General features: G+C 37.3%; 1 protein-coding gene across 1 annotated transcript; it reads left to right on the top strand.

The window, feature by feature from the left end:
• The first annotated feature begins 14,295 nt into the window (after window positions 1-14,295).
• On the top strand, window positions 14,296-125,982 carry LOC108678779 (atrial natriuretic peptide-converting enzyme). Its single transcript, XM_047882783.1, has 19 exons — window positions 14,296-14,370; window positions 14,919-15,036; window positions 34,883-34,963; window positions 43,843-43,998; window positions 64,336-64,504; window positions 70,883-71,315; window positions 71,661-71,827; window positions 71,977-72,253; window positions 73,660-73,755; window positions 75,005-75,162; window positions 75,644-75,761; window positions 76,523-76,611; window positions 79,109-79,316; window positions 84,960-85,117; window positions 85,729-85,912; window positions 94,052-94,184; window positions 96,302-96,416; window positions 123,354-123,508; window positions 123,797-125,982. The coding sequence occupies exons 1-19, from the start codon at window positions 14,360-14,362 to the stop codon at window positions 123,980-123,982; spliced, it is 3,012 nt and encodes a 1,003-aa protein (XP_047738739.1). The 5' UTR covers window positions 14,296-14,359; the 3' UTR covers window positions 123,983-125,982.
• The last annotated feature ends 4,856 nt before the right edge of the window (window positions 125,983-130,838 follow it).

The following is a 130,838-nucleotide window of genomic DNA, read 5'->3' as shown; positions in this document are numbered from 1 at the left end:
CAAGTTTCAGGCTGTTTCCGCGGGTATCTCTGTTGTCATGAAGATGCAGATGAGGGCGGTCTGCCTCGCAGGCGCCGTGGACATACTTGAAAACATCAATCATGTCCTCCCTTAGTCTTTTATGCTCCAAGCTGGGTAGACCAAGCGAAGTGAGGCGTTTTGGGTATGGCTTCCCCTTGCAATGGAGGCTTGCGATAAACTTAGTTGCCCTCCTCTGAACATCCTCCAGGTCGGAGCACAGAGTCTTGTGCCTTGGCTACCAGACTGAGTGGCCATACTTGAGCATCGGTCAAACGAAGGATTTATAGAGCTGGATGAAGATCTCAGGCATGATGAAGTCAAAGGTTTGCCTTATTTTATAACACCCAGTACTCTGTTTGCCTTAGCTGTTGCTTGTGCTACTTGGCTTTTAAAGCTCAGCCTGCTCAGGTCCCTGTCGAGTATCGATCATTACTCCCACTCTCTCAGATCTTTTTCAGTGTCGCTTTCCTTCAGTGGGCAGTGGGGTCACGTACTCTTCGCCTTGAGCATTGCAGCCTGAGCCTCTCATGGTGTACTGGACGGTGTTGCTGACTTGCTGGCATATCCAACTTCAAAGGCAAAGCAGGCTGCTGGCTGCACTTTTCGGGGTGGAAGCACAGTTGCCAGTCCATAGACCACTTGTGGACTCGTGGAGTCTGTCCAAGTCCTCCTGCAGGGTTTTTCTTGCCTCTGGGAGTGGGATGTCACTGAGGGCAAAGACCTTGTATCATCTGCAAATAGCTCAATGTGGCTCTGGACATGGCACAGTAGATCGTTAATGTACATCATGAAGCATGAAAAAAAAATCAAAAGACAAAAATTGTATCAAAATCCAATACAAATTTTTTGGTCATCTGAAGTTCTGATACTGTGATACAAGGTAGCTACATTTTAACTTAGGTAGATAATAGGCCTATACAAATTCAGAAATTCTGGCCTTCAATAGAAACCGTTCTATGCAAACAAAAGTAAACCTCCATTTTTGACAGTTTCTAGCAAGGTTAAAACTGTACAGACTAGTTGTGTTAACTAACTGTATTACTAGTCACTCAGTGTAGCCTGTGTAGGTGGTAAGGTAGACCTAGCTATAAGCTACTTAGTGTACAGTGTAACAGTGACTACAGTCAGTAGACTCAGTATATAGTCAGATGGGGTAAGACAGGACCAAAATCACTAACAAGCCTGTAGCATCTGTACCATGAATAACTAAAAAACCCTAAACCAATCACAAGGTGTAGTTATGAAACACGCCTCTAAGCTACAACTCAGACATTTTGCATCTAACACAGTTTTCTGTACAGATTAAAAAAAGTGAGCTGGTCCCATCTTACCCCATTGGGGTAAAATGGGACCAGGCTGGGGTAAGAAAGGACCAACTGGTAATTCTTATGTTAAAAGGTTTTTAATAAAAGTACAAATCTGATATTCAATATTATCCATCTAGAAACTCATTATTTGCTTAAACAACCACTTGTTACTGTTATGTGTGGTGGGAAGTCAACTCTAATATCAGTCACATTGAAGTTTTTGTCACGAGAAAACTTTGTTAAGCATAGTAATAGTGGGTTGGCTTTGGTGCATTGTAGAGCACTGCTAAATGCTTCATGTATATTCCATTAGTGTAATTATCTGAAAAATTTATCAAATTGGTAATAAAACCAATGGATAATAACTTAAGTGTCATTGAATATAACTTAGGTGTCATTTTGTCAGACGTCATTGTTTTCTTGCTAACTGCATTTGTGGTGTACTTCTTCAAACATGGCTCATGCCCTCTCACAGAGTTGTGATCATAGTTATTTTTCATGTTTCACACAGTGATTTTTCCCCCAGCCAATCTGGTATTATTGCAGATTAACTACATCCAAAAAAAGGGTGTTTTTTTTTTAATTATATGTTTTTTGGGGTGTAGATTACGAATCTGAAATCCATTTTTGGCGGTTCTTTACATAGGTTTTCTTTGAAAATTAGCCAGAAATTCATTATTTGCAGAAGAGGGTTGAAACAAGCACTGAAATGACAGGCAATGATTGCTCTAACATATTCTTTTGTCAAATTAAATTCAGTGCAATTAGAATGCATGCCATGGGCCGGTCCTTTCTTACCCCATGAAGGCTGCGATCCTGTCTTACCCCATTTGACTATACAGTGAGTGTGAGTACACTGTAGTGACTGTACAGTCTGTACTGGGCCTACTGGCTACTGAGTACTGACTAGTACTGACTACTGAGACACTCACTGAGTCACTGACTGTACTGCCTGTACTGGCTGTCCTGTACATAGAGTAGACTGTAGGCAACTGTACTTCAGTACTAGCTAGTGTAAATGTAGTGTATACTTATACTAGTCATAGTCACTTAGTCAGTAGTCACTGTAGTGTAGCTTTGTAGGTGTACTAGTCTGTAGTGACTCTGTAGTCTGTACACTCAGTCACTGACTGTCACTCACTACACGGTGCACTCACAGTCTCACAGACTGACTCATTGTGTCACTACAGTCTACAGTAGTACAGTGGCTACACTGTGGGTTTAGTAACTTAATATCTTTAGTTATTATACCATACGTGTATGTGGTAATCTTCCAAGGTTCCAAACTTCCAACCTAAAAAATTGCAGTTCTTAGTGAGTTCTTACCACCGTACTATTACTGTATTATTTATTTGACTATTCTTAATTTTTAGTGACGAGTGCCAAGAGAAGTGCAGCATCTGACAAGTGGCAACTTAAATATCGATGACAGAAGAATGAGCACATATTCAGTATCGCATGCGGCATGTCTACTAGTGAATTAAAATCGGAACTGGACCATTCATTGAAAGGTAAAGAATTTGAGCGAATTCTACTCTACATTTCTTCTTTCTTATTTCTTTTTGAGCGAAGGAGGCAGACAAGATGAGCAATATTGCAGGAGGTACACATTAGCGGAGGGACCAAATGTTGATGATAGCGATACCCTATGAATATTAATACAAAATTACACTCCAGTATTTAGTCTAAGATTCCATGGTTGAACACTAGTTTATAGTTCAACCATGTAAGATTCCAGCATCCGAAAAAGCGTTTTGATTAATCCTATTTTATTTAATCTCTGTGACTTCAGAATTACATGTTTTATGCTTAATTTGAAATTTCAGTATGTGTTATTTGGTGATGGTGGGCTGGTGGCGGGTTGAAGGTGAGGAAGGTCACGTGTTGACCGCTTGTAACATGATCTGGACTCAGCATTAGTTATTTAGTTTTTAAGTCTTCATCATGTTTCTTTCAGTTTCATTCTTCTCTTTGAAGGCGTCAGCTCTTCCAGTTGTCAACAATTTCTTGTTTAGGGCAAATTATTTTTTGATCCAATGCACTTCACAAGATATGTACATGGTAGCTAATCGACCAGTTTGCGCGAGATATGTGGCAGTTTTGTATCATTTGTTTTATGCACGTTGTTTCAGATTCCCTGCACGGGTCAAGTCAAACCAGTTGCCTGTCCGAAAAACTCAACATCGGGGCCTCCTCGACACATGAAATGTGGATGTAGTTTTGTTTTATTGTGCGAGCTCGCATTTGAGTTCGGAGTAATGTCGATCAGTAGGCATATTATTGGGCGATGAAAACTATCCAGAACAAAAAACTCGGCTGCAATCATATCATAAAGAGTAGCCAATAGAAGTAAAGAGAAGGAAAATTTTTTCTACTTCTGGACTTTATGTAAGAGAATAACAAGATGAGTAAATCTTGTCGCACGCTCTATACTCTAGTGAGTCTAGTCTAATAAGGAGCTAGTGAGTGGCGGATATAAATGGAGTTAGGAGCTGGCTTTTCAGTCGGTTCTCGCCACTGATCAAACCGCCTGTGTCCAAGAATGCTGCTGCTTAAAAAATTAACTGGATTGAATGGGGTGTGTACTTCTGCGTAAGCGAGTTCAACGTGCGGTTGTGTGATTCGGTTATTCAAATGGGTCCTTATTGAGATCCTCAGCGCGAGTTAGGCCCAGCCACAGAAAAAAAGATTACCCCAAAATTATTCGTGTTTATAGAAGTGATTGTGAAATCAATGTTGGCAGTTTGATCTACAAGCAGTGACCATGAACATTTAGAAAACACAACAGCGAAAAGATAAAGATTACGTTATGCTTCCAACGGGTTGAGATTACCACTATTTCAGGCAGTGTAGCAAATCTTGCGCTCCCAAATGATCGCTCTGCAAGGTCCAGTTTGCAAACATTCGTTTGACAATAAGCAATATTTAACAATTAGTTTTTTAATACTCCCAACATTTATATCATCTGATCATGAGTTTGGGATCCTAAAAAAGTTCTTCAAACTTGTGATTTGTGTGAACTTTCTTGATTCGGTATTACGGTAATGGAACGTACTGTCTCGTTCATATCGGAAATTTAATCATACTCATAATTCCGTATTTAATTTGCTATTATCATGGGCATATGATCTCTTCTAGCAATATTATTTATTATCTCGATATTTGTATTGCTCCAGGGTGGCATCGGTGTGGCGATACCATTTTTGAAGCCGCAGCACGAATGTTGAGAGACCGACCCTCCATTGACTTGATTGACTGCATCAGCACGAATGTTGAGATACCGACCCTCCATTGACTTGATTGACTGCATCAGCACGAATGTTGAGATACCGACCCTCCATTGGCTTGATTGACTGCATCAGCACGAATGTTGAGATACCGACCCTCCATTGACTTGATTGACTGCATCAGCACGAAAGTTGAGATGCCGTCCAGGCTTGGTTTCTAAACGACGTATATCTAAAACTATAGAATAAATTTACACTCTATTGTTGGGATAAACCCCCTACAATCTTACAAGCTCTTTCTGTATTGGTGCAGCTGTTTTCAGCTGATGCATGACAGTACGTGCATTTAATTGCGATCCTGAACGTTGACATCTCATCTTTCCATTAGTTTTCAGAAGGCGATATCGATTTACGTTCACGTTTGAAGGAAGAAAAAACTTAAATTTTTCCAGGACAGTAGTTCCTAGCCAGTGATACGCGCACCGTTGATGTCCGAGGGTTTGTCCGAACTTTCAGTGTCATCAACGGCTTTCATTAATTTTATTTCAGTTCGTTAATTTTTGCAGTTTGTTAATTGTAACTGTTCGTTAATTGTAACTGTTCGCTAATTTGCACTGTTCGTTAATTGTAATTGCTCACTAATTTTAACTGTTCGTTAATTTTAGCTATTCGTTAATTTTAACTGTACGGTAATTTTAACTGTTCGTTAATTTTAACTGTTCGTTAATTTTAGCTGTTCGTTAATTTTAACTGTTCGTTAATTTTAACTGTTCGTTAATTTTAGCTGTTCGTTAATTTTAACTGTTCATTTAATTTTAACTGTTCGGTTATTTTAACTGTTCGATAATTTTGACTATTTATTTATTTTAACCTGTTCGTTAATTTTAACTGTTCGTTAATTTTAACTGTTCGTTAATTTTAACTGTTCGTTAATTTTAACTGTTCGTTAATATTAACTGTTCGTTAATTTTAACTGTTCGTTAATTTTAACTGTTCGTTAATTGTAAATGTTCGTTAATTTTAGCTATTCGTTAATTTTACCTGCTCGTTTATTTCAACTGTTCATTAATTTTAACTGTTCATTAAATTTAACTGTTCGTTAATTTTAACTTTTCGGTAATTTTAACTGTTCGCTAATTTTAAATGTTCAATAATTTTAACTGTTCGTTAATATTAACGGTTGGTTAATTCTCACGGCCAATTTCCAATTCAATGTTCAAGTAATATCTCTCAAACTAATGAACTTAACTCGATGAAATTTGGTACACGTATTCATTAGGACCTAACGGTAATGTTAAGCTCATGAATTTTTTTCAATCTTGCCTTCATTTATTTTTGCAATAGTTATATGCAAATTCACAGTAGGGCTGTAATTCACAGTACAGGGCAATCAAGAACTTTTTTCCAAACTATTGAGCAGATTCGAACGAAATTTTTAATTTACAGTCTTAACTACCAAACGTTAATGTTTAGCTCGTGAAAATTTATTCGATTGTGCTTTTGTTCGCGAGTTTTTTTCCTTTTCACCTTCATTCGTGATTTAAACAGCAATACGTGCTTAAATTCGCAGTAATCAAGAAATTCCTTTCAAAACTACTGAATGGATTTGAACGAAACTTAGTATTTAAATACTTGACCTCATCATCAGTGATGTTAGCTTGCTACAATTTTTTCGTTTTGCCTTCGTTTGCGAGTTATACGGCTATACGTATACGGAAATACGTAAACGGCTCCTGGTTAAACCGGCCGGTAGAAAAGCCGGTCGTTCCTCCTAAATCTGCATAACTCGCGAACGAAAGCAGAATAGAAAAATTATCGCGAGCTAAACATCACCGTTGAGAGGTTAGGTATTTATATACAAAGTTTCGTTGAAATCTGTTCTGCAGTTCAAAAGAAATTTCTTGATCGCCGCGAATTTAAGCGACAAAGTATCCGGCGATACGGGCCGAATATAAGGAAGTGTGAAATCAAGAATGACTGTGAAATGCAAAAAAAAACTCGCAAACGAAGGTAAAATCGAAAATTTTTATAAGCCAAAAAAATCAATGCTTGGTAGTTAGGAATGTATATTCAAAATTTCGTTCAAATCTGTTCAGTAGTTTGGAAGAAGTTCTTTGATCACTGCAAATTTCGGCTTTTATCGCAATATAACTCAGGAATGAAGGTGAAATTTAAAAATTGTTCCGAGCTAAAAATCAACGTTAGGTACTGATGAAAATATGTTCCAAGTTTCCTTGAGCTGCGTTCATTAGTTTGGGAGATATTACTTGATAATTGAAATTGGAGATTGGTCGTGCGACTGGCCACGAGTCCGGCCGTGAATTTGCCAGAGACGTCCGAGGTTTCTAGTGCTGAAACAGTTAAAACAGCTTAAAAACTTATTGGTTCACTAAATGGGGTTCTATTCGTGAAATACACATTTGTGTTTAACATATATCTATTAAAATTGCAGCGTACTAAATTTCAAGAAAGAGGCGTATGTTTTTATACGTGTCTGTGGGGGGCGCTAGAAGTTCACTAGGGAGCCAAAGGGGGCGCCAGCCTGAAAAAGTTTGGGAACCACTGTCATAGAGTTTCAAGATCACTCCAAAACAATATCCTTATGCCTTTTTGATTCAAAATTATATGGAGGTTGAGCAGCCAACCATTTTTTTTTGCTCCATACTACGATTTCTTTAAACAAGGTAAAAAATTAACTGATACTACATGGCAATATAAATAGTACGGCGTGGCACCTATAGTAGCATCCTACTACAGTAATGGCCCTGCAAATGCTACTCGATTACAAATAATTACTCAATTACAAATAATCAAAAAAGTCGCATCGATTTATCCGCATTGGCTGGTATAAATTTTTTTTACGAAAATTGTACCGGTTCCGGCGGTGCTCACTCTATTATATGATGTACTTAATATCGGAAACCGTTTCCGTACATATCCCTAGGGCAAGTAGCACGTTCTGGCCAATTCTTATGGAGTGTGACGTAACCCGAGATTAAAATTGTTTTTTTGAACGTTTTGTTGTGTAAGTTACTAAGTTATATTTGGAAATATAATTCCTGCTGAAAAACGGTGTGCTTTCTACGGAATTTTAATACATATGATAATTTATTACATGCAAATTGGTATCAATCCCTGAACTTCCATGCATCTGCTTGCATTGGTTGATTGTAACCTGGTAAACCGTCATCAGAAATTAATGTTCTTTCATCAATAATCGTGCTGTAGCCACGGCTCATGCGTCTCAAATTTTTGTACCGCGATTTTTCTTGTAATTTTTGCGATCATTCAACAGTTATATCTTATATTTGTTCTGTCAAATTTTTGCCCATTTTTAGCGCATTTTCTCATTTATGGAAAAAAGGCGCTATTGTGCTCGTCATGTCCGTCCGTCTGTCTGTCCGTCTGTCCGTCCGTCCGTCCGTGACTACGTTTTCGTCGACAAGAAAATGCGCTCTCTGTCACTCACTGCAATGAGTACTGAATTATATTTTTCCATTAATGTTTTTGTCTCTCGATTTTTACTAGCATTTTCACTTTAGAGAAAAAGTCTGTTCACCTTGATCATCCGAAGCGCGTCACTTTCATTCTGTTAGTCGTGAAGCACTTTGCGCTTTACTGTGGTGAATTTTTTGTGAATAGTAGTTACATTGTGACGTGTAAATTTGTGCGTGATATTTGTGAATTGTAATTATTTTGTTTGTAATCTTTTTGTTAAGTATTATAGCCGCATCTTGTTAAGGTAAATTTATAATTCCTTGTTTACAGAACCTAACTCGGTTATCACGATCAGTAAGCTTCAGTGTGTGCCATCAGCTGGGTTTACTCTGGGTTTATCTTGGGTTCACTTTGGGTTAATTTTGAGTTCATTTTCATTGTTCCCATTACCAGGTTTTACTGTGCCTTCGTTACAAGTAAAGTGTCAAAAATCCTAGTTCACTTTTCCTGCTCGGTTAAAGTTTCGTTTGTCTGGTCGGCGCTGAAGTAGGAGCAGCAGGCATAGCAGTCGCGCTTACAATGCCATGTGGTGGCTCTTCATGTCATCAGTGTTTGGTAAGAATTTGCTACTGCAGGTTATTGCGGTGGTTGGAATTAGCTTCCATGCCTTGTCTAATATTGTCCATCCCGCAACCATGCCTTGCCTAATTGTCCATCCCGCAACCATGCCTAGCCTAATTGTCCATCCCACAACCATGCCTTGCCTAATTGTCCATCCCGCAACCATGCCTTGCCTAATTGTCCATCCCGCAACCATGCCTTGCCTAATTGTCCATCCCGCAACCATGCCTTGCCTAAATGTCGATCCCGCAACCATGCCTTGCCTAAATGTCGATCCCGCAACCATGCCTTGCCTAAATGTCGATCCCGCAACCATGCCTTGCCTAAATGTCCATTCCGCAACCATGCCTTGCGTAATTGTCCATTCCGCAACCATATTTTACCTAATTGTTCATTTCGCAACCATAGCTTACGTAAATGTCCATCCCGCAACCGCACCTGCTCGATCGAAAACGTGTAACAATTTTTGCTCCGAAAGAAAAATCACTCAAAAAATGATGCGCGTTCACATTGGCATGCTATTGAATAATATTAAATTAGCCTTAATTTCAATCAAATTCTCCGTTTTCAATGCCTTTTCTAGAGAAAAATTACTATGCGTAACAGTTTATCTTCATGCTGGGTTTCTAACTTGCTTGATGGCAGGATGATGGTGGATCATGGACAGCAAGTCGGCCTCCGCAATACAAACCAATCTTGTAGCAGTTTTAATCTCTTCTTAGCGGGAATGTTTCTGGCCTGGTATTTCGCAATCATTTTCTCGAGTGCCTTTATGAGACTCCGAATTTGGATCCCAGCGTGGCCACTACAGATAAGCCTCTGTAAAAATATTAGCCATGATTCTCATTAAGCTACGCTGGGGCAACAAAGTGGGCGTTTTCAAGTTAATGGAATATAATTACAATAAGCTTGCAATTTCATTGTCAGTTGTTAATTACTTTTTCTCCTTAATTACTTTTATATCACAGATAATAGTTCCTACGTCGATAATTATAGCATTGATATTGTAAACAAGGAAATGATGTTTTACTTTGATGTTTTAAGTTGGACTCTACAGTTATGTAAACAGTCAAGACTGAGGCCGTCATTGTACGATCGTGATTTGAAATAACAACCACGAAAAGTAGCAAACAATAATGACATTAGGAGTTCAAATAATGACGCAACGAATAAATGTATTTAAATATCGCCACCTAGAATAAGTATATCATATATTTGGCCTATCGTGAAATCCCTTGAAAATATAATTTTTTAGAACATATAGTACTTCTAACTTCTATAACTTTAGACATATGTCACGGTTCAATTGAATAGTGCAAATAATTTCAAATATAGGAGCATTATAAATTGTCCCGTTCTTGGCGTCATAAGACGCTTTTTCAAGCACTACTGGGTTTAACTTAATTTCTGGACGTTTTGTGACGGTCTCGGGAAAAGTTTGCGTGTTTTTCTCGTCTTCGGCCGGAGACGAAACTGCAGAAGCGAAGACCCAGGGCGGAAATGCGAAGCAGCTGACCTGGTGTGATAGAGCCTCGGTGTCTGGGCAAGACAAAGTGCAGCTTCTGCAAGTCAACTGAAGCTGACATAGCAAGCGCTCCCTCTGAACTCCGAGTTCAGAAGGCGGCACGAGTCTGGGAACAGTCGGAGCGGTGACATATGCGACATAGTTGCCGAGCTGGCAGAACTTCGAGCCCAGATCAAGGAGACTTCGAGTCAAACACTTCTCAATGCAGTGACATGAAAATAATAAAACATGTCATGCAGAACCTGTAATTTCGAAAACAGTTCGATCAATGACGGACTATCAAGCTGTACTCATCCATCACTAACAAGAAATTAGCCGATACGTGTACTTAGGACACTAAAAATACTAGAGCGAATTTAGAAAGTACGAGTTTTAGTTTACTTTTCAACTCCCGTCTTTAGATCGAAGTTCAACTCTAGTCTAAAGACTGGACTTTACTTTACAACTCCAGTCCAGGCAGTCGCGAATCTAATAATTCGAGACTCATTAAAGCTTAAATATGACACAAATGACACTAATCTGGTAAAAAATCGCTATGTGGTTACAATCGCTATATAATCATTAGGTCTTGAAAGGATAGAGAGTGGAAAAACTCTCGACACGTTAATATTAAAATTATGTCAGCACACCATACGTCGACTTTGCAAGTGAGGAACACTGAAACTATAATGCAATTCCGTATTGTTTTTCTCAAGTAAATTTTTAACCAAAAATACATGTAAAAGGACTTCAATCGAGTGGCTGATAATTGCCTCTGTCGCGCGAAGTTCCTATAGAAACCGCACAAGAGGGCAAGAAGGCGGTATAGGTAGCTCGAGGAAGCCGAACATTCAATTAATGAATTGTTTCAATGACGGGTAAATCAACGAAAGTTTCGAGGGCGAAAAAATATAGAAGAAAGCTCGAAGAACTAAAAATCTTCTTTTCACGCACCGGATAAAATGGACATTTTTATAAAGCGATGATGATTCACTAAAATTGAGTAAAGTGATATAAATGAGAAAGAATTTAGCCAATAAGGCATGAAGAAACAAAATGCAAACTCTTTTCCAAGCAACAAGCCCTGACAGTCTTACGAGGGCAGCATGCAGGGACTGGACCTTGTAAAAATTCTCGCCAAAAAAGCGTGCTCGGAAAAGTCGGAATGAGTTAGGAAGAGAAAAGGCCAGGTTATGAACTGCAGGCGCTGTTAGTCGTGCGTTATAAATTCTACACCACATGCAACAAAATGAATTTCGGGGCACGGTCTAAAATGATATTTGAATAATACCACGAATTTTCAATTTGATGGTGGTTACTATACGAATGAATTGTTATTAACTAAATTACCCTACTCGTTGCATTGCTTAAATATGTTGTACGAATCAATCAAACTATATTGATCGCAATGCAGCGGCATTATAGGATTGTGCCCAAATTATTCACTTCTGCTCAAGATATCCACTTGGAGTCAAGAGAATGATTTTAATTACTACAAACTGAAAGCAAAAGTGCTGGAATACTGGCCGCTTTTCGAGCCCCCTGTGAAACAGAGCTGAGTTGCAGAAAACGTGAGTTTTGTCCATTCACTTTTGTTTTTGGAGCTTTCGTCCGACTGAGAATTTAGAACTCACATATCTACACAATTACGGATGGCAAACAATCGAGCGGCGTCACAGACCGACCCTTTCTAGCGGCGATTCTTGCTCTGGAAAGAACGCATCGCCGTTTCCTTTTTACCCGAAGTAGTTTCTTGTCTGACGAAGAAAGTGAATGCGGTGGAGATGAAAATCGGGAAATGTACGGATTCCAAGTCACAAAAAGAGGGGAAAAAGTCAAATCTCGGTCGATGCAACTTTTGTTTGTAAATTAGTAAATAGTTTCGCACATTCCGTAGCGTTCTTCTTAATACTTCACTGCAATATATTCCATAAATTTCCATATATTTTTAAAAAATTCGCCAATCCCAGTCTTCTCTTTATTGATATGAAATAACGTGATATGCGAGAAGTTAAACTCAACTTTCATGCATGCTCGCTGAATAACGACGTTGCTTGGTATGTTAACATGGAACTAAATAAAAAAAACATTCATATGTGACAAAAACCATATACATAATGTAAAAGAAACTTTGTTTCCATAGAGTCCTGATAAAATTGGGCTATAACAGGCAATCATTTAGCCGTGCCTATATAGCAGTGTCCATCGTTGACCCTACAGCTGCCTGACGTCTCTTCAATAACACTGCGCGCCAGACTGCAGCTGTCGATACTAGTCGTTGTCTTGCAGCAAGCCACGGGCCAAGAGAAGTAAACGTGAATTTACGGTTATTTTAAACTCCATAGATAGCTGGTGTTATAAATACAGTGGTATTTTTATACTCGTGGTCATCGCTATTTGGAAACTTCATGCTACTCTTACTTATTTCTTCACACAAAGCATAATTTCCATCTCAAATGCTCGCCGATGCAGGGAGAGTTAATAAATATTTTGAAATCGCAATCTTAAAATTTATGTTGCCTATTGAGTAATAAACTTTTAAAATTTACCCATGGCTAATATGATTCTCGAACTACTAGAGAAATGTGATTTTCATAGCTTTAAGATTTTTATTCATGAAAACGATATTTATTTTTCCCCTTCTATAAAAAACTGACTAGGTACGATTTTCCTCAGTGACACCAGAAAACTTCTTGCTATACGAAACGAGGGGTAACGAGTGCGAGTCGAGAGGGAACCCACGGCATTAGAGAGAAAAAGAGGGAAAGGGAAGGCTTAGTGAGAGAGAGTATAGAGGGAGTTGGGGGCGTAGCATGCAACGCTGGGGATTGGCGGGGGAAAAGCCCCCTGCCTCCGACCACCTTGAGCCTCACCAGTTCTGGTAGCGAGGTCGCTCGGAGAACACACCTGTGGAGCAGCATCGTCGTGTCGCTAGCGGTGCAACAACTGCGTCTCTTGTGCTCAAAAACGTACAATTATTTGTAATTTTTAATGTGAATATCAGTATCAGATTATTCATAGTCGTATATCAAATAACGATATGTAGGACCATTAAAAGCTTGTGGAAGCGTGAAAAGACAAAGCTTTAAATCAGGATCAATGCCGCGGTTCGCGTTTTATTAGTAGTCTAACTAGATTGCAGGTAATAGGGTGTATTGGACCGAATACTTCCATGATGGAATATCTAGTGTTTTTACAGACTGATGAACTGGTTTGAGCAATGTTTAAAAGTTTTTAAAACAAATAAGAGAACACCCTGACTCAAACTTGTCGCGAGGCAAACCGATGAAGAGGTTAGATTCCGACGATTAAAGCACAATGTTCAGTGTATTCCGATGGAAATTTGCGTGAAAGAACGTGTTAATTATCGTAAATCTGAAGAACATTTCATTATAAATATTTTTTTCGTTGTGATCACTCACTACTACCGTTGATGGAACTACGGTGTCGCCTGTTGCGTTTGCTTGTCTAGCGCCCTCGGCGCTTGTCTCTTCGGCCGCGCTGGTCTTCCAAGCCGTCGAAAATTTTCGAAGACATTGATTTTGACTAAGAAGTGCAACCAATATTACGTACTAAACATGCATAGAAATATGACGCGTTTGATCGAGCTGTCGAATTTACATGATGTGTGATGGTCAATTGAATGGCTTTGAGGTCGGTGATGTAAATAAATCGTAACCGGAATTGCATTCTATTCGAACTGTTGATGAAGATTATAAAAATATTTGAGACGTACACTCATCGCACAAAAGGCTGACTGAATACTTGTATGCCAGAAGTTTGATAATTTGTGTTTACAAACTTAAATAATCCTTCCCAAAAGCACGTTTGTGTTAAATCATATCACGGTCCATCAAGGCAGCGAAAATTTTTATAATTCCTGTTTTTCTATGGGGTTAGGATGAAACTAAATTGAACCTCAACATATTTGAACGATATGCTTCCAGATGAATCAAAATAGACTGTGAATCTAAATACTAAAATAGTGCTTGTTATTCAATAAAAGCGAAAACCTCGAGTAGCTTTATTTGTAGCTATGTAACCACTGTTTACTTAAATATATATAGCATTCGTGGGATGAAAGTTTCGAGTTGATGTTGAAATTTCCGATATTTAAAATCGTAAAAAGTTCACTTTTTATTTCATATTCCTCTACTTCCCCGTTTCCAGATGAAAAATACAAAATTTTAGTTTTAGTACTTCATACCTCATGTAGATTCTGAAACAGCCTTGGAAACATCATGAATAACCGGTGAGGGTATTTTTACTCACTTGGCGAATTTAACTTAATATACAGTACCTGGGTATTATAATTACTCGGTATAATACTAAAAATTCTTTCTATACAATACTTTATTGGCCGAGTTGTTCAGTATATTGTGTCATTTTTGGAGTTTATCGTCACAAGTTTCAAAATATCTATCTTTTTGTTCTAGGTCAGTGTTGATTAAATGCGTGTCATGTGATATTCAGTTAGATTTATATAAAAAGCAATTCTAAATTATAGTCGCGTATTTTTTACATTATTTATATTAGGTTAAATTAAATTCACTCTGGCTCATGGTTTGAATTGTTTGAAATTATTGTTAGATAATAAATTGAAATTTCATTTCTTGGCTGTTATCATAAAAATTAGGCATAATTGTGGCTTCCTGAATATTGAGATCGAATTTTTGAATGGAGACGAAGTGAGTTGAGTTGTTCAGTGTCGTTCAGTGAACAGCAGCAAAAATTTCGAAGCCGCTTGTGTAGAAAATTCTCGCACTGAATAAGAGGTTTGACAAGTGCACCATCGTACAGGAAGACGAACGGAAGCGCTGAGAGCCGCTGGCGCGATCACGTCGCCGCGTCGGCGCCGATCAGAGCAGAAATGCCGCGCAGAAATGAAGACTTCGGTGCACCTGACAAGAAAATTCAGGTGAGAATCTTTAGGTTGAATAGAATCATTTTCAAGAGCTGGACATAAGATGTCAAGAGAGTTGTCTGTTACTTTTAAGGTAGTGAAATTACGGGCGAATTTGTATTTGAACCGATTTCTTCCGAGGGATTAGTAAACTGTTGGGCCCAACATATTTGCTCCCCTTCGAATCGGAATATCGTTGTAAATAAGAGCTAAAGCAACTAATAGAGTTAAAGCAAAAGCGTCCCGAGGCCTAGTAGAGCCAACATTGAGATAATTACCTTCTGGCATCGCTGGAGGAAAGTTTTCTATGTGACAGAAAGTGAAATGGAACGTCCAGATAGAATCAGAAGTTATGCAGCTACGAACACATTCACGCGCATCGTAACTCTGAGTTCAGTTGAAATAGTGAGTAAATGCTGATAAATACGTGCATAGTCTTCTTCGAGCTTGCTAGAACTATCGTTTCCTTGGAATTCACTGAGAAGATTGTGGTATCTATCTTGGATTTGCACAAGTATACAATGGGTAAATTTATCTGATATTGCGTATTTTTTGTATCAATATTTTGTCGTCAAATTTTTTTTCCTTGCTTTTTTCTCACTTTCCTATTATCTATTTAAAGACGATTGCAACCATGTGAATACGACCAGATTCTTATAATTTTCATTATTCATTTAATCATTAGCTGTTTATATCACAAGGAGGCAAACCGAAATTAAATCAAAATTATTTGAAAAAAATATATCAGCCCTGCAAGTTGTACGAAACAATGATGGTGATTGCAATTCTTGATCACTGTCACCTTCACTGAAGATTCAAACTTGTAACAGTCGATGTGTCTTAGCGAGACGAGTTGATTAATCTTTACGGAAACCAAACCTTGCGACCTCTTCGAATGTCGTGTTATAGTGTTACGTCTTCGTATGCGTCACGCGTCACCATAGATCAACAATAGTGCTACCGTAAGGCTCAACCACCAGCCTCCATTGTCATCACGCTTTGTTGAACGCTATAGAGATTCTCTTGCATTCACATTGAAATCTCTATGGCAAAGCGAGAGTAAGTTGCAGAAGAATCGTTGCTTCTCGGCGACATGTTGAACAAAGTAAAGTTTTTTATAAAAGCTCTTACTAGCTGCATTATCACTGAACGAAAGTAAAACTGTCGCTAGAATAGTATTCATTTCACGCCATTCATCGATAGAAAAATTATAGTTCCAAACAGTTCCTCAATTCTTCATTTGTTCATCAAAAGACATGTGTAATTTTTTAATTAATTTTCGCTCAAAATTAGCAAGTTAGTTTCCTCCACCATCAAACATTTTTTGTCCTATTTGAAACGGGTTCATGCTATTCTTATTAAAATTTTAAACTCTTATCTCCTTCGTACTAGCCCCAGTATACCGACAGGATACTTTTTATATAAATAATAGAGAATAAATTGTACATTCAGGCAATTATTGCCGTATAGCAACGATCTGAACACCTCGGAATAAAGGCCATTACAACAACATTATTAATGCACCGGATAAGAGTGAGGTTGTTAGGCGCTCCTCAGGAGTTATTGACACGGCCTTTAGATGCCGTTACCTGCAACGACGCGCGTCCAGAAGAGCAGCGAGCAGCACCAGTGAAAACCATCACTTACTCTCAGGGAAATGATTGCTACTTTTTCCAAATAACTATGCACGATGTGCCCTCGTATTGGTCATCCTGACCCAGTTTGGCCAAAGCAAAAGGTTGAATCAGTATTATGAGCAAAAAGTGTGTCATTATTTAGACAATATAACGCATTTATTTCTCTGAATGCAGCGTCGGGCGGGTCTCGGCACCAAGCAGCTCTCACACGCACACGTCTACGTAGCAGAGTCCGTAATTACAGACACGCCTCTGGCACACTAAGAAAAATGGAAGAACTTTGTCCAAGTATCGATGCACCTGTTGCTCTTGTACGAGTCATCCCGATACAGTTTTGTCCCCCAAAAGTGTGCATCAGTGCCACGTGCAAAATGAGCGTCACTCTTGGCACAACAAACGTCACTCTTTGCACAACAAACGTCACTCTTTGCACAACAAACGTCACTCTTTGCACAACAAACGTCACTCTTTCACTTTCTGCGCAACAAACGTCACCCTTTGCACAACAAACGTCACTCTTTGCACAACAAACGTCACTCATTGCACAACAAACATCACTCTTTGCACAACAAACGTCACTTTTTGCACAACATACGTCACTCTTTGCACAAAAAACGTCGTACTTTCTGCGCAACATATATTTGCGTGCACCAGCCTGAGATTGTCACGATCGGTGTTCGCTTCTGTCATGGCTGCGTGCGCTTGACTTCATATCGTACACGCCGCATGAGGCTTCACAACGTACGCGGTTTTAAGGCTTTTTCGGTATTTCTGTGCCAATGCTGACAAATACCTTGCAATGTAATTGTATTTCTAATTTCTAGGAATATACTGGTTTAAGTACAAATACCTTGCTGTGCAAATTGTATTTGTATTTTCTAGGTATATACCGGTACAAGTATTTTCTATGTCGAAGTAGACATATATACATTTCCAGAATTTCTGTTGACGAACGATCTGGATTGCCTGAAATTGAAAGTGAAAATCTTGCTTCCAATACCAGGTACTAATGTAGTCTGCTAAATTATAGTCAGTGACCACACAACGCGATGTTGAAAATATCAACATATTAATGCAATCAATTTGAAGTTGACGCGGTTAAATCAATTTCTTTGACGCAGTTAAACGTGTAGGCATCAAGTGGGTGTGCAAAATTGCATTTGAATATAATTTAACAAGTACGTTTTCTATTCTCAGAATTTAATTTCAATTTTACTGGTGAATGTTGACCAGTCATAATATGTGGGAGTGGTCGTTGCGGGTGTGACATCGAAGCGCTATATAGCGGCATTTAAGATGATATTAATGGTAATATATAATCTAATAAAAAATATTGCATTTAATTTGTACGAAAGATTTATTCGAGCCGCATATTATTGAATATCATAATGAGCAGAATTGATATATAAATAGAAAATAGTCACACTAAAGAAATGAGAAGCTTCTGATTTGTCTGGCAATCGAATTTTTTATGAACTATTTTAGAACATATTTCTTACTGAAATAAAATCAAGCTAAAATTTTTCATTGAAGAGAGAGCTGTGTTTTTAGCGCATTTTCTCATTTATGAAAAAAGCGCTATTGTGCTCGTCATGTCCGTCTTTCTGTCTGTCCGTCCGTCTGTCCGTGACTTCACGTTTTAGTCGACGAGAAAATGTTCTCTCTGTCACTCACTGCAGTGAGTATTGAGCTATATTTTTTTCTATTATAGTTGGCCAATTAGGACTCATTTAGCTTATTTTTAATAGTTGGATGAACATTTTTATTCTATATTTTGATTATTATTGGCTCGTTAGATATTCACGATGAAGGGAAGAAAATTAATCGAAATGTTTACCCGAGCCCAACGAAAGCCTTGCGTGGATTACGAGCGAAGAAGTCAAAGCTTTCCCTGTGCGTTTGAGCGCATCGCTCGGCCTCGTGTATGGATGATGATGCTAGTGCTGGTGCTGGTGCTAGACTGGTGCTACTGGTGCTGCTGCAGGTGCTGCGTGTGATGCCACTGGTGCTGGTACTGGTGCTGCTGGTGCTGCTGCAGGTGCTGCGTGCGAAGCTAATGGTGCTAGTAATGGTGCTGCTGGGGCTGCTGGTGCTGCAGGTGCTGCGTGTGAAGCTAATGGTGCTAGTAATGTTGCTGCTGGGGCTGCTGGTGCTGCAGGTGCTGTGTGTGATGCTACTGATGCTGGTACTGGTGCTGCTGGTGCTGCTGCTGGAACTAGTGCTGCTACTTGTGATAGGAACGGAAATGATGCTGCTGCTAATGCTGCTACTTATGTATGCTGGAACTGATGACACTGCTGCTGGTGCTACTGCAGTTGCTGCATGTGCTGCTACTGGCACTAGTGCTAGACTGATGCTGCTGCAGGTGCTGCGTATGCTGCTGCTGGTGCAATGGTGCTGCTGCTAGTGTGCTAGTGTGCTAATGATGCTGCTGCTAGTGCTGCCCATAATGGTGCTGCTGCTAGTGCGGGGGCTGATGCTGGTGCTGATGCTGGTGCTATTGGTGCAGGAACTGGCACTGCTGGTGGTGCTGCTGCTTGTGCCATGACCGGAACTGATGCTGCTGCAAGTGCTGCTATTAATGCTACTGCTGATGCTGGAACTGATAGTACTGCTGCTAGTGCTAGTGTTCGAGCCAGGACTGTTGTTGCTAATTATGTTGTTTTAGGTGCTGCTGCTGGTGCTGCTGTTTGTGATGCTGCGGGTGCTTCTGTTAGTGCTGTTGGAGCTTATCTGCAAGCACCATTTGTTCCATGTTCCAGCAAATGCTACAGTGTATGTTTGACTCTGTGTAATGACACTGTAAATAACGTGCTGGTCTGTGGGCAGTGCTATCCATGCGAGATGTGTGCCTATCGACATTTCAAATATGCAGTTTTTAAATTTGTGAGTCGTTCATATTATTAATGAGCTACATAACTTTATAACATATTCAACATGTACATAAAATATCTTAAATCGTACGTCACCTTCCGCTGAATTTTATGCAATTACTAATGAACGGGCAATGTCCATTATTCACTAAATTAGTTGTACTTCGTTACATTGTACATTCGACCTTGTCTGGATGCGTTCATCGTGCGCATCATAGCCTAATATAATATCTATAATATATAATATAAATCTAGTGTGGAGTTTGAAATCTTAACTTCCTGGTATGCTATGATTTGAAGGGATTCAGGTGCAGGAACCTAACAATTCACCAACGTTTTGCCACTGTAATGTTGCATAAGAGAAAATTATTCATCACATTCGCGCGCTTTTTCTGCATCCTCGTCTTGCATAATTGTCGTGGCCGCGCGTGCGACTACGCGTCGTCCCGCGTCGTCCCTCGCGGTCCCTCGTCGTACCTCGTCGTCCCACGAATTGATTATCGACTTCCCGACTGACGCACGCGCAAATAAGGAGGCGATTTTTATAATAAATATCAATTGTTTTTACAATCGCAATATATTAATAGATTTCGAGTGTAATTAAAATCGATCTTATCATTAAAAGTGCGATTTTCTTATTATAGGAAGGAAAATTTATAACGTTTCCTTGTGGCGCTAATGTGATAATGTGCGGTTGATTTAGTAGCTTATAGAAATTTAAAATCTTGAGAAAGCGAATTTAGACGGGAATATTTTTTCATAGAATTTGCTCCAGTCTAGAATTTTTAATAACACTAACCGTAAACAATAGATGCTTCTAAAAATAATATTATACAATACGTAAATGCGACTCTTGCCTGTCTTGGATTTATTTACCGATCATATTTTATCTGTTGACGTGACATTTTCTCTGCGCCTGAGTTATATGAAAATTAGTCTTTCGTCGATCGATGAAACGAATTGTGTGCATCTATTCTATTCTTCATTTTTTCGATGATGCTTCGAAAAAATTCAATTTTTAGCGCATTTTCTCATTTATGGAAAAAAACGGCGCTATTGTGCTCGTCGTGTCCGTCCGTCCGTCTGTCTGTCTGTGACTTCAAGGACGGACGAGAAAATGCGCTCTCTGTCACTCACTGCAGAGAGTACTGATCTAACTTTTTCATGCAAACGATCTCGTGGAAGCAAGCTTCCTAAAAATTCTCCGGGCCCATAAAGTATGAAGCAGATGCGTATGAAGCTCAGCTCGGTTAGATGCTCTTCATATAATCTTGTGAAGCTGTGGCCCAGACGCTGAATTTAAAGCTGAATTGAGCCTCGCGCTCCAGAGACGCTGAGACAATATAGCAGTCAAGCTCACAACTGAAAACTTTAACTTATTTACGTTTATTATTGCTATATTTAATGCCCGTTTAACACGAAGTCAGAGGCAGAATCAATGTAGGCAAAGCATTGCATTGAGTAAACTTAGCAATTTTGCTTTTAACATTTTTCAATTCTTTCCGTGTCGTATTTACTGAGTAATTTTGAGAGAATTGGCATTTCAATCATCTTTTGAATTCAATATCTAAGTCTTAGCCTATGCAATATGCATTAATTAATCAGGCCGTTCGTTACTGTTCAATCTATGTATTAATAATTATATCTACGTATAATATATAATTTTATATGCATGGTAGATCATACAATAAAATAAATTATATGCAAAAATAGTAGATGCTAAGCCGAATCAAGACGATTGCAGGCTAGCGCTGTTAAATAATAATGTACGCAGCAGCAGTTCATCGTAATTTAATCAAATGGCATCCCAGAATTAAAGAGGCTCCTTAGTAACAAGTATATAATTTGGGTGCTTGCGAGCAGGTTCTTGTTAAATCATTTTCATCGGTGGGATGTAAACAATAATAGGTTATGCAGCCCCTTGGTCTAATATCTGTCTATTATCATTAGAAATAGTTTATGCTGTTGAATATTTTCAGAGCCTTCAATATGGATAATAAAACATAATGTAAAAAGGTGCGACCTATAGATATAGTTCCGTATATAATGTACGACACTTTGAATCTTTGAAGCGAGTTTATTGAACCAATCAAGCCAATCAGAATACTTATTTTTAAACATTATTTACAGACCGAACTCGACCGCACTCGCGCAACCTCATCCCTAAATTATAATATTAATATGAATTAATAAGAAATTTAATGCGTGAATCAGTCGAGTGCCACGTGTCTATTTTTGAGCGTCGGAAATCAATGGTGCGTCCACCGCTGGGCCACAGAGAAAGAATTCCCACCGACCGCTGCATCCAGAAAAATGGCTGGGTCAAACTGCCCAAATACTCACACATTTCCTAAACTAGGTTAGGGTGACCCACAAATAAGCAAAAAGTGCCTCGCTATTCGGACAAAGTCTCACTAATTTTTCAGAGTGAAGGAAGCTTCGTTTCCAGTCCGCGCTGTATGACGAAAGTTCTCAGACTGCACGAAATTACATTCACTCAAATTTGGTTCGGAGAAACTTCGTCGTGAATGTACGTTTCTCGGAATGCAGATGAACAATTTCAAAACATGTTTCTTTTGATTAACTGTGCAACATCAAACTAAATCTCTGGTAAGGTTTCTTGAAGCGTATGTGATGTATGCAAGTGATGTATGCACTCGGGTTTTTCCTATGGCATCACGTTCTTAATTGGACATCTCTTAGATAATTCAGAACATAATTACCAAAGTCTTTTATTTTAATTAATTTTTTTATTCGCGTTATTAGTTCATTGCATGCAATTAAATCCACTTTAGGAATGAGCAATGAAACACACTAACTGATTAAAGTGAAATATGACCAACCATAGTAAAATTCATCTAGATTTTAACATATCCCAGAATGCGTTATTCAAGTATATAGATATATATAGTCAGAATTTTTTCTCTATTGCAAGTTTCATTGAATTATTATTTGAGAACATTTCGGTGCCACATTGGAAGCTGATGCAACCGTCTATCCGAGGCGGAAGATGCGCGGACTAAATTCGGCCATCAGCGGCCGGGCGACGGTGGATCTCACGCATTTTCCTTTCGTTGATCCGCAATCTGTTCGCAGTCCGCGATTCCGACGTCGTCTGTCTCCCTCGGGGACGAGACGTGAGGAAATACAATACAGTTTTTTGTGATTTTTTGGCAGCAAAACAAAATTTTGGGTGGCTGTACTGGTCTTTTTTCACCTGAAAGGATTTATATGCGCTGGAGTCCTTTTATTAAAGCGCATCAGTGCAGGCAAATACAGAACGTGCGTGGATATCTTACATCAGTCAGGAGCGTCCAGAACCACAAAATATTTTATCCTTATAAGAATGCGCTTTGAAATTCAGTGCGAGAAAGTTGTCTGATTATCATGAAAATTTACTTGCTGGATTCGTATTTTATAGCTTATTTTGTACAATACGAAACTGCGAAAAATATTGAACATCAATATTATATGATTATATTAATAATTATTATTATAACGTATCGACCGGGAATATGAATCACGAAATTTCAGTGCGTAATTTTGAATCATGCAGAAAATTGAAAAATGTATTCAAAATTTACCTATTTTCAGTCTTCCCTACTGTATGACGAAGAATGTTTTGCTCGTAATTTATTATGAACTTTAAAAGATTGATCCTACTTTTGGCAACCTTTGTGATGTTGTTCCCCTACTGTCAATACGATAAAATACTTATTAATAGACAGTCAACGGAATATATGTCTAAGGATCGACGTTCAACTTTTTTCCGTTGAAAGTAAAAATTCAATTCAGCATTGACATTCAATGGTCATAACGTATAATGGTATTAATATTATTCGAAAGTTGAGCGCAACCCAGGTAAAGCCCAAACCCAAAAACCATTTTAACTCTAATCTAAAATTTAATTTCGTTAAATGCAATCCATAATTCCATTTGAAATATTTATTACGGGGAACATTGCTATAAAGCCTTCATGTCCCAGTATAATGTTTTTTCTAACGATATTTTTTGAACGATATTTTTCAAAATGATGCTTTTTAAAACGCATGTTTTTCTTATAACGATGTTGATTAGAACTCCATCGTTGTAAACGACCACCAACGCTGCGGCCGAAGCAAGCGACTCTCATATTCCCGTTGGGTATTGGCGACCTGTTGAGGAAAATGATGGACGCCTTCGGAGCTGTCAGTTCCCGGCCTGCAATCGATTGATTTCCCCAATTTTTTGCTTGCCTTCGAAGTTCACTTGACTCGCCTACCAGTCCGGTTAGCTGCTGAAAAGCGGTTCTAAATACGTGCGATTTTTTGGAAGATTTAGTTTGCTTCAAAAATACAGTTTGGCGTCTCAATTTTTTATTAAATTGTGTCTAAAATTGTGGTTTTTAAAGAGTAAGCTTAGCTGCTCAGCACAAAAGACTAATGCATGGTTGAAGGAAAAATTAATCGGAATTAGATTAGTGCTAATGATTGAATAATCAATGGATTTTCGTTTATTTCTGCACAGGCATCATCAACCTTGCGTTGATTAAGGTCAGTTCATTCATTAAATATTGATTTTTTCGCAGTCTAACCATGCTCTGTTCGAGGACAAAATTACGAATTTTCATTTATTTTTGTGTATTTCAATTCATGATAGAACAATTATAATAATTATAATACAATTATTTGAATCGTTTTGTAACTTGCTTGTATTTTATAAACGACCAATTGAGGAATCTTTCGTTGCGATCAAATTAAAAAAAAACCTGTTTGCGAATTGATTTCCTCTGAAAGTGTTTCAGATAAAAAAAGAACGTTTCCATTTTGTTCAATCACTCGAAGATAATTTCATTTGATTGATACATTATGTTTAATGAATATAGAGCTGCACACAATCTTTCACTTGTTTATAAGCATAAACTATTTTTTTCTCAAACTATACTCATATTATTATATTATTAAGCTCATATCCACCTTCAGAGCCGTACAATAGCCGGCAGGATTGTCTGTACGAACCTCAGGACCAGCAAACGTTTCCACTCATTAAAGTTTAAACCTGCGCTTCAGAAGAGTACAACATCACTATCCTAGAATAGTGCATTACTACTATATACACTGCTGCTACTATAAAATAGAGCATCAATAATCTAGAGCAGTGCATCGCTAATCTAGAATAGGACATCACTACTATAGAGTACGCAATGAAAATGAAGCAAATAGAGTAAATCCGAGAGCATCACCACTCTAGAATAGTGAATTACCACTCTTGCGTATAGGGTTGTAATATGTTGACGGTTATTACAATCTTGTGAATATCAGCGCAATTCTTAATGGTGAAAAATTATCGAAGCAAAAATACAGAAGAGAGTTGATAATATAGAGTAAATACGAAAATGTTGTAATTGTGGATGAAGATGACTGTGCAAAACAAACTAAAAATAATTTTAATTAAAACTTGGTTTTGACAGGCATAACCAATACTACTACCGAATTTTAATTGTATTGAAATGCTCTGTACAGTTTGCACTCTATAAAATATAATCACATCTTTCATATAACTATTCAATTTACTTTTCGAGTCTCAAACTAAACGAAAATTTAAAATTAGAGTAAATGCAAATATTCTTCAGCTCTATAATTTGATTGAAAGTTGTTGCTCTATAATTTCATTCTTCTCTATAAATTTGGTAAATAAATTATTCCAATTTTAAATTAATCAAAGAAATGGTTTTATGAAAATTTAATTATTTTTTTCGGCATTTTCCAAGCTTATTAATCAATAATATATATCACTAGGTTCATGGTAATTTATTGAGCTGTAATTCATTTCCGAACGTTTTAAACAATGGTGAAAATCAATTTTGTTAAATGACTTTCATTAAAATAGTTAGATATAAAATCTGATCGCTCCTTCACCTGTACGTTGAAGGAGCGATACATAAAGGCATGGTCGTCGTACATATGCACGTCTTTGTCGATAGTAGAATGACTCTTCGTTCAGTCATGCGTATCGTTATCAATAACCCATAACGCTTTAATGTCGGGACAAACGTAACACTGTATGCGCTTCGCGCATGCGCAGTTGTTTGTTTTTCGTCACGCTGAGAAACCAGAAGCAATAGTTTGTCTCATTATAGAATCTGTGAAGCGTTGTTTCCGTGAGAAAGAGGGAGACTCCTGTTCTTCCTTAGGAAAATCACACCAATCTTCACGATAGTCATCTTTTATCTTTAGCATCATTAAGTAGTAGCATCATCATCACTAAAGCTTTGATCACCATCAACATCATGAAGTAGTAACATCTTTCTCAGCGAGCCTTTTTTCACCAACACCATCAAGTAGTAACATCATTATCACTGAGCATTTGTTCACCATCAACACCATCAAGTAGTAACATCATTATCACTGCGCATTTGTTCACCATCAACACCATCAAGTAGTAACATCTTTATCACTGCGCATTTGTTCACCATCAACACCATCAACTAATAAAATCATTATCAAGTGAGACAGTCACTTTCTCTCGTGCTGTCACGTAGGGCCGTGAGAACTACTTTCCAGGAGTGCCAGGCATAAATCTGTATACGAATTTATTCTTAAAACCAACCGTTGATTTTTCTGTAGCATGATTGCGATATTTTTTGTGAACATATCAGTTTTTCGTGTCAGTAGTCGAGAGTTAATTATCATCTGCAAGTGTCTCTTGTTTTTTTTTTTTTGTATCGACTGCCATAGCTTCAATATTTCCTTTAGCAACATTTCCTAGAAATAGAGACCTAAATGTTTGTTTTCCATGTCTCTAGAATGTTTTTAGTAAAACGTGGTAGGTAATTTTTCTTATCCTTACCAGTCTCAAAACCTTAGTACTCGTTCATAAAGGCTTTCTTCGCGCGTAGCCTATTAGAGTAGGGAACTGTCAGAAGCAAGATGCTCTCGCCCCCAAGCAAAGCTAGTACAGTTGTGAAGCAATTTCGGGCCCAGACGAAGCTTCGTATCAATATTGAGAGGTCCCGAAGGCCCAACAAGAGGCTTCAGTTGGGCCAAACTCTGCAACCCGGGCTGGCCCCAGAATGGGAACCATAGCCCAGAATGGGGTCATGAGTGAGGCTCGGCTATCGGAAAACAATGAAAGAGAAATAGAGCAATCCGTGTAACGTTGCCTCCAACTTTTGCCACGGGCGCCTCAATGCCGTACTATCGATTTTAATCGCCGGTCATTGCAGAAGTTGCCGGCTTGGTGCCCATCTCAACCTGACGCAAAACTGTTTTATTATTGTGAACGAATGCAAAGTTTTGTGTGCTGTTTGTTAGAGGTCTTGAGATGTGAGTTAATAAAAATCCTATTTTCCATCGAATCGCTCAACGCACTAAAAGTTGTAAGTTGCGTACACAAAAAACTGCTTTGTGCAATTGCGCAGACGCGAACATTCTAAGTTAGATTGCCTCTTAAGGGGTCCGCAATTGCAAGTAATCCAAACAACGAACATGTGATAAACACATGCATGCTTACTGACTTTGATGCGGCATTGATAAAATGAATTAATTTCTGTGTTATTACTTCTCAATTGACGTCTTACTTCTGTATGAAAAACCCACTGATGAAGAAAATACCGATAAAGTATTTCATGCAATGTCCATTACTAATATTATTGTTATTATTATTATGGATAGCAACGATAATAATAGCCATTACGACCCATGGAAACAGTTTAGAACAGCCCTCAGCGTAGTTACTTCGCAGACTTCGGATACAGAAACGGCAGAGCAGACACGTAGTTATTTAAAATAACTGACCGATTTAATCCTTCCTACGAAATTTAGTTTAGTAGTTAAAGCATGCGAAGCAAATCTGCACATAGTTGAATTTTCGAACAAAATATAGTAACGCATCTTATGGTTCATTACGTGCTATTGAAAATGTGGGGAAATTTGAAAATAAGGAGAAATTAGGGCAAAGAGATGTACTAGGCGGGGAAAATAGCAAAAGATATTTTATGAGAATCAAAAGAGTAAGAATCGAAAAAAGATTTGAGAATATTCAGTGAGCACCGAAAAGGGACCAGCTCAATAGTAAATGAAACCATGCGCGCTTCAGTTGGGCTGAAATTGATCATAGCAATTTATTTGGTTAAGTAATTTTATCTAGTACACTGTCTTTAGTACCGTAGTCAAGGTACTGCAATGAAAACAAACTCATTTCTTTCATATTGCCTAGTGAATGGATATTGCGATTACGAATTTTGGTACCAAAAGACCAAGTTCCTAGGCTCATTGTCTGTTAAAAAAATGAATGGTAACATGTTTAAAAGCCATAACCCTTAAATTCACAATAAAATAATGACTGTGGTAATTGGTTTGCATCTTAAATATCTGAATGATTCGATCAAGCCTAATTTACAGTCACGGCAGCAAGAAGCTCTCCGTTAAATGAGTATTGGATCCAAGTTGAAAATTAAATTGTTGCCTTATGAGAAGTTGGAGGGTTTTGGTAGGCCTGTTAAGGCTCGCTAATTAAGGAAGATAAGCTCATTACCTCGAGAAGAAACTTTACTGCAGTCTCATGACTGTAATCGCTACAATTCTTTACGGAAACTTCCAAAACTGCTCATCGGGATGATTTAAATTTTGACCAATTCTTTGGCTACCTCATTTGGGTTGACGGTCGCCGATTCATGCGCAGTGCTAAAGATCTGCTAAGAAAAGCACGTGAAAATCTGCGAAGAATTTATTTCTATAATATAAATTATTATAAGTTATTAGTATTTCTATATTATATAATATATTTTTATAACAAAGTAATCAGCTGTTTTGCTCTAATTGGAATAGAGCACAATATTTTGATATATTTTGTTCCTTTCTTGTAAATACGTTATCAATAGTTATCGTTCCAAAAAATAACCTTCAAAAGCAGATTAATTTCATTTTATTAATGAACGGCAGGGTGCTTATTGAATATATTTATCTTTACTGAGGAAGACATGCATTACTGTGAAGCACGATACGCAAATTTAACGCCACTCCTCTGTGGCTTCGCATGAATGGCTATAATCCGATGCATGAGCAGCGTTGACTTACTACGCCACTTTAATTTTTTCCTCGGTTATCGTTTCCAATTTTGAAGCTTTTAAGGAAGGCGTCTCGGCAATGTTCTCATCTGAACACATCGCCTCCTTGCACCAAAGAAGCTAATTTGGTCGTTACTCAAACAAGCTCTTCATGTAGCGTAAAAAGTGGGCGCTTGCCTCACAGAATAAGAAACTTTTCCGTTTATTTTTTAGAGTTTAACTTAGCCACTGATGCACACCAAACTAATCAATAGGATTCGGTAGGGGAGGGAAGCTATGCACGGGATGGAGTTCCCCATCTTGCATCTTTAAAGGCCTCGATCGTCCTTACGAAATCCTTCGGCCTTTGTCTCGCTATACAATTTGGGACTTGAGATTCCCTCTTCAAACCCGCTCAGAATAATCATCTAGGAATTAAAGTGTCGAAGGTGTAAAATCTGTCATTGTAAATGAGAAATTCTGGAAACTTTGAGAAGTCGAATTTTTGACGGGTAACTCAACTTAATCGTTTAATTAATACAAGCTAATACCGATTCGGATTAAATGCTAGTATTTTCCAAGGTAATGGCAATCTGTTAGGCTGTGTAGCTAAATTTCATTTTGCAGTTTCTAGTTTCGGTATTTTTTACATTTTTGACTTGAAAGAGAATCACAAGCTACACACACCTGCAGCACTAAAAATTCCAATGTTAATTCCTAAATGCGATACTAAAGAATACTATAAAATAAGTTAAAGCGATCTGCTACCATGAAACTGTCTGCTTTTTCCCGACGTGTTCCTTCTACTTTCGTCAACACCGTCGTAATATTAGTGCGTTCAAACTACCCATTTTTCATAGAACTAAAACTGTAGTTTGTTTGCTTTCATCAACATTGCGTATCACTTTCCTTTTGCATAGACATACATTCTTCTAAATGTTTATGTTTGTACTGATAAAACGTCGCGAGTCAAAGCACAGAAAGTAATAAGGTGTTTTGTCCCTCTAAAATAACTAAGCATCGGGTTAATATATTTTTCGTTATGTTTGGTTAAAAATAATGCCAGTTTTATTGAGGACTTCTTTTAAGTTTAATCTCTCAAGCTTTCTGATAAGAGGTACAGTAATAGGTTCATTGTGTCTTAAAATTTGTCCAAATGAAAGGTTCGATAAATCCTGCGACGCGATTATGTAGAAATAACGAAACTTGAACTTAAATAATCACGGCGTAAGAGATTAGCGATCGATGGGCAATCAGTAAATTTATCTTTTGATCTTCTCAAACGTAACATTAAGACGGACGATCAAGAACGCAAAAATTGAGGGCGATGCTCATTTAAAAACGGAGCTCCCTCTGCAGCGCGGCTGATTTATTTAAGAACCTGAGGTCCTCTGAAGTGACGTCTCCAAAAAGTAGCAGCTGGCTGGATAATTATCGTTGGATACGATCGTTTTGAGGGGAAAAAATCCTCCAACGTCACTGCTAACGACCGTGAGCTGCAGGCTGTCGGTCCTACCGAGTTTCGAAATAAATCTGGTAGGAGTGGTCTGTTTGTTGGGCGTCGTGGTTAAGAGGGGAGCGCAGGATTTTCTATACAGAATTCGTTTGTGGTTCCTGGAAATTTATAATGTTTTGAACATCAGACTTTCGGGTTATGTCTTCAAAATCAAGTTCATCCAAAGTCTGTCCATTCAGAAATGTCCAGTATAAATGCCTAACTATATCAAAAGCCACATTTCTCTCGAATGATATAAAATTCTCTTCAATCGTGACGTCAACTGAAGAATTTGTGTTCTTGAAAGCACATCCTTAACACATCAACCAAAATCAGAAGATGCTATTCTAAATACAAAGTTATGATCCTCTCTTCGTGTCCAGCCAGTCTCCGGCCAGTCTCTGGCCGGTCTCTGGCCGGTCTCTTGCCGGTCTCCGGCCAGTCTCTGACTCTCTGGACAGTCTCTGGCCAGTATCCGACATAAACGCGATCCAGAAAACCTCAGAGATCCAACCCCTTGAAGTACGACCTCCCATGCCCAATCAACTGTGGGGCCTCGATATCGTGCTTGTCGCGGTCCAATCAATGGTAGTATTGCGATATCGTGCTCGTGACAAGCAACAGTAGTACTAGAATAACTTCCATGTTATGGGACCATTAATGAAGTGCAGTACCGAATTTTCAGACAGCCGAAGTGTGATCAAGCTAGAGTGACATCTAACCTGACTCGCCACAATGCTAACATGCTGACCAGTGACCATACAACATAACACGCTACATAAGTAAAATGTTACTGTACCATAATACTAGTTTGTAACCTGTTTCAATGCTCCCATTTAAGCTATCTTGTTTATAAACAATGTCATTTTACAGACCACGAATCTAGCAATCGATAGCTGCATGTGATCGTACCCGTTCATTAGCAAGCATATTTTAATACCATGATGTGCATGATGTGAAGCCATCATGTTTCTGTACATGTTGCCATACACTGTTGGGGAGTATTCTATAAATAAGCAAACAAACTCTCGGTTTCCCCAAACTTTTAATAAATAACTGTAATGATAAACAAATGTTGGTACGATAATACAGATAAATAAACCGTGTATTTCCTTAGCTATTTTACATGTTTATCACGTGAATAACTAGACATGATACCTACACGCATCTCTGTGGTGGGATTGCGATAAAATGAAGAAATACGAAGCGCATCTAAACGAGGTCGCATCAAAGGTGAATCAAAACGCTAAACGATAAATTACAGGAGTCATATTGCAATCCCTTACAACACGCTCTGAAGCCAACATGTTTCTTACCAAGTTATCGTACACGCTATGAAGTAAGCATGTTTAAGAACCATGTTGACGCACATGCTATGAAGGCAGCATGTTTAAAGACCATATTGTGGCTCACACCATGCAGCCAAAATGTTTCAGCACCATGTTGTCGTACACGCTATGAAACCAGCGTATTTGAGCGTCATGTTATTGAACACGCCATGCAGCTAATATGTTTCAGCACAATGTTGGCGTTCACGCTATGAAGACTGCATATTTCAGCACCATACATGTTGTTGTACACACTATGTTGCCTGCATGTTTCAGTACCATGTCATTATTTAATCCATTTATTCTGAGTCCTCTCCATTGATTCATTGTTTGTGAAATCATTGTTTGCGAAATCAATGAATCCATTGATTCATTGTTCTGCTTGCATATTTCGGCACCATGTTGTCGTACACACTATGAAGCCTGCATGTCTTAGCACCATGTTGTCGTACACACTATGAAGCCGGCACGTCTCAGCACCATGTTGTCGTACACGCTATGAAGCCTGCATGTCTTAGCACCATGTTGTCGTACACGCTATGAAGCCGGCTACACGCTATGAAGCCTGCATGTCTCAGCACCATGTTATCGTACACACTATGAAGCCTGCACGTCTCAGCACCATGTTGTCGTACCCAGCAAAGGCCGTGCAGTTGACCGTCATCAATAAAGTCGCCCCGGAGGAGCGTGCACGTCTGATCATCCGTCACAGGGCGCCGGTCAGCCAGCAAGCCAAACGCTCCCTCGCGTCCAATACACGTCAACACTGTGTAAGGATCCTGTATCCTGCATACGTGTTCAGTGTAATGAGGAATCTGGTTTTCATTGCGGTACATACGACAAGAAAGCAGTGAATTTATGCAAAATATTGGATGAATCTAGTAAATTAATTCGGGAGAAACATGAATTGATCGAGAGAATAATTGAATATACTGAATGTCGGGAGGCTTACATGCAAGTTTTCCATGTAGCTTAACGAATTTCCAGTACTAATGTGACTAACCGGCGACATCTGCTTGTACTCTGTACTATTGCATGAGAAGCTCACCACAGTTGAATTTAACGTGTATTTTAATACTTTACTCATTTCTCTCAAATATTTTTTCTTTATTGTGAAGTAAAAGGGCAGATATTTCTTAACAGAGAACTTATGAAATTCTTGCTCAAGGCTCAGAAAATGTATGATGTGCACAAGAGAATCTCAACTTCAATTTAAGCCGACCAAATTCCTGCTAGATTTAAAAAAAACGTTCCTCAAAAGCATTCAGAAATCTGTCTGCAATGAAAAACATCATTATAATATCCAGCTTTCATACATTCATCATATTTTTTATATATTAAGGTCACATTTAAATCGCAATTTTAATGAAAATTCGACAGGGAGAGGAATATCGAGAAAATGCGCCGTATTTTTTAAATAAATTTTCGGTCGCCGGTCATCCCATTCAGTTGTTCCATTTACCTACCCTAAAACTAAAGTCAAGTTATTCACAGTGTAATTGAAGTCAACAAAAATTTATAATTTTCCGATTCTAAAGTAGCCTCATCTACACTGACCACTTCCAGACTGCTATTTTCTGAAAATCAACTGTAACTGGTTTGAACACTAATTTTTTCATAGCTTCCGTCTATTTCATTTGTTTTTTGATTTATTAAGCCAATGCTGGAGCTGGTCTGTGAAAGTTTTATGCTGTTTTACTTCATGTTCGTGGACTTTTCTTCGCGTTCGAATCTATAGTTTCTTTAACAGTTCATGCACATATTGACACTATTATTTATTTCTTTGTTAAAGTCTTAGCTATCCCTAGTTTAATGTATTAGGATTATTATTATCAAAATTTTATTCTATTATTTCGCCATACCATAAACAACTGGTATTAAAATTTGTATTGTATTATTGTCTCGTAATTTTTGATGTATAAACTCAATGACGTGTGAGACAAGAAAATTGACTTGAATATACACGCTACACACATTAGTAAATTTGAGTAAATTGAACATTCCAAAAATCTGAGCATTGCACTTAAATTTTCCACACACAATTTTCTGTGCGAAGGCCATAAGTAGATCCCAGAATGGATTATGAGCTCGTTTTTGCTGAAATTCAGACCCATAGGCATCGAAATTTTTGATTCTCCAGGTTCGTACAAGAACTTTCTCCATTCAGAGAGTTTACCAGCAGCGTCAGCAAGACTTAAAGTCGAGAATAGTTCGACAAAATAAATTTCCTGCTACGTTTGTGTCAGCTCTACGGATTCACTTCTTCTACGCAATTCGAAAAGAAAACTCATAAAAAATTGATTAGCTTTCATAAAATCGATAAGCTTTTTAGGATAAGTTAAGGAATTACGTTAAATATTTTAATGGGCTTAATTAACTGCATAAACGCTACTGAATGTTAGAAAAATTAATTTTTTCGTAGTTTATAAGTACGTATTCAAAATGTATAAGATCTGTTAATTTGCTATATATTTCTGTTTTGTAATTATTATCGCGAATTAAATTCAAGTTTCGACTGCTCGCAGGAATATCACACCATGGGTACAATTTAAAAGAAATTACACAATACTTCAAATTTTGTTGACTTGCAACACAAACTTTTCATTTTATCTCACTAAATAACAGTTTTCAAATAGTAATCATTACGCATTAAGTCAACATTGCTTGCGTAACTTTTTTAATGAGGAAATCATGCATCAGTTCTTACAATAAAATCTTGTGACGATTTCACTATGTAAATTGCTAAAAATGTTTCGATTTAAAAATCTGTGAATATTGCATCTATTTCTCTTGCTCTCTCAGTTGTATGTATTTATAGTCACTAAAGACCGACATGCAATTCCAAAAAACTACTTAGATTAAGGGGATTCATTTGTATCGGTTCACTTTTTAAAGCACTGTTTGACGAAGCTTGTCTCATTTACTGAATTGTCTATTGTTTTTTTGGTGCTTCTTCTTCTCTGGCTTGTCTCTTTTCTCTCATGTTGCCTCTACTTTATGTTGTCTCTACTTTACGTTACATCTACTTTATGTTGCCTCTACTCTATGTTTTCGCTACTTTATGTTGCCTCTACTCTATGTTGTCTCTACATTACGTTACATCTACTTTATGTTGCCTCGACTTTATGTGGCATCTACTTTATGTTGCCTCATTCCTCCACTCTCACTCCCTCACTCTCACTCCCTCACTCTCACTCCCTCTCTCTCACTCCCTCTCTCTCACTCCCTCACTCTCACTCCCTCACTCTCACTCCCTCTCTCACTCCCTCTCTCTCACTCCCTCTCTCTCACTCCCTCTCTCTCTCTCCCTCTCTCTCACTCCCTCTCTCTCACTCCCTCTCTCTCACTCCCTCTCTCTCACTCCCTTTATCTCACTTCCTCTCTCTCACTCCCTCTTTCTCACTCCCTCTCTCTCACTCCCTCTCTCTCACTCCCTCTCTCCCTCTCTCACGCTCTCTCTCCCTCTCTCACGCTCTCTCACTGGCTGGGGCTGCGCTGTACAGTCGCCGCCTCTGCCTCCTGCCCCAGCACCAGCCTCAGCACCAGCAGCCTCACTCCTGCAGCGCCTCAAGCAGCAAGCGACGGTGAGAGCTTCTCCCAGAACGTGTCTTGCATCTCAAATAACGTCTTGCCTGTCTTAAAATAACATCTATTGTTTTAAATGTTATGAAAGCTTTCATTATTAAGAGCGATACATTTTATTTCCTTTATATCTTTTCTTATTACTTTATTGTAATTTAATTTGGGTCTGAATTAGAAATATTCGGAGAAGCATCGTGATATCTATTTATTTTAGCTAAAATTTTGCCTATGACAATGAGCTGCATGAATGTTGATGTAACCCAAATGTATTTATTAAATTAATTAATAGGAGAAACTACAAGAAGCTCAGATACCACAACCTATATCATATATTAAACGAATCCCACATCGCATCTACTATATTTTTGATAATTAACTTGTAAAAATGAAGACGCGATGATATCAAGGAGTTTCCTATTATTGATGTAAATTAGCAATGTTTTTTCAGTAACCTATCAAAAATTGACACAGAATGCGTCGTTCACATAATGTGCCGCATAAGCTCTATCTGGTTATTGAATTTAATCTATAAACAGTTATTCGTTGTGTCATTTGTTAATATTCTTCCAAAATGTAATATTTTGTTTTGCGATTGTGCAAAAGTTCGAAAATTTCCTTTATTCCTTATGTACTTAATTTCTACAATATGTATTTAAACAACGCATGATATGAAGGGATATTTTTTAGAATAGGCTTTTCTTTCAGTGGAGTGCATGCAATAAATTTATTTGGATAAAGGTCCCTGCCTTTCTATATATTCGAAAGTCTGCATTCTTCTAACACTTAGTTATTTATTATCTACAGCTCATTTTCTGCTATGGTTTACTTAACCCACGTTAAAGAATCATTACTTAATGTATGGGTAAGCATTTATTTTGTTTGACCTGCAGCTGCAGTCACTTGCCTTCTCTTATAAGATTTATTTTCTACCATGCATTAAAGAGCTCTTTGTACTGTGCTCTACGTACGTATGAACGCCCTCTTTGTGCTGTGCACTGCGTATATACATCAGCACTTGCGGTGTCATGCATACATACTTTTTGTGCATTGCTAAATTGTTTTCCGTTTTTGTGCTAGGCGAGCAAGCGAAATGCATCTAAATTTCATGTTCATTTAATTGTAGTTTCAACGATTTAAGACAAGCTTTCTCCTCCAAGACGCAAGTCAATTTATTCTCTTATTGACGACACGTGCGCTGTTATATTTTCTAAAAAAATATGTATGTACAATTTTTTTACGCGAGTTTCTCCCAACCAAATCATTAAGTTGTTTCTTTATCACTATAAATGTATTTTATAAGTCATACGCCTTACTAGCTTTTATAGCAGACTCCATTTCACTACATTTCCGGCATAATTTAAAAACTTTGCTTGTAGCCGTTCAGCAAAGTTATAAATTACATCGTTCGTGAATTCATTGATACGCGAAATCGATTTGTTGACTGCAGGGATCGTTTTACGAGGTTTATTCTCGAACTGTATTTAACGCCGAAATTCAGTGCCACATTTTACCAGAGTTTAATTACACGTCAGCTTATTTAAGAGATTGCGTGTAATAATTTAATTAGTTTAGCAATAAATCCGTTATTGGATTTACGAGAAAGCTTATATGAAGAAAGTTTCTTCGATATTAGGTTAGTATAAACACTCAGAAACCTCAATTTTTCGCAGAAGGAAATTTTTGCATCTGGAACAATTTTAATTGAAGATAGTTTCCTTCGAATGTGTATCGATTGTTTACGATTCACACAATTCTTAATTCAAACAATATGGATAGGTCAAAGTCTGGAGGTTAAGCGACTCGTGGTCCCTCTAAAATTTTTATTCCCCAGGTTCATTCAAAACTTTCCACTCATTCATAAGTCTAATCTGCAACGTCAGCAAAAGCAGGAGGCGAAAATCTTTCCATAAGATTAAATTACGTCATCGTGCATCAGCTCAATTGATTAAATCCTTGTGTACCGCTTTAGGAAGTTGATAAAGAATTAGTAATCTTACGTCACTATGATTTAATGTTAATTTATTAATTTGGACGATTATTATAACAAACGGACAGCAGTCATATAATAAATTTCGATGCAAAATTTCGATATTTGCATTTAATCAAGCTAAGTTGGATTCTTGAGTTTATTAAACTAAATATAAAAAGTGGTATTGGTCAATGTGTAACCTTAGCACCGTTTTTAGTAATGATATTACATGATCCACATCAAATAACTTACGTGGAATAAAATCGTCTAAACACGCCAGTTTGCATGCATGTTAATTTACCTGTCGACGCTTATAGAGGCGGGAGGCCGAAGTAGTTCGTCTGGGCAGCGGATGCGACAATGAGCGACGGAAATTGAATTCGCCGTCCGTTCAAGAGCACATACGACGTGCAACACTAAATGAAATCATCAGCGAAACTAGGAAGGCCAAGCATTAGCCAATAAGTGGCAGTCTCTACTACGATTATTATTTTTAAACTATCGAGCAGTTATGCACGAGCTAGTATAAGCCCCGTGAATTTGCGTCACACTAGAATTCCTTTATTTTAATAGATTGATTTTTAGATGCATTCAAATTAGTGCTCCGATTATTGTTTCTTTAGGGCTTTGTTGAATTTCAAGGCTTGGATATGATATTTTCCAGCTCTTAAAACTTGTCACTTCACATTTATTAATCTTCGCCCAATATACGATGTGGATGCATTTGAAAAACTTGAGCGTATGCAATAAAGATGTTTTCTAAAGTAAAGAACTTCAAAGAAAGTTTTATGTTTCTTCTCTCTTTTTTATCTCTTCATCTCTCTTTTTAGCGCATTTTCTCATTTATGGAAAAAATGCACTATTGTTCTCGCCATGTCCGTCTGTCTGTCTGTCCGTCCGTCCGTGACCTCACGTTTTCGCCGACGAGAAAATGCGCTCTCTGTCACTCACTGAAGTGAGAACATTAGAATTTTTTATCTCATTCCCTATTAGAAATGTATGCAAATTCGTTTCTATAATCCGCCTATTTAATAAATGTTTTACACGTAACCACATTCACATTTATTACTCAAATCACAAGACCAGACATTGTCCACATCCTAAACAAAGATATTCTCTTGACGACCTCTTCTTCTCACAGCATGACACGCCATGAAGGCTTGTAAAGGCTATATAAGAGTCACATATACGGTATACACGCAGCGCCTGCAGCAGACTGTTGCTGGAGCTTGCACTTGGACCTGTTCCAAGGAGTACACTGGCGAGTTTTATTTTATTAGGGAGCAACAGGCTAAGGAAAACACTATTCTTCCGTGCTATACGACGCCAACTTCTGTCGTAAAATTTGACCCGAGTCGCCGAAATGGGCCAAAAAGTGGCACGGAGTTCCTACGCTTGAACGGCAAGCCTCTCGCCGGTGCTGGAAATCAGTAGGCTAACGATTTACGTTGACTTATTGACAGGTTCAATTAAAAAGGTAGATATTCAAGTTGTGATGCTGGTTTTCTTTTCAGTTTGAATTTAAAAAATAAGTAGTGTTTAAAACTTGGTTTAAAAGAATGATGATTGATACGAAAGTAGAAATATTTTGCCAAACTAATTAAATTCGCCTAGTCGTCATATACGTAGCTGAAAAGAACAAGCCACTCGTTGGATTTAACGTGAAAAGAATCTGCTCAATAAATGTAATTTTATTTAATAATTGTGTCTCAATTGTGCTCGAGACGAAACGTGCCGCGAAATCCAGTTTACACTTGGAACAAAAATACCATTATGTACGCTGTCTTTGAGGTGATGATTTAGATGTCACTTTGAGCCTCAAAATGTGTTGGTGAGGTTACTATTGAATTACTGAGCAATAGCTGCGTCAGCGAGCATGATTCGATACGTGCATACGAGAGCAGGCAACAAATTAAGCCTTTCATTACAGCCTCAATTGGATCAATTAGAGACGCTCCACGCGGCACAAGGCGAGAAGGAGGATAGGCTTGCCAAACTCTGAACGTCTAGGCTTTACGAGGCGAGCTTAAGGCAGCAAGTTCAAAAAAGTGATCCGATTCAAGGAAAAACTATATAGAAATGTTTTGTCACGCTAGAAAAGAATTTGGAACTTTTCACCTGAAACTGAACCTTTAGAGGTAGAAGATGTCACTATTACATTAGCAGCATGAAATACAAGTCAACATATGATCGAGGAGCAGAGCTATGAGTAATTCAGTTCAATTATTCAGTTCAGTTATTCAGTTTAGTTATTCAGTTCAGTGATTCAGTTCAGTGATTCAGTTCAGTGATTCAGTTCAGTTATTCAGTTCAGTTATTCAGTTCAGTTATTCAGTTCAGTTATTCAGTTCAGTTATTCAGTTCAGTTATTGAGTTCAGTTATTTAGATCAGTTATTCAGTTCAGTTATTCAGTTCAGTTATTCAGTTTAGTTTTTCAGTTCAGTTTTTCAGTTCAGTTATTCAGTTCAGTTAGTAAAGCTGTCTTCGACTACAGCTTTCAAAACCCGGAAGCCAACGGAAGAAATGTTTTGATGATATTTGAAGTAGGAGTTATATGTATACATGTCTCTTCACTTCCTGATTGCTGGATAAGACTCGGGCTTGAACGAATTAGTTATGATTTTTGCATTTTCGGGTGCCGAGCTTTCATGCGGAGTTTCAAATAATATTATTCAAACAAATCACATGAGTAGAAGATATTTTTTCATCAACTTTCAAGAAAATACACGAGAGTGATCGTGCAGTGTTTCCAAATCATCCTGCATTCAATACCGTTTTGATGATGTCATTTACAGTATAGATTAACATTTACAGCATTTATTTACAGCATGGATTTAATACTGAGGATGAAAATCCATTCAAAAGCGAGCAACGAAGATCGATCAGATAGCGAGCGCAAAAAGGCACATTTAATTTTATAAATGGATGGTTGATTTCTAAAAATCTATACATAAGCAAGGATTAAATAATGATTGACAAAGAACTTGTGTCTTATAGAAGGTGCTAGTTAGTAAAGCAGTTATCATTAGTTAGTAAAAATACCAAAAGTATTTATAATTACAATCATAAATTAATTGTCTTATGTCTATATCTAACAAGTATCCTAATGCAATTAAGGAAGGGAAAAACTTTCGGTATACAGGCGAATTTTTTGCAATAAAATCCTTTTATCATGACGATGAGGTCGACTCCTTAATGTTTGAATCAAGTAAAGTTTTTTTTAATAAAAAGCAGATGTTTGAATACGTATTTTCTAAATACTTTTTTCATTGCACACAACAATCTGACGCTAACGTACAAACCTTACACAATGGGGAGGATTTCTCAAGGCTTAGTTAATTATGTAGAATTACTTTTGAATTTTTCTCGTCTGGAGAATGTTCACAAAAAAAACTTCTGAGTTCATAAAATTTATATTGCAAAAATTATCTTATTTATGTATGACTAAATTCGCGGCACGGTCAAATTAGAATATGAATCACCATTCAAATTAATGATCTATTTATATATATGTAATGTGACGACAACATTATCATAATTAGTATAATTTCTCGAAGTTATTTAATTAATAGGTAAGATTACCAAGATTATCGTTATGCTGAACTAGCGCTTTATGTGCTTGGCAACAAACATCGTCTTTCGCTTAGTCCATGAACGTACTCTCGAAAATCAGAACCACGCAAAAAAAATTATCAAGCGCTCATTTTCTCCTATTTTGTGCGTATATTTCTAGTTGCAGTGATAAAATTTCAATTAATGGTTGAAGTTTTGAATGTTGTGGCATGAACTGCCGGAACTTGCCGCATGAAGAGCGCTGTGCACGAGTCGCTGTTAAATCTCTGGGATCCACACTGTCTCTGTGGTGCCTCGAGCCGTCCTATTCCCGTGCTCCTTTTAATGCATTTCTGGGCGAAGGTTCCTGCTGTTTGAAAATAGCAATGGACTCTTTGTGTTCACTTTCTGTTCATTGGAATGAAGTTGTGAACCAGAATGGAGTGGCGGTTTTTTGAAGCAAGCATCCTTCTTATTTTTTGTAAATGAACATAATATAATATAATGCTATAGCATGATATCATTCATCAATCAACAGATGAGCACACAACAATTCAACATATCCAATTCTCAGATTAATAAAAAAAGTAACCAAATTCCGTTATCACGAGAAGCAATATTTTCTGCGTGATAGGCATTTCTTGCAGCATTTTTTGGGGATTCTCACGTCAATGCCTCGCGGTTTTCTTCGCCAACTTGCAATGAAAAGAAAGTCTTCGATATTTTTACGAGCTCCTCGAAAAGATAGGTGAAAGCGTCAGTAAATATTTATTCAGGTGCTGTTTGATTGCTTTTCTCTTACTATACCCCATAAATTCGAAATAATTATAATTTTTTCTATAGTTGCTTCTCCAAATTGGTCCCATTCTATTGCCTGCTAACAAATGTTCATCATTTTGCCCTCTAACAAATGTTCTTCATTTTCGTTTGAGGAGGAATGTGTTTTTAACATGCTTGTGTTTGTACTACAATTTTATTGGTTTTAATGTTGAGGTTGAATTTCATTTTATTTATTTTGAGAACCGTGATAAATTTATTATGCCTGCATTTACGTTTATTACCTTGTTTTACAACTATATTTTATCAGTCGTTGTTTTAGGCAATTATTGCATAGATGTTAAATCATATTTTTATACCTGACAAGTTCTGGCCTATGTGTGCGACTTGTTTACTTAGTAAATTAAATATTTTATTTTATTAATACTTGTTCCTTGATTACCATCAGTAAAATTTTATGACACTATTTAGAAATTAATTTCAAAATTGTGTCTTGCAGCTTTGCCGTTTAGTGCGCTGCCTAATATTTTTAATTAAACATAACATTTTTTCCTCTGGTTGCCGTTACAAAAAATTTGAATATGTTCATAGTTTTCTCAGAATTAGCAGCGCACCATAACTGAGTGAAAAAATGCTGAATTTTTTAATGCTTTTGTGACAATATCTTCTGTACTGTGGCAAAATTAGATTCATTTGTTCAGCTAGATGATTTTTATATAAGTTTTTTCTCTATTTTAGTCCTAATATGAGTCTTATTTATCCCATCCCATCCTTTCCCTCACTCCCCAACCCACGTCGCCTAAACATATTCTCACACCACCAAAATTCCAACAACTACATCACCAACACATTCATAATCCGCATCTTTATTAGCGGGAAAACTCTCCTCTTGTCCTTTTATGTTCCAATTTGACACTGTTTCTCTTATAATTACATGTAATATAAATCTTTTCGCTTAAATTTTCGAATTACCGTCCGAAAGTTGTTATTTTCCTCTTAGCCATCTTCATCTCTTTTCAAAATATGTCATTCCATTTCAAATTCCCAATGACAAATCTGCATTTTCATTGCGATAATGAACAAAATTACTGACAAAAAATAATTCCTTTTCTTCAACTGCTATAATCTGCACTACCTTGAAATTTCATTTAAACAAAATAAAAATCAAGATATTTGCTTAAACTGGCTTTGATTCATTTATCGCGACATAATATATATGAGAAATATAAAACACATAATCTCGTATTATATACTTTAAAACACATGCAAACGTTCATCCAAACCTGGTAAAAACCAAATTCCTACTCCTTGAAACTCGCGACTTTATCCTAACAATCCTGCTCCCCTGGCTGCTCTTTGATCTTTGTTTTGGACGTTTCTCTTGCCCGTCGTCCGCCTCTAACAATTTCTCATCATATCAAACACGGCACAAAATTTCCCGTTTTTTTGCTCTGGAAAGCTGAAATTTTTTAAATATATGCCACCGCTGATGGAGCGCCTGCCACATCTCTTAAAACTTCACCTAAACTATGCGTGTCTGCCACCAAATCTTCTATTTTATTTTTCGTCTCTGTCTGAATTTATTTTTGTTCTCTGTCTGCCTTTATTTTTATTCTCTGTCTGCCTTTATTTTTGTTCTCTGTCTGCCTTTATTTTTGTTCTCTGTCTGCATTTATTTCTCTGTCTGCCTTTATTTTTGTTCGCTGTCTGCCTTTATTTTTCGTCTCTGTCTGCATTTATTTTTCTTCTCTGCCTGCCTTTATTTTTGTTCTCTGTCTGCCTTTATTTTTGTTCTCTAACTGCCTTTATTTTTATTCTCTGTCTGCTTTTATTTTTGTTCTCTGTCTGCCTTTATTTTTCGTCTCTGTCTGCATTTATTTTTCTTCTCTGTCTGCATTTAATTTTTCTTCTCTGTCTGCCTTTATTTTTGTTCTCTGTCTGCATTTATTTTTTTCTCTTTCTGCCTTTATTTTTGTTCTCTTTCTGCCGTTATTCTTCTTCTCTATCTGCCTTTATTTTTCGTCTCTATCTGCTTATATTTTCCGTCTTTGTTAGCGTTTATTTTTCGCATAAATCTTTATTCCTTATCGTCTTTCTATTTATTTTGTTTAATTCTTTCTTGTTCCATTTTCCGTTCCTGCATCTTCGTATTTTCTAATATGGAATCGCTTACATCTTTTGTGAACTAGCAACTTGCTGAAAAAATTCCCCGCCTTGATTGTCCGTAAAAGTGTTGTCTCTTTCTTTTTTATGTGCCTCAACAATTATTTCTCGCGTCTTCTTTGCTTTCTCTCGGTTTAATACATTACATGAAACAAAAAACATTTCATAATCTCACCATTAACACTTTGTTTTCGAATCGTTCTATTTTCTGATATTCATAATCTTATTTCTACTCATCATCCAACTATTTTTAATCGTGACCTTACCGTCTCTCTTAGCCCTTTTTACATAAATTATCTTCTGTTCTTCGTTTTCTTGGATCCTTATTTATATCTCTATTCCCCTAAACTCTTTCTTCCTTGTGCATTCCTCCCATCAATGTCTTCCCTATACTCAATATTTTATTTTGTTATCCTCAGCAATTTACGAGCCCCCTCCCCCTCCTCTCCCGTGGTCCTGCCCCCCAGCCCCCCAAACCCCCCACCGACGAGGGTCTAAGGAAAGGACTCATCGTCCTGGGCCCCGAGTCTACATTCGGCAGCAAATCTTACACCAAATACAGCGATATTGACGAGGTGAGAGATGACGTGCAAAGACGAGGTGAGAGATTCCTCTAAGGGTGATGGTGACAGCGAAAAGCACCGCGAGTCCGGCCTCTAATTTGGAATTTTCTCATTTACAATAAATTACAGAGCGATTTCTGTAAGCTTTTTCCCGAACAGATTTCTGTTCGAAATTAATTGTACGCCAAAGAAATTTGAATGATTTATGCACCGTGATAGAATGAAAATGCGACTGAAACGAAACCTTAATACTATCTCTCAAAATGAAGGCAAATATTGTTCACAACAGCAAAGCGTAGATTTCCGTAAATATTTAACGAAAACATCTGCAGCGCATAGAAGACTATTTTATTGTTCGTCCAGTTTTCATTTTTCAAATAATACTTCTGCTGTAAGTCTTGATTATATATACCGTGAGCTTTTTACTCTTCCGAAAAAAATCCGATTAAACACTGGCTCTCTATAATGTTTAATTTAAATCTATCCCATTGCTGCTGCTTGCACTTGGTTGAACCCGTTGAAATAAAGAGAGTAATTTTGTTGGCACAAGTCGAAGTCCCATCGACCTTTAGGATGGCCTTCGCGGACCGAAAAGTATTGAATTTAAGCGGATTTTAAACGAGAAACCGACAAGTTTAGTGGCGACAGAATTGCGCTTAAATGAATGTGACGAGCACGAGTTTATCCAACTTTTGGTGCGTATGACAACTTTAAGTGGGTATAACAAGACAGACATGCTGCGGATGACCTCTTGAGCCAGCCAATTGTTCGCTAATTTGTTCTCGTCGGACTGACTTGATTCGAGAATTTATTGAACCTTGCCAGGCTCAGTGAAGCGGATTAGAACGACTTCATTAGCAGCCAAGAAGTGTAAGCGCAGAGAAGCTTTTCAAATTTTAATAATTCTGAGTCGAAGTGAGATCCTTTACAATATTTTGCCATCCATTTGTACAATTTTTTTATCAAAAATCTCCATTTTGAAATCTATCTGTATTTTTATAAATGATGATTCATTTGCAAACGTCTTTAGCATATTGTTTATTGTTTTTTTATAAATAAATGCTAAAGTGAACCGTGCATTTGCTTACTCATACTCCAATTAGCTCAGCCTGAACAAATATTTATTTAATCTATGTACTGATAGTATCAGAAGCATAATTCCGCTTTTGGTGCTTGTGTTCATTCGTGAATTGTTTTCGCAAATTTAATTCTTTTTTATTTCATTCAGCCTAAAAAATATATCTATAATAACCATCTCAGATAAATTTTATCCCAGTAAACACAACTAAGAGGGCAATTTCTTCGGTAAAATTGACGCAATCGGCCTACTTAGTGAGCACAAACTTCTTGAGGCATCATTTAAGGAAGAATTCTTTTCCTTCCTACTTCCGCTTCTGACACCATCAATTCTGAACTGCAATTTTTTTCCTTCCTAAGTCTAGACTCATCAATAAGTACTCGGCTTCAATACCACCGTAAATTTATAAAAAATTTGCTCAATATTTTCCAAGATTCTCTAAAGATTGATGGCAACGACTCGTGCGATCTGAACCTGCTGATGTAGAAGCCTGCCATAACATTGGCGTCGGGGCGGCCAAATATTACTGAGCCCAAACGTCTAGGGTTCATAACATTACCGCATTGCGGCGTTCCCAGGCTTATGCTGGAATGCAATAAAAAATCCGCGTCGACGCTCCCGACCTGAACTTGCAAGCCCCGATGATCGTCAAAAGCGATATGTTCGTCAGGTGGAAGATAAAATCATTCATTGAAAGGGTTTAATAAATCCATTCTTAGAGACGATTGTTTGAGCTTGGGAAATTAACTGCTTTTTTGCTATTGACTTTCATACTATATACTTTTATGTTTATGTCACTATTCTGCTTCATTCTCAAGGTAACAGTAATAGAAGAGCTAAAAAATTTTCAACAAAATTTAGTCGAAAAATTTTCCTCGGAAATGTGTCAAAAACCAGCAATATCATTAGATCAAAAATTTTATGGAAGGAGTAATTATCAACCGAGCGATAGAATTTACAAGGATAAGATTAGAGCCTTATTTACAGAATACAAGCGAGATGATTTGGCGAGATGACGTGAAAAACAATCAATTAACAATGTAATCTGGAGCTTATAAGAACATTAGGAGTTGTTTAGACGAAATTTTTGTTGAAAAATATTTAACGATTTCAAGATCATTAAATCTAAAGCAACTAAATACGCACTGCGCTCAACTGTACTAAACTGCAACTAAATGCACACTGCGCTCAACTGCACTCATAAACCAGAAGGACCACAAACAAATATACCTGAAAAAGAAACAAATTTCAAATAATGTAACAATTATAGGTGCAAATTAACATTTCAAAGAAAGAATCTTTTACTTAAATGGACATTGTTTACGACTCCGAGTTGGAGTAGGACCGAGTGCAATAAACAGTGTTCCTACAATCAATCTGTGAAACTACTTCAGAATATCGCTTTGATATGAACTTCTTAATTTAAGTAGACACATATTGCGAACAAAACCCATTGAAATAAAATATTATCCAAATAAATTCAAATTCAGAATGTATAGCATGGAAGATGAAGAAAATTCCATATTTAAATCCAATCAATTTAAAACGATAAGTGAAAAAAAAAACTTCAGAAGCTCGTGCCCGATTCAGTGAAAATCAAATAGCGTGGGAAGAGTTATTATTCTAGAGTTCTGCTTGCCCATCTCTTCCATCCAGAAATTTGATATTATTATGAAGGCAATAAAAATGTAATAATCGTCGACCAGTGGCGCTAACTTGTGTTTGAGAGCGATTTGATGCTTTATACTCCACCGCTGCTGCTTCCGATTTGAGGACATTGGCATCGCTGCATATTTTTGAACGAAACTATCATTTGATCAACGATTATTTATTGTTCTTATTCACTTAATATTGGTAATTAGAAGGTATCTTTTCACTTGGACTTGGTTATTTAGGCATTGGTATCATCCGTGTAAATTTGGTCGTTTTGCTGATTACGCTTGAACTATTATAGAATTTTTAACTACTTGTTCAATGAAATACTCATCTTTTTGAAGGAAAATGCAAAATAAAAATTAAAGTAAATAAATACTATTAATGCTTCCACTAGGCAATATATTTCGTATGGCTCCTAGCAAGAATGTAAGGATTAATGTCTATACATCGGGTCATACAAGGCTATGAAGATAAATTTCGCGATTATAGGTCTATAGAGATACATTTTCTTCAAGTCACTGATTTATTATCGTCACTCCATATTTTCCCGAATCTCAAAGACCTTGTTAAATCAGTTTTTTAACTCCTTACGCTCATCCTTTTCCGGGTCTGGATCTCGCAGTCAGCCTGGATTTTATTATGGCTGTGAGGATTCCAATCACTGGTTAGAGCAGTCATTTCCTCCTCCCTGCCCCGCGCCCAGGCAATCTCCTGGAACCGGCGATTTGACAAGAGGGAACAGTTTGGGCCGCTAATCTATTTACTCTGGCCAAGTGATGACTGCAAAAGTGCAAGCAACAAGAGCTTTACGGCGAGTGCCTGCCTGAGCAAACACACCTAACAGTGTTATCACTTTGGCCGAGCTTGAGCCTCCTTGCTGATGGCCGTTACTTAGGCGCGCTGGCCCGCAGCTATAACCCTTAGAGGCTTATTGGAAATGCGCTGCTTATGACCATGCATTACCATGTTGCAGTATCGTCTAGCGTCATAAAAACATTCCTTTCATAGGCTTTCTCTTAATTAATTACTGGATGACTGACTAATAATAGGTGTGGATGATTTACAACTCTTGCTGCATATCTGAGGGAGGCAATGCAATTAGAGTCGTGCTTAAAATAATGAACGTTTAAATAGAAAAATATCCATTATGCCTACTAGCTCTACAAGCAAAACAAGATGACTCAACAAGAAACAGAGACATATTGTAATATTTTTCAGCATTAACCAATTTAATGCCAAAAGAACTATGAAGCTTTTCAACAAAGCAACTGTTATTTTTGATTTGACGAGAAAATCCCGCATCAGTTAATAATTATTCAAGTTATTTGTGTGATGCAGTTAACACAGCAAAGTCTTTCCAAAATTATCTATGGAATTAAAGCAAGTTGACTAGACTAAGTCGGATATGTTAAGAAATTAAATCAGTCGACGAATTTATATCAAATCCCAATCAAAACGGATACTGAACAGCTTGTTTTTCAGATGCAGATCCACTTTGAATATCAACTCGCAAGTTATTATGGTCATTAGGATTGAGCTTCACTTGTTTCTTCCGAAACACGAAACTGTGGGCTAGATAATATAGGGCTAATAAATAATGCAACAGTAGACTAATTATTAGCGACGGATTGAACATCTTGAAAAGCAGTTAGGAAGATCGAATATTTTGCATTGTTCGACGCGTTTTTTTTTATTTATTTATTTTTTGTCTGTTTCTTCGGATCAATGGAACTAAAAAAGAAGCTCAGCAAGTGTTCTCAAAACACTCGAATTTTTTGAACACGTAGTTCTATTGTCATAATACTGGTTTGAATGAACACGTTTTCAGTGATCAATAAAGTTGCGACATATCAAGCCATTGTGTACGCAAAGGCCAGGAATGCATTGCATGGATTGAAAATACTTAACGCAGCGCCTCAAGTGATGCTTCGCCGCGTCAAAAAAAACTCACCTGGAAGAGAAAATACTGTATGACGGACACATGTACGCGAACTTGTCAAATATAATTGAGAGTTAATAATATAGGATGAAAGTATGTTTCTCGTGGAATAAACAAAATTCATTATAAAGAATTTTTTTCCCGAAATTGTTGCGGTCGTGTGAACAAATGTTTACCAATTCTGAAATTCAGTTTCTAACTTTTTGGGTAAATAAAATTATTTCCATTAATAAATAAATGCGTAATGGTCCTTGTGAATGTAAAAATATAATATTACAAACAACTAAAATTTAATTTTTTATACATCGGGCTTAGATAATAATGAAAGAAAAAATATATATCATATATATTTGAGCTTCGCTTTGAAACTGCGACCTTAATTTTCCACAACAGCCTTATCAATAAATAAGAGACGGATAAGAAAACTTATTTAGACTCCCATGACAAGAAATATATTTTCGTTGACCTAGTTCTATTCTGGCATCCATTATTCATCCCCGCAATCTCTTTGATTTCAAGTCGACAATATTTTCAACTCAAAATAGGTTGTTTATCGCTCACCGAGTGCATTACGAACAATAGCTGGACGTCGTAAAGCTTGCACTGCAGACTGCACTCCTCGCCCCAGCGCCTTCATGCGACACGATCACTCGTCTATTCCCTGCACTGTCGTTGTGGACGTGTTTTATGACTCCCGCATCAACGCTTTTAATTGTTCAAGCGAATATCGTCGTTGTTTTTGTTATTGTTTTTATCGACGTTGTTGTTGTTGTTGTTGTTATGCTCGGTGCGATGGTTACGCTAGGGCTACGTAACACGCGCCTGACACGCGGAGGTGTTGAGGCGACGTAGCGATTGATGTGACCTGATTGCTGGTTCGCTTGGGAGAAGCAGCGGTTACCTGCTGATCGTGAGTGATTAATGGTTGAAAATCTTCATATGAGATGGCAATGGGGATAAATAATTATGTTTTTGAACCTGCCTGAGTGTCGCAATTGTAGAAAATTTTACAGATCATTTTCTTTTTTTAATGGAAATCGTATTGCCACATGAACCTACTTTTTCAAGTAAGGATTCCTTTCTTGTGATCCAATTTTGCTGTCAGAAAATCTGAAAAAATGTATTCAATTTCATATTTTTAGTATAAAATTGGGAAAAAAACTGCTTTATTTTTTTTGGTAAAGGACACGTTTTGGAAACCGATTCCCATAGACACATCAAGTGGCGGAGCTCTGCAAGTTATTTTACCCCATCGTCCTTTAATTAATTCCAGTTTCGCGTAAGTGAAATATATGGCATTCTCACAATAATAAGAATAATAACAAAAGATTAATGCAAAACTTTTGCCCTTCGACAAATAATTTTATCGCAATGAACTGCAAAAATCCAAGTTTATTTCAACATAGAATGCAGTGCAGGAGGCCAACGTTATTTCAACATGGAATGCATTACAGAAGCCCTAGGTTGTTCAACATACGAGTAAGATGCATTGCAGGAGGCCGAGGTCATTTCAACATAAAATGCATTGCAGGAGGCCTAGTTCATTTCAAAATAACCACCAATCATTCTTTCCGTGACGGCCATCGGAAATCCCAGGTGACCTTTGCTATTTTTAAGTAGAAACACGCGTGTATTTGGCTCAGCGATTGCCGTGCTGGTCCGTGATGCTGGTTTCGGCGTTACCAGCTGCTTTAGCGAGCGTATATGAGAAGCAGTCGAGCGAAATCACAACAATACCAATAACACTTTGCTTTTCGGCGTCATCGGCGCTTGCTGCCTTCAGCTAAAGCGGAACGAGCGCTCTGCTGCACTCGATAAGTTCGTCCTGAACCACAATTGATCGAACTCATTTCGCCGCTCAGCCTATTATTTTAGCTTTTAAATGGCAGTTGCAACTTGAAATGTTCGCGCACTTTTTGGTTTCCAAATCATTGACTTTGCTGTAATATTTCCGTTTAAATATGAATTAGTTGTTATATTCCATATATGAGCGTGATTAATGGAGCCAATGATATTAAATTGTCTGACTGGGAGATTTTAAATTTATTTGTTCAAATTCACTCTGGGTGGTAGTGGAAATTTCGTACAATCACTCATAAATAACTAAATTAAATTATCACTTTCTGAGGAAGTTGAAAAATTAAAATGTATGATGCGCGGGCAAAACCATAGATTCTTAGTTATATTTTTTTTTTTAACTTTGCAGTTAACAAAAACTTTTGCATAAAAGATCTTTTTAGTTTTAATTTTGCTTAAATCAACTTCGATCGCCATTCGTGTTGCTTTCTTCGGGCAGAGGAATTCTTGACGTATTGAAACTCGATCATAAACAAAATGTTCAAAAATTTTGTATCGAAATAACACTCACCTAGCTCGGATAAATCTATCACCTCGCTGTCAATATTCCATTCGTACCCCGACCAGCTTTTCGGAAGTGATCGCATTCGCTTAAATAGATTTCATCTTGTCAGCCAATAGCTTTGCTCTTCGACTTGCTCGTCTTATAGCTATCGACTTCTTTCTCTAGCCGGATGCTAACGGCTTCCATTAGCAGACTGTCGAGTAGCCGAAAAGAAATGGTTGCTGAATCCAGCTTTATTGGTGCATTATCTTCGTCAATAGGCCCGCCACATCGGCTGGAAGGACTTCAAAATTGCTAGTAATGACTTGAGTGGAATAACAGGACGGCGTCGTCGACGTGGCCATTTCTATACAACTGGCCGGATGCCAGCGATCAACTCTTGAAAACTAATGTCGGGAGTCTGCCTAATTTGAGCTACAAACTAATCACTTCGTCAATTTTGGCAGAAATAGCATCGTGGATGAGGGAAGGAATTTGGTCGAATAGAACGTTTTTGATTCTTCGTTTTGCATGCAGGTGCAGGTAAAACGAGTATTGATATTTACAGCATAAAGATGTATATGGAGTTGCGATAAATGCGTCTTGGGGATGGAAAAGAACTTAAAGTCTTTAATAAAGTAATAAAACAAGTTCAAGCCTTGTGTTAGTCGAATAGTTTTAATAATTATGAGATAACTTGCAATAAATCATATGCGCTTGTATGAGTGCACCGAGCGCACTTGTTCTTTATTAGTTTGCAGAATTATTATTTTCGCTATTTTTCATTTATTCATTGCGCATCTGTGTGCTCTGTCGTATGCTAATACGGAAGAAGTTAAAAATACTACACAGAGTTAAAAATCTCCCTTAATTTTTCTTACTCTTCATGACCACGAAATAGGAAAATTGCAAAATTTCGTCCATCTATGGAACTTAAGCATACAAATTGTGAACGGAGCCGATGGCTTCAGTCTAATGAGGGACAAAATTCCTTGCCAAGGCCGCCACCACAGGGAGGTTGTGGCCAACACTTTAATTGCTTCAAGAGTCCCTGATTACCAAAACTATCCTGGGCCTTGCAAGACGCCCGTGCAGATGCCTGATAAAGAGCCTCCAGTCACACAATTCTTGGTAGTTTCATAACAGAATTACATCAACTTTGTTACTGTACTGCATTGCTTGGAATATATGCTTCTTTTGCTGCGTATTTTAATCGAACGGTTGCAGTCGTTAGTTAATCGTGGTTATCCCGGCTGCCATTTGTGAAAAAACTTCTACGAGTTATAATCGCAAAGTTTTGTTACATTAATTTCACCCCAATCACGATTATAAATTTATGTTTAAACCATTATTTCTTGTAAACAATTATCGGTTGGTAATTCTAAAAAAATTCAAATTGTGCTTCCATTTAAAAAATTTACTAATTTTGCAGTTAATCAAATAAAGAATGCCAACATTCAGAAATAAAAATACCTATTAATTGAACGTCCTACAACGAGTAAAAATGACAAATGAGCCTGGTCTATATTCATTAAAGTACACGCAATAACAATTTTTCTAATGCTATCGGCTTGAATTTTAAAAGTTTTCAGTGAACCAAAAGCAAGTCGAGCTGGAGTATTTTACGCACTTTTCAAGTTTCTTGAGAACAAAGTGAAGAGTCGGAGCGGAAAGGCAGCCTCTTCCCAGGCAGTGATAGATCTGCGTTGCGAAATTTACGAGGCTCTTACTTGCCAATAATTTCTCGGTCGATTCATCATGGAGGTCCCGTTTATCTATGAACCCAAGACCATCTCTCCTCTTGCTGCACCGCCTCGCCATTGAGCTGCGATACTAAATATTTATAAATAAAAAACAGATAAAGTTAAATTAAATTTATACTGCAAAATTTCTACTGAGCTTCTATAAATGTAATAAATCGAGATACCATCATCGCCTACTATTTAGGTTGATTTTGAAGAAGCGTTTTTTATACCTTTTCAATTAAATGATTGTAATTTCCTCATTATATTTGCCTCCTTAACGCCGTCGAAACTGTTTGCGAATTTGCCACGTGCGAAAACTCCTTTACCTCCAGCGGTTGCAGAATTCTAGACACAAAGCACCTGCGCAATGGCAAAAAATCCAAATGCGGCCAAAATATTCTTGTACAGAGTCGGGTTGTGGGCCACACTTTAGTGCCAGCAACAGAAGCCCGCTTGTGTCCGTCACTGAGCATTAGTCTTTTTACAAGTGATTAATGACGTCACTAGCTCCGGACTAGCAATTTCCTGGCACACTGGACGCATTTGTCGGGCCTTGCAATGCAGCTCAGGTCGAACTGCTAAAGATCGGAGATTTATTTGCAAGGATACAAGCGACTGCAGCGAGGCGAGTTAACCCATTTCTGTTCTAACCGAGAAATTTGTCCTCACTTTCAAGCACCGTCCCTTCCGAGTGACGAAAACGAGATAAATAAACTAAATAAACTTACCTTACGCTGAAACGGAGACATTCTGCTTCTTGCTCATAATGTCGTTTGCGTTCAAGTTGAAAAATTTATGAAGTTTTTAAAAGGTATCTTGGTTACAATTGCATGATTTCACTACTTGAAGAGTCGGAGAACTAGAGACATAACCAAGCATTGTTTAGAGTCATGCTACATATTGAAGTTTCGCTATTCAACTATTATTATAACATATATGGAGTAAAGCCACATATTTAATGTGACCTTTGTATGATGTTGGGAAGCATGGAACAAAAAATAATTGCCGTACAAAACAGAAGCTCAAGCATCTAAATTTAATAGAATGAAGAATTATTTTTCTGTGCTAATCTCTCCTCATCGACTTAACGACTTAGAAACTTATGAATGATTTAAATCTAAGTGTCTTTTGTGAGCGTACCTCGGGAATTATTTTATATGTTATATGTTATGATTACGGAGCGCTGAAGCGAACATTAATTTTATAACATTGCGAGGAACTTTTTACAATTTGATCATTTATGTAAACTGCATGCAAAAAGTCATGAACTTGTTCATTACTCTATGCACGTTGAAGATAGAAGGAAGAGGAAATGTTTTAACCTCGTTATATCATGGTACCCTTTTTGACCTCTGACCTACTTCCAGTCCCAGAACAAATCAATAAAAGACCGTTTGAAAACTTTTATTCAATTCACTCTTTGCCTCATTGAATTTTTTTCAATTGAGAATTTCAGAATTTATATGTCGTGCCTGTTTATAAATGCGTATTTATTTGCAATTTAATTATTCTCACCTGTATAAAATATTTTAATAATTTCCTAGTCATCTGCAGTGGAATAATCCCGCATAACTCGAACAGCTCTACGTTCGTTCCTTTATAGAATATTTAGCATCAAAACACACATTTCACTGGCTTATCTTCCCCAGCAGTCGTTGTACCAATTAACAAATAAATCTAGCAAATTCCTGAGGAATTGTCTTCCTTAGAAGCCTCAGCAATCGCCAGTTATTCGGCACTTCAGTGAGCTCTTCGTATCGCTTTCCTTTAATCAAGCGAGGATCCGGCGGACGCTGCTGTGCGATTCTCTCGTTCGACTGCGACGTATTTGCATTGGGACAGCGCGCGCTTCCTTCTACTAACTCACAGATCGCTTCATCGAACTCAGCTTCGAGTTGCTCCCGTTCAAATTAACTCCTTGTCAGATTTACGATCGTTGTTTCTGCCCGATATTTGGAAATATTAACACATAATATTAGAAAATACATATTTTTGTTTATTTCTATTACATCTACATGCATGTATATTGCGTATACGCTTATTATATTTTCTTATTTAATTTCAAAGAGACAGAAAAGCTCTAAAACTTTCCATCAAGCGATGAAATTACTTGGATTTGAGTATTACTAATTTTCGGCATTTTTCGTCAATATCAAACTATCATTTGACATCAAGATTCTTTCCAAATTTATACAGATCCCTCATCCTCCGATGGTTAATTTATTTTACTTAGGAAACAGTTTCAACCTTTAACCATCGAAGTGAATCTTAGAGAAACCATTTATTGAGGGTGACTCCAGTAAATTACCAAACTTGGTGAGGGTGATGGTGGTGAGGGTAACTCAAGTAAATCACCGGATTTGAGTCTAGGAGCCTTATGGTTGTAAAGATGATTCGAGTAAATCGCTCAATAGAATCTAGTAGCCCCATGGTAGAGATGATTACTGACTCAAGTAAATCACCTAACCTGAGACTAGGAGTATAATGGTAGTGAGGGTGACTCGAATACATCACCGGGCAAGGAGCCGTATTGCAAAGAGGGTGACTCAAGTAAATCAAGACTCGAGTCTAGAAGCCATTTTGTATAGAGGGTGACTAAAGTAAACCACTAGACTTGAGTCTGGAAGCCATTTTGTACTCGGGGTAACTCAAGTAGCTAAATCACCAGACTTTAATCTGGTTATTTAGGTACTTGTAAAGTCTGGTGCTACTACTACTACGGCTATTTAGCTGCTTGTTTAGTCTGGTGATTTAGCCGTATTGTAAAGATGATGACTCGAACAGATGCCTGGAATTGAGTCTAGGAGCCATATTGAAAAAAGGATGACTAAAGTAAATCAATAGACTTGAGTCTGGAAGCCGTATTGTAAGCGAGGGCGACTCAAGTAAATCAGCAGTCTTGACTCTAGGAGCCTAATGGAAGGAACGGAGACTGGTGCATTATGCATGGCTTCTTAATAGCTCCAGTCCGCAGCCTTGAGTAATTCTATCGTAGTTTTAATTTATTTTCCAGGAGCGATGAGCGAAAAATTCCTTGAACCTTGAGCGTATGGTAATGAATTGTTTTAGTGAGGTTTTGCAGATGTTAAACATTAGTGAGACCTGTTTCTGTGCAGCGGTTGAATATTATTCTGTGTTCAGGGATTCAATATAACCCTATGGCCGTAAAGGTTCAAGTTACAAAGCAACAACCAGATACTAGACTCGTGTCGGTCGGTTTGAGCTACATAAGTTCTTGCCTTATTGGAAAATCTACGCCATTTTTTCCAGTTCAGTCTGGGTCTTGACACTAAGTAACACTAAGGGCACATGACTTCAGTGAAAGCCATGCTTGTTAGTCCAATATTGGGTAGCTGCTTCGCTTAAACCAATATATTGCTTTTGAGGAGAATATTAAAATGTGCTTCTTGCGAGACCAGAAATTAGAGCAGATGGCAGTCTATTTATCTCAGTATCCCTTGATAGGTTTCCGGTCGATCGAGCTTAAAAACGAAGTGGTGTCGCACGAAACTAAATGGACTAATAAGTTTGAGACGGACCTTTTCCTAGCTCAAAACTTCAAAAATCATTGACACTTGGCCAGATTAAAACATAATTTTGTTTTAATATCTGCAGCAATTATCTAAACAGAATTAGTGATAAAGTGTAAACGTTTCAACCATGTGAAACGTTGTGTACGTAAAAATTGTGCTCTATACAAATCTCCGAACTTGCAGCTAAGGCATTCATAGAATCTCCCCTATTGAAGAAAGGAAACTTCCATAACCATCGAATTGTTTTTACCTGCAGGGTTTGAGAACCCATAGAGATCAGATTGCAAATGAACCAATATTCGAACAAAAAAGAATCGTTTTAATTTATCCTATTACAATGATCTTATTGGGAGCGTGGTTAGCGTTTGTCCGTGTTATTGGCAGGTTTGAAGAAGAAAGAGCAGTTCATTGAACTTTTCATTTCAATTATGGACAATCATCGGCAGAGGTTCGAGCAATCTATGAAACCTCGAAATGAAAACATTTTTACCTGTTTCATTAACTCGGGCCATCTCCATACTATAAGACCACGAGTACATAATTACAAGTAGAGTAAAATTTATGTAAATAATTTCAGTTTTACAATAACAAACTAAACTTTTACGAACCCCGGAAAACAAATATTACCCGCTGCGTTGATATAAGTTCGTAATTCTTGGCAGCTTCGTTTAGTCGCTGTGGACTTGTTTTAATTTAGTCCTAGGCAAGGCAGGATCACAGTCAAGAGTATCCATAATACGCCGCCCGGAAAGCCTCTTTGTGGTCTTTTTAAAGCTTATAAAAGTTAGTATTGAGCCACGCTTGACAATGCGCTTTGAAGAGCAGCAATGAAGCCAGCTGTACCAGGAACTGGTGAAATTTCGGAAATTCAAGGCATGGATTTCTAGTTAATTATAATTATTTCATCCTCAAGGTTCGCTACGACTCCATGAATTTACATCAAATTGTTCATTTGCAGGTTACAAAATCTCATTAAATGGAGCATTATTTCCATATATCTACGTTTTAATCTATATTTCCCTCTTTTTTAAGACTGAATGGATGCATCAGGTTTACATGCATAAACAATTCACTTGACGAGACCTTAACTTCCTGAAACAGACGGTCAAGGCTTCGTCTTGTGCAGCCTTGAGACTCAGCAGTCTTGTGACGATCTGGTCCTAATTTATTGCTCCTTAAATCTTCATTAATGGACCTTGTTAGTCTTTTGAGTCTTAGCCTACCCAACATCCGCTCGCGCTTCTGACTTGGTCGGCTGAGTCTTCCGGGGCATGATGAACATATTTGATTGAGGACTCGCCCTAATGGTGCCGGGAAGGGTCGTTGTCTGAGTTAAATGACATGAAGGATGACCTCAAAGTTTGGTGTTTAGAAATTCAGGATCACCTAATTTAAAGTTATCCGTTTCTAATAAAATGTATGGCTTATATTATAGGAGCAATTGCCAAACTTTTCGTTATGATTAATATTTTTCGGTTGATTATAATTGATTAGTTTTTGACATAGAAAGTATAGTCGCATGTATAATTAAGGTACTGAAAATAAAAGAATTATAACGATGATTATAACTTATTTGGATTAAGAATCCAAATACCGATGCCTATTGTGCATTTTTATGGGCCGTCTTGGCCCGATTCGGCCTGCCAAAACGGCGTATCAGTGCTACGTGCTGAAAAGTGTGTCACTATTTGGCAGTGTGACCTTTTAATTTATCTGAGTGTTGGCCTGTATTGAGGTGGTATAGTTTTTATCAATTACATACGAATGCATTTTATTAGCAGCTAAATAACACATATAATTTTCAAGTTGTTTGCTCGTCCGGCAATCAGTTTAAAATTCCTGCCTTTATAGTCATAGAAATCTGCGGCATAAAACCCCTTGTAAATTAAAAACCCCTGCGGTAATAAAAAAACCCTGTGAGCGTTTACCTCTAAAGCTGGACCTTTAAAATCCCTTGTAATTCTACGTCCAACCTCTAAAGTTTTACCTCTCAAATCCCTTGTAATTCTACATTCAACCACTTATGTTACACCTCTCAAATCCCTTGTAATTCTACATTCAACCACTTATGTTACACCTCTCAAATCCTTTGTAATTCTACATTCAACCACTTATGTTGCACCTCTCAAATCCCTTGTAATTCTACATTCAACCTCTAAAGTTGTCGGATCAGGTCAGCTCCGATGAAAATTGGACGCCGAACCTCGCAAGCAAATTTTTATATTGGCACGGGGCCGCAATTTTGGAGCCAGATATCGCGGCTCGTCCAGTTGTTGAACAGCGGCATCAGGGGAACAGAAACCGACAAGCACAAGTTCTGAGTCTCCCCTGATTACCTTTTGTATGGCAGACCAGCTGCACCCCAACTGACACGAAGCGAGGATGCTACCCTTTTCCTGATACCAGGGATAACATCTGTTGACGGGAGATAAATCCATTTATGGAAAACATTTTGTGAATATTTTTTAGTTTAAATGATTTTAAATCGTCATAAAAGATGCATTTCATTCCAGAGCTCTGATGAAACGCTCCTTGACAACATTAAATTATTTAAATTATTATTATTTTTTAGGTCAGTATTAAAAATGATAATTTTCAAATTATTGGACTGTGACTAATATGAATAGTTTCCTGGTGGTTTTAGGTCAAGATAATTCTTTTCAATAAACATTATGATGAGCAATTGTTTTTGAACTTCGAATTTTTATCCCGTAAACGAAATCTTCTAACCGAACATTTTTTACCGAAAGCACAATGGATTATATCGTCCAAATAGAGCCATTATATACATTCTCACCCACCGTACGAGAAGAGAGCAGAAGTAGCAATGAGTAGCCATTTAGCGGAACTGGGTCAAACGAATCACACAATTGCTAAAACGCATCGTAAATTTCGGAAAAGTTTTATTCTTTTCTCCCGATAGATAATAAGTATCAGCGACTTGCAGAAAACGACTACCGGTGCAATGAATGGCAAATTGTATGGCAATTACTTCATTAGCTAGCGAAAGCTTTACTTTCAGTAATGGAGGCTCATTCTGATGAGCTATTTTTCAAGTAAAACTTGAATATTCAATATGAATCTCATTAATGTCCTGAGAGTGAAGAATGACAACAGCCAGGGCGACAATTCGTCACTAACAAATTGGGATGATGAAAAATGTGGGGATGCTGCGCTTTTTCATCAATTTTAGTTTGAATGGTTTTCACTTTTTCAATCGTCCCTAATTTACGAAGCAAGAAGACGATGATTAATCACCAAGGGAATGCATTTAAAAATTCATCTTGTGGAATAAAGCTTTAATGAGAAAAAAATTGAGTAATTTTCAATATTTAATGGCATGAAAACTTCCGTCTTGTGTTGTGCTTTACGCTGATCTTCATATAATTAATTCCTACCGTGACTGTTGCGTGCTGCCTTGAACATTTTTGTTGGCTACCATAAATAAAAAAAAGATGGCGCCCATGGAAACGCATCATCAGGTTCAGCGACAGTAGAGGCCTGAGTGAAGCCTCCATAATTGAGGACGTTTTTACTGATGACGTCCCGTAATGATGCCGTCAGTCAAGGTGAAGCCCATGGCCAGACAGGTCTCGCCGCCTGCTCCTGTCTGATGCCTTGGTCTCGCCGCCTGCTCCTGTCTGATGCCTTGGTCTCACCGCCTGCTCCTGTCTGATGCCTTGGTCTCACCGCCTGCTTCTGTCTGATGCCTTGGTCTCGCCGCCTGTTGCAGCATGCAGGTGCAGGTCTCACCGCCTACACATACTTAGGCTGCATGCAATTTTAACGATTTTTGTCCGAAGGGCGTAAAATTCTTGACTCGTTCGAGGAATAGCATAATTATAGTATCAATTTCCTACTATCATTAATTTCTTTGTTAAATTGTATTTCCATACTACTTGTTTGTCTATCTTATTCGAAAATAAATTTATTACTCTCAGCTAATTACTCTCAGCTTATAATTCCGCAAGAATTCCACACATTTTTCTGTTTAATCATCGATGGCGTTATAGTCGCTAAATGAAACGCAATTATTAGACATTGACACGGAACTAATTTTCACCTGGTTTGCAATGATATACAAAAATTTGTGAACACTTTGAGTCACAGGAGAGACGGAACTGCTGTCATATTTACCTTTACTTTACTTCGCCCATTCTTGTGTTGCGGTGTCAAAAATACACGAAAAGACCGGAAAACTTTCGAGACTCACGTTCAGAGTCTGGCAAAAACTGAGGAAGCCTCAGCACTTGAACACGGTTTGTCGCTCCGATGCCGCTGTCGCGCCTCGAGGTAATCTCAGGTCTTGCTGTGATGGCCGAGGCTACATAGAAGGAAGGAAGGCAGGTCTTAGGCTGCTCGACTGCATCTCAATCAATCTGATATTCCTGCTCCAACATGAGCCAATTGCAGGGAAATTGTCATCGCGGAATCCTGTTCAATTGGAGATGAAATTGGGTGAGCACTTGGATGGCCTCGTTTATATGCCTCGTTCCTCACGAAAGAACAGATGTTCCTCTACCTTCACCTACCTGTCTCTTGGCTTCAGGTATAAGATGAGTCTTTGCAACTTCTATTATGCATGGTATGTAATCATGTTTTCAATTGTATGGAAAACTCTCCCTTTCAGCGAATATCATTTGAACACTTTATTACGTTCGATAAATGACGATTAGAATACACCTGAGCACTATTTTAGATATATACATATAACTTAATTCCTTGATAACCTTCCTTCTACGCCTGAAGTATTAAGTGATCTGAATGAAATTTATTCATCAATCTCTTTTTATCATAAATTTAGTTCAACTCCCTCCAATAATATTGCTCACCGATCCTGTACGGAACTAAAGCGTAACACTACAAGCTTATGAAATACAAGTTTTAATTTTTTTCCTGATGTAGCAGTTTAGTAAAATTTCACCCTTGCTATGAATTCTCGAGCCCTGACGCCAGAATGCAGCAGCCTCGAAATAAACACTCTGGACTTCAAAAGAAATGAGGAGCGGCGTCTTTGTAATGCTCTCGGCGTTCACGAGGAGCTGTCCGTAAAAACACTATTCGTTTGCCCTACAAAGAGTGATAACTTTTTTCTTTCGTACAGAGGGTAATTTAAGAGCAAGCGTTGCTTCAATGGCCGCCATTTGGCACCTTTTGTTTGGTGCCTAAAGCATTTTGTTTTCTGTTTCTTTTATATAGCACCTTGAATTTAATTAAAGTCAGATTAGGGCGACAGAATTCCATTTTGCCATTGTTAAGGATTCTTAGACTCACATTAGTCAGCAAAATTTACTTATTAATGACAAATATATTCCTATCTTAATTATTTTCATCTTTGTTTCAGAAAAAAAGAGTCGATGGTTAAGGAAATTAGACGGATTCCAAAAGAACAGAGATTATGTGAAGCGTTTACAATAAATCCTTAACAACTATTCCAGGGTTCAAAAGCTAAAAAAAAATCTTGCGTTTTCGTGTTTCACTTTTCATCTTTTCGCTCTAATTTTGTTTAAAAATATAGAAATAAAATTTTCTCCATTGACCGCTTTCCCTAATCTTCAGCTCATTCTACAGCTCATATTTCAATTCCTAATTAATCGTAGCGCCAGACTTCTAAAGCTCCAACAGGTTTCCCATCACCATCTCTGTACCCGACTAAGCCTACCTCGCTATATGACTGGAAGGAATTATACGCGATCTCAAGACCTGCTTCTACTAAGTCGGTGCAATCGTAAGTGTTCAGTTGGAGCTCCCATGTAATGCCTTGAAAGCGACTTCAGTGCTTTCCAATAGCGACCTAAGTTGAAAATGTGTAGTGCGGCAAGAAGCAAGCGAGCCTCCCTCGCAATGATTTCCTTTTGAATAGGTAAAGCTTTGCGATCCTATGGCCAGTATAAAAAAAGAAGCCTCCGGCGAACACTTTCCTTGGATTTCTAGCCAAAAATCTGTGAGCAAATGCAGCATGCCAACGGGATTGGGCTTCACGTGTTGCATGATTCAAAGACTGTGAGAGCAGGGAATGTGGACGGCTGAAAGCTGTTGACGGAAATGTTCTGATGTATCCTGATGAAAATTCAGAGGCCAATAGAAGCTAGTAAGAGGAGAATGTAAATTTTTCTTTTGTATTTCTGAATATTGTGAAGAAAATTTCCGACCATAAATGAGCTGATTTAAGTATCTGTGTTCTATCGGGTCACATTTACCTTTACAAAATTTGCTGTTTCTGCCATACAATCGTAAATTTTCAAGCATTTGAAAAAGATTAGAAAGCTGCTGTTTCACATCACGCACTGCGCAAGATTTCTAAAACTTTCAAGATAGCAAAAACGTCATACTCATTCTATTCAAATGGCAATGAGAACTTGTTAACATTTTCAAACGCGGAATTTTCCATTTCACATTCTAGCATATGATTTTTCACCAAAAATTATCTTGCAAATTAAAAAGCGTACTTACTCTAGTAAATCCATTCTCGTAAACGTCCACTCCACTTAATACAGAGAATTAAACGCAAACTCTCGTAAACGCTTGCTTCAGGAAATGCACACTCCCGTTAATGTATACCGGTACTCCTTCAATGCATACTCCCGTAATCGCATATTCCCCTTAATTCATAATCCCGTTAACGCATATTCCGTGACTCATATCCCGTGAATGTATTCCCTGACTTGAGTGACTTCAAACTAAACTAAATCATTCATTTTTTCACGCATAGCTCGTCGTGGCTGAAGGCAAGTAAATTCACAAGATTGCTTGCGTATTTTGCATCTGGAAGGCCATGAATCTGCCAGAGTTTACGACGGCAGGTGCAATTTAATTGCAGCCCGAGGCCTCGGTGAGGCGACAGGAGCCGAGGCTGCACAACAGCTTTCCCGGCCAAGTAGTCGCAATTTATTGGTCTGTTTCCGTTTACTGGAGATGATAGAACGGTTATTGGGTCCATAAATAGCACTACGGGACCAGTGCAGTGGCCGCTGATTAGGTCCACTTCCATGCCTTGAGAATCGTTACATCTGCTTGCCCCAGGAACAGTGTTGTTGCGCCGAGGTACATATGTCACAAATACAGACACAAAAACAAAGCGAGTTACTTGCTTATTGTATTATACAGAAAATAAAAATTTTCCATTTCGTACGTTCTCCACATTTTTTACTAAGGCACGCAAAATAAAAGGCACGTGTTAGGACCTGCAGCTCTTCTCAGCCTTCTGGCGCAGAGAGCAATTATTTTACAAGACAATCTTATTTGCCTGGGGAGCTTCACTGCGGCTTAGTTGGTCGCAACAAGAAGTTATTGCTGCCAAACGAATAGATGAACGATCCTGAATTTAAATTATGTTTATTTTCTGTCCAACTGTTTTCTTAACTTTTAATTATTGGTATTGTTCTACTGAATGGATGTTGTATGTTTCAAGCCTATCATTTTGTCAAAAATGAAAGCTAACTTTTACTAATTTTAGCTGAATGAGGTTTCATCATTTTGAACGCATGTAAAATGTCGATTTAAATGTTGGATTAATAATTTTTACATCCATCCCTCTACGATTATTGTATATTCATTTTTCTCTTAGTATAATTCATCCTTTTGTCGTATTTATAATGTCGTATTTTATATGGAATAATGTCGTATTTAATTACGTCGTATTTATAATGGAAATACTCTCGTTTCTGGCAATAATTCAATTATTATAGGCATATTTTCATTACCAATTAATATTATTCGTAATCTTCTTACTTAAATAATCCCAGTGTCGTTCTAAAAAGATTTGTATTACTATCATTAACAACACATGATTCATGCCCATGCCTCTCACTCACACTCCCCCATTCATGTGTGTTACAGAAGACACTGAGTACAGGGGTGCCGTGTATGCGGTCCATTATTAATATCATTAACAATATTATTCATGCACATGCCTCTCACACACTCCTCCATTCATGTGTGTTGCAGAAGACACTGAGTACAGCTGTGCCGTGTATGCGGTCCATTATTAATATCATTAACAACATGATTCATACACATGCCACTCACTAACACTCCCTCATCCATGTGTGTTACAGAAGACACTGAGTACAGGTGTGCCGTGCATGCGGTCCGACAGTCTGACGAGCTCCGAGCTCGGTCTCAGCCGCGGCAGGAGGCATCATTGCTCCCGACGATGGTGCTTCTGCCTGGTCCTCGCTGTGCTCTTCGTCGCCATCGGGGCAGCGGCCGGCATCTACTTCGCCTGTGAGTACATTAGGCAGTGTTGATTCTTAGGTCCATTCATTTTTTAAAAAGATTATTCCATGAATACAGCGATATGATTGTCTAACGGAAGTAAATCTACGTAATTTTATTTTAAAATTAATGGCCTACTTTTTTATAATACGTTTTTATATACGCTGGCTATTTTATCACAATGGTTTACGATAATCTGAATGTTACAATAATGAAAATGCTTTGAGCGCAGGCAATCAAAAATTGAAAGCTCGTTCATAATCGTTGATTAAGAATTTGTAACGTATTGTTTCTGGTAATTATAAACTTCTTGGGACCATACTGTTTCACCTTTATTTCTAATAGCTGATCAAACTTATCAGTCAAATGCACTGAAATCATTTAATTCATTCTTAGCACATGATTCCATATATATATTCTTGCGCCCTTCATTGGGCTTGTTTAGAATATGGCTGTTGTGCTACTCTCCCCCCTTTTGTTGTGGCCCGTTCTGTTCAAGGTATGAGTTTATGTTCGCAGTGTTCAGAGCTCAAAAGATCTTCAGCGACAATATTGAAAACCTGAGCAAATATTCTTACGATAAGGAGCACAAATAAAGAACTTGATTCACCACCCGCAACTTATGATAAATGGTGACGCGGACGAAGATTTTTTCTTAATATACTTACAAGAATTTCCATCACGTTCATAGGGAACTTAATTTTGCGAGCTAACTTTTATTTGCGTTGGTATACATTTCTGAACCTTTTCCTACTTTAACATTTTTCATAATTGAATCAAGCAATGCGTTCACCAAATAGATTTTTTCCAATAAGTGATTCAGCTGATCTGTTCAATTTTATTTCAATTTACTTATATTTTTTTATCAGCCTTGGCTTCTAGTTAACAAGTGAATATTACGTCTATTACATCTACATCTATGTTCAAGTACAATACAATTGAAGATTCCATTAAAAATTTTCCATATACATAACATTGATCAACAATAATCAGATTTGAATGTCTGCACCATCATTTAACTCTTAGTTTTCGATCTCTATATTCCTTAACCATTTTGAATATTTTTATTAAGATTCTCATTCTCTTTAATTCTCTTCTCTCATTGCCTTTCAATGACTTATTCTACAATGTTTCTGATATTATTTATCGTCTATACGCGTGTAGCAGCAGCGCAATATTCAAATCACAAGTCGCTCCGTTATAGAAGTCCTCTACGTCCTGATCTCGTCAAAGACGAACCCATCACATCGCCTTATTACCTCGCTTGCTCCCGCAGACCGCGGCTTCTTTCATCGCATTCTACAAGCGCAATTCCGTGATTGCATTTATCTTCCCTGTAGACTTTTATGGAAATTACGTCTTCTGGAAATATGATTTATAAAAATTCGATTTCTGCAAGATCATCGACAGAAGTTTCATCAGCTCCTTCGATGCCATTTCGAAAATTTTAATTCGAGTAAAAGGAAGCATCTATGATCCGTATAAAAATTTCTATGTGAACTAAAAAATACAGTCGGGTAAATTTATGTACAGGAAAGAGCAAATAAAAGGAACATCTATTGAGTAAGTATATTCATTATAGCAATATCCGTGGACTTTTGATATTTTAACAGTTCTTTCCGGTGCCATTATGATTTCATCTCTAGTGCGAAATCTTCGTTGTAGGCAACTTGATTACAACTCTACTTAACACTAAATCTTTAGGCGTCAATATTGTGTGGTAAATACAGCGTGATTACGTCCACATCAACTCCATCGGCATCACATGGGAGGTGTGAAGGCGACCTCATGTCAAGTCTCTGCCACACCAACTCTGAAAGCATCAATAAAAATTGGCGTTGGTAGCGTATTTCCAACTCTATGTCGCACCAACTTTGGAAGCATCATTAAGGAGCGGTGTAGTCAGCCTGATTCCTACTTGTGGCGGCACCAACTTTGAAGGCTTCAATAAGGAGCGGTGTAGTCAGCCTGATTCCTACTTGTGGCGGCACCAACTTTGAAGGCTTCAATAAGGAGCGGTGTGAGGAATCAGGTTCGCTGCGTTGTATAGGAGCCACGCGAGCGCTATGACCGGACAAAGCCTCTACTTTACTCCAGTCAAAACCTGCCACAATGGAGTCGGCAACTTTCGGCTCAGGGGTTTTTTACTCTGATTGATTGGACCGACATTGGGGGCGGAGGCGGGGACTTGAAGAGAAAGGGTCAAAGAAGCAAGATGGTTTGTCAAGACGCTATTGCAATGAATTTCTGAAAGATCACAGTCGTGTGTGTTTTTTGTGAGGCTTTGCTATTAATCAAAACATTCACGATTTAAAGAGCTTAACGTCGCTTACCCACAAACTTGTAAAGAATTGTCATCTAGCAATTCTTACCTGACTTTTTGCGTGTCCTATGCCACGAATTGAAAGTCTTCGTTGACTTGTATATAATGGTATTCTTGTTCAAATTGTCACTAATCGTCTTCCCATATATTGGAACATCCCGTCCGCTGCCTTAATTTTGCACCTCATTTTCTAGTTAATTTTGTAGGTGAATTAAATAGAGTGCAAGGACCGCCATCAGTCCATGGGTCATTGCTCTGCGCAGAGGCTCACACGGGCTGCCGGTGCGGCTCATCCTCCTCATTTATTGAGCTTAATCCTGATCCTTCTAATGTAGACCGCTAATTTACTTCAATTGTGTCAACTTTTTGCTCGTATGACTTGAGATTTTTGTTTAACTTGGCCTTACCTGTTCTCAAAGGCTGCCTTGCATTGGTGAAAAGCATTTTTACCCGAAAGATTTTATGTTCTATGATCAATTTTATGCCTAGACTTGGCGTGCAAAGTTAATTATGCACGGCGTTCGCTGATTAAACTATTAAAATCATAAAATAAACCAAAAAATATTCCGAATGACAAAATGTCCACAAATGTTTTCTGGCGAGATTTTGAATCAGGTAAATTAAAAACTTAAAAATGATGGGAACTTGTTCCTTTATTAAGATTATTAACTTGTTCCTCAATTATTATTAGGAGGTGCTGACAATTTGGAAAATGAGAAATTTGCTTCCAATGAGTACTTTCTAACGGTCATGATATTTGTGATACGTTAGTAGTCACTTATCCTTGAACGGTTGATGCGGTATAAGTTAAAATATGATCTACTGCTTTGGAAGATGACATATTGGCACCTGCAAAATACCTCCACGTGTTGATCTAGGCTTTTTGTGCGTACTTTGCTGTAAATTTTAATGTGATCTAATATGTGTATTTGCAAAGTCAGGATACTTTCCATCCCGGATATTTGATTGAAGAAAACTTCGACACCATATGCTGCACATCCAACAATAATATACTAAATATTTTTCTTCAATGTTCCTCATTTAATTAAAGTGTATTTTCCTACACTGTTTGGTAATCTGATTGATTTATGAAGCCCATTCCTGATATATTCTCTTAATTCTCCGAAGTTTCGAACTTGATTGAACAAATCTCCAGTACGCTAACTTGTTGTGGATGTTATTTCTGGAAGCAATTCAGCATAACGTATCTTTATATCTTCCACAAAGAACAGTTGAGACAACATAGCGGCCGAAACTTCAAAGTTAAATCTCGCCTCATGTCAACTGGGTTGCGTCAAGAAAAATATGGAGCTTCATTGCTCGTCTTGACGTGAAGTTAAAATGCGATTTCATTTTGTTTGTTCGGAGCTGAGGTCTCCCGTTGAGAGCCGTGACACCTCGCATTATTTGACAGGAAAATTAAAGCTCTGACGGCCCAAAATGCTTCCGAGCGTTCGCCCAGAAGAGCGCGTTCTCAACCGATCTTCGACGATTTCCTTCATGCAGAAACGAACCACGAATTTCTTTTATTGGGATGCTCCAAAAATGTCAAGTGATTGGCGAACGTGAAGCAGTAGAAGCGCATAGAGATCTTCTGGTCGGAAATCCTCCGTAGGCGAAGGAAGACGGAAACACTTTGTGAGTGCCAGTCATATACGAATGATGTGATCGAGGCATGAGTAAAAGAAGTATTTTTGTTCATTGTGAAAATCGACACTAATGAGAGTGAAGTCAGTGGTATCGGAGTAATGCATTTTTTACATTGGTAAATCTACCCACGATATTGCCTTAATGAACTATCCTTCTGCTCAGTTGAATTCAGTATATATTTCAAACATTTCAAGGACACTTCATTCATAAACACGCAGAAACCTTAATTTTTAATTAGGGAAAAATCATCAAAAATTCCTGCTATTAATAAATTCAATTCAAATCCCTCCAGTCTGATCGTGAACGTTCAAATTCAAAACATCTCGAAAATGTGATTTCTTTGTCTTTTTGAACACTTTTTTGTTCCTGCCCACAAAGGTTTCGTTTCACATTTTTTTTCTTATAATTGGGCACACTCTTATATCAAATGATATATCAATTCCGAAAATCTTATTACGCAATTTAAAAGTCAGTGACGCCAGAAACGAATTCGTTATCCAAACGTCTCGTGAATTAAGTGAGATATGGTCATAAAATAGGCAGTAAAAATAAACCTGTACAGAAAACGTGGAAGAAAAGATGACTATAACTTAAATATAAAATGAAAAGATTAGTGTAATATATACCTATCACACCCTAACACATTAAATTATAATCTTTTGATTTACTTTATATACGACACTCAAAAGATATTTCCATCAAGCACAAGACGTGCAAATTTTCGCCACAAGAGGTCCCGAACAAGAACAAAGCACCTCATAGGATGGGCAGCCCTGCTTGTTCTGGGGACAAGATGCCCAATTCTGTGAGTCTATGAGGGAATGCCGTCCATAATAGGAAGCCCAGGAATGCCTCCATCCTCTTGGCCATCTCCTTATGACTTTCTTGCACAAAGAGAAGAGAGGATTGCCATCGGTTTGGATTTCATCAGGCTTAAAGGGCCACGAGGTTTCAAGGTTGAAGTCAAGTCCAGAGGAGCGAGGTCGCGTATGTGTCATGCTCGGGGAAACCAATACAAATATCAATGTTCCCTGAATTTAAATAATTCAAATAGAAAAGGCCGCGGGATGGATAAGTATTGCGTCATTTATGGATAGTAACGATTTGATGTCTTTTTTGAGGATCAGATTCAAGACCTAAAGAGACCATTTAACCTTTGTAATTGTTCCATACACAGGTGCTCTATTTGTTCTCTTATCTCAACTTCATTTTATTCTGTGGCATCCCATTTTATCATTTCATGCTACATTTCTAAATCGTTACAACTTGTAGATACTACATATTACTCTACTGTTGAAAAAATGCATTCGGGAACTTTCGGTTTGTTCATTTCTTTATAATTTTTGTCTCCCTCATTTGCATGTCCCTTAAAAAAATAAAAAATATCAATAGATAATTCTTGTCCTTATCAGTACGATTCCTTACCTAGCTCTCAAAGTAAAATTTTTCTCTTTTTGCACACATCGTCGAAATTCTTGACTCTACTTATTCTCCAGCAGTTCTTACCCCACTCTCCGTTCCCATGACAACTCAGCTGTCCACGCTCGTTGATAGCTCGTTCTTTGTGTTGCATGAATCGTTGCACGCTGCGGGCGTCGCACGGTCTGGTGGCAGATCTCATCTTATTCAAGCTGCGATCGGGGACTCTTTCATTATTTGTGTTGCGTGCTGCATCGCGACCATCGCTAGGCTGGGCGCGACGCTCTGTATGCGTGTCGAGACTTTGCCCGGCAATCGATGAGCGACGGCAATCCCAAGCACCTGACGCTATCCTTCTTCGGTGGCGAGCACGCAGAAACAGAAGCAGGATAAATCAGAGTGACTCGCAGAGTTAATATTTTATAACATTTTTCCATGAATAAAATTTCAGTTCTTAGTGCTATTTGCATTTAAATGATGTTTAGATTGGATTAGCATCGGTACATAATGTGTTAAATCACGATAAACACATTCGCGAAAGATTTCACGGTTGTTTTGAGACCACAAAAGATTATGCTGGTTTGATCGTCCATTGGATAACGTTCAACAAGTGGAAATGTAGAAAAGTAACACCTGGCTTAAAATATGTATTTTCTCACGGGCCAAAGTGTGAAACATTTATTTAAAAGGTATCGTGAAATGTCTTTTAAAAATGCTGCATGAATCTTTCAGCTTTCACTTCAAGAAATGTTTTTCTGCGTTTTCATTGTTATTTTCATAACACTGATGCTTCAGTTTATTGTTCCTCAAAAATCCAAATCGGATTAAGGTAATGGTTCCCTAAAAATCCAATTATTTCTGAAATGATTTGGAAGATTACACTATAGCACTGAAGCTAAAGTTGTTTTTGAATCTTCATTTCTGATTTCTGATTGAAAAGGATCATGTCTCAGTTCATGAATATTCAAATTATGCATGTCTCTTCCTCCCATCAGACCAATTTTTGGGCTTGGAGCCCTCCAAGGTGCAAGTATTCAAGGGCAAACTGCGAGTAATGGGTATTGACAGAAGCATAACGTCTCTGAGGAGTTATGGTTTGAGACGAGATAATGGATCTGATCGCTTCAGAGAGCCCTACACTCGCAACAACCGCAGTAGCTTCAGCAACTTGGCCAGCTCCAGGATGGTTGCTAACAACTCCATGCAGGGACGAAGTGCGAACTCTTTTCGTGGTACCAACACGAGACGAGGGATGTTCGACCAAACCACTGAACAATTTGAAGCTCCGTGGAGGGAGGCTCTATCAGACACTACAGGAGAGGAATACCTAGCCACCCTTAGAGCCTTCCAGCAACGCATGGACCGCATCTACTCCACCTCGCTCTTCAAAGTGGCATTCATCCGATCTGAAATTTTAGCTCTTGACAGGTGAACTACCATAAAGACACCACCAGACGAATGACTAAATCGGTTTAAAATAATTTTTACTATGAAATGTTAAGGTAGGTTTTGGGTTGATTATGCAAATGGGTACTCCTTGGTCGATTCAAGTTTAGTTACGTACAGCATGTGCAGTAGACAAAAGTGTCAATGCCTAAAGTATTAGTTATTTTAGACAATGTAACAACTCGTTTATCATAGTAATGTCAGGCTGGATTCAATACTCATCAAATAGTCTTTTAAAATCCTAATCGACAACTCCTGCTTCAATTAACATTGAAACATACTAGTGTAGAACTTTTAGAAAGTGATCGATTTCAACCCATTTTGCAGAGGAGAAGAAGATTCGCTGGTTGTGCACTTCAATCTCCACATCGACCAACAAAAACTGCGCCTCGACGCTGCCGACCTCTACATTGTGCTGCTCTCTGAAATCCGGAAATCAAACTCTGATGCATTTGCTGGTCTGCAGCTGGACGAAGATAGCCTCGAAATTGAAGGTTTGTCAAAACGGCTCATTTCCCGTTATTTTGGATCTTGAAAAAGTATTTATTCATGTGATTTGAACATGGAATCTATCAGAAATGCATGATCAACTGACATGACTCTCAATCGTTCAAATTTAGCATCTCGTTTTTCATGTTCTCAGAGCGGATTTTGTCGCTGCAAAACGCATCGACAATGCCGACAGACTCCAGCATCCCAGTGCACACTGTTGAACCTCCCGGCGCTTCTTCGTTGGGTTCCAACTATCCAAGCCGTTTCGCGACCCAGAGTTCACGAGTCCTTGCCACTCCTTCGCCCAGAGTTTGCTCTAAGCTTGACCTCACGTATTGCTCGACGCTGCATCACAACGTCACCACCTACCCGAACCTCATGGGCCATATTGATCTCTCGGATGCTGAAAAAGATCTTGCGTTTATCAGGTATGAAATTTCCTGTGAAGAATGTCGTTACAAAACAATGTTCGAGACGAAAAATGATGCTAGTTTCTAACATAATTGAAATCATTATCTCTATAGACGAGGCGAGTGTGCCCACATCTAAAAACTGTCGTCCTTATTAGTTAAATGGTTTAAAATTTATTGTTTAACATTATTATTGTATCTATCCCCACTGTAACCAGGGTTTCGATGTTTAATGAGGAGTTCATTTATAAGAAAAAAATAATTTCCAACAATAATTTTCGTTTGAGTGTGTAATGGCAAACTACCTGCAATCCAAAATGAAATTAGGAAAATCAGCCGTAATAAATTACTGCTAAAAGGAATTGACAAGGAAGCCTTTCAATAGTGTGAAACTAAAATACCTATAGGGCTGATTGGTCTGAAACGTGACTCAATTGTTTTGTTCTTATTACCTCTATAGTCTAAATAGATCATGAGGCTGATTGTTAATCGTCTCAAAAACTCTCAAAACTAAAATTTTATGCCGAAATTAGTTCCGCTGTTTGAATATAATTCACAGAATATTGCTGCGATGTTCTAACATATGATGACATCTAGTTTAAACCGCACTCGCGTTGACGTTTTCTTGAGCAAAGCCTGCTTGATATCATCTTTATAACGTGCATCAACACTGCCAGCCTCCGCCGTGGCAAACTGAGGTAAACTTTTGCCGAAAAGTGCCACCAAGAAACAAAGGGAAAAGTCTACGGTAAAAAGCCCCAGACATCGTCGCTCATATGAGCTGTGGCACGCATATTAGCGCCTTTGCATGTATGAGGCACAAGACCGGAGACAGAGTTTTGAGGAGCCTCCGTCTAGTAAAACTGATACGTGGGATAAATGCTTGAATTAATTACTGAAGCAAAAAAGCTATACAAGATAATTTAATATGAGAGCCCAGATATGCAGTAGTTTTTAAATTCACTCTCTTCTTTTTAAATTCAATCTGTTTTTAAATTCAATCTTTCGCGTATATCTCCTACTTCTCTAATAATAAACCGAAAGCGTAAATTTACCAAGTTTCCAACTATTAGTTTGGCATTAACTGTTTTACGGAATATTACTCTATAACATTTTATCTGCTATGATTAGTTATATTCGACCCATTTCTATGCCACAGTAACTTACCTTAACACTGAATTTTGGAATTCCTTCATTTTTATGCTTATTGTCTTACTATGCTCAGGTATTTGACCCCGTAAATTAAGTGAGTGCAAAGCATTCTGAGTTTGGCGTACAAACAGTGTGGGAGCTGGCCTCAGAATTTCAGAATAATTAAATTAATTGTATATAAATGATAATGCTAAAATTTATGTTAAATAATAATGTATAAACAATAAAAAAATTATGCTATATATAAATACTACTTACATGATTGCGTGCAGGGAAATGGTTGACTCTTCATGCCACTCGCTGGCCCTGGAGTTCATGTGTGAGGTGCTACAGCCAGACTGCCATAAATTTTCCCAGCCAACGTCACGGTGAGTGAACCCTGGCAAAAAATTAGTAATCATATTTGTATGCTAGTAAAATATATTATTTTAATTCATAATATATACAATATATCTCATATTTTCACATGTATCCACGTAAAATTTCATTAATAGTGCGTGGTTCATTCCACGAAGGCTTTGTTGCTCTTTGCACTGGAAATATATGGGGGCTGACATGCAAGGCGCGTATCCAGGATTTTTTGTAAAAAACTTAAAAATTTTATTTTTTTTAAATTTCCAATCAGGAGTTGAATGTGAATTCCGTGCTGGATGTGGGTTGGAAGAGCTCGTACATTAATGAACGTATTTTAGTTTCAAAATTATTTTACTGGAATCAAGATAACGAGATTCGAGCTGCCGGGAGTACGTGTGATGCCGGGAATCGGGATGACGAGTTTCAATATGACGTGATTCGAGATGAGTTTGATGATGGGATTTTCAAATTACGTGGACTACGCGGGATTAACCAGATAGTTCATTTATTAATCAATCATTATGTGTATAGGATATCTGATGAATTTTAGGTACCTTGCTACTGCATACTGCACACTCTATTGGACTACGTAAATCAGGAGTTAACCTCGTGCCGTGAACGAGTAAACACACTATCACATTCAAAATAACATTCACAATTTCAGACTGATATCTTATTTGCGAGTGGAGTTACAGCCAGCAGACTTAGGGAAGAAACCACTATGAAGGCAACGCGGCCTGACCGCAGTGCACCATCCTCTTAATATCCCATTTTCGTTATTTATATTGAGAAGTCTTTTCTAGTGGTGTGTTTCTTTCTTCTGTCATTTTCTGTGCTTCACAAACATACGCTGATAGAGTTTAGATTTATCCAACGTGTCTTTAGATTTAATAAACACGTTTTCTTTGAACTAAAGTTTACGTCGAAGTTATCGCAGAGCATTTCATGAATAAGAGGCTCACCCTGAACATTAAATATAATTTTCATTCGAAATTCCTAGCGCTACAGAAACGTTTTAATTCTCAACTTGTCTCTATAGAATTGAACGAAAATATTACTTGTAAGTCAAATATATATCACCAATATCAATTATTTGTTTCCCTAAATCGCAAGTTACCCTAGAAATGGAAAGAAATGAAACCACCAGATAATTTTTTCCTGTTGTATCTTTTTTTCTTCCGCCTTTTTCTTTGCTTCACAAATCGACGTCGACACAGTTTATATTTATCCAACGTCTTTCCTTTTCATTTCTTTAATTATCAGAGGAACCTTTGAAGACGAACTCATTCCTCCGTGTCGGGATTTTTGCGAGGAGGTGATGGGCGCCTGCAGGACTCGGCTTCCTCCTCATCTTCGACTCAAAATTGACTGCGGAAAATTCCCTCTCTTCCAAGACGGCCACAAGTGCACGGCAAAACCTGGTACGAAATTCCATTTCAAAACCGTTACACGATGAGATGTTTGCTTTTGACTATTATGATTCACTTTTCCTAAGGATGCACATCTCTCTGTTTAATTTGTTTCGTTAGCGAGCTTTGTATTAATTGGTTCAAACATAGGTGAGGCTTCGACAATGTTCATCTCATTGATATATTCTGACTAGTTTAGTAATTTGATCTATGACTTTCGGTTATTAAATTTGCATGTTTAAACCTGTCACACTCACGTCACCACGTGTCATCACTCACGTCACCACATGTCATCATTCACGTCACCACGTGTCATCACTCACGTCACCACATGTCATCATTCACGTCATCACGTGTCATCACTCACGTCACCACATATCATCACTCTCATCACTCACGTCACCACATGTCATCACTCACGTCACCACATGTCATCACTCACGTCACCACGAGTCATCACTCTCATCACTCTCATCACTCTCATCACCCACAGGATGCTCCCGAGAGCTGCACCTGAAAGGGTGGGCAGAGCGCGTGTGTGACGGCGTCGTTGATTGTCTCGACATGTCGGACGAGGATCACTGCGCCTCCTGCTCCCCAGGCTCCTTCAGGTCCTTAGAAATCCATAGTTATCTCCATAATAATACATACATTATTTATACATAATTAGTTTGCATGAAAGCGATCATCAGGTGCGTCCCCAACGAGGAATAATTATCTCCAAAATTATACATACATAAGTTAAACAGCATTTTTTTTTTTGCATCAAAGCGAACATTTCGAGATGCTTTGAATAGGACCAAATCATTTCGAAATAAATTTCAAGTGTGTGTGATAATTATTTCGACCTAATAACTATACAAAATCATTAATGATGTTAATCATATCATATGAGTGACGATAATTTGAAATATATATTTAGGGCTTTAGCTACTAAATGTTAACCCCGAAGACAAAAATGGCAGGCGCTCGTAATCACATTCTATAAATAATCAATGGAAACATAGGCTTGTCTTTCGTGATACTTGTACTTCTCAACTGAAGTCCTTGGATCAGGAATATATGTACAACAGCAAATAAATATATACTCACCATGTTCGTTTATTTAAAAAAAAATTGAATTAACAAGTCGGTTGGAGCTGCGTTGTAGTGCTCTGTTCGGTCGCATCACTCGCGCATCTACCGACTCGCCACCGATGTTTAAATAATAAAGAATAAATAAATATTGTATGTATGTATTCATTACTAATTTAAATTGTATTTATAATGAAGCAATCGGAACACCTCAAATCCGCTAAACTTTGACGCAGCTTTCTTTAGTGCTGAATGTTACTAAAATATTTGATCATAAAACATATGTTAACTAATACAGGTGCGGTGGCGGGTCCCAATGTGTTTCTCAGGACCGCAAATGTGATGGCATCGAAGACTGCGCCAACGGCGCCGACGAACGCAGTTGCTGTGAGTATACCTATTACTTATTTATATCAATAGGAATTATAATACCAAATGCACACCGGATGGTTATTCATTCAACATTTTCTTCAGTTAATTTATGCAATTCGGAAATAAGTCACCAATATAATTTATATTAATGCACGTTGACAGTGATTAAATTTAAAATTAATATGCAACGCACAAATTTTCTATTATATACATGAGGTAGCTTTTTCCACCATTTGTTATCAGAGTCGATGGGGCTGATGACGTTACAACAATCAAATTTGTCTGCATTGTTGTCTTTAGATTTTTCTTTCATACAAATTTTGATTTTTTCAAATTTAAATGGTTTTTGTTCTCAACATAATGAGGACTGAGTCTCATCTCGGCTAGTTTTACTTCTTGTGAATAACCAATCATCTCCAAAATAAATCATGAATTCGTCTAGATATCCATAATATTCCATAATTCACAACTCCGCGATAAATTATTTCATTTTTATTTGATATTGAACGTAAATAACGTTCAGCTCAGCTATGCACCAACGAATTATTCGTCGTGAGCAGCCATCAGCTGTGCAGCATAAATCCGAGCTTTATCAGCCCCCCGGCGCGGCGTCAATTTAATGCACCGACAGTTCAGGCTGTGGGCTTGCGAAAATCTGCAGCTGCTTCCCTCCCTAGCATTCCGCCCTCTTCCGGTTTAAAAACATATTTTGAATTTAATCTCAGGAATCGCAATTGTTTCTGTCACAACCACATTTGTAGGTTAAATTGGAGTTCAGTTCTATGTCAGGTCAGCATTTATTTATGGTTTTTACACTAACATTTCAGTTTAATCCTTGATCACTTGCTTTCCTATCCACATATGGTGTGCTGTCGAGAATATTACAGACACATTTTTGTGGATGTTAGCACTGTTTTTTATGTGTTCATTGTATCGTAAACGTATTGTCAGTTTGGAGGTTACATTCACGACGAATAAGGTGGTTATTGATAGTTAGATGACGCATATTTAATGCTGGCACCGTTGGAGAAATGGAAACTTAAAATCTCTCGATGCAGAAACATCTAGGCAATTTTCACCACCGTAGCTGACACGTTATTAACCAAAACTCGACTTGAACCAAAGCAACGCAAGGTAATAACTAAAGCAAATATTTACTTAGTTTTCCGTGAATTTTGCAATTCCTGCGGCATTAAATTTCTCAGTATACTTTCCTCGCTTAGCTAAAAATATTCAGTGATCTTCAAATCCAAATTCTCACTGTAATAAATAAAAAATATCCATGACTTCTTGAAAATGACACTCCATCTGAGATGGGCTGATGCAGAAAAATCACAGGTTCGTTAATTGCTTACTCAGTGAATATATTAATTAATGCAACATTGTCCAACCACTGTGATTGTTCGACAGTAACATAGTTGTTTATATAAGCAATAAATTGCTATTTTTGAGCGTCTAAGTATCGCAATCTAATCATAGATTAATATGAAATAATAAATTTTCTAATTTTACCAAACATTCAATTGCTTACGCCGTCGAAACAAGTTGAACAAAGTCCTTTACTTGATTGACGATTCGATCCTCGTAGGATGTGTTGAACTTTTTAACTATAGTTTTTAGTGTCCTTTATCGCTCCGCTGAGGGCTTTTCATGTCATGAAAACAAGCAATCGACAAAGTTTTCTTGAGTTTATGGATTTTACGGAACGGACCGCGGCCGCGCGAGTGACGAAAGGTTGAACTATCACATCCGGAGCTAAAGGAATTAGCGTTGCACTGGTAACGTCACGAAACACTCGACATTCTACTTGTCTAAGAATTTTTGGTTAACAAATATGCTGTTTCGTGTAACCATTTATAAATATGAAGTGGAAATACTTTTTTCTTGCATGCTTTACTTTGACTTCTTTTGCATTCCATGAAAAGCTATATAATATAATATCCACGTGTAAATCTTTGGCTTCTCTAGCCACGTGTAAATCTTTGGCTTCTCTAGCCCCGTGTGAATCTTTGGCTTCTCTAGCCACGTGTGAATCTCCACAATTCTCCACAGGCTCCAGCGTCAGTTAGATGATGCACGAATTAGTTCATAGAGTATCAACATTATTTTTGGTCATGCAGAGCGCGTGTCATAGGAACATTGCAACGGAGTTTTCGACAGAATTCCAATCAGAGTCTCTTAACTCACTTCTTTATTGATGGCAGCTCTCTAGGTTTACCTGTTCAGCCTGAAAATTAGTGAATCATATTGTCGAAATTGTGACACACATTATGCACGCAGCTTTGATAGTCCATTTGTGAGCAAAACTACTCGTAACGCGGTTATCCTCTGAGCGATCTTTCTATCGATGCGTGACGCCGTGACTAATTTGTAGCTCTTTTACCGGGCTAAATTAACTTACATTGACCAACATAGGTGCAAAATGTACATCGATTTTCGAACAAACTCACACTCATTCCTTTGAATGATGTTTTAATCAATGCATGACGCGGTGACTGTGATGCTTCGACAGTATCGCTGACATCGACGCCGACCGACGAGTCTGCCCTGAAGGACCAGCGCTGGACGCGCTACAACAGAGAGGGGTTGCTGCGGTACACGGAGGCGGGTGACCCCTCACGCGTGTGTGTGGACAACATAAACAAAACCCTCACGACCAGGGAGGCCCACCAGCTTATCCACAACATGGCTGAGGTCACATGTGATCTACTCACTTATGGGTAAGTTCCGATCTATGATATAAATATTAGGATTATTATTATTAATGATAATGCTAATATTATTATATTAGTATTATTATTATTATAATAATATTATAATGAGAGATTAATAATCTTAATATTATAATACTAATATTATTATATTAGTATTATGATATAAATATTAGTATATCAGTATTAGTAAATATTGACATAAATACTAGTAATTCTTTCGCTTGGTTATGAAATTTATTTGATCATACTCTCATTTGGAGCTACCTGCAGTAATATCGGTATATAGAACAATTTACCTGATATTATCATTATTCTGAACTCGTGTTTCTCATTCATATATATGCTTACAAATCACAACCAAATATTACTTGTTTGTGAGGCTTAACTCTCTACAATATTTCATAATCAGCTTTAGTATTCTTCTTCGTCGATTTTGACCAGACCGGTAAAATGGGATATGATGCATTGAAGTATATCGGATCGAAAACTTTCCAATCGTTTCTAATTTTCGCATAGTGAACTTGTGCTTAGTTTTCCACGTAAAATTATTTTATACTCTGGTCCAGCCAATAGTCTTTTAATAGAAAATAGGAAATCGCATATGAAGGATCTTATTCGACATCATTTACATTAGCTTCGCATTTTCACTCCATTATTTCACCCTACGAAAAAAATATCCTCAGGCAAAGAGTTTTCGGTTTTTTTACATATTAAACTCTGTTATCACTTCCAACCAGTAGCCATTTTTACAGCATGTCAGCAAGAAATCAGTTAATGAGTTCAGTCAAACTTTCATTTAGAATTGCCCGCTCTGAAGCTGATCCTGGAATGTCAACAAAGGATGTTTTATAGAGTCAAGCGCAGCTGAGCATGGACATTCGTTTTAATGAAACACCTGAACAAGAGTTCGGACCTATGCGCGCTTCAAATATTGACGAATTAAAAGGTTTTTGACTTTACCCTTGAATTCCGGCTTCTTGTCCATGGACCAATTCTGCTCCGGGTGAGAATTAATACAACAGAAAAAAAACGAATGAAAATTTGTAATTTTACAATTACGGTGTTTGTGTCTTGACTTAGTAAGAAAATCTGAGTTGGAAATGTTCTTAGTATAAACTTGAATTTAAAACCCATAATGGTGTGATTTTTTTTCAGTTGCATATAAGATCCGTCATTAGTTCTGCTCAACTTTTATAAAAAAATATGCAAATCCAACAATATTTAGCTTGGATATTAAAAAATATTGGATACAACAAACAAAAAGAGATAGTTTTCAATTCTTTTCCGAGTTATTGTTCGTCCGTTACATGATAAATGTTCGTATCTGTGTCGGTTTATGAAGCGCCGAAGAACTTCTTTCGCAATAAATCGTTCCTCCTTAAGCGGGCGATCTTCCGGGTTGAGCTTTTGGGCCCGTACTTTATTCTTTTAGGCTTTTAATTGAAAATAAGAACCATCCATCGTTTCCGGTGATAAACTCTACGGTTTTTTGTGCCACATTTTTCATTCCTTCATGGTTTTTTGTGCCACATTTTTCATTCCTTCATGGAAGAAGGGTTTTTGCGGGATTTGATGTCTTGCAGTGACAGGTCTTCACTCAAACTACCTTTGGCTATTTACTCTAAGCCATGAGAAAAAGACATCCCTACCACCCTTTGATCCGCATAATTGCCGCTTTTGTCCAGCGCAAAAACTTTCCTCGGGGCTTTTGTCTTCAGCAAATGACTCTGCTAATCGAATTCGTTTTATCAGCGGCAATTTTGCAGCTCCGTTAAACGTCTTAAAGGGAATAATGCATCCATGACTGACTCTTGGATTTTGTTTGTCTGAATGGTAGATGGAATAGAATGAGATATATTTCATGCACCAATTTAAATGTTAAATTAAATGAGAATGAGTTATAAAGTCAGCACTGTTTGTGAATTATGAAATTAACTCATCACAATAGTGTTCGTAGCAGGGATTAGGCAAATGAAAAATTTCCTTATACAATTATACATGAGAATTTTTAAAGATTTAATAAGATTTACATTTATTTCCTCAATAAGAAGTACAAACCTGTATGTCTCGATATGCAAGATGGGATTTTCATTTTATTAGCTCGAGCTAGAACTACGATATTATAAAGCCTCTTGTTAGTCTCGCTGTGATACAAACACATTCTTGACGCAGCCTTGACGGCACTCTAAACTACAGAGAACTCAAGGTCTTAATAAGAGACTGGAAAATGTCTCACTCAGAACCCTCGAGTGAAGAGTGTCCAAATAAACTGAAAACCTCTCAAGCGGCTCAAGGATCTTAAATCTTCCATGTGACCAGATCACCAAAAAATGTCACAGCGAATTCTGGAGGAAGAGGAACTATATTTTCTTTCGCTTCTTGAAGTAACAAATTTAATTACATTGCGAGTATGTAGTAATTTTGTACATTGGGTAATTACTACGAATGGTTATAAGATAGTTTATTTTTTATTTCGAAATTTGAAAGCCAGATTGTTACAGAGTATATTTCTTTTGAATGAATAGATGAATTCACTAAGGAAACAAGTCTAATTGGTAGAATTAGGTGGGAATTAATTGAAATTGTTGAACATTTCCGTGATGAGTGACCTGTAGAATTTTCACTACAAAATATACCTGATTTAAATAAATTACTTCTGCTACCTTCATTTATTGAGTTTTAAAATAAATTCCAAATAAATAGATGCGACAAAAACTAAATATATCTGGACGGACTTCAAATTGAGTGTTTTAAAGATACTCGTATTCATTTATATATATTATACCCTACAAGCAATTATGCACGATGTTTGAATTATAAATACTGAGTGACTCAATCTTATCTGTTCAAGAAATAGCAGTTGATGCGTGAATTACGAATTCTATTAATTATTTCGTTGACAATGGACGTAGTTGGCTGTGCTTGAGTTCAGGCCGCTATGTGAGTCATGCCAGCAATTTGACGAGTTTCCTAATTAAAAATCTTTTAAAGGTCTTTGTCGAAGTTCTGAGCAAAGCAAGTCTCGTTAAAATCCCTGAGACGCCAATATTTCCGCTCGTGCATTTCTGTCTTCAATAATTAGCCAATCAATTTCTGCGACGAACATGTTCGCTCGCTCTGTGATGGCATTTATCCATTGAGGTCAATATCGATTTCTTTTGTCCACGTTTCGGATGTTCCTGTCTCGTTGATAAAAAGTGAACTATAAATATTTGACCGATCTTTGGGGTCTGCCTATCGGTCATTATGCACTTTCTGTTATTCTGCTTTTTGTTAATAACTTTGGAGCACTTTATGTATTCATGGAAAATTTCTTCAAGCGAAATTTCCATTGAACTCAAGGCGTAAATTGTAGATAAATTCGTGACGCAATACGTCGTGAGCCGAGAGCGGAATCGGTGCGAGGTGCCTCGACACAAGAGAATTTAATCTCACAAACTCAGCTCTTAATTAAATCCTGGATTGTTTATGCAATAGAGACAGCTTGATAGCGGCTTCGTATTTAATTTCGAGAATTTATTCGGAAATTTTCCCAAAGTTTAGAATTTGCTGCGGATCGTTGGCTGCCCTGCAGTTTAGGATGGGCCGGATTCTGTCTTTCCAAGTAGCACTGCGAAATAAAAAACGTTGTTTACAACATATTATTAGTGGATTTAGTTGAAATTCAAATTACTCAATAATGTTTTGTTGCAACCATGCACCCTTCATTCATGTACAATATCTAGGATAATTTCCAAATAGAATTATATGGTTGCTTGTACAGCTATAATCACCTTGCTGCCAGCAATCATTGATATATTCAAGAAATATATCGTCAGGAATTTCGGCCTTGGTTTACATAATTGTGGCTCTTATTTTCTCGGTAATTAAGAATCTGTGTTTTGCCTGCTGTTAGCCTACTCACCCTTACATCCCGAAACAACTATAGAATAATTTTCAACGCGGTGTAAAAGAGTTTTTATCGTTGCAACTTGCATAAATTATCATTCATTTCTTTTATAAATTTAATCTCCATTCACGTCTAATCGCAAAATTAGAGCATTCAATGCCACATAATCAAACATGAACGCTTCGGCTCTGCTTTCTCATCCATGAGCTTTTCGTTAATTTCAATTTAATGAAATTACGTGACCAGGCTTCGAGCAGCCAACCTTTGAATATTAATGTCGAGCAGCTGCTACCTTCTCCGGTGCGGATATTAAGTATTTAAGCGAGGTTCTCTTCACTCTCTTCTGGTTAGTTACTTGTTGGGTTTGATCTTCACGAGCTGTGATGACCATCACAACGTGGACCTGGAACGTGTTCTTGCGAGCGCAGCTGGTCGATAGAACGCAGAATATCTTACTCATTTTCAACGTTTAATTAGCTTCTTGTTTTGCTTTTAATACCAACTGAGCCGAAATTAATTTGTAATTCGTGTGGTAAATATTTGAATTTGTAACTGAATATACCGAGACAGTTAATTGCATTGTCGACCATGATTTACATATGGAAATATATATTCAACCTGATTTAGTTTTGAAAGATTTTAATATCATTTTCAATAAAAGATTCAAGTGTCAAATGACTTGATGACTTTAATCGAATTCAACATTGCTATGTTGAAACAAATAGTTTATTAATTTTTACTGTTGTGTTCATATATTATCTCTTCGGGAGTTCCGATTCAAATTGAGAAATCTTGAACCACAGTTAAGAAGCACTCATTCGTATTCCATAAATACATCCATTAACAGTATCAATATTCAGATTGAGATTTCATTAGATTTTATTGCTTCAATGGAAGCTAAAGTTCTATTGTATTCAAAATCTCGTGGACGGCATCGCTGCTTGCCGAAGCGAATTTTGATTTATGTAAGGTGAGTCTACGGAACGCACACGCCGTGTCTTACGCGGCCGAAAAGCTCAGTAGTTGGGATCTTTTTCTTGTGCGGCCAAGCCCAACTTTGCCGGCCTTCTTTCGCAAAATCTTTGTGGAGATTAGAAAACTTTTCTGGATCCTAAGTGTTTTTGTATGATACCAGAACGCCACGCAATTTACCTGCCCCAGTAACCTTCAATAGGCACATAGTGACCGTGATATCATACGAATAAATGTACATAATACAATGTACATGTAGCAGTTGATTTTAGTCTGGATTATTATTCTGGCTTTGGCTTTGCCAAACAAATTTCGTCGGGAGAGAGTTAAGCCACGCAAATATTTGACTTGCGATTTTGCGTTTTCCGATATTAAATTCGCGCACATCAAAATAAACTGCTGACTGTGTATATAACCTTCTTTATCATGATGATTTTTTTAAATTAATCTGAATTCTGAAGAATAATGTTAGTAAATGAATAATTTGAATACTACCATTAACATTGTTATACTCATTTAATCTCAGAAGTAATAGAACTATTGTTATTATATTAGCATGCTTTAATTTCTCTTGACAGCAACGCAACTAAATTGACTGGGAATTATATTATCTTAATATAGTTTATATTGTTATCATTTAATTATACTAATTTGGTATTATTAATAAAGAATTACACCGAAATTGGTTGAAGAATGCACCAAGAAGAGGAGGTCTCAATACAAGCTTTGTGGTATTTTTATCTTCTTATTGCTTTCAACCCTGACTTGATTAATGACATTGGTTGCAGAGGCGTGGACCTGGTAGAGGTTGTTGTGGAGGACGGTTTTGACCACGTGCCGGGTCTGGGGTATGTCCAGATAAGTGACGTGCATAAAAGCAACATCACTTTTGAGCGCGTCAACTGTACCAAGCGTACAGTCGTGTACATGGCCTGCTCCGAGCTTGGTAAGTGAAAGTAAAGATATATAATTGTTATTCATTGATATATGTCATTAAACTCTGTGATGCTTAAATAAGAAATAAGTATAAATTATGTTTGAATATTATATTAATAATGCAGTTCCCAGAAGTTTCATTTAGATTTGAAATTACCTTATCCTTGATATTTTATGTTCTTTTTTTTGCATCATGGATTGTCACTGTGACATCTTGTGATTGTAAATTATTTTATCTAGTGTTTTTACGCAGTTTCAAAGATCGTTTACTGCATTGTTTGTGAGCATCCTAAATAACGTATTCACAGCCACATTTTCCGGCCGCATTATCTGAAAGCATTCAAAATTTTTCCAAAATTGACCACGTTTTTACTCACCAGCAGCAATGAGTCAGAACCTGCACACTTCATTATTTCTCGCCAGTGCTGAGATTTATCTTCCTAAAAAATGTTACCACTCACAAAAACGCAATTTAGACAATTAAAAATCCATTCAACTTAATTACAGTTGTGCGATTGCAAGAATAAATCTTGTTCTACACCTATTTCTAAATAAATAACTTCCCGTTAAAAACTCTGCAAGTGTCAACCATGTCTCAACGGTCGTGTCACGGTCGTGCAGCATGCGGCGTACGGCCGCTGTACCTCAGCAACCGCGAGCCTGCGTATATCGACCGCGTGGCACGGACGGCCGGAGCCGGCGATTGGCCGTGGGCGGCCGCGCTGCTCAAAGACGGCCTCCACACGTGCGACGCGACCCTGGTCCACCCAACATGGCTGCTCACCACGGCCAACTGCTTCAAAGGGTGAGTCTTATTCCCAATTTTTAGCGCATTTTCTCATTTATGGAAAAAATGCACTATTGTGCTCGCCATGTCCGTCTGTCTGTCTGTCCGTCCGTCCGTCCGTGACCTCAAGTTTTCGTCGACGAGAAAATGTGCTCTCTGTCACTCACTGCAGTGAGTACTGAGTTATATTTTTTAAACTACTCCAGATTTTGTAAATACCCCAGATTTTATAATGTCCTTAGATTTTATAATTACCTCGGTTTTTTAATTACCACAGGAGCTAATTATGCAGGCACTAATTCGCTGGTGCATGCTTCACTTAGCCATCCGTAAGGCGGATACAAATGGCTCGGGCCCAGCAATTGATTCAGCTAATTTAAGAAAAGATTGTCTTGTATTCCGAATATTTTATACAAATTAGTCTCAATCTAAATAGGTGTTAACTAACCAAAATTCTGCATTAAAGTCGAAAAGAATATAGCTGTGTTTGAACCAAAACCCGTTGAACGAGATAGCCATACAAAATAGCCGTACTTTATTCAAATTCTATTCATGGCCACCCATTTGTCACACTTGAGTTTTGAAACCCCTCTTTAACATTTTCCAAGTCTAATTTGCAATATTTATCCAATGCTATTCGTCTTTGGTAATGAACAAGAATTATTTTTATTTAATACAAATTATTTACTTCTGCTCAAATACAACTGTTTGAAATTCTGTTACCTTTAAGTCGGGCTGAATAGTTATGAGATCGTATGAGAAATACGATTCATTATCCCATGCACATTTAAGTTGTTAACACGTACTTGTTTTCGTTCTTCATTATAGTTATCATCATAAGAGATTTAAGAAAATTTATACTCTAAAACACTTCCCTAAATAAATAGTTTGATAGTTTGTGTTATATGTAGCAGTATATCTTCGATTCGTTTGTTGGCCGTGTACTGTAGTAGCGTTGTTCAGTGTAGTAGTTTTCTCGATAGCAAAGAGCTTCTTCCGTTGGGATTCGGATAGAAACTAATTAGATGTTTCAATGTGTAACTCTCCCAAAGTGACTGAATTATAGGATAAATATGTTAATTTTAATAAAAAATCAGTTACTTAGTGATTATTTAGTTGAATGATTAGAAAATTAGTAAAAATATCTATGTATCGTGCGCTAGTTAAAAATACGTGCAAAATAACATCCTATCAAGTAAGTAAGCGCATCATAACTAGCTTCCTATCTAAACTCAACAATATTAATTCCCGTCTAAATCCTACCAAAGTTTTAATTTTAAATAAATAAAGCTAACAGGGCTTATGGGTTGTTGCATCCGTTTTCCATCAGTATCTTGTATCGTTTCAACATTGATCCGCTTATGCGCAGGCTATTTTTAACGAAGCTATTCGTGCAGTTTGTTTTACCCTGGTACGAACATTTTGAATACATTTTTTATTACAGAAATTAATTTTTTATTCAAAATACATTTGCTCAGTTTTAATCAAATTCTCCGATGTTCTTTTGCGAACTTCAATTTGTGATGCGAGATCTTGATTTTTTCCAGATTTTAAACATCATAAAACATGATAAATGCACAGAGATATCATAAATACAAAAGCTCATCCCAAGATTACAGTATTTTCATGATTAATTCGATTACATTTTAACTACGGATACATTTCTATAATTTGTTTATTGTTTTGTGGATGCTTAAAAGCTGTTTTGCAATATTTGCAAAACAATTCTGATTCACGGGAGGAATCCCAAGTAAATGAACACGTTTTATACTCTGTACTTCATTGCAATTCTATTGATTTTTTTCACGCTTTTCCTCCTAAATTAATTTACAGAGATTTGGCTCACCATTTTTTTCATCCATTTTCTGACACCACGCCAGCACATCCACCTTTTAAATAAAGTTTTCAGTTTCGTGGACATTTTCTGACGATTACTTCATCTATAGAATCTTTATAGTATTTTGTGTTTGCTAAGAGTTTCTTCTGTAATTGAATTATTTCACCAACGTTTCGGAATTGGATACACTCTTTTTTCATGAAATCTTTGGCTCTTTTTGATTTTTCTATCCGCAATAGATTAAACAACTTGCTATTTTGAGTCCATTTCAGGATATCTCTGACTCGTTTTGAATCATTTAACAGAAGTTAACTAATCGACTTGTTATTTCGAGTCGAGTTTTTAAATATCAACCAAAGACAACCCATAGCTCTTGATGCTATTTCTCTTCATTAAGCCTCGTGTTGCCATTGCAGGAATGTTCCTAACCGCGGTCCCCTCAAAAGAACTGCTGAAGGGTGAGATTTCTCGGAGCTCGTTTTGCCCTGCATCTGAATGCCTTCCACTTTTTCCCTGTCGATGATTGTTTTTTGCGACTCTATAACATTTTTTTGCATACAAGCGAAACATTTTCTAAGCTTTACAACAGGGAAACGAGAAAGTTTAATCAGTCCGGATTTTTAACTCCTTGCAATTCACAACGGAAGAACATACTCGTGTTTTACAACTTTTTGAATACCATATTCATTTCAGCTGGCAATAACACTTCAATATTTTATCCCTTTGTCGCTAACTGAGGACCGATCGAGCATCCAGGAAATGTTCAAGCATGAATATTAAGTCGATATTTTACCCGATAATTATGGAATATAATCATAATTAATAAATGATACATGATTTCTATGGACGTTGAACAAAATATTTTGCTTGTTTAGCTTCAACTGAAACCCGATGATGTTAAAGGTTTTTATTTTTAATTCTCAAGCAGATATGACGATAGAAAATTAGTACAGTGCATGGGAAGGTGTTTTTTCATGCATTAGATAATAAACGCTTGAAATTTCTTCAATATTTTCCACCCACTGTGTTAGAATTGTAAACTCTCTTTGCGAAATCGTTCGACAATCACCCCCATATGATGAAATATTTACAATATACCTTAGTTTTAATACGATAATTTGCCAACTGGCGGAATAACTTCTGTTCTGAAAATCTAGATCGGCGTCACGAGTACATATATCCTTTTACATATGCTGAAAATTTATGCTGGCTTATACTTGTGCTCAACCAGCAGGTCTTTCGCACATGATTTAATTCTTCAAATTTCATAATTTCAATGAAGAGATTGTTGAATATTGACGTATATCCCTAGAGTTTTCATGAAGAGAGCTATAACTTCTTGACGTCTCAACTTCAAGTATTCAATAAAAAGAGATTCAATAATTGAATACCTCAAGTATTCGATTTTTACTGCTGACGTTTAGACTCAATTGTTTCAATGAAGAAAGCTATTTCTGGTTGACGTCAGTCCCTGAAGGCCTCAATAACAAGAATATCAACGTCTCGATTTACAGGGTTCTATTAGGTGAGCCGCCGAATTCTAGCCATCAGGATTTTTATCTTGACGTATTTTCCTATCAAAGAACATGGCTGGCTAAGTAAATAATTCAAGATTTCATACATGAACTCGCGTCAACTTAGCTACTTTTACTCACTCTTCAAGCATTAATATTCCCATCCTAATATTCAGTGTTTGTCGAGTTTAGTAAAATATAGTAGATCCTCCTTTCCTTTCAATCCAATGCCCTGTACATAAATAAATTCCCTATTTAAACAGATAGTTTGTATATAAATACTGTGAACTCGATTCTCTTATCCCTGCGTTTGGATCTTCCCTTCATTTACCGAGACATTTCTTGACTAACCCTCCCGTTGAATGTCCGTGTTTCTTTGCACATTGTCAAGTTTCATCCACAATATCCTTGGATTTTATTCCAATTCTTGGATTGATGTTGTTTCGATTTTCGTCTCATGTAATCTGTAAATTTTTTCCTAAAGATACTTTTAGTTATTTTAATACTTGAATGCATTAAATTATTTGTTATTCTCATTTGCACTCATACCTTGTATTCGATTTTATTTCATATATGGATTTATATTGGTTACTTATAGTTAATTGTTCACCTTGCGAATATTTTAAGTTTTAATGAATAAAACAAAGCTTCTGACCATTTGCCAACGTGCAGGGTTTGATGACTCGTGTTTTTGGCTGACCTGAATTAGATAACTCTTGATTTATGTTGATTACAGAACGATGACTCGGCCCGTCTTGCTGAATTGAAGGAGAAACTCGAAATTTGGAAATATCTGCAAAAATTTTGCAATTCTGTCCGATATGAGGAAAAAATTAATGTATTTTTAACTTTGCTAGAAAAATATTACTCAGTTTGTGTTGCCAAGCTTTCGAAGATTTACTTTAATTTTTGTCTTTTCGCTAGAGATAACTCGCAATATTTGGTCTGTTTAAGAAACAGAACTTATAATTTGTTCATCAATTTAAAGGCGATAATTTAAGAATGAGGAAGAAATCTCGTAATTTTGCGTTTCAGTTCATCTTATTTGTTGCATTAATTTTAATGAAGATATCATGATTTTAATCCTATTCTACGAGGAGATAACATTCGATTCGTTTGTTAGAAATTTTGATTTTTATAATTTCGTGGCAAATTCATCTCATCCGCTAAAGCGCTTTAGTAAACCAAAAATTCTGTTTAATCATCTCCAGATTTTCATCGAAGTCCTTGTCACATAAAATCTGCATGATGACTGAATTAAAATCTCATTCTTCTAAGCTTAGTTTAACGTTAACAAGCAAATCAAAATTCAGTGAAAGTTCAAGTAATATTACATCCCATAAGCAAAATTCATGTCTGTTCGACCTGAATGAACTCTGTTGTATAAGCCAGTCGAGATCTGGTGATAAGCACTAAAATTGAATTAGAATATTAGTCTAACAGGTAGCGCAATGTTGGACCTGATCTTTCAGACTGATCGAAGAAGAACTTTCAAATGAAATATTTCATAGAGAAAGGTCATGAAATATAAAATTATCGTGATTACAATAGTATTTTTAAATATTTTAGAACTAAATCTAATGCTTTCCCATGAAACTTTTATCTAATGTTGATGAATTGTACTTTGAAGCACTGAGGTTGGGAAGTATTTTTTTAAATGAGCGCTAAAAACTTGAAATCCTAATCTTTTCCAGTTGTATTGATGTAGTGTAATCTTGAATTACGTTTATCTGTTCGTCAAACATGACTGGCGCGACCTGTATTCCGAACCTTATGCGATGTTGCAATTTGTTATTGCTTAGGCTGTGGTCGCACGGCAGTAAATTCAACTATACATCTGAAAGCAACTCCTACGAGGTGAAAAATTTGCAAATGAATGTAAAAGTCTTGTTTAGCGAAGCATCTCACCGAGTTGGAAAGAATGCGAGAAAATGAAGAGTATCATTCCAAGCAGACGACGAGCATTGTTCAGTCAGGACTCTGATCTTGAGCTCATGCCTCAAGGGTTGCTTACTCTGAAACATTAAAGAAAAAAGCCCGACCTTGCATCGTTTCTTGCAGAGAAAGAAAGCAGTGGCACGCTGTTAATCAAATCTGATGCTCCAGAAGAAATTTAATCTTCTCCCTCGTCTTGCTTTAATAAGAATGAGTGAGGCCTCCTCTAGGTCCATGTGCTAGGGTGTCTAGCTTGCGGTACAACAGGACACAAAAACGTCGAAAAAACTGACCTTTCTCATAATAAATTTCCCAGCAGTAGTCGGTTGATTCGACCACAATTTACCTACATTCACTGGAACGAAAAAGCATCTGATTTATTCGAGAATACATCTTATAAAATCAGCGAAAATGCGAAAATTGCCTTGAAATATTATGTTTGGGAATCAAATCTATCCATTTTTTTATTACGTACATCAAACAATATTACCGCCGAAAAAACTTTAGTTGGCATTTTTTTCATTTAACGATCAATTAATCAGGCCAACGTTCAATAGTTTGTGTCAAGTGGATGTTCTGGATTGTTTGCTAGACTCTCACTGAGTTTTTATTCGCAAGGCTCACACAAGATTATTTGTTCGCTAGACTCACATTAGATTATTTGTTCACTAGGCTCACAGAAGATTACATTTGTTCGCCAGGTTCACACAAGAATATTTGTTCGCTAAGCTCACAAAAGATTATTTGTTCGCCAGGTTCACGCAAGATTATTTGTTCGCTAGACTCGCACAAGATTATTTGTACGTTCGGGGCTGAGTGTGGATGAGGGTGGAGGGATGTAGCAAGTGCCTCAATTGCAGGAAAACACGCAATCGTCAGCCAAACGAGCCGCTCGTCTTGGAAAGTAAAAATTCAAATCGAAAGTTCAGATCATGGAGTAACGCTCGTGTTTTTTGTGTACACAGTCAACTCATTTAACGAAACCACTATGTAACTTTCACCTGTCGAGTAACTGACACCTTCAAATGACAGTCTCCGTGTGACTGTTGCTGAGTAGATGTGGTCACCCGGCAGTAAATTCAACTGTATACAATTCAACCATACATACGAATATATACACTGTGTGACCGTCACTGTGTAGCTGTCAGTTTGGAGTGATTAGGATTTTCCGCAATTTTTTTTTTTGTCTTTAAAATGACTTCATATAATTGCAGTTCAGAACTTAAATTTTCGTCCCTGAGAATTATAATATGAGAACTTTAATTAGATTTTCTCTTACCTTCATGAATGTAAATGAAACATTTCAGAAAAAATATAAATTTGGAAATTAGTCTGAATACATAGTTATTGTAGACTTTTTCATATATATATTTTGCCCCAGATTTTCTGATTATTTTCCTGCTACAATGTCAGCATTTTATTCCAATTGACGCATCTTTTCATTTCTTAAAAAATTTTACTTGTGTTTTTGTTTATTAACTGCATGTCTTTCGTTTTATAGATGCCATTCACTGCAGTTTCCTTGAATCTATGTGTTCGTCATGTATTTTTCATTGTAGTAAGTCCATGAAACAAATTACGTACAACCTTTGAATTTTACCCAACATTTCATATAATTGATACATTCGAAAGTTCATATATTTCTAAATGCCACTCATGGTACTATTTTAACTCCATGGAAAATGGCTTGACTTGAGAATTTGCGTTCAATAGAAAAAAACTTAATGGTATTAGTGCTTCGTGTTGTATTGATTGTACTTTCTTATACCATGCTTCACAGTGTCAAGTATCAGGTTACTTCCATAATAAACAGCCGTTTTTTCCCCTCCTGTTTCTGCCTCGAATTCGAAATAAATTATAAATTTTAAGTGAATTGTTTGCCGTGGCAATTAGGAATACTTGTTGCACCGTAATAAATAATGTATTGTCATGCTATTCCAACGAAATATGTCTTTGAATTACTAATAGACTATTATGCATTTTTTCAACACAGACTCTTGCAATTATTCTCAAATGCTGATGAAAATATTGTGATGCAATAATAATGTTGCATGATAACATTGCAATGAAATATTATCATCATATTCATCTTTTTGCTTCGAAAATTCGTCGTGAAGTTAATCTTCGGAGTAGGAATTTTTCCACGATTTATCCTGTCACAATTGTACATTGTACAATGATCACACTATAATGTTATAACTTTACTATCTCCATAAAACGGTCACAATACTTTGACTTTCTTCACACACATTCTTTCCTCATTCTCATGCTTTACTATGGCTTCCTCATACGCACAAATTCTTTCCTCATGTTTTACTATAACTTTTGCTACTCACCTTTATGGCTCTCCCTTTTATTTGTTTATATTTAGGTTATCTGTATTTTGAGTTAATTTTATTCAGGTTCACCTTTATGTCAATATTTTGAAATTACGTTTATACTTCTTTCATTTACAGCATCTATTTTCTCAAGCCGGTCCTTTATTACTTCACTCACTATTATATACAAATGCTGATAACTCCCCCGCTCGCCTTTCACTCACTACAATTAAATCCCTCTGTACTTTTCTCCAAATCCAGCCCATTTGTACTCACTCCCATTTATGCACACTTGTTGTGCACAATTTGCGCTCTCATCCGCCGTGGGCTTTCTTCTATCGTCTGCACCACGTCCCCGTGACATGTGCCCCACGTCCCCGTGACATGTACCCCACGTCCCCGTGACATGTGCCCCACGTCCCCGTGACATGCGCCCCACGTCCCCGTGACATGTACCCCACGTCCCCGTGACATGTGCCCCACGTCCCCGTGACATGTGCCCCACGCCCCCGTGACACGTCCCCCACGTCCCCGTGACACGCTCTGCCCGCAGGCACGGCCGGGCGCTGTGGGTGGCGCGTATGGGCAGCGTGCGTATCTCGTCGCAGGCGCCGTGGGTGCAGGAGCGACTCATCGTCGGCATGGTCAAGTCCGTCGTCAAGGGCAGCCAGATGGTCCTCGTTAAGGTGAGTGACGCGTCAAAATTCATAACAAACGAATAAAATACTCTGTATATTTTATAATCAACTTTTAATTCTCTTCTCGTACTTTACTCTGAAATTTTCAATCTGACTCTGAAAATTTTCAAACCTCGTCAATCTTTAATAGATCTAGAAACTTAATAGCAAACGATTAAAATACTTTGTATATTTTATAATTATCTTTTAATTCTTTGAAATACTCGTACTTTACTCTGTACATTTTCAAACCGACAGGAAGGCTGATAGAGGATTGAAGTTACATCAGTTTGTTGGGGCTGATCAGTTGAAATAGATAGCATTATTTTAAATTCCAATAGATATAGCATCCAGCTTCATCTTCATGCTGTAAATAGAATAAATTTTTGTCTACAATAGCCAGCCGTCAGATCAACTTGCCATAGCGATGATGTCATTGCGAAGTTTTTAAAATCTAATATAGATTTTTTTCTATATTTTGGACTTGTGTTTGAAGCCAGGCTTTTTTAATGAGGATCATCAGGCTCTATTTCACAAAACCTGTCTTGCCTGTAAATTTTGTGTACAATTTTGGAAGAAACGTGAAAATTTTATTCACTGTGGTTTGAGCATAAAACATTGTAAAACGTCGGGATATAAATAATAAATATTGTAAAAACGTAGGGATAAATTAGTTTGAAAATGTAATCGCAATTTTGATACGTTTATTAACATTTTATTGCCATAACAAATCAAAATTTCCGTTTAATTTGTAACGAAGCTAACAAATGTTTTTTTTCGAGTTTCAGTAGTATTTTAATCAGTATTTCTTTAGTTCGTGATTTATAGCAATAGCAAGGAGACGACTTTTTTAAAACGAGGTTTTCGAATATCGGTCGTTATCTTTTTCCAACAACGCCAAGTTGACCAACTGGTCTGTTGTAAACTGGTCTGGACTGGTAATTCTTTCGTTGCTCGATGTATTAAACGTTGTTTTGAACCGCTCAGCGGATAACATTCCACTATCACAAACAAGTCGTCCTTTGAAACTATTTGAAGATTTTGCTATAATTATTATCTCTGGTATTAGCTATTATTACAATTTCATGTTGGAAGTGCCTGACTTCCTGGAATAGATCAAATGTCAAAGTAAATTAAAACTTTCATTCTAAGTTATTACATTCATTTATGGGAAATTTGTTCACAAAAGTAAAGAAGAATTTTAGTTCGGCATGACTCCTGCGTTAATAAAACATAAATGAAATTTGTAAGCCATCAGAAGCGAGGTAGTCCTGACGATTTAATCCTAACGGGAGCGCAGGAATTAATCAATTTTGACGGCGGATCAAACATTGATTGGTTTGTGTGAATGCCATCAAGAATGCCAGCCTCGCTACAGTAACCTGTTCGATGCCTTTACTGATTAGGCTGGTAATTGACGATATATTGCTGAACTCGGTCCTGTCTTTGCCGTTGTTCTAAATTGGACATGAATCGAGAAAAAAATTTTATTTTATCAGTTCTTCAGTTCGTCGTTTAGATTAAATATGAAAGTAAATTGAAGGCTTTCATTCTAAGCTATTTCATTCATATGACCCGGGACGAGGTATATGCAGGCAGAGTCGTAATGGAAGCAACACATTCGAGAAGAATAGTCCTAAAATTAATCGTAATAATCTTACAACTTAGCAATTCATTGAAACTATGATATAGAAGTATTCTGTGTATTATATTGCTGAAACGATGAGTGAAAACTCAGCTTGACAATAATTTTGAGAATTTTTTTTACAAATAAGAAACACAAAAAATAAAAATGCCTACAAACATGGAAGGCAATAGATAAGATTGTTGTCTCACTTTGCAAAATATTCAGTTCAATTTGCCCTCGTCACCATTGAAGCGCATGGTGATTAACTAGCGTCAGTGAAGGAGAATTTGGAATTGTTGATGAATTCGTAGAAAGCCAAAATTTGTAATGGCACCACAAGTTTTTCCGTACTTCCTAGCTTTCAAAAAATTCTAATTTTAGCCACGCATGTAAAATTTCATGGATTATTTGTGTATATGTAAACCAATTTTTTATATATCTTTTATCTTTATTTTAGTTACTATCTTTTTCATATATGTTACTTATCGTATCTGTCCAGCTTGAGGAAGAAGTCCAGCTAAGCGACTACGTGCGGCCGGTGTGTCTCGGTTCTCACCACAACTCGTCTCAACTCATGTCTCGCAACTGCCGAGCTCTGGGCTGGGGCACGAGACGTAAGTTTAGCCTTACAATGTTTAGGTCTCAAACGTGAGACTTAAAAATAAAAATTATTTAAACTGGAGGTATTTTATCGGCATATCGAAATCTTTCATCATGAAACGCATATTTTATCTGGTAAAAGATTTAACCGAGAAATAGATGCAGTTCAGGATGTATTCTAAATCCTGAGGTGCGTATTTTTTAGTGATTGTTTCAAACTATTTGGATACCATGAGAATGAAAATCTTTTTGAGTAATCTTGGTCTTCAGAATAATTAAAAAATTGCGGAGATAGTTATAGGAAATATGGATTTCCTCTTTCAGGAAATATTGAAGTATAAATCTATTCATAAGGCTTCACAGCGAGGTTTTCGCTGGGAAATTTTGGTCAAGCTTTCTGGGTCAACGCGGCAGCTCTGGACGCTGCCGGCCACCTCGATCTCGATCAAACCATGGCGGTTAACTGGGGTATCGCGCGCAATATTTTTTGAGCGCATTTCCGGGGCACTTCCTTTTAACGCCTGAAGCGGACCAGGTTAATGCAGACAAAACCTGCACCATCAAATTCCTTTATATAAATTTCTTCTATCCAAGTAGTTCGGTTTTGGTTCTTTGTCATCGAATAAACCGCTTAAGTGAGAATTATGACTCAAGGGGAAATTTTTATGTTAAATCGAAAGTTAATAATATGCGTTTAAAAATTACCTTTTAAAGACAACACTTCTGAACAATCCAGTGTATTGGATGTTGCACATGTACAATGAATTTCTAATTTTATTTTCAAATATTGAAAAGAAAAATTATTTTTCAAAATTTTTTTAAGATATCAAAATTATGTAAATTTTCAAAATTATTTATTCTGTCAATTGAATCACGCATTGTCTCTGACTTTGCAATTGTGCAAAATTTCAGATCAATTGGACAGGTCAAATTGTGTCATATATGGATTATAAGATTTGTAGCAGACGAAATTATTCTTTAATTTTTTTAATAATGAAAAAAAATTGTTGTTTTTTTTAATTTATAAAATTATTTATTCTGTCAATTGAATCATGCATTGTCTCCAACTTTACGCAAGTGTGCCAAATTTCAGATCGATTGGACAGGTAGAAGTGTNCGACGCCTACATTTTTTCTTCACAGTACTGACAGTAGCACACCCGAGAACTATGCACCTGTCTCTTATACACATCTTTATTGTGTCAATTGATTCATGCATTGTCTCCAACTTTACGCAAGTGTGCCAAATTTCAGATCGATTGGACAGGTAGAAGTGTGTTAAATATCGATTATAAGATTTGTAGCAGACAGACAGACAGACAAACAAACAAGAAGTGAAGTTAAAAAGAAGTCTTGTAAAAACGTGTTACTCGATTGCGACATAACGTGCTTTCAAAAAAATTTCTCCTTCGGATATGTTTTTCTCACCTGTGCATTAAATCAACGTTTATTGACGACGTATGTTAAAGTTCTCAAAGGTCACCATGCATTAGTTAAATGCGATAATATAAATCAACGTTAGACGTTTTCAGTAAGAAGCTTAGAGCTCTGCAGATATTAGGCCTTATGAGCAGCCGTATGTCTCCGGTCCTCACGGCGTCGTCGGAAAGAGCCTCGATATTTTAGGCAGGCCGCAACTGAAGGCCATTTTCGCAAAGGATGCTTCAAAGGGCCCGAGCTGAGCAACAAGTGCGGAGGGAGGTCGACGTTCCAATTCATTGATTGGTATCGGAAGTATCATTTTCTGCGAGCGTCAACTCAAAATTAATTAATCGCATGCCGCGAGTTTGCAGTTCGACTACCTTTATTTGAGATGCGATTGGGAGGCGTTGCCTTGAGAGTCTTGAACTCATAGAATTAAAGCCATGTTCGCTCCTAATTTGTTATTCATGAGCGATTTGGACGAAGATTGATAAGCTGAATATAATTTTACGCTTTCATTCGACGAGCCAGACTCAGATATGAACAACTAAACTGATTTTGAAACTCTGAACTGACAAACAACCGTTCAACAGATTGTCAAAAAAACTAAAGTGGTTGTCAAAGAAACTCTAATCTAATTGTATTAGTAAACCAACTTCATAGTTAGAAGGATGCTGCAATTGAGACATTGAAGTTTTTATCGGAGATTTGTCGCATGATTTGCCCTGGCTTCCTTTTTGTTCTAGAGCAAATCAATTTTCAATGTGTCACGCATGTGGAAAGTTCGGCCATTGCCCAATCATTTTCCTTATCCAACGATGCAGCCGCGACATAGAATTACAAAAACTCCAAAACTGGCCAACGAGTTTCCGATGTGAGAACTTTTGCGAACGCAACTCACGTCAGAAATGAGCTGTTGTTGACTTTTTAACTTTTTGGTTTTGAGTTTTCTCGACTAGAACCCTTTTATTTGTTCCGAAATATAGGTTTTACCCGTAGCTACGGATATCAAATAAAAAGAACTCTCTTAGTAGTTGCGAACATCCATAAAAAAATTACCCTCAATCTATTTTCGGCAAAAACTTAACATTTTATGGACATTCACCTAACCCATTTCTTACTTCAAAGTAAAAGTCCTCAACAGATGAGGCTGCACAAACATAAAGTCCTCAAAAGGCTGCACAAACATAACCTCGCTGTATGTTCCATCAATAACTCAAAAGGATGGTTTTTAGCTTTCCCTCGTGTTAATCTAATAATTTTATATCGAATAGTGGTGTTTGTTTGCTTTATTGTATGTCGGGAACAGACCTCGACACGCGCTTGTTCAACGTGAGCTGTGACGCCGGCACGGCGCTAAGAAAAGCAGTTTACAGCGAAAGTCGATCCCGAGAATGGCATTATAGCGACAATCCCGGCAAATAGCGCGGGCTTATCCTTAAGCAAATAAGACTACAATTCCCGGTAGGAAACGACACCGCAAACTGGCAAACGACTGACGTGCACATATTGCAGGCTATTAATTGGCAGTCGATGGACACTCGTGGCGCTATTGGTTGATGGACATGAATGACGCCGGTGGTCAAAAGACATTCGCGACACTATTGATTGATGGACATGAATGACGCCGATTGTCAATATAAATTTGTGACACAATTGATTGATGGACATGAATGACGCCGATTAGTTCTCATAAGCGTCATTCATAATCCACGAATGACGCCTATAAGAATTAAGCCAGAATAGCTAAATGTTGTCTGCCTGTTCCACATATGACCACTTTCATTATACTGTAATTTCATTGAAGTTTGCCATAGCCTGATAATGAGGTCGGACGTTCAACAACATTTTTAGTGGAGTGCTTCAACGGCCGAGCATAGGCGTACCTTGTATTGTATTCACTTATGCGCATTAATTCACTTCTAAACGCGCATGTGTGGAACTGTAGATGTCAAAGGCCTCTCAGATCTAGCGTCTTACTGAAGATCGATAAACGTTAAACTTGGACCAAAAGTTCTAGCAGAGACCATCTGGCCCTTGTGGAGCTATAAAATACGCCAAATCTTTTGCTAAGAACGCTGTAAATCTTTTAAGAATGTCACTGGATTCTGCAGGGAAGCTTTTGTGTGCGCACTAACATTGAAGTGTTAGTGGGGGAACGACTTTTGGAATGCTCGTGCCTAAGATGCGGAACTCTTGTAAATCCGGTATATACCAAGCAGTGATTTGTATATCGATTACTGCCATGAACCATGCAGTAATTTCCAAATCCAATATTGGCTGTACCATGCAATTTTTCCCATTTTGGATAGCAGGGACAGGGGTTGATTATAATAAGGGAAACACCTGACATTTGATATTGTATTTTTGAACATGTTGTAAACAATGAAAACTTGACATATTTTCAGGTTCATTGTTTTTATTGCTGTTAACTGATAGTTTATCCTTGCACAGATATTTTTAGTAAATTTATGTGTCCATAATCTAATCTACAACATATAAATGGCAAACCTCTCTGACTTTCAAATAGGCCAAATTGTTGGCGCCCATATGACAGATGCTAGTGTGACAGAAAGTTCCCGAATGCCTAACGTTTCTAGAGGTACTGTCTCAAAAGTAATGACTGCTTTTGAAAGAAAAGGAAAAACGTCCTCAACAAAGCACAGGTAGGTCTGGCCGAAAGTCGAAGTTGTCTGAGGGAAACCTAAATCGAAATAGTGAGGGACAATCGAAAGACCACGGCTGTTAAAATTACTGCAGAACCTAGAGAACCCAGTTTCCATAAAGATCGTCCGCCGAGAGCTGCACAGATCTGGATTCTATGGATGAGCAACAATTAGAAACCTCTGGTTTCAACTATAAATGCTTCAAAGCGTTTAAGGTGGTGCCAAAACCTCCAGAATTGATCTCTCAAGCAGTGGAAATAAACTATTCCCTCTGGAATCATCGTTTACCTTATTTCCAACCTCTGGCCGAGTTTACGTTTGCAGACAGATAAAGGAGTCATTTAATCCCGACTGCCTCCTCCCAACCGTAAAACTTGGTGGGGGGATCTGTGATGATCTGGGGTGCTATTAATTCATAATATCTGTGGCGAGGTTTGCTTGTTTGTTTCTCCCGTCATTGCATGTATTCTTTGAAAAAAACATAGTTTGAAGGAATGTAATAAATCACCGTCGTAACGATTTTTCCTCTTCATAATCTAATTCATATTATTTCAATTAGACACGTATATGGTGAAGGAATGATTGCTCCTTACTCGCTTTAGTGTTACCGCTATCTGAATCTAATAGATTTTCTATTAGCTTTACTTATTCTTTATGAAAATTTCATACAAAATGTATCATTGATTTATTTGATTAAAATGCGTTTTACCTGCAGCGAGGCACTCGTGCCGATGGGCGGCAGTCCCTGATCGTGATGAGTAGCCAATTTTAATGGCCGTCGCATGGCCGTCGCTTGACCATCACTGGCCTTCGCTTGGCCATCGCATGGCCGTCGCCTGGCCATCGCTTGACCATCACTGGTCTTCGCTTGGCCATCGCATGGCCGTCGCATGACCGTCGCTTGACCGTCGCATGATCGTTGCTTGGCCATCGCACGCTGTCACTGGCCATTGCTTGACCGTCACTGGTCATTGTGGTCGTGGCGTGATCATCACCGGCAAACGCATGGCCATAACTGCCGTCACTGATCGTTGTTTGGTCGTCACTTCCTCGTCACTGGCCGTATCACGGCCGTCGCATAGCCGTAACTGGCTTTCATGGGTCGTCGCATGGCCGTCACACGGCCGTCACTTGGCCGTGCCTAACACACCCATAATTTTTGCAAGAGATAGCTGAGCTTGAGTCAGAGCTCGGGATCACAATATTGGACCAATGGAGCGTGTCAGAGCGCAATGCCAGGGAGAGCTCACAAGCGAGCACCCATGAAACGCTTGCAATTTATGACCGACATTTCGTTGTGGACGTGGCGTCTGGAGGAATGGTCCATAAGATTAGTTCAGTGCCGTTGAAGAACGGCGCTGCTGCTTCTGAAACTTCGTCTGATTTAGGCCGCCGCGAGCGCCTTCCCTTTAACGCGTTGTATTTGCCCTGCCGTGACCTTATGTATAACGCGAACGATCTCATTGAATCCAATTTGGAATTATTTGCTACATCTTTTTTTAGGTTTGTCACTTATTAAATTGAAAACGAACTTAAACTGGCCAATTTAATATGACCGTTAAATTTTTGGGACCTCCGTATAAAACTCCTCATTCACAAAAATCATTCGAAAATAAAAAAATCATTCGAAAAATCATAAAAAAATAAGCTCTGTTTTATCTAGATTATTCTGGATCAACAATCTTTGACTTTACTTGAGATATTCAAATTTACAGTTTTTATATTAGGTTGAATAAATCCTTTCTCTCGCGTGAAAGTTCAGACTTTATCATCGGTTAAGAAGTATGACACTCGGATATCGTTACCATTGGCTGCCAAACTATTCACTCATATAACCAACTTCACATTTTCATTACTATTATTGTAATTGATAGATTCGTATCCTTTCAATTGATATATTTTCATCAATTCACTCCATATATTTCCATTAATTCACTTTATATGTTTCCATTAATTTACCTGATATATTTCTATCCTTTTAATTAATATATTTCAATACTTTATACCGTTATGATCTGCAATGACATCAAACCTGAGACAAACGAGCCACTCAAGGACGCCTTTCTTGCTACATTTCCATCATGGTCTTGGCAAGAGACATCCGCTGGATGTGGCTTAAGACTGGCTTTAAAATACACGCAAGTAATGGAAATTATATTAGGCGAGGCAATTCCGCATAGTCCTGCATCGCTGGCCACAAGACAAAGTGCGCGGATGAATCATTAATTCGGACAAATTGCCTGGCTCAACAAACTAAAGCGATTTATTGAGTATCCGTCCTTCAGAAAACCGAAAGGTGCCGGGTTTTCCTGGCTGTTTTCCTTCACGTGTTTGTCATAAAAATGAAGCACTGGAAGGAACTCTGTAGGAAGCATATCACCGTAATTAGGCTCACTTTTCAAACAACTTAAAAACATTACTCTCAGGCCACGACGCTAGAATTTTAGCAATTATTGCAAGTTTTACCTAGTTAATTAATATAATGTGGCGATGGCTTGCCAGGTTCACGAGTTTTAAAGACTTTCCATGGCTTGCTCCGGCAAAACACATTCTAGAAAGTGAAATGATTGAATGACGTTATTTTCTTACGTATGACACAATTTATTTTGATTGCCTAAATAGACAGTCAGGGAGCATTAGTTGTTTTAAGTTGAAAGCGCATAACATCAATTAATCAAGCGAATCTTTTTCTTAAATATTTATCATTTCTATTCATTTTCTTCTTGCAAATTCTACTTTTATACTGTCATCTCAGTCTAATTTCTGAAAAAAAACTTTCAGGAAACCGGCTGGAAACGAAAGCCGCATTAATAAATATCACAAACTAGCTCTATTCCAAGTCACCGTTATGTAAAATTAGTCATAAAGAAAGACGATGATTGCTTAATAATAATTATTATGGTAATGAAATGTTAATACGAACATCATACATGCCTGCTACGGCTCAGCTCATATGAAGGTCTTGATCGCAGAATCAGCTGGTCAACGGCTCGCTCTTGTGAGTTCGAGTTGTTCTGTTTGGTTATTGTTTCGCTAATTGGTGGCACGGCGCTCATTTTAGTCTTAATTGAGCCATTGCTTGCGATAATTACGCATGAGTGATGAACTAATTGCATGATGCAGCTGCTACGCTAGCGCCCACGCAGTCAAGCTAAGAATAAGGTTGAAGTGAACATTTAAGTGCTGCAATGAGAACAAAAGGGGACGTGAACACAAGAGTGAATAAACACTCGGAGCAACATGGAAGAGTGTTAACGTGCATTTTAATGACATTTGGATTGCTATGGGAGGAACGGAAAACAGTTTTGCGTGATGAGGACAAAACAGTATTGTGACACTGAGTGTTAGTACGTAGATAATGTAATTTTTATAAAGTTTGTTAGTTTGTCTGTGTTTTTGAAGTTTTTCAGCCATAGAATTCTTTTGCTATCGTCTCAAAAATATGCATTATGTCCTCATATGAAGAAGAAACATCGTTGTAATTTATAGTAATATCAAGTATAACAATCGTTTTACGCTCATCGCACAATGCTCATCGCATAATTCTTGCCGTATCTAAAAATCGGGAAGTGACTTGTAGAAAAAATGTCGTTCCTGTATGACAGACGCATGCCTTTTCAGACTGCCGAGTTAAGGTGCTGTGCCAATAAACTCTGCAGCAAGGAACTCTACAACACTGAGTTGAATTTGCCAAGTCAACCGGTTATCTTCCTCGAACAACTTCTCGGTACTGCTATGAAGGTTAACCTACTGGCCACCACAAAATTGGAGTGGCTACTAGTACTACGCTTGACAAATTACCGCATGAACGTTTTCCCGACTAATGGACTAATGGAATGTTATATTACGCGATCGAAATATTCTCACAGATCGGAATTCATACGGAATTTTTGTCTGGATACAAATTAACTGTAATTATCGCCTTTCGTCAGGTAGAGCTGCGGTGAACGCGTGCTTGAGTGTCCTGGAAAGCAATTAAATAATTAAAAATTGTATAGTATTCATTGTTATAAATTAAACTTTTTACGGATAGAGAGATGAAATCATGCAAGCACATGTCGGTTAGTCTGCCAAGACGATGCTGTTTAAAAATATTTCAGCTGTTATTGTAAGCTGTAAGCTACGCATCAAAGGAAGTGTGATGGCCTTTTAGTGAGATGAGATCTGAGGTTCAAGCAACAATGTTATTGAAATCAAATATAGACCAGTGATACTAACGCGTCTGACGAGGCATTGACTGCTTGCTGACGTTGTTGGCTTAGGGGTTTTACAGTTATGCTAAATAGCTAGACATTTTTCCAAACACTTTTCGGGGCCCAAAATTAGCCTATTAATTGGTTGGTAAATGTCAACCGCTTATTACCGCAGGTGTTGAAATCAGATTCAATAGTTCGGTGGTGCTAACATGCGTCTACACTATTGATTGTACCTGTGGACTGCAAGAAAATCTATAAAAAAAACGACCATCGGAACAATTTTCGGGTTGGAATAAATCAATATCTGAAGTAGTCACTAATTCTACGTGACCATATTTCGGTCGGCGAAAATGGGGGGCGAAAATTACTTTTTTGATGGGAAATTTAATGCTTTTAACGATTTTTTCCTCATTATTTTCGATGCAAAATACCTGTTTCATTCGTAATGCGTTCTGAGAAGTAAAGCTAGCCCAGAAACGAATGATCAAATTACGTTCATAAATGTTTAAATATGACAAAAAGTGTACTCACAAATACCAAATATCTCGAGCTTGAGTAGCACGATGAATCAATGCAACAATTCTTGTGAATGTCACGCCAAAATAAAAACTTTTCTATCCATCTTTCATAAGATTGTACAGTAATTCAAACGAAATTTTTAGATGTACGTTAGAAACCTTTCAACGTCGATTATTTTTAACTACAAATTTAGAGATCAATTTTATTATTTTCTTCATTTTTCCACTCCTATTCTTCCTCTCTCTTCGTGTCATGCTACCAAGATAATGTTCCTATTCCTGTAAATGTCAGATCAGTGGCCTGACCTAGACCTGCACTCAATATATAATCATTAGATTATTTATTCCTGTCAGTGCATGCAATAGGAAATCAGGAGTGCGGTCACCAAGCCATTTGTTGTGATTAATTATACGCATTATTGCAAGGGCAAACGAGGCAGCTTTGACCTGATCTAGTCCTGATTATTTCTAGGATCAATATTTCACTCCTTATTATGTGGAATACGAAATCCATATTTATAATTGTTGTTTACAGCTGAAAAGTGCATCTATGAATAGAAGAAACCGTTATAGCTGTACCTTTAATTGAAGCACAAGGTCCCACTGAGGTTCATCACAAACGGCTGGGTTACAATTGCAGTAAAACGTACCTGGGTTTTATCACTGGAATTACGGCTGCGTTACAGCATCCTGCGTGTCGTCCAATAGCCGGTTGGACACGGGGTTTTACAGCTGCTGTGCAGTTGTAGGACGTGTTCCGTCTGTTATCCCTCCACAGCTCCGCTCCGGCGTCCCACTCAATATCCGCAACAGCTGCCGCAGCCTCGGCCGTGCTCCAAATCTCCTGTCCGGCGCCGCTGTTATCTGTTCTGGTGCGTCGGAAATTGCGATCCGAATTTTAGCCATTGCGCTCGTGACTCCAAGTTACAAGAGGTCGCATTTAAACCTTTAAACTTTTTTTAACGTCGTAGTCATATTTTTATTTAATCTACCATACCGTACGAATTTAACTTCCATGGCGCATAAAATACCTTATAAAGTTCAGTTAATTATTTAAGATTTTGCACGGCAATAATTTAATGAAGATTTTCCTATAATTTAGCCGACCGGAGTTTTGTAAGCAACAGCTCCCACTCGTCAATCATTTATGAAAGATTTTCCTTTGTAATACATCCAACTGTACTGCAACTGTACTGCAACTATACTGCAACGATAATGCAACAGTGCAACTGTACTGCAACTGTACTGCAACTGCACTGCAACTGTACTGCAAATGTACTGCAATTGTACTGCAACTGTACTGTAAATGTACTGTAACTGTGCTGCAACTGTACTGCAACTGTACTGCAAGTGTAGTGCAACTGTACTGTAACTGTACTGTAACTGAACCGTAACTGTACTGCAACTATACTGCAACTGTACTGCAACTGTACTGCAACTGTACTGTAACTGTACTGCATTTGTACTGCAACTGTACGGTAATTGTACTGTAACTGTACTGTAGCTGTACTGTAACTGTACTGTAACTGTACTGTAACTGTACTGTAACTGTACCGTAACTGAACTGCAACTGTACTGTAACTGTACTGTAACTGTGACTAACGGACTCTAAGTGTAGACGGCACGAGGCAGTCGCTCGCAGGGGTATTGGAAACCTCCAACCTGCGCCAGGCCTCAAGAGCTGCCTCCCTCTTTAGCCCTGGGTCCTCCTCCCTCCCCATGCCCCAGCAGAGGGTAGGGGCTCAGTCCCCCTCTGTTGCTCGTGCCCCCACTGCCATTAGCAATGCCCCCCAAATCCCCGTTTGTGAGGGGACCTCACTACCCCACGTCCCCTCTTTCCAGAAGCTCATTGCGTTCACCCAGCCGCCCGTCAACATTCAATTGACGACATTCCTCTTATGCGTAGGTGCGCGTTCTGACTCGCTCGACTTATTGCATTGTGACGTGTCCAGCGAAACTAATGTTTCTGCATTTAGGCCCCAAATTTTAACTATTTTTTCGCTTGTGACCTGTTTGCATGTTCATGAATTTATCATTGTGAAACAGATATCGGCTGGATATAAATCAATCTATTATAATTCATCATAGGGTTCCCTAAGAAGGCAATATAAATTTTACCCATTTGATTCTGTGATTACCCCTCAAAAGAATATTGTCAACATTTTCATAGTAGGTATTTCTAAATTAATTCATTGTTTTGAAGGAGAAATTGTACATTAAAACTCATTCTTATGTCTACGGTCGCTGCTACACTAATTTAACTACCTTGGATATTAATTTTATTTACGAATTACAGAATTTATAGAAATGTCATGTTTCGTTCTATCCAAAACATACTCGTGAAGATCTGGCACTCTTCGCGTATATCTCGCTGTTCAATGAATAAAAAGAAAACAGAAATGATAATTACGAAATAATTCGGCAGCTTTTGTATTCCAAGCAAGCACCATCAGATTTATGAAGTTGTGCTCACGATGAAACCCAAGTGTCATAATCAGATACCTAATCCTAGAATGTAATCGATTTTGAAATAAAAATCTCGGTGTTATCCATACAATCTAGCGCGTCTTATACGCAATAAAAAAGAAACTCAATAGAAAACAATTGTTAAAGGGTGTTGTTGATTGCTTTAACAATTGTTAAAGCAATCTGCCTCTTCGCCCACGCGTGTTCCGAGAAGGGAAGGAGTTCATGGAAATCTGAGGGCTTCAGGCGGATGGAAAAGGCTAAATCTGGTCCACACCTCAGCTGTGTCGCCTGAGCTCCGTCAATCTATGAGATTACAAATGATTTTCATGTGACTCATGTGACCTCATATGCATGTGACTCATATGACCTCATATGCATGTGACTCATGTCACCTCATATTCATGTGACTCACATGATCTCATATGCATGTGACTCATGTGACCTCATATGCATGTGACTCATGTGACCTCATATGCATGTGACTCATGTGACCTCATATGCATGTGACTCATGTGACCTCATATTCATGTGACTCATATGACCTCATATGCATGTGACTCATATGCCCTCATATTCAAGTGACTCATATGACCTCATATTCCTGTGACTCATGTGACCTCATATGCATGTGACTCATATGACCTCATATGCATGTGACTCATATGACCTCATATTCATGTGACTTATGTGACCTCATATTCATGTGACTCATATGACCTCATATTCATGTGACTCATATAACCTCATATGCATGTGACTCATATGACCTCATATTCATGAGACTCATATGACCTCATATTCATGTGACTCATTTGACCTCATATTCATATGACTCATATGACCTCATATTCATGTGACTCATGCGACCTCATATTCATGAGACTCATATGACCTCATATTCATGTGACTCATATGACCTCATATTCATGAGACTCATATGACCTCATATTCATGTGACTTATGTGACCTCATATGCATGTGACTCATATGACCTCATATTCATGAGACTCATATGACCTCATATTCATGTGACTCATTTGACCTCATATTCATGTGACTCATATGACCTCATATGCATGTGACTCATGTCACCTCATATTCATGTGACTCACATGATCTCATATGCATGTGACTCATTTGACTCATATGACCTCATATGCATGTGACTCTTATGACCTCATATTCATGGGACTCATATGACCTCATATGCATGGTACTCATGTGACCTCATATTCACGTAACTCGCATGACCTCATATGCATGTGACTCATGTGACCTCATATTCATGTGACTCATGTGACCTCATATGCATGTGACTCATATGATCTCATATTCATGTGACTCATATGCCTCATATTTATGTTACTCACATGAGCTCATATTCATGTCACTCTTGCGACAAAATATTCGTGTGTCTTTATAGACAATATATCCATGTGAGTTATTTGAATATAAATTTTTTAGCGTGACCCGGATGGCTTTATTTTATGTGACCGACATTAACATTGTTAAGAGGATCATTCTTCAGTGAGAAACATTTTTAGTTTTTAGTCCTGCTTCTCGCGCGTAAATCTCATCAGAGAAGTCTCCTCTCGTGGCCGAATTATGGGGAAGAATTTGCTTATTTATAATACTATATATAATACTATGATAAATGCCTGCTAATAATACTGCTATCATACTATAATAAAGACCACATATTAATATTCACAGCAATATTTTTGCGGCTTTTTCTTAAAAAGTTTGTTGTATTTTACACTGAAATGTTCCGTTTTTAGCGTATTTTCTCATTTATGGAGAAAATGCACTATTGCGCTCGCCATGTCCGTCTGTCTGTCCGTCCGTCCGTCTGTCCGTGACCTCAAGTTTTCGTCGACGAGAAAATGCGCTCTCTGTCACTCACTGCAGTGAGTACTGAGTTATATTTATTTTTTAATTTGATGAATTTAACGGAAAGGTCAAAATATATTCCCACAATTCAATAGGACTTCAATACGATGATCCAATTACATTATTCAATGTACTTACGGAAACAAAAATTGCAACGCAATGGTGAAGTCAAGTTTTGCTACGTCAACGAGTACTTACTCTTCATAAATAGATTATTAATGAAATAATGAATTTTCATGCATAATGAATGTAATATAAAAAGAATAATTTCGTCCTGAGATCTGCAGCCCACGTCTGAGGCGGTCGACGATGCGGGGGTCCCGTGGCCCCCACCAGGGGGGGGCGCTGGGGGGCGCCAGCGCAGCTTTAAGCGCTCGCAAATACCAGCGGCAGCAGCGGTGCTGGCAGCGGCAGCAGCGGTGCTGGCAGCGGCAGCAGCGGTGCTGGCAGCGGCAGTGCAGCAGCGGTGCTGGCAGTTGCAGCAGCGGTGCTGGCAGTTGCAGCAGCGGTGCTGGCAGTTGCAGCAGCGGTGCTGGCAGTGGCAGCAGCGGTGCTGGCAGCGGCAGCAGCGGTGCTGGCAGTGGCAGCAGCGGTCCTGGCAGCGGCAGCAGCAGCAGCAGCGGTGCTGGCAGCGGCAGCAGCAGCAGCAGTGCTGGCTCGTGTGTTGACAGCAGTAGCAATGATCATTAATAGAAATTTTTTTACCTGTTCGCCTCTCAATTCCTGATTCGTGAGTTTGCCTTGCACTCTCAACGATTTTGTTTATAAGTATATTGACGAAAACGCCTCAAAACGAATTCAATCGCAATTAATTTAGTAATAAACAACAACATCAACAGCGTCAAGAACTATGAGATCAAAAACAATATCACTAAAAACAGCAACACTAACAGCGACATCAAAACAACATCCATAACAACAGCAACACTAACAGCGACATCAGAAACAACATCCACATCTATATCAGCAACTATGTATTACGTCATATTCGTTATCATTGATGGCGCGTGCTGAGGATGTCGCGTAAACCCATCGAACCTATGCAATCGATTGCGAATCTAATTCATAACACCACGTGCGAATATTGACCATTTTACGTGTGTGTGTTTACCACTCCACGTATAAATATTTGCCACTTCACGTGTGAGTGTTTACCTCTCCGTATGTGTTTACCACTAAACTTGCTAGTGTTTACACTCCACCTGCGATTGTTTACCACTCCACGTGCATGTGTTTACTACTCCACGTGCTCGTGTTTACCAATCCACATTCTAGTGCTAGTGTTTATCAATCCACATGCGCATGTTTACCACTCCAAGTGCGCGTGTTTACATCTCCAAGTGCGCGTGTTTACCATTCCACGTGCTCGTGTTTACCAATCCCCATTCTAGTATTTATCATTCCACATGCGCATGTTTACCACCCCAAGTGCGCGTGTTTACCACTCCAAGTGCGCGTGTTTACATCTCCAAGTGCGCGTGTTTACCACTCCACGTGCGAATGTGTACCACTCCACGTGCTCGTGTTTACCAATCCACATTCTAGTGTTTATCATTCCACATGCGCATGTTTACCACCCGAAGTGCGCATGTTTACCACTCCAAGTTCGCGTGTTTACCACTTCACGTGCGAGTGTGTACCACTCCACGTGCTCGTGTTTACCAATCCACATTCTAGTGTTTATCATTCCACATGCGAATGTTTACCACTCCAAGTGCGCGTGTTTACCCTTCCATGCGCAGTATTGCACCTCCCAATGGCCGACACAAGCTCTGCCTCCAATACTCTGAACTGTTGGGATTGCCGACGGGTTTCGCAGTAAATATTGACTGTCTCGACAATAATTATTATTGATAGGTTGCGTAGCCATGCCTCCTTGCCCTGTTGATCTAGGCAAACACCAGGTGCTTGGATAATTTTGTAAATTTATTTCTCTTCAAGAAGACAGAAATACAAGATGAAATCAAACACTATACTGACACGGCACCAGTAAACCTGAGATTTTATTAGCATTTTTCCTGGTAAGAAATGAATCAGCAAACAACAAGAGATTCAAGCCGTTTTGCGTATTAAATTCCCGGCTTATTTTGTGAAATTAACATGTGGCAAATGATTTTTTTAGTTTTCGCCAGCCTAGCTAGCTTAATGTAGGCTGGAGCTAATTTTCATCAAAGCACCACACTTAGTCATTTCAATGGATTTTATCTTCGTTAAACCTAGTATGCTAAATCCATCAATGCTGTCCATATATGTCCTCTGTTAAATTATGTTTTGCCACCAGTTAATAACTAATGAATAACTTTTCAATGGGTAAATTCAAGCACAGCTTATTTAGTGATTACTGCACCCGATTAGCAATTATTACCGAACCTGAAATATTTTCTAAAAATTACTTAGATTTTGAACACACAAAGTTTTGGTGCGTATAGAGAGGGCTTTGTTCACAAATGGAGCTCTCTTTCCCTACCGCAATTCTCGGCCTATGTTCAACAACAAGCTAAAGTTGGCTTCATCAAGCCAGATATGGCATCACTTGCCGCTAACGGCATAAGCCGCCTACAGCTGGCCTCAGCTCTCATTAAGCCCAATGGCCATGCTGTAAATTATCTCGCAAATAATTTCCGCTTGCTTAATGTTTCTTCTTTTGTTTCAATCCACAATTACATAAATATCAAAGCCAAAGCAATTAGTTTTATTTAGGCTCAGGTTAAATTTTTAGACGTACAGCGAAATCACATTTCATGGACAGTTTAAATGTAATAAATCATCGTAAATTTTTCATTTGGTGAATTGTACTCTGTTCTTAATTAAGGTTCATGCAGTGATATTTCTACAAGGTTGCAACCGCTGAATTCCGTACCTCGCAAATTGTAATCAAAGCAATAAAATTTACCGTCGCATTATCAAATTTTGTCATAGGTTATTAAGTAACTAATAACTTTCTTTTTAGTAATATACGTACAAATTACGGCTGAAATGCTTAAACCTGTAAGGATAATTGATCATACCATCTCGGTTAATTCAACTCGCAACGCCCGTATTTTCTTGATGACGACAAATTCTTCACACAAATAAAAACTTCCAACAGCGCGCGAGTTTTACGTCTGGAAGGAATTTTCTATTTTCAAAGTTTTTAGTTCTATTTTTGTTTCTGAAACTTCCATCTTCCTAATTAGCATTTACGTGGAGCTTGTCTTATATGTTCAAAATAAATTTAAATGTTTTTGTGTGATAAGCTGAATGCAAGTTGAGCGAAAGTCGTTCTTCATTTGTCCTTATAATTCTTTCACGCCTACCGCCATTATTTTTTATTGACTGCTATTTTAATAATTTTTGAGAATAAATGTAGTTGAAAATGAGACAGATTTTTCCTTACTCGTAAATTTTCCTGAAAGAAAATAAATTTCTATTTATAGAGCATTTTATCAGTACGAAACTAATTCTTAATCGATTCTTTAGAGTCGATTAGCTCTGAGAACCTTCAATAAAACATAGTATGACGATATTCATAATACTGCAAGCTTACACATCCGTTTTATTCCTAAATTTGAATAATATTTGTCCGCAAATCGTCAGAACCTTTCAGGTAATACTTCACTTAATCAGTAAAACTAAGCTCCACCGATCAAATCTACCATAGCCAATCAGCTCATTTTTCGAATATTCATAGATTTTTCATAAAAATTGGCCTCGTTCTCTGAGCATTGATCGGGCGACCAGGTCTGATTTTATATGCTGTAATAAAACAGCTTTAGGAGCTTCACGGCGACAGCTTGGGTTCTTTTGTCGTCGTGTCGTCCTGAGCCATAGTCAGCGAGAGGCCTTCCTGTCCTGACGCAGCTGACGGCTGATTTTGGCGCAGTGCTCTGCGAATCTAAAGTCTTCTTTGTCCAGTCCCAACCGTCGATGAAATTGAATTTAGCCGTGAGCAAGGTCTTGTGATTGCCTCAAGATTCTTCGAAGCGTTTACAAATGGCTTATATGTTGTTATATTTTGCACATTGGCAAGAAAAAATTCAAGCAAAGATGAGTTTTAAAGATTCAGATGATTATTGCGTTGTTGAGTAAAATTAATTGCATCTTTTTCGGGTCTTTACTGTACGTTTCGGATATATTGACAAAGTCACCATTACATACTGTACATTTCAAATTTACGTGTAATTTTCTAAGGCAATAACTTCATACTTCATTTCGTATCGGGAAATCGCCTCCAACTTTCACAATAAAACAGCACTACTAAACGGATTTTTCACATCGACTTCATGACGAGAAAGCCGTCTTCTTCCAACAGTTAAAGAGACGCCGCAGTGCCGTGACTCGGTGGTGCATTTGTCAGGGTTTCCCTTATTTTTCCCTTTGGCCTCACATGGACAGGACAGCTGTTTTGTCTGGTGTGATGGCCGCACCTGCATGAATATTGTTTAGGCGCCGCTTCGCTTCTCCCGCAGCCGTCGGAAGCAGTCACGTCAAACGAACGATAACGTCGTCGGCCTCATGCAGCCAGAAATGCAGGGAAGAAAGTCTCTGCATGTCGACTGACCTATTTGCATGTAAAATGTCATGTAAATATTATTGCCACGCAAATTTTGTTAATCCTTAGAACTTTTGCCACCGAACCTGGCTGGAAGAAAAATAAGGTCTTAATTTCTAACCCACCCGATTTTTATGTTGAGAATAATATACGTCATAAATTTCAAGCATTAAGCGATATGAACTCTCAAACCAGTTGTTATGGAGAAAAAGCTGGAAAGCAAACAATGAAAAATCCTGATGTTATGCAGGGAAAAAATCTCATTTAAATTATTTATGCTTACAACACAAACAACTTTATAAAGCAAAACTTCGATGCGCATCACTTCAACTTTAACGCAGAGAAGAAACGACTGTCACTTTGTGATTTTGTTACCAGCATGCAATGTAGCTAATTTAAAACTTGTACTGAGTCTGGTTTCGTAATGAAGTATATAAATCATGTTTTATTTGTATCGCTCATTAAACATCAGTACGATCACTTTTATGTGAATTTCACAAAAAATTCGTAATTTTCTTTCTGATTAAATAATTCCAAGCTTGTCCACACTCTTGATCATACGATCGGCCGCCGTGTAAAAGAGCAGCAGTGAATTGATTCGAGGGGGGCAGCGCTAAAAGAGCATTTGCATATTGATAAGGCTAGACCTGAGCCAAACTAATGGCGACAGAATCGCACCTGCTAACATGGTTGCCTGGTGTCCTTGCCAAGCACTAAACCAATTGCCTACAAGAGCTCTCGACACTTCGACTTCAAGGCTTATTGGCAGCTGCCAGCGAACACGCGTGAGGGCTATCACAAGTGTGTCACCTCGAAGTTATTACAAAATTTAATATCGGTAACTATTCAATTTTGTAATGGCATAAAAATTGTGAAAATTTTTCACATGATTAGCCCGTAAACCTCTATTTACTTCAATACGAATGCCACCATGACTTAAGTACCTCATCAATCGTAAGATATCATTATAAGTTTGCTTTTCAAATAAAGGGTGATACTTTGATTTCGTAGCCAATTCAGGGGCGGTTGTAAATCTAGCTATCACACTTTATTTCAGAACATTTTGCTAATTTTTCAATTGATCAATTTTGATTTATCAAAAGCCACCAGCAAAGCGAATTAATACATAAGTGGTAACACACATCGAATGATTGAAGTCTAATGAAAATTTTAAAATATTACTTCACAGAGGCGCCTCAACGCGAAATTGTTTCGAGGGTTGCGAAATTTTCAAAACCATGATAAAACTATGATAAAAATTAACTTGTTTCAGTGATTTGCACATGAAAATACTTCGATTTATTTGGACTCTCATTTAATTTGTAATTTTCAAATACCATTAGCTTTTTCCTTCGAAATTTTCAAACTCATCATAAATAAATCGCCTGTCAGTCTTCATGTCGCTGACGTTGATTACTTCTCTTCAAAGGCCTCATCCGAACGCTAAATCCTAACCGCATCAAAATTCAAGGCGAATTTATCAAATTAATCAAAATGCGGACGACGGACAGTTCGAAATCCATTATAAAGTACATCAAGGTTAATATTATTTATCGTTTTTTCCCGTCTGTTACTTACCCTTAATTTTAACGTTTACATTTGAAACTCTGAGCTGAAATATTAGGTAAATTGAATCAGTAAAGGTATCTCTCTGATTACACTTACATATGTAGATATGTCGATAAAGTCTTAAATGCAATTTGGTAGTATTTTAAGCCATATTGGAAGCAAGATGTGTTTTCTCCCTCAGTTCTAGACAGCAGGTAACAGCAATGATTTTTCTTAAACTTCGAACTCGTTAAGAAATCGTCTCGAGCGGCTCCTGCTTTATGATTGAAGCCGAAAAATATAATAATTCTCCAGCAATAAAGAACGCTGACCGTTTGTTGGAAGTACCTAACATTATGAGAGCTGTTTTACGTAACACGTGTGAATCATTATTATTATTACGTTAAAACCTCGCTATATTATCATTATTGGAACGAAATATCTATTTCACTCAGGAATCAATATCTTTAAAAGTGAGCCTCTCTCCTATAAAGGATCGCCCAAGTTCGTTCCTGAATTGAACGATTTGACAGTTTAATGATAATTTAAATCAGCTGTTTCCTATGGAATGTACCTCATGAAATTTTTGGCGCGTGATTACAACATTCATTCCCCGACTATGCCAATTTATTTTTAATGGGTATACGTTCGATGATAGCAATGGTCGAACTATTAACTATTTAGTAGATATGAATGACGATTATGTAGTTGGGAATCTTTCTACTCAGAGACGTTTTAAGTAGCATCATTCCTGTGCTACAGGCCACCCCACTCACTGTATCTGGATGAGGTTCACTTCGTTCAATCGAGCTGCTCCGAATTTTTAGCTAGTGCGAACGATCTCTCCTGCGAGTGACGTCGTATATGGCAGAGTTGATCAGTATCTGTAGAATTCATGGATTCTCGTAGGATTTGAAAGGCCATCATTTCGTTAGAGCTTTAGTGCAAGTACCAATCACTTGGAGGACTTTCGCTACTTTTTATGGATGAATATGTAGTAAGTAAGTAGTAGTAAAATTTGTCTTGGCCTTGACCATTAATTTGGTTCGTGATGGATGATTCCTGATTTTCGGGTGGTAGATTTATTACATGTGAAGTGGGAGCTCGTGTCTTCTAACCCATTATTTCTTCCTAATTCCAGAAAAAACGATTGAGGCATTATTAAACATCTCAAATTACCTAATTTTGACAGTGAAGGATAACATGTGAGTTTTGTACAAGTAACTGAAATATTGAGAGGAAGTAACAGCGAGAAATATTCACTTTTTATACTTACTACTTTACGCTTTTAAATTTTTCGAGCTCTTCTTAACTTTTTCTTTGCGAAATAGACCTTTCTATTTCCATAAGTCTCTGGTAATGCAAAGATCTAAGAACACTTAAAAACCGTTGACTGAAAGCTGTTCGCCTTTTCTCATGTTCAAGATTTTATCGCTTATAAAAGTATCTTTAGAATTCTATTGACTGTAAATCTTAAATTGTGGCTGTATTATGACGTTTATTTTTCAGCTATCTATTTGAGGATCTTGAATTAAATCTACTAAAAAATTAATTTTATAGAAAATCACATTTTTGTTCAAGAAATAATTCTAGAAATAAGGGACTGATACGTATCACCAGTAGAAAAGAAGGATCAATCGCCACCTTCATTTGGTCTGTAGACCTTGAGCTTTAATTTTGTGATTATTTGGATTAGTAAACTGGGATAAGCGTCCATTTTACCATTTGTGCTCCTTATGTAGGATATATCGTGTTTGATATGTCGCGTTGTATGTTGGCACAAAATTTTTATGCAATTATTTCAAGTTTTGTTCTTTTTAGGTTCTAGAGCTGTGCGCTTGCTTAATGTATGCAGAGAATAATTGTCATTTGTCTTCCCAATTTTGGGGACATGTTAGAATGTCATGTATGACTGCCACAATTAATTACATTTTGTTTTGTCTTCCATCTGAAGGTATCCTCGAAAAGAATGGTAAGGATGACCAATATGTCCAGCTGTTATCGTATTAGAAAATTAAAGACTCTTAGAACGCCGCCCGGCTTCTTGTAGGTGGGCAAACAGAGCTGGTGTTCCATGTCAAGTTCATAACACCATCATATCACAAAAAAAATCTTATATATAAATATATTTGGAAACATTTACAAATTCAAAGTTTTAAGCCCAATTTCTGCCGAAGGAACAGAGGAATTTAATTAGTTGTCGATGGATCTTAAAATTTTGGACCGGAGATGAGGCACAATTGAGAACAGAAATGTTCTGTTTTGCAGTGTAAAAATTTACTTTTACGACTAAAAGCTTTTAGAGGATGTCAGTGATTTATGTCACTCATTCGAGCCGTTGATTTGAAGCTCAAAGAAAATATATTAACTCGCATAAAAACCGAAAATTCAAAATTGTCAGGCGAGCTAAGTCCACTGACCAAATATTCAAGTCTAAAATAATATTGTTCTCTGCGATTTCCTTTTAAATATTGACGTACTGATTAAAAACATTATATTCCGGTTTTTTGCACGGCGATCTCCATCTCTCTCCACGAATATTTAAGACCAGCTAACATTAAAACTTTTCTCTGGCTCCTAAAATTTATGGACACATGAAAACACCAGCTCTGTCGCCTCCACTCTCATAGAGCTTCTTCACTTGTGCACTCGTAAGGCTCAGCTCTTAAAACAGCCTATAGCTCTGGAATGAAATCTGCATCGAATGACTTGCTTTGACTCAAAATAAGAGTAGTTCTACGCTGTTCGAAATAACGGTGGAAAAATGGTATGACCGGCATTCTAGTGGCCGGTCGCACCGTGAAAAAAAAAACTGTTCCGCCGTTTTTTCAAGATGGTATTGGTTTCTTTTGTTAAATTAAAAAAAACGGCGACATTGCGTTTTTTCACGTACCTGCTGGTCATTAAAATGCCGTTAAAACCATTTTGCGGCCATTTTTCGAACAGTGTAGGAGTTATAAAAGCAGGTGCATGAATAATCTCCCCGCAGAGATATGCTCCTGAAAAACTTCATGCTGTTTCAATTCTTATCTCGATTAAAATCGAAAGCACCGATTGAGGAATCTTATTTGTAAAATAGATTACTATCAATAATTATTGCTAAATAGAGTTTTAGTGCAATTAGGTTTTTTAGAAATTTAGACATAGAAATTAACGACTGTGCACTGTTAATTGTAGAGAAATGTAGCGCTGCGAAAAATTCATAATTATGATCCCACTTATTTTTCATGAAGTACGGAACATCAATGTCTCTAAACCAGTGCTAAACTTTTTTCATTGGCAGAGTAAAATTACTCCTGTTGAAGCATAAATAAATTCTTATTCATCTTATTTCAATGCAAAATCTTTATTCTGTAAACCACACTAACTTTATATATGTTTTCGAGCAAGTTCTCTTCAATTTTGGGTATTTGTTCGAGCAAGTACTCTCTAACTTTAAAAACATATTCGAGCAAGTTCTCTTTAACTTTAAAAACATATTCGAGCAAGTTCTCTTTAACTTTAAATATTTGTTCCAGCAAGTTCCCTGTCATTGAAAGATGTGATTTGCTGGACACACATTCTGTCCCATGAAAATAAAATATCAACCATCATTTTTATTTACAATCATATTGTGAAGAATGAAAATTGTCCGTTACTGGAACATCTTTATCGCGAAGCATTGAGCTGGAAGTCGATAGCACACGCGGCTCAAGGTCTGTCGCCGGGAGTCGCGTTGTCGAGTCGATGCAATGCAATGACGTAAATTTATTACAGTCTCCTGGAAAGTTATAACAGATAGTATGAAAATAGTTGTCATGTGAGCAGTCTTCTCAGAATATTTTGAATGTGGTTCATTTGAAAAATTTATCCGCGCGATTCTTCTCAAGTGATTAAAAGAAAAGTAATAAATTAAAGTGTAGATTTCATGTTCTGATGACCATGTAGTTAAATGAAAAATGTGAATGTAACCAATTTATTATTGTTGTTCTCTGTTGCTTCTCTGTTCATATGGCTGAAGTCGTGCAATGAATCTTTAGTGTTCCTGAACTTCATTATCACGAGTAACATCGCATGCCTTCCGCACTTATCCTAAAGTGGCCCGATACTGTAAATGAATACTTGCACACCCCCAAAGACCTATAATCCTTATATGTATCTACTGTTCTAAACTTGTAAGTTGTTTATTAGCTGAAATCTAGGAAAAGTTTGATCTCATTCTGTACTTTCCATAAAATTGAGATCCGTTAGAATAAATCCATGTCTGTACCCACGTCCGCTATATAAACAAATAAAAGAACGCATGCAGCCCTTAAATTTTGAAATAATTACACAGAACAGAAATGTGGATCCAAAAATAAAAGGTCCACTAGAAATTCCTCGCGTTAGTCCTACATATATAGATGTCATATGAGATGATAGAGAATAATTCTTCAATTTATGTGAACACGAAGATAATCCTACGACGAGCCGAACTCTTGAAGTCTTGTGAAAATAAAGATAGTCTTCTGATGAGCAGAACTGTTGAAGTCGCTTGAAAAATAAGATAGTCTTCCGATGAGCAGAACTCTAGAAATCTTGGAAACAGGCAAGCCGAAAGTGTTCAGTCTTACCACTCAATGATTTAAAAAAAAAACACGCATCCCTTCTTGCTTCACTGGACGCACGATTTACGGCGCAGTCGTGACAGCGTGAAAATGTTCACTGCTTTGCCGATTGAATGGTGCGCTCCTGGGATCGGAACTTGAAAGATAAGTCGTCTAGTGGCCTGCGTCACTGAGGCGAACTGACTGACGGATGTGGGAGCTCAAGCTTTTTTCCGGCGTCAGACACCGGAATACATGGGCCAAGGAGACATCAGTCCGAACATGATAAATGATGGAGATTATCGCAGTTTCTATCTTAAAAAGAACTTAACATTTTAATAATTATTATTTAAGCATGGTATAAGTGATTCGAATTGTTGAGATTTCAAACAATACATTTTTAAACTTTAAGAGAAAATTTAGGCCTCTAGTACTATTCTGTTGTTTCAATATTAGTGCCCCAAAAAAATATTAAAATATATTTATATTAAAATATTAAAATTGACTATCAATATTAGTGGCCGCTCTTAAAACTGCGTAGACTAAATTTTACTACATGCTCAGTGGATGCGCAATGTTTATTTTTCAAAAAATGTTCCCTTATCTGCGAATGTCGCAATATCTAGAATTGTGTCTTCATATTTGTTTCCCTCCTCTAAAGCTCATTACACTTGGTGTTGATTGCGTACATAACTCATTTTAAGTTGTGCATTTGAGTCTCTATAAATTACAGCTTGTTTTGCGGTTAGCATTTATATATCCTTCTTTATCTACCTAATCTTCCTATGAGATTTCAAATGCAACCCAGCTTATTATTATAGACAGCATTATTTTTAGAAGTTTGATTTGAAGAGGACATTATATTATATGTTAATTTTCTCGTTATTTCCTCGTGTCTGCTTTGAGATAGAATATTTAAATAAATATTCTGCAAAATTGAAATAAAATAAAATTCTTATATTATTTCATCGTAAACTGACTTTGTTACTGGACGATTACGAGAATTATTCTTGTTTCGAACGATATGAGTGCATCTCTAACTGACCATTTAACGTAACTTTCTTTCTCATATTTTAGTGTAGCGTGTAACTCTACCCTGGCACTTATTTTCCGAGTTTAAACTTAATTAAATCTATATAAATCATTGTAGCAATTAGGTTTGATTCAACATATTTCCCTAAGTAATCAATCAATATTACCATTATACCTATGATTATGCCCTGTTTTTATTCCTAAACTTTCGCACAATAATGGTCTGCTTTTGCACCTGTGGGAAATGAATGACACCATTAGCTTGTACTGTTGAATCTGTAGAACTTGAGTCGACTCATTTTTTGAACTCAGAAAATTTTCAATATTTTTTTAAATTAGTCGTCAATCTTTCTTGGTAGATCCGCTACTCATCGACCTGCACATATGAACTTTATTCTAAAATTTATAAACTGCTTGCAGATCGGCAAGGCATTTTGAGGGATAGATTATCTTCAAAAATTTTTGGTGTCCCGGTGTCATAAATCCCGTCATATCAAATGGTATTAATTGACAATACTTAATTCAATGTGTGCCAGTAGTAGAAAAGACTAATACAATCCAACATTTCATACTGAGCATGGATGTTCTATTTAGCTTGGATTCAAAATTAAAAATATTCATCATTATTTCAAATTAAGCTCAAATGTACCGATTTAAGAATCATATTTCGTATACTGTCATTTCTCTTGGTTTTACAACGCCTTGCTAATCTTCCACTGAAAATAAATTTCGTGGATACGCACCCAATCAGCACCAGGATACGCACCAATCATAACTATGCACCCAGTGTGGTGCGTAGTTATGATACGCACCCAATATACGCACCCACCAATCATAAGATACGCACCCAATCATTTTGTTGATACGCAACAATCATAACTACGACACCAGGTTTTAAACGCACAAAAAACTTTGGTAAATAATTGTAGGAGTGTGCATGTTAACAAATTTTAGACCCCACTCCTATATAGCGCAATAAACTTTCCTACATCTTTATCATCTTTATTGACTTATAGTTAAACATCATTTTCCTTCTGGACAGCCTCCATCCACCCTCATCTATACCATTTACAACCAAAAACAATCTCTTAAACCAACGATCATTTCATTAATTTTCTAAAGTGACTTCTATCATTCACCCCACCTTGTCCATCAGAACCTGATTACCATGTATTAATTTTATAATGCGCTTACTAAGTTCCATGTTCTCAAAAATCTGAATGAGGAAAAAATTCATTATTTTAATGACATAAGCTTATCCCCTGTAAAAGTATTTGCGTTTAGTACCAACGAGTTTTAGTTGTGCTTCCACTCTATTAATAATTGTACACATTTTGCCTTTTTCTTTACTTAAAATCATATTTTAAAAATTTCTTCAGATTTCAAACTGACTTATAAACGAATGTAATTAATTTCATTTATATATTTATTGCTTTAATTTTATCACATTTCTAACAAATAAAACAGGTTCCATATCACTTTACCGTTATAATCTTTTACAATAAGAGTCATTGGTATGCATGCGATTGAAAGAAAGTGATATACTTCCAATTAGCTTGCGTGCGCAACAAACCTGCAATCACATTCTGCGTTGCAAAATTTCATTAATTTAATGGAACTTGATCATTAACCTATTTGCATTTATGGCACCTGAAGTTTGTGGTTAAATCAGAAAACGTTTCCCATCTTCTATCTTTTTAATTTGAGTTTCGACACGTTAATTTTTATTCATCAACAATAATTTGCCAACAAGAATTTTCCAACACGCTCCATGTTTTTGCCAAGATGCTTCGACATATTTTACTTTTCTATCGACAACTACAATAACTCGTTCACTAATTAATTGTACACCAGAACTCCCGCTAATATATTACTTGTCACGTTCTCATTATTGCTATTCGATAATTATTTATACTTACTAAGGTGTTTTAAAACCTATTAACTATTTATTTAAGTTCTCTCTCAGCAACTCCATGGACAGAAAAGAGAAATTAAAGAAGTAAACGATGGTAAGACGATGGAACTCTAAATTTATTTCCCTTGCTTAGAGTCTTCAGAGAAGTTTTCGGTAGCTGTTGGGCACATTTTAGAATTACATTGCATTTTTTCGTGCAGGTGATCCGCTGATAGAACTTCGAGCGAACGTAACGAGCGGCAACTACTGCAGCAAACGGGTGCTAGACTTCGGCAACGGGGGCAACGGGCCCATATCCTACGCCTCCAGAGACGTCCTGTGCGGGCAACAGAAACATCCTACCGAACGATGTTTGGTAAATTTATTGAATAAATTATATGTTATAATTGTTTGACGCTGATTAAATATTCATCCAAACGACGACTGGAATACATATTAAAAAGAATCAATTTGTTATGCATTAGATAACTGAATATATCGCAACTTGTGATACCTAGTCTGAACTGAACATGAGTAAAACATGTATTTACTTATTATTTTATGTCATATTGACTCGTAACACAAGCTTCTGAAACTTTGTCAGAACTGAACTCATGAGTAAAGCTTTTATTAACTCATATTTAATTCAGTATTGGTGTTGCAGCTCGAGGAGATGAGTGGTGCAGGGCTGCTGTGTGAGTGGGCCGGGCGGTGGGAGGTGGTGGGGGTGGCGGTGGCGGGGACAGGATGCAACACGGGGGCGCGCCCCCGCGTCTACGACGACGTTAATCCCACCGCCGTTAAATGGATCAAAATGACGATAGCGGCCTTTGCCAAAGAGTCTGTATAAGCCTTAATCTCTTAACCTTAGTTCGCTACGTTGTGACGCGTTCATCATAATCTTAAACCAAAACGAGCATTCCGTTCCAACAAAGATTAGTGAATCGATTGAGATTTGCTCAGCTATTTTTTTTTCTGAAATATCTTTTTAGTTATTGGTCATACTATAATAGCTGGATATATTGTAAACTATCACCGTTTGTGCGAGTGGCGAAAGATTAATTTCTTTCTAACGTTTATTTTTGTGCTCATGTGAATATTATTTGTCTACATGAAGTTTCCTATGATGCTGATCTGATCTATTTCTGTATTTGGGAAGTCTATTAATCCTAAGTAAGTCTATTTTTATGAAAGGTGGAGGTACAATCACTGAGCGTTATTCTGGCGCTAGTCCACGCACAGATACCGAGTCGTTAACTGAGAACTGTAGGAATCAACTGAACCTTTCGAAGGAGTAACCAACTATAGGCAGGAGATCAGTTTGGCATTGCATGTACACTGGACTAGTAATGTAGGTTTGCATCGCACTTCGGGAACGACCGACTGTAGTAAAACGAATGCATTCCGCTGTACTCATCACCAACACCTCGAAACCGGACAAACAAAATTCAGTGAAATGCACGTAACACATAAAGTTGTTACATGTGCCCTCAATGCCGCAGAAAATTTGTCAACAGAACTTGAAAATGCCTCCCAAGAAGAGAGGAAATCGTCCTCCCAAAACAACAAGTAAATACTATGATGGAAATTCAACTTATTTAATTGAATACTGAAATGAAATGTTTTTTTTTTTATGCGTTGAATGCACACTTTTGTCGAATAACTTGAAATTATGTTGTTCCTTATTTGCAGGAACATAATAGGTATATAACTTTTGAATGTTTTCTTTATAGCAAAACTTCCGAATACCTAACATCGTCTCATCCCTTGAATTCATGGACAATTTCAAAATTTTCTTCTTCATGTGGCTGTGTAAATTCATATCTATTGAATATTAAGATTTTTAATTTTTCTTCATTTTGACCGTCGTAAATTTTTCTTAATATAAACTGTTTCCTATTCACAATTCGATAATAAGTAATTTATTATCGAATATTGAATATACTCGATGACGAGTCAAGCACAAAGTTTCATCCTCTGCACCGGATTTGTCATTTCAAAAATTCAAACTGTAGCGAATAAGGCAATCTGCAATCTACATAAGCAATTGCGATTACGGAAAAATTGCGGAAAGCTGTTTAATCTGATTAAACTAATCAGATTAAACTATAGACTAATTAAATTGCGGAAAGCTGTTTAATCTGATCTGACGCTGTGCTATCAGAACTTTATTAAGTACATGTAGCGTCCCAAATACACGTAGCGGCCGATTTCTCGTCTATGATCGGAAAGTTTAATTTGAAAACACGTCAGTGATTGGCTGGTGGAGTTTCTTTTTTGAATACGGCCGCTGTGATTAAGAACATCATTAGTGGTCGGTGAAAAATCAGATAATGAAGTTGTACATGCAGTACTGGTTCCAAATTATGGTATTGCAAAGCAGTGAACAAACTGTAGGTTCTATAGATCTTAAGAGTGTTAACGATTTGAAACAAACTTTTATTATGCTACATTAGATGTTGAGAAATCTCATTGAAATTATTTAAAACTGCTTCTTTTCTTGGAACTGTATTTTTAGCACCCTCTGCGAGACAGCTTGGTATTATAAATCTAGGTACATTAAAAGTCTATCACTATTGAAAGAGCATGTGTGTGTAGTGAATGTTTATGCCACAATGTGCTGTAAATAGCAACCTGCAATGTAGCTTCATTACTATGATACTATAGATAATAAGTATAGAATTTAGCCAAGTAACACTCTAACATATCATTGTGACATCCTTCTGAACACTAATTGAATGATGAGCTCTGATTATGTTTGATGTTCTACAATGCAAAGGAGTAAATCATGCAAATTAGACTCCCATTTAAAAAAAACGTATATTAGACTCGAGTATCATAATTATCAAATACTGATAATTTAATACATTTTTATGAAAATCAACTTCATTCGACTACAAATTATTACATTTGAGGATGGTATTTCTTTTTTATGAAGTTTTTCACTTCATAGTTGCAGTTGAACATTATGCACATCAGTAACATAGATCGCACTATAGGATATCTAATCATTGTATTAAAGTGCATTTTCCATTAGAATCTTCCAGCAACTGGTCTTCCAACCAATTTAAATTGTAACATTTAATTATAAGTTTCCACAAAACTGTCTTACATGAATCTATTTTCTTCAAAAATTGTGTCGTACAATCGTGTTAAAATATTATTCGTTTCATTTGTGGTCGGCAGCGGGCTGTTGAGTAGTGTTCGCTGTTGATCAATCAACTTTTGAATGAAAATTCACACCTCCAATGTGAGGAATCCAACTGATTTCTCAACTAGAAACAATATGGAGGGTATTAAATAGAGCACCCTTTATTGATTAATCGTGTATTTTAATTCACTGATTATTGTTCAAAATCTTCACAATTTCTAATTTTCAAAAATCTTTCAAATTGAAAATCTTGCTTGATGACCATGACCATCTAGAGTCTTGACGTAGATTTACTACAAGATGACCACTCGAACCTCTCTAATAGTACATTAATGTTCAGTGGAAGTATGATTCTATAGCGTAAAGTTAAGAGTTTCTTATGTCTTCAAGCACAGGCGTTAGAGACTCCTTCCGAAACACAATATAACAGGACTTCCAGTAATCTTATGTAAAATATCAAATGTTTTGCTGCTATCTTCTTCGCAGTTATGAAAGCATTGAAAAATCGAAAGAGGAATTATTTACAAAATATGACTGTCTTGTTCGTATACTGTAAAGTTAAACAACTGACAGGAAAATATTTGCGTAAATGTTTGGACTGGCCGTGACTCAAGCCAGCCTCGTTGGTATTAAGTAATTATTAATCGCTTTAGTAATCATTTGTACCGTCAAAATTCCCGATAAAATCTTCAACAAGAAGTTATTGATTGTCCCAAAGGGTGAATGCTCTAATTTTAGTAACCTACATAACGGGTTTGCCTTCATGATGCCCATGTCAGTTAAGAATGTTCTTTGTTTTCATATGGAACTAAACATTTTAATAAAGAAAACGGGAAATCGTGTGCATGAAATAATATGCAAAATTCTTTTAATTTACGAAAAATTTTTATGCTTGATGTGGTTGAGCAAAGTTAACTTGTTCCTAAATTTTCGAACCATTGTAATGATGAGAGCAACCGAAAAATCGTTCGGATTAAAAGCCAGGGTTTGTCACATTGCATGAATGACTTTAGATTCAATGCATGTGTACTCAAACTTGAAAATCTAAATTTCCGTTGAAAAGTTTCTTTAATCTAGTAAGAAATACTTATCAGAATGAAAACTTTAAGATAACATATCAGTAGATAAGCTTTTTAGTTTTTATCACTTATTAATGCTGCACAATTTTTTTTAGAACGAGCTTCGATCAGATCAGTTTTTGTGGCTGACTGAGTGGAAAACTACATGTCTTCCGATTTAGACCTTAAGACCAACCCATGTGTTATCAATTCAAAAATACTTCCATAGTCTAAACCTCAATGAAAATTGCATCCTCAAACATTTCTGATATTTTAGACATAAATTTTCATATGAAGATTATCATCGTAGCACAGAAATGCAATTTTGCTCGGGTGAAACTTCCGAATCCAGAAGCTTTTATTAATGTCTTCCATCTGCCGAATTGCAGATTACTTGTTACTAATCAGTAAGCTGCAAACCCGATCACAGCGTTGCAGAATCGCGCAGCAGAGACGAGCTCGGTTGAGAATAGCGGCAACAGTCCAATAGGAATCAAGTTGTGAAATGTTTTCTCGTTAAGCAAACTCTATCGTTTTTAATAAAAATGATTAATGAAAATACACTTATGTTGTGGGCAGAATTGATGGGTAAGCAGTTTTGTAAAATTTTCGGTTAAAATTCACATTGAGTAGTTAGACAATTTTAAATAAACTTGCACCGTATATAGCTCAGGCATTGTACTCGAATTAATTTTTGATCTGATTTATAATTTTACTATAACTTATCGAGATAATTAATTTCAGAATTTGTTTACAACGATAATTCAATGGCTTTTTAGTATTCCTATAATAACCACCACTTAACGCAAAGAGAAACATCCATTGCCATAATTAGAATTAAATTATTAAGAATTCGGAAGTATAGTAAGTCATTAGTGAAATTAATGCGACTTAACGAAGACAATTCTTAGTGGATTGCTGCCGAATGTAATAGATTACCATCGCAGAGATGCACAGGAGGTCATGGAATGGTTTGAACCGAATAAGCTCTGCCGCAAGTCGATTGTGATCGCCAGGCTGTTCCAGTGTGGGTTTGTTCAGATGTTTGACAGAATTTGACTCGGTATTCGAGAAATTAATTTTTTATGATATTTTCAAAAATTAATACTAATCACGATTTTAATATTACTGTTCATCTCAGAGAGGAACTAATTATACAGAAAAATTGTCAATCAAATAGAAATCATTTAGTACGTTTCATTTCATGTTCAAATGACGATAGTTGTTTACCTTTCTAATATTTAATGGTTGATGTTAAATCTATATCATGTTAAAATTTCCCACTAATTATTTACAAATATTTAACATATCAGAAATATTTACAGTTATTAATTAACTTGATGATTGCGATAATGTATTAATAAATCATAAGCAAAAAAGCGATAATCAACTAAGTATCTAAGTATCTTCAAATTTTACCTTTTTCTAACAATTAATACTTTAGTAAACCTTGTTTACTTATCGAAAAATTTTAGCTGCACAAGAGGCAAGGAAGAATATATTGAATTAATTAAGACTGTCCTATTACTAAATAAAAAGACTGACATAAGACTGTCTTCCAATTCTTTCACTAGGTATTTTTGTGAAATATTTTTTTTACAGTTTGCCTAATATTACCAGCTGGAATTTAGCCTTCAAAATGATTCTTACAATCAGTTTTATTTTAAAAAAATACCCATATTGCATCATTACGGAATAATTTGCAAGATTTTGAAAAACAGTTTGACAAGAAGTAAATTTGTCGCGTGTGAATTAAATGCTCTGATTAGCGTCCCCGAAATATATCATGTTTCTGTTATTGAATTCGTTCATGATTTTTAGAGCAAATTGAAAATCTTCATGACCTAGCAAATAATTTTCTTCTTAAACTTCCAAATTTTTTTTCGTCTTAGATTTTTATAATTAAATGAATCTGACTCCATTATTGTTGCAAAAAATATTTTCGAACAGAATTCAAATTTCTATTCTGACGCTTCATGAATTTTGTTCCGACGTTCTCGACTATAATTCATCAAATCGCAAAACTTGTGAGGCAAATCTCTACTGCTTTCTTCGTGTAGACTGTGAAGGCAGGTGTACAGTGTTCGGTGTGTCGGTCAATAAACGATGTTCAACCAGCCACGTGTTTCTCTTTGTTTCACGGCATAAGCTTTAATTCTTTACCGAGACGAGCCAGCAATGAACAATACATCGGTCGATAATACAAACGTTTACTCGTTGAATGAATTAAAAATATATACAAGTTAGGTTGATTGATTTTCATCGCCTAAGTGCTTGTTCCTTGATTGTCGGGGGCCTTGAAAATTTTTATGCAATTAAGTTATATCCAAGTATTTTTTACCAATATATATGTTTAATAGTTTCATGTTAGTTAATGATATATGTTGGAGTAAATACGTGATTATAGTTCAAAAAATACTATATATCTCTTGACAACAGAGATGAAGATATTCTTCTTAATTACTCGTTAATTCCCAAAGCTTATTGTCGACAAACATTAGCAAATAAATTATGTTCCAGACTCGTGTAGCTGTAAAAACTCTACGGAATTCATGAGTAATATTTTATTACCTTTCGCCGTGAATTTATCATGTTCAATCTGGGATAAAACCCGATTTAACACCGAAATTTGAGTATCTCCGAAATATGAGTATATAGACGGAAAAATTTGCCGAACCACAATGAAATATTAGGATGTATATCACAATCAATATTATTGACTAAATAAAACTCTGAGTTTGGAACTTATCTGTTCTAATATTCGATACGATTCAATAGTAACCTATGCAGATATTCCGACTTTTAATCAGGGCTACATGTAAAAATGACGCTAACTCATGCCAGTTAACGAGAGTGTGGAAGTCAGTGGATGATATAGTGATTGCGATAATCGAACAACTCAGAGTGAGCGCTGTGAATGAGACCACGGCATCAGTGCTGTGGCTGCAGTGGTGCAGAGGACGCGGCAGGCGCGTCTGCTCTTGCTGTGAACGCGTGTAATCTCGCTAGGCACAATACATATTAACAAAGAAACAGATAAGGACACAAAACGATAAAGAACGTTTTATTAAAGCAGTATATTCATTTGAATGCCTCACGTGGAAAATGATTGTGGATTATAGCTTCAACCGAATTGATTGACGAGAATGTTTTACTAAGTTTTGATCATTTTTTCTGGCATGCAAATGCCTAGAAATTACAGGCTTGATTTTGCAAAGTTGTTTTGAAGTTAGCGATTTCATTCTAAAAATGTAGTCTTTGAATAAGCAGAAAAAAATATTTCAATTAGGGCTTATCAAATCAAAGTAGTATCAGTAGAAAGAAATTGAGTGTTAAATTACAAAAGAAATGCGAGTGCTGTTCTGACACGGCATACTGAATCTACTCGAGACTAAATTATTCATGACGCCTGAACAGAGAGAATGAGTTGCGTAGAATGCGTTAAAGAAGATATTATAATATTTCTACCAAAAATAACTAAAATACATTACGATCTG

Source organism: Hyalella azteca, unplaced genomic scaffold (genome assembly GCF_000764305.2).
Source record: "Hyalella azteca isolate HAZT.00-mixed unplaced genomic scaffold, Hazt_2.0.2 contig11277, whole genome shotgun sequence".
Classification (NCBI taxonomy): domain Eukaryota; kingdom Metazoa; phylum Arthropoda; class Malacostraca; order Amphipoda; family Hyalellidae; genus Hyalella; species Hyalella azteca.
Note: the sequence above shows the minus strand (reverse complement) of the source record. Positions and strands in the feature narration are given on the sequence as shown.

What these genes read in the sequence shown, in the direction of transcription:
- LOC108678779 (XM_047882783.1), top strand. An exon ending in GCCAGATGGTCCTCGTTAAG is followed by an intron (nt 94,185 to 96,301) that starts GTGAGTGACGCG and finishes GTATCTGTCCAG; the next exon opens with CTTGAGGAAGAAGTCCAGCT. An exon ending in TCTGGGCTGGGGCACGAGAC is followed by an intron (nt 96,417 to 123,353) that starts GTAAGTTTAGCC and finishes TTTTTCGTGCAG; the next exon opens with GTGATCCGCTGATAGAACTT.